The 144,179-nt window shown below is 38.9% G+C and overlaps 3 protein-coding genes across 11 annotated transcripts; 2 read left to right on the forward strand and 1 right to left on the reverse strand.

The window, feature by feature from the left end:
* The first annotated feature begins 4,401 nt into the window (after positions 1-4,401).
* Positions 4,402-68,814, forward strand: PPP2R5C (protein phosphatase 2 regulatory subunit B'gamma). 9 transcript variants are annotated; one of them, XM_030451762.1, is made up of 16 exons: positions 4,402-4,481; positions 6,683-6,748; positions 20,424-20,583; positions 46,505-46,704; positions 49,679-49,789; positions 50,365-50,457; positions 50,549-50,679; positions 52,073-52,132; positions 53,555-53,663; positions 55,709-55,762; positions 58,335-58,505; positions 58,839-58,966; positions 60,512-60,613; positions 61,812-61,884; positions 64,129-64,245; positions 66,143-68,814. In XM_030451762.1, the coding sequence occupies exons 4-16, from the start codon at positions 46,636-46,638 to the stop codon at positions 66,272-66,274; spliced, it is 1,350 nt and encodes a 449-aa protein (XP_030307622.1). In that variant the 5' UTR covers positions 4,402-4,481; positions 6,683-6,748; positions 20,424-20,583; positions 46,505-46,635; the 3' UTR covers positions 66,275-68,814. The 9 variants fall into 9 exon arrangements, with proteins under 9 accessions (XP_030307622.1, XP_030307617.1, XP_030307619.1 ...); XM_030451757.1 differs by lacking the exon at positions 4,402-4,481 and adding an exon at positions 4,891-5,038; XM_030451759.1 differs by lacking the exon at positions 4,402-4,481 and adding an exon at positions 5,169-5,250.
* Positions 68,815-73,524: 4,710 nt separating this feature from the next.
* Positions 73,525-116,164, forward strand: DYNC1H1 (dynein cytoplasmic 1 heavy chain 1). The gene is made up of 78 exons (XM_030451932.1): positions 73,525-73,856; positions 76,449-76,536; positions 77,119-77,292; positions 77,506-77,761; positions 78,625-78,811; positions 79,002-79,273; positions 79,383-79,610; positions 80,130-81,206; positions 81,486-81,665; positions 82,017-82,166; positions 82,422-82,568; positions 82,713-82,853; positions 82,995-83,171; positions 83,279-83,389; positions 83,472-83,591; positions 83,803-84,042; positions 84,583-84,738; positions 85,080-85,193; positions 85,804-85,914; positions 85,995-86,204; positions 86,572-86,718; positions 86,928-87,094; positions 87,781-87,954; positions 88,629-88,794; positions 88,875-89,063; positions 89,147-89,350; positions 90,050-90,332; positions 90,770-90,870; positions 91,187-91,346; positions 91,640-91,883; positions 92,049-92,232; positions 92,665-92,877; positions 93,053-93,291; positions 93,402-93,558; positions 93,788-94,015; positions 94,265-94,495; positions 94,613-94,753; positions 95,014-95,247; positions 95,765-95,971; positions 96,067-96,188; positions 96,561-96,726; positions 96,929-97,092; positions 97,383-97,512; positions 97,998-98,131; positions 98,390-98,504; positions 98,601-98,762; positions 98,839-99,053; positions 99,140-99,344; positions 99,465-99,638; positions 99,735-99,854; positions 99,981-100,101; positions 100,732-100,927; positions 101,557-101,674; positions 102,590-102,805; positions 103,367-103,579; positions 103,759-103,886; positions 104,447-104,600; positions 105,381-105,527; positions 105,609-105,759; positions 105,970-106,223; positions 106,391-106,525; positions 106,615-106,709; positions 106,797-106,971; positions 107,763-107,838; positions 108,925-109,085; positions 109,351-109,462; positions 109,547-109,607; positions 109,991-110,114; positions 110,453-110,566; positions 110,826-110,996; positions 111,201-111,418; positions 111,671-111,774; positions 112,157-112,368; positions 113,158-113,311; positions 114,133-114,275; positions 114,664-114,832; positions 115,198-115,325; positions 115,770-116,164. The coding sequence occupies exons 1-78, from the start codon at positions 73,586-73,588 to the stop codon at positions 115,896-115,898; spliced, it is 13,965 nt and encodes a 4,654-aa protein (XP_030307792.1). The 5' UTR covers positions 73,525-73,585; the 3' UTR covers positions 115,899-116,164.
* A 16,881-nt stretch (positions 116,165-133,045) lies between these two features.
* HSP90AA1 (heat shock protein 90 alpha family class A member 1) lies at positions 133,046-140,778 on the reverse strand. Its single transcript, XM_030452390.1, has 11 exons — positions 140,610-140,778; positions 138,872-139,030; positions 138,410-138,776; positions 137,771-137,904; positions 137,007-137,315; positions 136,226-136,391; positions 135,800-135,990; positions 135,523-135,670; positions 134,656-134,924; positions 133,994-134,327; positions 133,046-133,793 (listed from the first exon to the last, which is right to left on the reverse strand). Exons 2-11 carry the CDS (start codon positions 139,028-139,030, stop codon positions 133,684-133,686), a joined length of 2,187 nt encoding a protein of 728 aa, XP_030308250.1. The 5' UTR covers positions 140,610-140,778; the 3' UTR covers positions 133,046-133,683.
* Positions 140,779-144,179: the final 3,401 nt, after the last annotated feature.

Genomic DNA, 144,179 nt, shown 5'->3' on the forward strand with positions numbered 1-144,179 from the left:
GTTAATGAACAAGGTTCAATATCAGGACATCTACCAGCATGTGTTATTTCCAACTGGTCCAGAAGCTCTATTTAAGCTCTGGCCTGGGCACCCAAACCTGGCCTGCTTTGTCTGGTATATCTGTGTCCATCCCTTCCAGCATGTCTCCTTCCAGCATGACTCATTGACTGATCTTTCTAGGTGGACTTCAGGCACACCTTGCAGATAGTCTTGTTATCTGGCTACAATCTCCTGTATGAACTTTAAACCCATGTTATAAGTACTCTTCTTCCTGGGCTTGTCTCTTGTATGATCAGACTTGTGTTATAGGTAGTCTTGTTTCCATTCTGTTCTTTGGCCCTTTCTCCTGTTGTTCCTCGGTGGACTTCTTGGATGGATTCCTGTTGTAACCTTGCCTGGTCTCATACTGGTGACTGTCACCATCCTGGGCCCACTAGGATGGCAGCCTGGTCAAAGGGGCCCTGACTTTGCTGTAGCTACACTTTGCTCCCACCTCTTTCTCTCTCATGCAGCAGTCCTACTTCTGCTGCTCCCTGTCAGAAAAGTCATAGGCAAGCTCACTTCTGGTCTTGCCAAAAAGCCTCTGGGAACTTAGGGGAAAGGAGGTTAACATGAGCTTTCACGACTCACTTGAAGGAAAAAGTCCTGAATTAGAAACTAAAGTAAAATATCTCCTAGCAAACATGTTCTACAATGCTGTAATTGCCAAAGTAAGTGATAATGTTACTCACTACATTCAAAATGAAATGTTGCCATCTTAAGAGGCAACAGAGAGAATGAAAAGATTTAAGAACAAAACTCAGAGAAATCTGTATTTTGATGCAATACTTCTACATAGTAACTGAAAATTCTTAAAGATGACCTAGATATCATAATAAATCATGTGAACATTTTTTCCATTTTATTACCAGTCCAAATTTTACAAAAATATGGAGCAATATTACAGCTAGAAGGCATCTATTACCAACACTACTACACTAATATATGATTAATTATGTTTCTGAATGTGCACCTCTGGTTCTGTGTTAACCAATGCTGATAAGTGCCATTTGTAAGCTTGTGATCACAAGCAGAGCTGAAATATCATGCTGTTTACTTGAAATTCTAAAATTTGTCCTGTTACTCATTATCTCAAAAGAGTCTGACTTTTATACAGCATTGAATAAATTGTTTTTTAACCTTTACAATACAGCAGATCGTGACAGCAAGGCATTAAACACTAATGGAAATTTTTAAAAAATGATAAAAATTGAAGTCTTAAAATTCATATTTTAGAGCAGTCCAAGAAATATTTAATGCAGTTCAGAGCAGGCAGAATAAATCCATGCTAGTGGAGAACTTCTTTGTGAAGTTGAGTATACTGCCTTTGCAGCTTTTGGTGCTAGAATCAGATTCTGTTCCTCATGCTGATGAAGTAGTTATTCCCTTATTTCGTTCATCCAGATATAATCTGGCAGTTTCACAACTCCTGACAAGAAAGTTACCTTAACTAGTAGTTTGGCCTGCACAAGCATGGAAAAACTGCTTAAATTTCAACACATCTGTTGCAGCCTCTCTACTGCCAGTGATGCTTCAGTTTTCAGCTCTCTCCCTACATGTGATAGAGCCAGAAAACAAGAGATCTGCCTCAGTCAATAAATAAGTGATTTGAGAAACAGCCTGCCAACGTGTGACAGTTACGTATAGTGATGGCATTTCACTGGCTTCTCAAACCTTGTCCACAATTGCAATTGCACAGTTTCAGTTGAGCCAAATCAACAGCTTGCTAGCAAAAGTTCTTGTTGTCTCCTGGCTTCCCTGCTCACTTAGTTTTCTACCATTTTAGCAAGTTAAACTGTAACTTCATCTGATTAAACTAGAGAGTGTGCATAGAAAGCAATAAAGCCATACAACTGGGAATCAAAGATGTTATCCCGATCACAGTAACAGAGATCTCTCTGTTCAATAGACTCAGGTCAGAGCACGACTGCTCAACTACTGTAAAACTGGAATTAAACCAAAAAAACAAAAACCTAACAAAAAAACCAAACCAAACCAAACCAAACAATTTTTTAAAAAAGAGAGAGAGAAAAAAGACTACCCTGTACAGTTGAAGAGGACTACCTGTGAGTCATTGGCATGCTGGGCACTTGGCCCAGTTCCAAGCTATTAAATATTATCCAGGTGTTTTACACAAGACTTGAAATTATTGGCAATTTAACTTCTGTAAGTTTAGACAATTTAATCAATAGACTGAAAAAATGCAAATCGCCAGCTATGCTACATGCATCACTTCTTGATATTTTAATTAGAGAGACTAATCAGTCTGAATCTATTCTGGTTTTTGAAAACATAGTTTTCATGAAACACGTACAGAAGTTAATGCAAATATTAACATAGTCATATTGACACTCATATTACGTCACCTTCTGTAGCTGAATAATTAAGCCCACAGTGATGTACCACTGTAGTAAAAATAAGATTTCATCTCAGTGCCATATATCACTTGCCTTATCCTCATATTTTATGAAGACCCTAGAGCATACAGATGGAACTGTTTTTCTTGTAAACCACCTCCATCCACTGATTATTTTGTGAAAAACACAATTGCTTTCTGTTACTGGTGAATAAGACTTTTCCCCAGCAAGTAATGTGAGGAGTCAAGTTTTCTCAAGTTTGTGCATCTGTGGCCACAAAGATAACCTCCTAAATGTTAACTGAGTCAGTGTCATCCTTTGAACCTCCATTCAGTATGAGGTATTGATTCAAGGTTTCCCTACTAACAGCAAAATAAGGACAAACAGTTTTTGCTGCTGCTGTTCACAAGTATTTGGTTAACGATGACACTGACGGAGTTTTTCCATTATTTGGAAAACCTATGAGCACTAGCAAGCACAAAGGAGGCCAAGAGCCAATGAGAAACTCATTAAGCTGCTTAAACTGATCTAAATCTAGGCTGCTGAGGTCACATCCCGCCCCCGCCACATATTTCCACCCCTTCCCTTCAGCCAAAGCTCGTGTTTACAGAACCAGGTGGTGGTGTGCCAGTTGAAGGCAAAAAAACCCAAACCAAACCATAAAAAAAAAAAAACAAAAAAACAACCCATCAGGTTTTTTTGGGGGGAGGGGAAGCGTTTTAAACCTGATCAATTCTATTGACATGTTTATGGAACAGCACAGTACCAGCAGCAGTGCAGAGGATGGAGGTAGGAGCAAAACAGCTGGGAATTGAGAAGTTTAAGCTTCTATAAAACTGAAACCTAACAAAGAATTGGAAGCTCTTGAGTTTATCCTCAGCTGTACAAACCCTTTCATACACTGATCAAACTCCAAACTACCACTGGAGATGGATTTCTTCCCTTTACTCTATCCTTAGTATGTTCAAAATTAATGTTGTCCTGTTAGTCAGAAATCTCATTTATTAGTAGTAACTAATTCATGACTGGATCCTTAGCAGAAACACAATAGTGATAACTGCACCTCATTTCTAAATCCTCAAACCAGAAAAGATTAGGGAAAAGATAAGAGGCAGATATAATTTGTCTTCTACCATTTAAGAAGCAGGAAAGGAAGAGGACTGAAGTAGGAGGAAGCAGCTCTCCATAGTCAGTAGACTTGCTTGCAGTGCCTGGAAGTTGCTTTGTCCTTTCACCACAGCAAAATGTTCAAATAAAATAGGTGGAAGATTACATTAGATATCATCACATCAGACACAAGTGATTAAAAATCCTAGTTCCTAAAAATGAGAGTTCAAATGCTTGCTCATGCTGGATTTGACCCTCACACACTAGGTAAGGAACAAAACAGATTCAACTTTTATGCTGGTTTTTCCTAGGCTGCAATTTTTTTATCCTTTAGTGGCACAGCACAATTAGAATTTAATAGCATGTCCAACTTAAATGTTAAATGTTTTATGTCTTGGCATATTATTATGTTAATATTCCCTGTGCTTTTTTCCTCAAGTTAACAGTAACTTGGGCATTAATATCTGCCACGTGGATAAGACAGTTTGTATGTTTTACAGATAAGGTACATGCACTTTTCTTCTTTTGCTTACGAAGACTGTTCTGATTTTTGCATTCTGGCTTCAAAAGATTAGAAAGAAATGTGTTTGGGGAAAAAAAAATCTGTATAGCAGGTAGGATTCATGAAAACTTTGAGAGATCAGAAAGCAGTATTTTTAGGGGAAAAAAAAAATCTGTATTGTAGGTAGGATTCATGAAAACCAATAAACCTGTACCCAGGCTTTTAAAAACAAGCAAGGGATAAAGATACTATCAGTCTGCAGCAATACAAAGCTCACCTTTTCCTTATCCATGACCACAGTGGATATGGGTCACAGGGCCAGCATGTTTCAGATATGCTCTACATCATTTTATTTGTTTCTTCCTTAAACATTTAGCGCTCTCCAGCGAAAGGCTCCCGGACCCCGCACGGCGGTCCCACCTTGCTCTGCATCTACAGTGGCAGAGCCTGTACCCTCCACTCGAGAGTGGGCTCCGGTAGGCACCTCTGGGTGGGAGCGGGGCGGGGGAGCTGCAGGGGCCTCTCACTGCCCACAGGGCGCCAGCGGCTGAGGAAAATCCTGACGGAAACTCGGGGCGCTCACGACAACTCAACCCTCCCCGCAGCTTCCCCTCACTGAGAGGAGCGGGGGAGGAACATCTTGGACTGCGGGGCCCACCCCATGGCGTGGCTGGAGCCGCGGGGCCGGCTCCACACCCCGGGCGGAGCGGGAAGAGCCCCGAACCCGAACCCGCCAACGCTCGGGGAGGGTTGAGGGGCGGGCACCGCCGCCAGCCCCGCCTTCGGGGTGACGCTCCGGGAGCCGCGGATCACGTGTCGCCGGCAGCCAATGGGGCGGCAGCGGCCGCATCCCCGCGGGCGGGGGGCGGAGGAGGAAGGGGGTGGGGGGAGGGCTGAGGCCGCCGCTGTCGCCGAGGCCGGGGGGAGCGGCAGCGCGGGGCGGGCGCAGCGCGGGTCGGTGCCGCCGGGGGTTGCGCCTTTCCGGTCCGCGGCGCGTGGGACGGCCATGCCGAATAAAAACAAGAAGGAAAAAGTGAGTCGGGGGGGTGAGGGGGTCGTGAGGTTTGCTCGGGCCCTGGGGGGAGGCTGTGAGGCGCAGGCCCCACGGGGAGGAGGGGCCTGGAGTAGAGCGCGGCGGGGAGAGGGGGGCAGCAGCGGCGAGCGGAGCCCGGCTCTGAGGGGGCGGGCGAGGCGCTCACCGGCGCTGAGGAGAGCCCGGCGAGGGGTAGCCCCTTTCTATCCCCGGTCTGTGCCGGGCCCCCTTGCCTCCCCCCGGAGTCGGGTACTGGGGAGGGGGCAGCTCCCGGTAGGGCCTAGTCCTGGGGGTGCCGTAGCGAGTGAGGAGCGGAGGGGTCTCGGTATCGTCTTGCCGGCCCCCGGGGTACGCCTCGCCGAAGTCGGGGGCGGGAGCGGAGTTGGGGGCAGCTGGAGGGAGGGAGGGAGGGAGGCCGTGGGTTTGGCGTGCGGGGGAGTGCTGGAGGGAGGGGATGGGAAACGTGTCCTCAGCCATGCCTGGCGGGAGAGTGATCTGAGAGGGGGTGTCTCTTACTTCGAGGCCGGTTCGGGTGTGTTGTGGGGGGAGCAAGGAGTGTTTTTCATAGCTTAATGGCTTTGAGGGGGTCGAGTCTGTCCCCACAGCTCCTTTCCCCGTCCCGGGAAGTTTGTGCTGCGTAGCTCTGGCTGCAGGTGAAGTTGTGCTTTGGGGATCACCTCAAGCACTCAAGGAGCAACAACAGCCATACATAATCTTCTCACCTTTTCCTGATAGTGGGAGAAAGTGCAGTATTGGCCTCGCTTTGCCTCAGTTTTCCCCAGTGCTCTCGGGAGTGATTTGTCTGGCAGCCATGAAAGGGACTTGAAGAAGCTATGGTTGCAGAAAACTTCTAAATGCAGCTGAAAGTTAACTAGATTGCGCTTTATTTTGTTAGCCGTGTGAATGGAAATTAGAAGCAGTGAGGTAGACAGTCTGTCTCATCCGGCTACTGTCCGTCTAAACCTTTTCTGCTTGGTATGCTTCTGCTCGTCTCTTAGTTTTTAAACATTGTATTTAAATTAGGTACAAGGAGGCTTGATGTTGTGGTTTGGGAGGGTTTAACTTTTTCCTAGTAACCTTGCCATCTTTGATATTAAAAACATTCAAACTTCTATTTACTTTCTTCTGAGAATAGTAAAAAAATGTTACTGGTGAAGGCTTCAAGTTAAATATAGTGCTGTCAGGAGGAAATTTGAGTTATAGGCCTACTTTTAGTGTTAGTCTTTCTAGCCTCTAGAACAGACAAAACAAGTGTAAAATGTGTACTGCACTGATGGTAGTTTCAGAGATAAGCTAAATACAGATTTTCCTCAAGTTAAAACCCAAAGATGAAAGAGGTGATTTCTAAGATGCAGTTCAAATCACTTGCATTTTTTGTCCGTGCTAGCTTAGCTACATGGAAATTTATTTTTATGGGTGAATTTTGAAGCATATGAGAAGTGTTTAAAACAGCTTTGTAGAAATAGTTCAGTACAAAGATTGTCCAATCATACAGTATCTTTTCTGTATTTTTTTGTATATCTGTAAATAATATTATCTGTAAATAATAATGGTGGTGTCTAAAAAGCATTAATTTCTTTACTTGAAAATCTATCTATACCTCCTTTTCAAAGTAACTGGAGCTACAAACTTTTTTTTTTAAAGGAACCTGCAAAATCAGCCAAGAGTGGAAAAAGTGGCAAAGATGCACAAGATAACCAAGAACATGAGGTAAGTATTACTAAAAAGTGTAGGCTTTTCCCAGGCAGATTTGTCATAACTCTTGCAGACTGTTTTAAATTTCTCCAGATTGTTAGAAGTTTGACATGACAAGTCACTGTGAAGAAAATGGTTGTGGAACCGTTGCCCTGGTATTTGACAAAATGTATTTTTAAGACTAAAGAGAAAGTGCATTTTGAGCAAGTTAATTTTATTTAAAGTAAATAAATGCTTGCTTGGTACAGTCTTAAATATTCACCCATTTCTGTTCTGTTATGAAGCATACATTATTTTATTTCCTTGTATTTCATGAGGTTTTGGACTTGTCCTTTAGTTGCTCATTGCAGTTTCTGTAATTCCCAGAGCTTTATTTGCTCTAACTGTTGATGATATCAGTTAGATATCAGTAGCTTGTTATATTGTCAGGAGACCTTAGGCTTAATCAAAGGTTGCCAGTTCTTTTGTTGTGTGCTTTCTTTTTATAGGTACACAACAGAGTGTTCCATTTCTGACTGATTATTCTGTTGAGGAAGCAGGTTGTTTTTTTCTTCTCTGCTTTGCTCTGTGTTTTGCCTATCAGCAAGGTGCAGTGATTTGAAAGGGTCAATTAAGTGATTATTCACTCCTTTCCCCATATTAGTCCAGAAACTCAGAATTAATAGATTTACTTAATTTGGAAATCCACTGTTTAGGTAGATTTTGAAATTTCCTTTAAAAAGTTCATACCAGCCTCAATGTAAAATGCTACACTGAAAAGCTTACATGTTTCAGCCTCTAGACTACATGTCTTGATACTGAAAGATAATTTTTGATAACAAAGTACTTATCCAGGCTTGTGACTTCTTCCTCCCTGAAATAATGGTTGAGGGTGGGTGAATGGGAGCATTTGGGATGTGTCTTCTGATGTACTTCTCCCAAGTCTCATTTGTTTCTTCTGCAGAAAGATGCATGTCATAAATTCTTAATATCATTAAAACTTGGGTATTTTGTTGAATTCAGATGGAGTTTTGGTGGAGGCAGCTAGCTACCAGGGAAACCCTTAAGTGAAATGTATCACTGTAGATGTTCATAATGGTGTAAATGGATGTACTTTATTGTGATCCATTCTGTCTTTGCAGTGCATTGCTGTGATATTAAAAAGGGTATTACTTTGTGGAAATTTTAGTTCCAGGGCAATTCTAAGGCTCATCATTACTAGCATTTTTGCTATACACTTGTTGACTGCTTATTTTCTGAAACTTCTGAACGGCAAACTGCAGGGATTAAAACTAATTTTGTTGTTACTTCTTGGTACTTCAGGATAGAATATAAAGCACTCATAGTTAAGTAGTGGAGATCTGTAAATGTTAGCAGAAAAGATAGGTGCTGTTTCCTTTGTAATTTCTTTCTCTGCAGATGTAGGCTTGTTGGGTTTTGTTGTTTTTTTCTGCTTGTTTTTTTCAGTTGTGCTTAGAATGTGAGAGAGATGAACCTGAATGGGAGAATATGTTGTAGTGGCCATGTGTTTTTCAGTGATCTTCCTGGTGGAATTTCAAATTAAGAGTACAGTTTACTTATGTTACCTGTGATCCTATGTGAGCAGTGACAGAATGGGAGAGAAATTGGGAATATGACTGGCACATACACTATGACTGCCATTCCCAGTGGGCATTAGTCTGTACAATTTTGAACAGCTCAATGTTTGACTCATTAGCTTAATTAATAGGATAATTGCACAGAAATAGTAATGTAGACTTTGCGTCTTAATGTGGCTCCCTTTAATCATGGTGTATGTTAGCTGCTACTTACATGAGCTGAAAGGAGGCTAGCTCTTAACAGAGTGAAGATTAGTAAATACAGAAATATTCTGGAGCACAATATATTTAGGTTTGGTATTTTTCTTTAAAGAAGTTGTATTCATATTGCTTTGCACATGTGCTTTAGCATGGCTTTTAAAAATGCTCCCCCAGACTATGAGTAGATTTGGAAATATGTTGGTTAATTTATTTTTATTTTCTCAAGATACATTTAATGCAAATGCTTTTAATACAAATGAATTTAATGCAAATTATAGCACACAGTTTCTAGACTTTAAAATATATTGAAGGAACAGGGATAACACAAGCAGCAGCATCCCACAAACAATTTATAGACACTTTTCACAGAAATTTTAGGAATTGGAAGGGACCTCTGCAGACCATCTAGTCCAGCCCCCCTGCCAGAGAAGGCTTTATAGCACTTAACTAGATTAATGATTCCTTGGACTTTTGTAGATAAAGAAGTACAACAGATCTTAATATTTACAAATATGAACAAATGTTTTTCCTGTCTTGCAGTCAGGAAAAAATATTTCAGTTAAGTGAAGCCATACAGCAGGTTTGAAAAGGATTTGAAATTCTCACTGGTATGCCAGATCAGGATGGTCATGCTAAAAGTGGGCAAAAGTACTTAAGCTGATGCTTTTCTCAGTTTGAAAATTTTAGCAGTAGCACATAAGCATCTACAAAAGTACCAAAAGAGGAGCTGCAGCACACAGGTGACCTACAGAAGTAGATATCTTTTCATTTAAATCTCAAAGTATCCCATTCTAGATGTGTTTGAAAGAAGGGACCATCTTGCCTGTTTTCCTGTCTCTAGCATTCCCACCAAGCAGATGTTTAGGGCAAAGAATAAAAGATGATGATTCCTGCAATACCTGTGCCTTGGTTGCTTGGTGTGATGCCAAAAATACATGCTACATGATAAGAGAGATCTGTGTCACTTCATGTTTGCTGTGTGAACAGTAGCTAGTACTCAAGAAGAAGGATTCAGAAGCAGTGTAGATTTATGGTCTTCCATCCAGGTATAGTTTCTTTAAGCCAGTATGCCAGGCTTAGAAGGTTCGAAGAACTTTAAAAGGTTGCTTAGCTGAGGTGTTGTAAAATGGTTTTCTTTTTATTGATGATTCAATTGACTTTTTTATAGTGTTGCATGTGATTATTTTTTTCCAAGTCCTGCATAATCTCCCCTAGATGGGGGGACTTCCATTACTTTGATTGTCCTTCTTTGTTTCCATATTCTATTCTCATTTTTGTGAGTGAGCTGCCAGAATTGCACAGTGTGTTTAACTGATGGTGCTTTGTTGTTCTGCACCCTAATACAATTATTCCACTTGCACATATTGTTCATTTTTTGAACACTTAAGAGCTAATATGATTAAACTCCCATTTAACTTTAGTCTGTAACCTGTTAGTAACCATTAATGAATTACACTGAATAGTCACCAGAATAGTTGAATCTGTTCCTTTAAGCATAACATTTTACTTCAGTAATTAGTCCAGGATATTAGTGTCTTTTGGTTGAGAAAAAAGACTTAATCTGTTGTGTATTGTTTTTCTTTTGTTGGGGAGCAGTGTCTCTACTCTGATAAAATACTTGGGGGTGTATTTACCAGTGCCCAAAACCCATACTAAAAAACACAAACAAGGAACAAAACAAAAAAAAATTGGGTGTGGGGCTTGGCTATACTGGCACCTTGTAACTTATGGACATATTCCCGGTGACTTAACTGGCCTTAGAGGAAGTTACTTGCTTCAGGGATAAGCTTTGTTGTAGAGTCCATTTTTGTCACAGAGGTCTCCTTTTGAGTCAAGGCAGTAATAACTTAAGGTCAGTCTAATTTGTTTAGAATGAGGTGGTTTGTTAAGAGTTAATGATTGTTGAGAAATGTTATTTTTTCTGTCTCTAGCAAAAATCTTAACATTTCTAAAAATTTGTGTTTTTTTATAATACTTTTAACAGTAGTTTTCAAATAAAACCACAGGGGAGGGAAGTTAAAATTTTAACCATATAGAGTCCTATTCTGTCTGTCTTGCCTGATGGAAGGTGTTTTCTAAAACTTGCACTTGTAGCCAGTCATTGAAATGGTCTAGAAGGCCTTGCCCAGTTTGCTGTTGTGGTGATGGTAGAGGGTCAGAAGTAGATGGTAACTTTTCATCTGAGGCAGTAGTAGGTGACTGGGAGTGATAACATCTTCTATGCCTAGCTGGACTGGTTTAAGAAGACATGAAACTTCTAAATGTAAAATTTTATTAATTGGGAATCTAGGTGCTGAGTAGTTTGTAGAAAGGAAAGACTACTTTTGTGAAGTATTGACTTGGTGATTTTCAACAAGTGAGAAGTTGTAACTCCTTTTTGTTCTTGTGTCATGCAGAACAGCAAATTGAAGACTAATGTGGTTTGAGGAGTACACGTGTGTTTGTGTGCATTGTGTATCTCATTGGATGTATTTGTGTATCTCATTGTTTCCCTACGTTGCCCTCCTTTTTTTTTCTACTTAAAAGGTCTTTGGTTTGGGTGTTTTAGTTCAGACAATTCAAAATGTAATAAAATAGAAGCAGCATTGGACAATTTTCTTGGCTGGTGAGAAAGTGTGTGATTTATTGACAGTATATGTTGCTAATGTCAGACTATAATCACTGTTGAAACCAACTAAAAAAATAAACTTGGAAAGCCTTATTGAGTACTGATTGATGCATTTGTACTTCCTCTGTCTTGCAGTTTTTCAGTAGGTTTGTTAAATGCTGGTGATAATTCAGTAATTTTGTCAGGCTTTTTCTTTCAGAAGTTTTTCTTTCCTGCTTTGTGAAGTCTTTTTATTTAATATTTAATTTCTTAAGCTCTATACCATTTCTGAAAAATATTGCCTCTGGCAATGAGTTATAGAAGTCTTTCTTTACTGAGCCATCTTTAAAATACTTCAGCAACAGTAAGGATTTTCATCTCTCTGCCAGAAGTCAGGCCCAGCCTGACTTGTAGGCAGAATAGCCAGAGTTTTCACAAGGTAGTTCATAAGGAGGTAGAAAAAGATGTTGAAATCACTAGTCTTTCATATGGAAGAAGAGAGATTCATGGATTTAAGTCTGAAGTTTTTAACAACTAGTCCTCTCAGGTTTGAATTGCAGAATTGCTATAAATTTACTGTGCTAGACCTTCTGTTTTCTGATTTCTAGAGCTATTGGTTTGAGATTTTACTTCTAACATTAGCAAAACAGGACTTTAATCCAAAACTGCATATGAAATCAGGATGGATTTTCTCTTGAATAAATAAAGTCTGTGGGCTTTGGGCTTTAAACTGGTGTGCCAACTTGTTTAAAAAATTAATTTGAAAACTAATTTTTGTTCATGGCTTGCAGTTCTGATATTCTTTCCTAGAGAAGTTTTTTTAGGGTTTTTTTGTATAATTATAGAAAGTGTAGTGAATGAATATACCTTTAGTACTAATTAAATCAGGTCCCATTTGCTGACCAGAAAGTTGTACTGTGTGCTACCCTTAAAGCAGAAATGCAATTTTTTGTTTTGACTTCTGTAATTTCCTGTTCTCAGTTTTCATTGACATCTTGTCTTTTGCTTTTGGGAACTGGAATTTCATTCCATATCCAAAGCATATATACCATAATATTGAATAGTGAAAGAGGATACTTTAACACTGCTTGGTAGGTAACTTTAATATTATGCTTTTAAAATTAATTGATTGAAGAAATGCATCAAATACTGCTGTAAGTATTTCATTACCTAAAAGGGAGATGCTTCTGAAAACAGGATCCTCTACCCTTCTAGTTCTTACACAAGGCTGACAAGTGCTTTTGTAACTCATGTTGTGTGAGATCTTTGGTTTGTGGTTTGTTTTAGTACTTGCTGTCTTCTATTTCCTAATTGTTCTTGAAACTGAGTTACTTTCTGGGGGGACAGCACTGAAGGCAAAGCCTGTTCTCATCAAAAGGAGCAAAGTGGTCTTCAAAAAAGAGTATCTGCAGTTTGTGAATAGAAAACATCCTTTTCATCCTTTATTTAAGTAGTTTGTCTTAATTTTTTTCATAGGAGTTAAGGCCTAGCACTCCATAAACCCTGAGAGGACTCAGGTGTTCATTAATGCACATGTAGTACAGAACTGTTAATATAGTTATCCCATAGAGTGTAAAAATAGTAACAAAAATGTAGTAGTTGTTGAATCTTATGTTTATAGACTTTACAGACATAAAATTCTTTCAGTTTTTTCCCCTCAATTTCATTTGCAGACAGAATAAATTTGAAACCCTCCAAGTGAGATGGTAGGCTATGTTTTTTTGTGTTCCCCTGCCTCCCCCCATCCTTCCCAATAGGCTTGGAGGATAAATTGAAAGGTGAAAAAAATCTCCTGCCCCATCTCTTAAACTACTTTTTTAAAAGGTGACTCCCAAATATTGTAATTTGCTACACCTTTATAGTGACTGTGAATTGATACACTTCCTCATCACCACTTATTTATCAGTATGGAGTACAGAAAAGTATACTTCTCTTGGGATTTGTACAATTAAAGTATCTTGACAGCCAAAGGTGAAATGATTTGATGTTAACAATTCTTTAGAAGCAGACATGGTTGTTGTTATACTACTGAAATGCCTAGGAATTGTCTTGGACTGTAACTCTGGCATGTAATACAAATATCAAATTGAGGGGTAGGGGTGAAGCAAAAAATACTGCAATATGAGTATGTGAAATAAGAAACTATCATAAATGGATCAGGGAGCACAAGAATACAGACATTTTTGATACAGCCATACCATATACAGTAGATGTAGCTCATCAGTGGCTTTATGTAACTAAAATTTACAGCAGAGTATAGGAGTTGGGGCTTTAAACAAATTAGGTATTTGTGTGCATGTTTTACTTAAAATGTGTGTATCTGCATATATATTTGTGTGTGTGTGGGTATAAAGAGCTCAATGGTAGCTTTTATTTGGTTTCTTAAAAGTAAAAGGGTGATTCAGTCTCATCAGAGAGAAATTACAATGGAAAATCAACAAACTAAGAATCTCAATAAATTATGGCCTATCTTAAATTACTTTAATCTCAGTATAAATGTTTTTAAATAATACTTAGGACATTATCTGGTTTTAATAATATTTAATTAGCTAACTGCTGGTTGCAGGTAACAAATTTTACTTTTCTAGGGGCATTTGTTTTTTGAAGTTTCCTTATAGAGGATGCATAAAGAAGCAAATGTTTGCTTCCTGTGTTTGTGAACTACCAGGTGCTCACTCGTGGTGTTTCAGCCAACGCAAAGCAGCATGAACCCACTTAGTCTGAGCCTGGACACCCTGTCTTCTTTGCCAGTACTCTTATGACCTCAGGCTGCAGAGCTCATCACTGACTGAAAGGAATCAAATGTCTGTTCCTGGAGGAAACTAGTTAAAACTAAATTAAGCTTACAAGGAGCAAATGGAAACCAAGACTTTTGCTATTAATACTTAACTATGAATGTAAAATCACAGTGCAAGAATATCAAGGGTGCACTACACCAAGCTGAGACATCTTGGGCAATCATCAGTATTGAGTTTATGTGTTACAAGTCAAGTGTGTTGCACAAAACTGTGGTGATCCAATTCTTTAGAAGATACGATTAGAGCCTTCTGTGTAAGCAGCTAAGAGGAAATACAGGCAGTGCTTTATGTCAGGAAAAGTAAACTCCAACAAGAAAGGCAGAAGAGCTTCAGCAAGTTGTCAGTGAGTTTTCTGAAATAGTCTGTGACTGTAAAACTTACTTGGCACACCCGTCCCCCATGGAGAGGGCCAGGTGAACTTCACTGTTTGTAGGAAACTTCCCAGTCTCTGATGCAACTCAACAAACTTCATGTTATCTCTGACAAAACACTAATGGAACTTCATAGTTAGACATCAAGAATAGCCAGCAGTAGCATTGCTATACGTAAATGCAAAATCACAGTTGCTAAACAAGTACCACGATGTAAATTAGTGAGTGCTGATTACAGTGTGCTAAAATATATAAGCCTTGTCATCACTCTCCTGTTGAAAAGTTAATCTTTTTATCCTTATAATAATAAGGATCCTCAAAGCTCTAGGATGCAGATCTTCCTATCTTACCAAATAAAAACATCAGTTATGCTGAGACTACCATTGTACTATCCAGTATATCTCAACCACTGAGAGAATCTTTAATGATAATAAACTTGCTAGAAAGGCAGCTGCAAAGATCACTCTAGCAGGTAAATCCAGATTATCATTCTGGCAAATGATTTTGTTGAGGAAAACCAACACAAATCTAAATTGCAGTCTCTGTGAAACCAACCAAAGCCTTCCGCCCTATAAATTCCATCTCCAGAGGCTCCTCCATAAGCTGTCTGCCCAAACAATCTTGTGGCAGTGAAACTAGTGAATAATGGCATAGTAGCAAGAATCCTCAAGAAACTGAGGACCTCAGAACTGTTTGCCATCCAAAATGGTACCCAGCAAACATATTGTTTCCCTACTTAGCTGGATTGTTTGTGGATCCTTTGGATTGTTTATGCCCCTTTTGTGTCCAGATACTTAAGAATTCCTTTCTATTAAGCTTTACATAGTTTGCACCAAGTCTCTGTAGATTGAAAATACTGATGTTAAAGATTATAACTAGCTGATCCATAACATACTCCTTTCCAGTCACTGGGCACTACTTGCATGAATTAGAATTACTGCAGTCTCTCTGGATATCTCTGTCGAGCCTTATCTTTTATATCATAGTAACAAGTGTTTATTCTGATGTTGTTCTGTTGGGAAGCATGTTGCACTGGTGGTGTTAACTCAGCACTGAAATCATCTGACAAATGATGTATATTGTCTTGAACAGCATCATGGTCCCAGCTGTTTAATACTACCAGTGCACCTCCTGCAGGTATGTTGTGGATATATTTACCATTCATGGCTACTGGGCTGTGTGCCAGACACAGTTTGTCCCTGTTTCCACCCCCAAAACGGAGCTTTAAATGAAGATATGTGAAGGAGAGCTCTGCAGCAGAGTTCAAGACTCCAGGAGTGTTCAGAGATTTTCACACTACTTTGAAGTTACTGCAGAGGGCAGAAAACTGCACAGAGGGCTTGTAACTGCTTTCCACCCATTTTCCCTTCTTATCTTTGATTTCAGTTCTCGTGTCAAGAAATTAAGTTCAACTTCTGAGCCTACGTATGCTATTATGTATTGGGCCTCAACTTCTTAGCCAAATTCTTTTGATGACATACTGGACACTTAACACAGTTTTGAAAATGAAATTGTAAATGTCCCTCTCATGTTCAGGAAATTATTTTTTAGTTTCATTATAAGTGTATTTTGGATATAACCCAGAATGCTTTCATAGCTGCTTTTCAGGCTGCCTTCACAAGAAATGAGTGCTATAGATCAGACCTCTGTTTATCTTAATGAAAAATAAGTCTATGGAGACTACTTATACCAAAAGGAAAAGAAGGAAGGGATTCTGCATTAATATGTGCTCTCTCTATTCTCGGAGTCAGACTAATGATTCTCATAACAAATACCTCTAATGTATTTCTCTCTCTTTACCTGCCTTTCACAGAGAATCATAACTATGTGGTAACTGGTACAAAGTTCATCTACCCAGACTTAGTCCAGAGTCATTTTCAAGGTTCTGACTTGTATGTGACTCGCTGCTCCACCCTGGGATGGTGTACACATTGATATAAACTTAAATTCAGTGGTGATACTCATTAGAGGGGAGAAATTAATGGATTTCTGTTAGTCTGCTCTGTGTCATGAAGCACTACATAGGATACTGCCTAGTAGCATGGGTTTTTTCAGGCAGATAGAATTTATTTTGCCTTGTACTTTAGGTGATCTGATTTTTGTCACTAGTAAGCCATGCAGATTTTTAAATCTTGAATTCCAGATGAATCCAGGTCATATTGTTATTATCTTCAAATCCTTACCCTTCTCAGGCCAGTTTATCTTGGAAACTAGTATGGAAGCCTGCTGCATTGTTATAGAGAGGACCCCACTTGGAAGCTCCCTTGATTTTGTGGAGCAGGAGACTTTGTGTACTTCAGTATAATTCAGTTATTAGTGAATGTGCTTTCAAAGGTAAGGTATGACAGAGTTCTGGTTGCTCACATTTGGTCAAGGTAGCCTGAATGCCATATTTCTGGGGGACTTTCAGAGAAGAATAGGGTCTTCTGAAAGACATGTTGACATACATGGGATGCAGGGTGGAACCTCCTTCCAGATCCCAGTACACTCTCATGTCCTAGAGGGACAACCAAAAATAAAAGTCACAACATGGACTGTTTGATTATTTTAATTTAAAAAGAGAAGTGGCTGTAACTGTAGATCTGTGTGGTCTACTCATCTTATTTTCCCTAGTCACAAACTTAGTGTTATGTGCTGAAATATACTTGCCTGCATAGGAGTTAGGGGGGTGAGGGATACAACTCTGCTCAACACAGTGATATTAAGATAAGAATGTACCATATTTCGCTTAATGCAGGCAGATTCAGGAAAAGAAGGGATTCAAGGGCTGTGTATCTTGAACTGCCATGTCTGGCAAGAAACCTCCTTCTCTCCTCTCTGCCTTTTATTCTCCTAAATTATTTCTAGATTATTCAAGGAAACTGAAGAAATAAACTATCATTTTTCAATTACTAAAAGCAGCAGTTAGGACAATAAGGACCAATGTGATTTTGACTTTACGTTCTTAAAAGTCTGTAAAGCCCTTAGTTTTTAAAAAGGTATGTATCAGAAAATTCAAAGATTGTGTTTTAATTATGATCTGGAGAAACACATTCTCAATCTGACATTTTTTTCAAATTAATTTATACATATTTTTAGGGGTTTATGAGCACTTTTGGCATTGAATGTGTCTATGAGTATTTAGACATCTGAGTAGGAGGAAGCTGCTTGTCAGAACCAGGGGAAGAATATGTATTTCCCAGTCTAGCCACAGGAGAAGAATTCATAAAAAATTTAGTTTTATTGTTCTGGTGCCTAATACATTCTCTGATATAGCAGAATGTCCATTGCTTATTCTCAGGAATTGTGGTTTCTGAAGCAGTTTAGTTTGTTAGTGGAGTAAGCAGAGTTTGACTGGCTCTTTGATATGGACTTATCAGTGTTGTACCTTCATAATAAGCTAAGTATGTTAACTTTGAAACCTTTAGCAGATCAATACACAGAACTGTTAGTCTGAATTTGTTTCCTTTTCAGAGGGGTGGTTTAGGTTCCTTACCTGTGTGGCCTAAGCTAATTTACTTTCTCCAGGTGCTCTTCTATTCCAGGCCTGGTTTCATGGAAGCTCTGGAAACTCATGGAAGGGCTTACAGACCCGATGACCTGCAGAGGTCGTTGGGTACAGCTGGGCAGTGTAGTATTCAAATAATAATAATCGACTGAAAACCATTTTGGCAGCTTTCTGGTATGTGCTGTCTGAATGACTGAAGCATGACTGAAAGCAGGGATGATCATGGTTGATGGTAGAAAGGAGGGGGGAAATCTGTTGGATAAATTGGCCAGTGATTCAGAGCTAGAATTACACTGGAGTGATCACTGCTAGCTGGTAAGTTGCCATAGCAACAAAAAAATGCTTTCTTTAAACATTTCTAATTAGAAATGTTGCCCATCCTCTTAAATAACCACATTTGGCTAATTTTAGAGTTTAAATCTGCAATTTAGAATATTTGGTTCCCTGAGGTGTGTGTTACTTTGGGATACTGTAGTGTGTGCATGTGAGCACATGTGAGCACTTGCTAATTCAAAATTGAGAATTTGTTTGGGAATAGAGGAAGCAGGAAAGCTGCTTTTCCTGTTCCAAGTAATGAACAAAAAACAGGTGGGAGTGGAAGACAGCAAGATCAGAAAACAGAACTAGGCTTAAGCACAATATTGAAAATAAAGAATCCTGTACAGTAGTAGTGTTTATAATGCAACTTAATTAGGTTTTATTTTTTAATACTTGGTAAGTCATTACTGCTTAAATTCTTGTGCAGTTTTTCTTTCTGCTTGGTGTATTTATAATTTCATTTGAAATGTTTTTTTAAAACCTTGAATTAATGGATAGAATTTACCTCGTAGATCACCTGTATTTCAGAAAAAAAGATTGCTAAGCATTTAGTGTTTGGGATTAAGAAGTGAAATTGTTGGAAAAATGCAGTGCAGTTGCAAGTAAATGCTTTTAAATTGCTGATTTATGCCATTTTTACTGAAGCAAGTTTGAGAGTATTTTTGGTAACTTAAAACTTCTGCAGTTCAGTGTACTGTCTCCCCTTATGTGCTATAAGATTGAAACAGTATCTGCTGTTATAGTACTAATTTCACAAAATAGTCACATGAAATGTGTTCAAGGAAAAAGTGTTGCTTTCAGTTGTGTCTTTGCTACATAAAGTACTGTGTGTATAGTATAGCACAAATTGGTAAATTGTTACCGATATACGTGTATATATATATAACATATATACATACATATATATATAACATATAACATATATATATATACATATAACTTGTCTAAGTTGGGCTACTAGAACAAAATTTGTGTAAAATTACTATCTTAAATTCTAAAGGTAGAGAAATTGATATATGGTAACATGTACACTGAATGGGTACACTCCAAGACCGTTTGAGAAGTGCTGATGAGTAAGTTATCCTGGAAAACTTTTTTAGAACATGAAGAAAAGTGGTTTCTGCTGTTTTGGCCATATCACTATGAAAATACCATAGATGATATCTCATACAGGAATGAAACACTGCTTCCACGTCTACTATACTTTATAAAACTCTAAATCCATTCAGACTGGCAAAGCAGTAGTGTTACAAGTTGATCTCCATCCTTAATCCCATTCCCCTCTAATTTTTATTTCTTATCACATGGCTACTTCCTGAAAAGGAAAGTGTGTTTTCCCTGTAAGAGAGAAGTGCCAAGGTATATTTTCAAATGTGCGAGCTTTAGAATAAAACAGTTCACAAATTCAAAAGGTTTCTACAGCAAATTAAGGTCCTGTAAAATGAACTGCATTACTTGCAGTAAGATTTCGCGCTCAGCTGTTTTCTATATTCTTAGCATGGGTCACTCATATGTTTTATCATTCTTGCAAAGAACTTCACAAAAGTATTCATATGTAAAAAGTTAACTATTACCTACTTTAAACCTGCTTTTCCTACTTTAAAAAGAAAGGCATCATCACAGGTTCTGACAGGCATTTGTTAATGATGTACTTTATTCAGCTGGATAGAGAACACTATCTTGAGTAGTCTGGGAAATAACAGCAACATGAAAACCTGTAGGTGGACACAATTTTTCTGGGTTTGTTAGTTACTTCATTCAGAGGTACTGTGACAATCTGGTAGGGATTATTAGAGTAAAAGCAACTTTCTCTGAGTATGCCATAAAGTGCTACAAACATTTATGTAGTTTTAGAAGCTGCTGGACCTACTACAATCATAAGACTCTCATTTAACTTTATATTAAAGCCTGAATATCCTAAGCCAAGCTTAGGACTCTGGCGATGAGACACAGTAAAGGTTCAGCTGCTGTAAATAGACAAAGTCCCGTGATCCCTTTGAAGCTGAAGTTAGCCAAATACCTTTGGGGCCTGGAGTTGTCAGGGAAAAGGTGAGAGAGGCTGAGAAACTACACTACTTGAAAATTTCTTTTCCGTTATCTGGTAAATTCAAATAAATGAGCTAGTACATGTAGTACGGGATCTGTTCCCAGATGTATGGGGGCTGTGGTACAGAAATGAACACTGAAAGGAGGGAACAGAATAGACAGCTATACATCCAGAGGATGATGAATAGAGCAATTTGTTTGAAAGCTTATTTTGCTTAATTTATTTCTGTAGCAAAATCAGGTTTTTAGAAGATTTTATTTCTAAGTTCATCTGAATTTAACTACTTTCATTTCCTTTTAAACAGGTGTCAAACAAAAAATCAAACAGCACTCCTCCCCCAGCACAACTATCGAAAATCAAAGTACCAGCACCACAGACAGTACTGAAGAAAGAGAAGCGGCAGAGTTCTTCAAGGTTTAATGTTAGCAATAACAGGGAGCTTCAAAAACTGCCAGCTTTAAAAGGTATGTCTCTCTAAATTAGAATAACTCCTGTGGGATCTTGGGCATGAGACAGAGAAGCATCTCAACCATCATGCCTCTTGTTTCTGGACATATGTCAAGTAGAGACATGTGCAAACTTGCATGCTTACACACAGTTGTAGGATTGTTTTGGTTTTTTTCTTACATGAGGACTTCGAGTGAGTTGTATAGGAAATAACAAAGTTTCTTCATTCCAGAAATGTGTATTCACTCACCTTGCATATAAGCAGAATATTTGGGTTCACAATGCAAAATACCAGTCATCTATACACAGCATAGCATCCTCAATCTCTACTTCGTATTAAAATATCTCTTCACATTTAAGACCTGGTCTATCAGTATTTATTGGTCTGGTTTTCCTGAGCATGGGTCAAATGTAGTGGAGTCTTTTCAGTGAATATGAATTTTTCCTTTGTCAATTTGTAAGTTTTTTGGTCTTCTAGAATTATGTTTACTGCCATCTGTGATGAAAAGATAACTGACACTAAGTCTTCTCTTACTAGAGGACTTATCTTTAGTTTAGGTACTGTTTGTTGTGTAGATAGCTGTTTGCACAGTATTATGGTAGCTTTTAGTAGTATTAGGGTAGAATTTCCAGTTGTGGTCAGATGTACTTATCTGTTGCTTAGGAGCAACTGATTTGCTCTGAAGGCTTATTTAAAAAAAACAAAAAGTGTGATGCATATAGCTTGCCAGCGTTCAAAGTGAGCAGTGAAGGCCTAATGGATTTCTGATGTTATAGTATTGTTGTAAGCAATGTGGAAATATGGAGCAATAAGACTCTTTCCCTAGTTGTTGTTTATGTGACTTAAAGCATTAATGTTACTTGAAAATAAGAAACCTAGCTTCCCAGCCCATATGAATTATACTGCTTTTCATCCAGATCAAATTCCACAACCTTCTATTCCCAGAGATAATGTTTTTACGAAAATATGAAGTATTGTCCATCATGTTAACATAGTAGTCTGTATATAAGATGCTGCTGTTTTAAATTCATAAATAAGAATATTTATTTAGCACCAGAGAGAATGAATGTGTCCTATCTTTTTAAATTGACATTGTTGGCTCACGCACAAGGGTGTGACATAAGCAAATGACACTCTGTTAAAGTAATGATTTTTATAAAAGGTTACACATACAGCCTCAAATGTTTGCAACTTGATCTAGAATCTTCGTGTGTCCAATTTTAAGTAGTATGTTTCTGGTAGTGTCTGGGACTGATAGGTAGATAAGAACTGAATACTCAATTAGAAGCAGAGTAGACAGTGAGTTGGAAATGAGAAAAACAGGTGGAGACAGGAAAGAGGAACAATAATTCATTTTGCAGCAGGTGGAGTGAAGTTTTAGATATGTTTACACCTTGACTCTCCTACAGTTTAAACTAGTAGGACAATGAAAGACAGAAGAGCATCTGCTTGGACTTGGAGATGGGGAGGAGTAAGTTCTAAAACCAGTATAAGCTGTGTTTGGAGAGTATTACACTATTTTTGTGCTATGCATACATGCAAAGAAGTGGTAGAAGTGCATATGCATTATGTTTGCCTTTCAGTCTGCAATCACTGCCCCAACTCAAGTGAAAAGAAATAAAAGATCTTGATCTTATCTCAATGACTGATATGCTATATGTGTGTCCCCAGGCTGTCAAGGGTCAAACTTTATTACGAAACAGTGGTGCAATTGCTGATCTAGTGATGGGTGGTAATTACTACCTTTAATACTAAAACACTGTCCAGTCTCCTGGATTACAGCAGGTGTCTGTATGGTTAATGTGCTTGCTACTTGTGCTCACTCATTACTTAGTTCCCACCTACTAGAGTTGCTGAGAATGTAGCTGGCTGGCCACCCTGTTCTAATTTGTGCGTAGATATATGACTTCATGTGTGTTTAGTGAGTCAAGCAAAGCTAGGAAGCTTTCTCTTTGGACAGCAATGTGAGCTGTGTGTTGTTTAATGTCTGTGCCTGGGCAGTAGCTAAAGCAAACTGTCAGTCTTTAATTTGAAGGACTGAGATTATTAAGGTGAATCTGACTTTTACGAAGCACTGGGAAGAATGCAGCATTCCTTCAGATTAGCTGCATTTAACCAGCTTTTGCCTTTCAAACTGCAGTTATTCATAATAGGTGGCTGTATTTCTATGGCTACAGTACCTGCAGAAACTTCTTTGTAGCAGACCAAAAGATGCCTGTATTCTCCATAAATTTTGGGTTAACTACTGTGATGTACTTTACGTGTTATTTTAAACACAGCATATAGAATGGGGTTGTCTTTTCTTACTTGGAAAACTTGTAACTGGTAAGCTCTAAATGGTGTGTGATATTGCTTAAATAACCACCTTAATTCTGTGCCATGGGACTGGAGTAGTCAGCAGATCATTTGACATAGTGGGAAGGGGAAGGATGGGCTACCTAGGTGGATTTTAATACAAGTTTCTTGTTGTGGAAACCCTTTATCTTTTAAACCGACACAGCCTTAATTTTTGGTCTTCAGGCATGCTGCAAACTTTCTCTTGGGTGTTGCACAAAAGTGCTGATGATAGGTTTCCATAAATACCAGCCTATTTGCCCTGGTGACTGGTATTAGTGTGGTATGATTTATATTCAACAGAGCAGCTTATGATTAACATTGTACACCCTCAGTTTATTCAGGAAATGGAGGTCCAGGATAATTCGGATAATGCAAAAAGAAAAGGAAATATATTATGATTTAAGAGGCTCTAAGAATAGACATGAACATAGAGAAGTCTGTGATGCATTTGGTTTGTGGAGCACTGAGATCCGCGGATTAGAAAAGCTGCAAGCTGGTGAAGCTCCCTGCAGCACAGCTCAATGCACTCATTTGGGTGGAATAGGTAGCCTGTCTACTCACAGGTAACCCAGAAGTATCTCCGGGCTGGAGGACTGTGTCTTAAAGATCTTGCCTACTGCCACAAAAAAAAGAGGAAAATTCTGTGCCTGCAGACTTCAATTATGTTAATTTCTGCCTACCCAGGTCTTCTTATTAGCTGACACTTTTATTATAGGTATTTCAATTACACAAAATTGTTTTTTTTTTTTTTTTGGTTGTTTAATGGGTAAAAAAATTACTTGTTGGTCTTAAAAGTATGTTTTGTTTTATTATTATTTGAAAACTTGCAGATTAATTCTTCAGTTATGTTAAGTCAAAACGGCAAAGGGAGTTTCAACCTTGAGAATTTTACCAGTTTATTTTGCTTTCTTAAGAAACCAGTTTGTAACTCAGGATATATTGAAATGGTTTACAAATGTGTTCTGCATGAGATAAATGACACAAGTGTTCAATATGCATATTTAATACATATATTTTGCAAGCCTGGGTACAGTACTTTTATGCACCAGACCACTGACACAACACCCAAAGTACTGTTCTTTGCAACTGCAATTCACTGTTAGATTATGGATAATTTTTTCATGGTTAATTAGCAAATAATTCCACAATGTCTGTGATTCAATTACTGTGGGCTGTCATTTATTTTCAGTCATGTTGATGGGCCATCTTTAGTTCTTGGTTCTATATTACCTCTATGAAATTCTAACATTCCAAATATATGCTGTAAAAAGCTCTAGAACTTCAGTGTGTTGTGTATATGTGCTATTCATCTAGCTGTCTGTAGCTTCAAGAGGAAATTTTTTAGTATCTTGACATTTTAGGAATTGCATGCTAATTATTTGTGCCCTTAATGGCATTACATTTTCACTTCAGCTCTTAAAGAGTTAGTATCCAAAGATCATCATAGTGATCACATCTGTGAACTTTTAAACAGAAACAATGACCTGGGTTTAATGCTGAAGGAAAGGAAGACTATTTGACTGTTCTTTTTTCCTTTTTTTCTTTCCTTCTTTTTTTACAAGGTAACTGCATTCACTTTATTCACTTTCAGATCTAACTGCTTTTTTTTTCCCCCTAAATGTATACTAAGAAAACTTTACTAAACAAGCATTTGTACATTCTATAAGCTGTGTTTACTATATGAACCTGAATCTGTTTGGAGGTCAGACAACATTTTCTGAATTTTTCCATCTTTTTGTTTGCTTTGGTCTTAATTTTAAAAATAATTCTATTTTTCCTCTGATTTTACTGACAATATAGTTGTCTCTTACCAAATTAGAGAAGTATGTGAGTGTTGGCATCTGAAGATTAAAGTTGCTGCTGTGGTAGACTCTCTGAAATTGGCCAGGTTCAAAAAGGAACAAAAAAAAATGCAACAGCCAGCAGTGAAACATTTCTTAACTGGTTAACTGGAAACCTAAATATTAATGTGTTTCATTTCAGTTCAAGACTGTTAATACAGAAAAATTAAATCTAGGTATAATGATTTTAAAATGTACATATTGTTAGAAATCAGAATTTAGATTGGTAGGGATTGGTAGGAATTTATAGGTTTTATTAAAACTTCCATTAGAGGTTGACAGACTTTTTTCCCCAAGGTACAATCTGGCTGTTATTGTATTTATAAGATGATCCCTTTCCTATTTTGTACATTTAATTTGCATTCTACAAGAGATTTTTAGCAATATAAACAGGTCAGTGTATTTGCACATGTTACTTTGCAAGGGTGTGCGGATTTCAGTAACTGTAAATGTACAGAGTTCAGGGGTAACTTGAAGAATGTGGCAAAATTTTTAAGGATGTGTTTTGAATCCCTACGTAGATCATAGGTATAAGAGAACATTGGAATTAGAATCGTTAAATTATTATTTAACTCTGACTGAGATAAAAGGTTTTAGACACTGTTAAATTGTGGCAATTGTGTCACAAATCTAACTTGAATCTGCAAATAATATTGATTAAAAGAGAAGTTTTCTATTGGTCCATATTTGAAAATATAAAAAGCTCCTTAGTATTCCAAAGTGTTGCAAAATTTCCCCATGAACATGTGTTAGTCACGCATATGTAAATTTGGGCATGATTCAAAAGAGGTGCTTTTTTGGTAGCACTTCTGTGTATGTTTTTAAAGCTGGGTAGAGATCTGTTTATAGTCTTGTAGAGTACTTCTGTGATACCAGAATAAACCATGATTTTGCTTGTGGGTTTGAGGTTAGATTTTTGAGTTTTAGATTAAAAGTGGACATTGTTTTATGGAATCTGAAAGATGACGATTGGAATTCAGCTTTATTTTCAGTGTGGTTCCTAATTTATTTACAAATTAATTCTGGAGTTGGATTTTTTTTTTAATGTAGAAAATATAGTTACAGTATTCTTATAAAGGTGTATATCACAGTAGGAAGAAATGGAGACTTAGTAAGGAGAAGTACAGAATATGGAATGCTGTGCTGTTTTCTTAATGTAGAATAACTGCCTGTGATATGATTAAACAGATTCTGGTATTTCATTGTTGGAGACCTTGCTCTGTGTGTCAATCAGCCCTGGTTTTGACCTTTTGGTGGAAAAATTGTGTTTGTGTCTTACTACTTTCAATGTTGAAATCATGCTGTCAGTGATACTTATTTGGAGAAAAAAGATGATGTTGAGGAAAACAAAACAAAACTAAATCATTAACATGACAGGTCATGAGGGTGCCATTTTTCTGAGCTCGTGCAGAATGCATGGGGGTGGGTTTTTTTTTTGTTGGTTTTGTGGGGGGTTTTGTTTTCCTGGGGTTGTTTTTGGTTTTTTTTTTGTTGTTTTTTTTAAGCAGAGACTTCAGGGTTTGTGCCAAATTCTGAGTCTGTTTCGTGCAAGAGGAGAACATCAGGGTGGTGTCTTAACTTGTCTCTCTGTGATACAGGACTCTGATAGGGAGGCAGGTGTTATTAAAGCTTTCCTAATGTTTTCAAGTCGTAAATGGCAGTCTAGGAGAGCTCTGTACTCACGTCTGATGAATCAAGATTGCAGAAGAGGTGATTTCAGTTTAAGAGTCTGATACTTTAAAAAAAAAAATTTGGAACAAGTTTTGATAAAACTGTTGTAACCATGAGGAAGGCCGAAAAAAGTGAGAATTTCTCAAGAGGTCAGAAATGAAAGGTTGCTCCATGTTTCTCTCAACTGTAGAGAACAGGTAAGAAAAACTGATATCAAATTAAAAAACAAACAAAAGTTTTGTTCTTTGTGCTGTACAGAAATTGAACCACATATGTTGGTAATTTCCATGAACTTCTATCCTGGTAGGCTAAAACTCAAGCAATGTGTGTTACCTGTTCACTTAAATCTGACATCTATTTTTGTGTTACAAACCAGACTGGCTATATGCAGTACAGTTGAATTTATGGGAATCACAGTGATAATGAACTTTGAGGTTGTGAGAAGCATGTTTCTTACCAGTTGTTAAGACTGGAGATGTTAATGTTTAATGTCTCTCTCATCTCGGAAGCCTACTCCAGCCAGTTGTAAATCAGGTGGAGAACAAAGATGCAGTACTTTTGCCTTTCCAGTTTAATCACATTTCTTCTGTGCATGCATGGCATGTAAGAAATTTTGTTCAACTTCAAGGTGGTACCATCACTGTTCAGCTAAAAGTATTTCATACCAAGTAAGATGATAGGTTAAACAAGATAATATTGTTGTGAAAGATAATTTGCCCTAAAATGTAATGCTTTTAAAAGGCAAAACACGAAGGCAAAGCAAATTAATTCTCATGTAGCACATCAATGAATAAAATTTTGTGAAACAGATGATGGTCTTCTCCCTTGTACATGAGCTGCATTGAGCTACCTCAGTTTCTCCTGGCTTAGTTTATGCTCTCACAGTATTTTTGGTAACCCAGTATTGTAATGAATTTATTGAAACAAAAAGTCCATAAAGGAAACCACTGCAGAAGTTCAGGCTTTCCTACGTTAGTATGGTTAGGTGCTAGTGAGTGTATGTATTATATTATGTGAAAAAAATGTGGAGACTATGCCATGTTAATTTAGTAACTTTGGTTTTGAACTTTGATCTTTAAAACATTGTGATAGTGTTGTATAAACAGACTTTTCTGTGTTTAATTTTCTTCTAAATGTTTAGAAGAATTATTAAAATTTGTGCTAAGCATAAATATTAATAAAATGTTATCAAATTATTATATTTTAATATTTAGTTATTGTAAAATAATTGATATTAAAGTATTTAGCAATTTTAAAAATACTTGGCAATTTTCCAGTCTAAATTATTATTGTAACATCTTAAAGATTAAGAAACATGTCTGAATAACTTCCAAAAGAAGGTTTTGGAGAAAAATATTTCATTTGCATGTTTGATTTATTTTTTTTCCTTTAGATAGTTTTACATTAAATCATAGGCTTGGATTAATAAGCCATTTTTCATTTCAACTGCCCTATCAAACACCTACTCATTAGTCAGCAGCTGAAAGTGTTAGAAGAATGCTCTACATCTGTCACTGGCAATATTTCCTACCAAACTTGTTTCCAGTGAAGGTTGGATAGAATCCATAAAAATAGGATTTAAAATGTGGTAGTGCCTTATATTCTAGATTCTAACCTGTCCAGAGTTTGGATATAACTTAAAATGTCTTTTATTATTACCTTATTTACAAAAAGAATGTTTTATTCCATTGCACAGGTCTTTATTATAATCAGGTCTAATAATTTTGTTGAACTAAATTTCTCCCTTTGTAAAACCCGTACTGATCAAACATTGAATTCAATATTTAGATATGTAAGGTAACTAATTTTTTATTATTATTTATTGTACAGCTTTCTGTATTTGGCAGATACCTACTGATTTCTCTCCCTACCTCCACTTACAAAACCTTCTGAATGTACAGTATTGGCTCAAGGAGTCTGTGTGCACTACAGCAACCATGCAAATACTAGGATATACAAAGAGAGACAAATCAAATTCAAGGTAGATCTTTGTCAATTTCACTTTCAGTCAGTTTTTCCTGTATTAGAGTAAATAACAGTAAATATCAGTTTCTCAACACAGAAGGCAGAGCACTGTCTTCTGCCATGCTTTCAAGTCTTAGGAGTTCTTTAAAGAAGGCAATTAATAGTCCATGCAGGTTTCATTTGTTCAGGTAAGGATTTTTTCTTATCTGTGTACTTTTGATAAGCTAGGTATTGACATGGTGTTTACTGTCTCTGTTTCCTTGGAAAATTTCCTCTTGGCTGTCCTTTGGAATTAAGTCAGAACCTTGTAGGAGAATTCCAGTATACTTCCTATTGCTGTGGTTTCTCCTCCAGAATGTGTAGTATCCCGTGCCTTTCTCCCTTAAAATAAAGTTATTGTCCTCAAGTTGTGAAGGGTTGTGAAAAGACCCTTACTTTCTATAGCCTGACATAATTTGTGAGAATGGTAAGTTTTGCTCAGAGTATAATTGGAGAGGGGGGGCAAAGTAAATTACATTGGTCCTACCAGTAAAAGTGATTCATGTTTATCCCTGCCCCTTTTTTCAGTGACTGTTTAATCAGATCATGGAATGAGCATGGCTCAAACTCACCTTTTCTTTACTCATTTAATCTCTCTGTTTCCTTATCTGGTTCAACCACACAGCTGTGCAAGCCCTTGGACACGAATTTCCAATGGTGCACACTTAGGCCTCAGAAGAGGTGGGATTGCAGCCATAGCTCTTCTAGAATTAGCTCCGTTTAGGCTGTCATGCAACACTGTCTTAAGTTAATAAAGAACCAACCTGACAATAAAGTAAGTGGCTTTCTTCTGTATTAGTGGACTAAACCAGCTCAGCTGTGGATCTGTTGACCACTGAAACAGAAGTTCAAAACAGTGCAGAGGAGAGCACAGTGGGACTGAAGTAGTCTGCAAATAGGCTGCTTAGGTCATTGCAGAACAGCAACTTCAGTAGTTGTGGAATTAGGCCTTACAGTTCAGAGTAAATATTCCCTTCCTCCCACAATCCAAAAATGAAGACTCCCATGTAGTCTCAGGTAACCAGCTTTGTCCAAGGTGTCTTCATGTTCACAGAAGTGAATCCAATTTTGATTCTTGTGTTGTTGATGCTCACTATCAGAGCTGTAGCTAGTTCAGAATGGAAATAAAGGCAACCTTTGGGTTGATGAATTTGTTGTTGTGGACATGGAGTGTTGGTTGCTTTGTAAGTCACATCCCAAATGGAGTATTTGTTTTGGAAGAGATACTACATAATGCTCCCAGTGTAAAGAGAACTCACCAGCTAAAGTGCTGAATCCTAAATGTCACATATTTAATTATATCCTGAGACCTGTAGGATTTTCCTTTATTCCCACCATCAGAAAGTTAGAAGTGATGAGCAGAGTGCAGAGGAAACCTGTACTAGCTACAGTTGTGCTATCAATACATTTTTTTAATTAATTTACTTCTAAAAATGGGTAGCCAAAGTTAATATGTTTTTTTTTATTCTCTTGCAACAGAAGCATCTTCATAAATTTAAGTAACCTCTTGTTTCTCTCATTGATATTCATTAGCTCCATTCCATTTGCACTAATATTCTTTCCCTTCACATTAGTAAATCAGTTCCTAACTTAATTTTCTTTGCAACTTTTTTTTTTTTCAAATGAAGTAGCTCAAAATAATTCAGCCTAAGTCAATATTTTCCTTTGGCAAATAATAAGGCTGAAACAATGGGAGTATATGTATACCAACTGAATTTACCTCTCAAGTTGTACAACTGGTGAGAAGATACCAGACTTTGTTAACAACGAGAAGGTCTTAAATAAGTTTTTCAGCTCCACTGTGTCCTGTAAGAAACACTCACCAGAAATACACTGAATTGCAGCAGTTTCAACCAGTTTCATGGTAATTTAGTAAGTACTTACTTGCCTCAGATGTAACAGTCATGCAAAGAGGAGGAACTGTGAACAGGATATGTGTGTCTTGGAAGAGAAAACTTGTAATTTAGCGTTCTGCAAATAATAATGCTAGTGCTGCAGATGTCACATTTACTCACTTTAATTAAAAATAATGTATGGGGTTGACAATTACCTGAAATCTGCTAATGAGCCTCCAGCTATTCCAGCCATGCTTATGTATAAAATAGGAAATGACACTAACTAAAGTAACACTCCCTTTTTGCTCTGTTGTGTTTCACTACAGTAGTTGAATCGTGTGCTGGTGTACCAGCAGACTTCATATCCATTTTAGTCTTTGGAGGGAGTTTCAAAGAGACAGAAGCAGCAGTTGACAATTAAAACAAAGATAAAGAGTAGAGAGGAGAGAGAAGAAAAACTGCCTCTTACAGGTGTGGTTGCCAGGTAAATGGGAATTCAAAACTAATTTTTTCTGCCTCATACTGCAGCTTATCACTGTAGGACAGTCTAATAATTTAGATGGAGAAAACAAGTAGAATTTGCTTATAAAATTCTGCATGTGAAAATAGTGAAAACAATTATCTGAGGTGTTCTTCAGTTTCTTTAATCCAGCAGGATCTTGTAGATAACTTTGAGGACAGTCTTATTTTTTGTTTTAAATCTGGTTTTGTTAAAAGCATATCTCTTTGGTAGGTTTTATTTTGTTTTTATAAGGCTGGAACTCCACATATAAAGTATACCCAAGGGATATAGGGATGGAAACCTGCCATTTTTGAGAATACTCCTCTGCTGGTTTTGCTTAGACTGGAAAAATTTGAAAATTTTTTCAAATCTTTAGTTTTAGGGAAAAGGTTTAAAAAGGCATCAGAAGTTTGTGTAGCCCATTTGGATATTCTCAAAAGCAGTTATCAGCTACATTGGTATCATTCATTGCATTTGGCCATTTTTTAAATGATTAGAAAGTTTGCAGTCTCTTGTTTTGTTTCATTACACTTATTGCGAGCGGATTTCATTCAATATCCGACCTAAATCCTCCTTGATGTAGGAGGAATTTACTGCTGTAGTGTATGTACAAATTCCCTCCATCTCCATAATCACTTTTCAAAACACTTGGACATCCTCAGCCTTTAAAAAACAAACAAACAAAATATATATATACATAGCGAAAAATTATGTCACTGCATCAGCCGCGCCCGGCCGGTCCCCCAGCGCAAGCTCCGCTCCCCGGCCCGGCGCGGCGGGGCGAGCGCGGTGACAGGCGCGCAGCGTCCTTCGCTCATTCGCGGCCTCCTCGGTGTCATTTTAAGTTGCCTCCGTTAGCCAATGGGGCTGTTCCCGCCCGCTGACATCACCATCCAGCCAGTTCCCTCCAGCTGCAGAGCGCTTCAGTTTCTGTCTTGTCTTTTTTTTTTTTTTTTTTTTTCCCTTTTCTTTTCTCCTTTCCTTTCTGCTGCTATTAAAATAAAAAGAAAAAAAGAAACTCAGCCTAAAATGGAGGCTGGATTCTCGCCTTAAGGAGCAGGACGTTGCCCTTGCCTGCTGTGGAGCCTAGATGTTGACATGTAACAGAGCTGGCAGCAGGATGGTGGTTGACGCAGCCAATTCCAATGGGCCGTTCCAGCCCGTGGCCCTTTTGCATATTAGAGGTGAGTTATTGTGCGAGGGAATCGCGACCCGCTGAGGAGCTAATAAATGGCTATTGTGGTGCCCAGATCAGGGGAGCGGGAAGTCCTTTGTACCCGGGCTCTTTGGGTTTGTTACCCGCCGCAGTGAAGTCGGGGGTGATCGAACCCCGTGTTGGGGTAAAGGCGTTTTGGGAAGGTTTAAGAATTCGTCGAGGCATTGCATACATAGTTAAAAGCAGGTTTTACTGCTTTCTGCCGTAACTCTCCCATCCCCCTTTCAAGCTCTGCTGATGTCAAAGGATGTGAAGTCACTACCCCAGAAAGGTACTGAGTGGGGGGAGGGAAGAGCCAAGTTATCGCTGTACAGTTTCTATAGAATAAGGACAAACGTTTGCTATTTCAAAGCCTTTATTGTGTGACTTGTTCAGATGGAACTCCTCTAAAACCCTCTGCAGCTTGTAAAATAGCTGGGAGTGTTGTTGGTGAGGAAGGGGAGGGAAGAGATGTGACATTTATTATGAAAATACCCTTTATGTATTCAGAAAGCATTTCCCAGAAGAGATGTGGATCAGCTTTAGCAAGCAAGCTGTTACGTGCCTATTGCTTTGTACAATTTTGAATGTTAAATTTTTTCAGTTCTTTTTGCATTTATAGAATTAGTGCATTGCAACTCTACATTTTATAGAATTCATTTGGAAAATGCATGTTGGTATGACATTTTCACATCATCCTGAGTGTGTATCTGTGCTGTATTTTTGCAGCTAGTAAAATTTTGTGTTACTGTGGGGGGTGATGATGTATTTTTTTTAGCTGCCTGTTAGCCAACCAAAGCTTTGTTGGTTTTTTACATTTTGGTTTTTTTGTTGTTGTTGTTGTTTGGTTTTGGATGTTTTAGTTTTTTGTTTGTTTTGATTTGGGTTTTAATTTCTTCCTTAAGGTAATTTTGGTTTAGAACTTTTTATGAAAGCAGAACGTGCATTAGCTGGGATCAGCGCACCTTGAACAGTGGCATTTATATGCAAGAAGCACAGCTGATACTGTATTCAGTTACCTTCCTTCTCAGTTTTCACTGGGGTAGGCTAGATGTTAGTACTGAAAATAGTCCTTTTTTATTATTATTAATACTACATACACTGAAAATTTAATTGAAAGTTTTTAAAAAAAGCAGCAGCTCAGAAGAAGCCTGCTCCCTTAATCACTAGCACTTGTTTTCATGCATTAAGAAATCATGATTTCTCTTTACCTTTTGAAAGAGCTGTATCCTTCTCTGTCGGAAGTGGGGCTGGATGTATTCTAGAAGACTCTAATTTTGTTCTGAGGTGGGGGGGAAATGCAATAAAATTACCTTGAGCTAGATTAGGGACTGTGCTTGTTGTCAAGGAAATACAAATGCAACTGCCTGACATGTAGACAGGCCCTCACTTTTCACTCTGTGGAAATCGCCTTAATTCTCTGGGAGATGCTTTCTGGAAGGGAAGAAGCACCATCTTTTAAAGGTGCAACCCAGGGAAACAAACTGAGATTGGAATCAGAATGATGAAATGTTTTGATGATGAACCTTAATAATCCTTTGTCTTTGTATGATAACAAGCTTCTTGTCAGTGAATTCATTATCCCTGTTGTTGTTCCAGTCAAATATATAATTTTGGAAAAAACAAATTTTAAGAAACCGTTCTGAAATGTTCTTTCCTAAGAACTAGTTTTTTGGTGCACTGGTTAAACAGTAATAATGTAGTGTTAAAGGCTTTTTGTGGTTTGAAGTTTTGGTTTGCTTTGATTTAAATGGGTGATGACAGTGGACTTTCTTGAGAGCAATGAGGGAGTGACTGGGAGTTTGTTTTGCATTTTTTAGGTAGTAGGAAATTAGATGGGTTGCTGGTATTATAGCCCAGAGGAGCTTTACACTGAGAGGGGAAAAGCATCCCTTCCATACCTATATGTATACAAGAGCATCTTTGGGGATTGTTTTTGTGTATGTACCTCATCTCACTACTTGATCTGATGTTACTGGTACTGATAAAATGAAGCCTATGAGAACAATTTGTGTAAAATGAAGAGCAGTAAAAATGAACAGGTAACTCTGAAGCCTAATGACAAATGTTTACTCTTTGTTCCAATCCATGCTGCTTTTACCATTGTTTTCTTACATCATCTGTTGCAGTAAGGATTAAATTTCTCGAAGTACTTCTCCCTGCATCTGCAAGAGCTAGAGCATCAATATCAAAAGCAGGGGAGCCCAGGCCCCTCAGTTGTTTCTAGTGGATCAAGGTTGTTATGACAAAGATCGCCAACTTAATATAATCTTTAAATTAAAATTTTTAGATGTTCTTATTTTACCTTGAAATCGGTGCTGCCATGCTTGGCCTTAATCTTATTTTTTTAAACCAAACCAAAACTGGTTTGTTGTGGACTGTGCTGTCAGGACTTTGAAAATAAAAATGGCAGTCTTTCTTTTAAAGTTAATTCTAAAGTATTTTCTGTAACTGGATCATATGGAATATGTAACGGTTGCAGAATAAAAAGGAAATGTGGTTTGGAATCTTGCTTGCCCTCATCCTCCCCACTCTGAACTTAAATCAGTTTTATTGTGTGATCTACTTATAGCTTTGCCAAAACAACACAGTTGGAAAGACAGATACAGGTGTTTTTTTTAATGATATAATGAGTTGTGAATAGGAAGTAAGGGTGTCAGAATTGTGTTGACTGCTATTGCTGTCACTGGTATCTGCACTGTCACCAGTAAGGAGACACAGGTATTTGTAGGACAGGAGGTGTCAGAGCCCCGAATATGCCATCCTCCAGCAGTTCCTTTAGCTGTCAGTGCTCAAGGTCATCTTTGGTATGGTGCAGCTGTGTGGTTAGGAGCTGCAACGTTGTGGAAAGAGCTGTAGAAGTCTTGTAGTGGTTTGCCTTTCCCTAAGCTGTTTCTAACCTCAGGCTCTTGGCCTTGGTCATTAAATCAGCTAGCCAGCCACACACCTACTTGAGTGGGATCCTGATGTGTTGAGAATCTGGCTTGGTGTGCCTCTTCACTGTGGACTTGTTCAGCAACTGCTGGACTGTTGGCTGACCCTGACCACTGTCAGTACACCCGCTTTGCTTTTCTCATTCATGTACTGTGAGACTATGCCCTTTGTCACAACCATAGACTGTTGGCAATTGTTCAAGACCTATGTGTAGAAATCAAGTCAGCAGAAGATTACTTTGGACCTGTTGTAGGAAAATACCAAGCACCGAAAGAGCATAATCCACACTGAATGCAAGTGGCATGGAGCTGTTACTGCATTCTGTTTGCTCGTGCTGAAAGCACTGGCTCAAAGTGTTTAGTGTGCTGGGGTAGCGAGCCCATGGTCATTCCACCTGCAGCAAGGCTTTCCAGGAGATCCCATCCAGGTTATGCAACTGCTGCGTTGATCTTTTTGGAGCACAAAGCGCATGATGGCCAACTGAGCTGCTTGTCACTGGTTATCATGGTGAACTGAAAACTTACCTTGTACTGAAGCAAATAATGGTTTTAAAGAAAATTCCAGTTTTGGTTTAAGTGGCCATTATGGCCATGGAATAACTGCTGTGTTTTGTCCTCCTGCATAGAGGCTTGAGCTGGTAGCTGGCTGGTAGTGAAACAAATGGTGTAGCCAAAGTGACTGGTCAGGGATATCTGCTTGGAGACATACTTTAAGATCATTGTGGATAGACAGGTCAATAGTTGTGATGATGACATGCGGCCAGCACAGAGGAGAGGGTTACTATTAATTATAAATCCAAGATTTTACAGAAAGGAGAGAAGCAGGGTGCTAAATGGTGTTGTCAAGATGCATCTTCTTCCTTTTGGAGCCCTGCTGGCAGCAAAACCCCTAGGGTGATGGAAGTGCACTCAAGGCCCTGACAGGAGGATCCACATAAATGACATAAGCCCTGGGGGAAGGAATGGGGACTTTTTGGTTTTCATTTCAGCACTTTAAGCATAGAGAAAGCAGCTTTAAGAGCAGCATTGATTAGAAAACAGTAAACATTTGTCACTAGACTTCAGAGTTACCAGTTCATATCTACTCTTGGGAGTTGTCTTGCTGGAAACTGTAGCTGTAGTATAGCCTGCAGTTGCAAGTGGAAAATAATCATAATTCATTCTATAGGCAGATTATACATGTTTATTCATTGAAGAGGGCACACATTTTTCATCAGAAAAACAGTTCAAATGTTGGCTGTTAAGACCAGTCTCTTAGTACTGTTTTATCAGTAATGTAGAAGAAGTCCAAGTGCCAGTGTCTTTATGTACTCAGGACACAGAGACTTAAACAAAATATAGAAAACTCTGATCTGATCTGCAGTGGCAGAATTAGCAGGAAGTCGAAGCTACTTTAGTGGCTTAGTTGCTGATGGAGAGGGACTGGTAATGTTTGTTCATGCTTTTCAAAAATAATTTGCAAGGTGTTTTGCAGGATATACTGAAAGTTGTGTGGGAAGGAAGGTGAGAGCACCCTGCTGCTGTGTTAAGTCAAACTGATGCTTCCTGTAGGCCATAACCTGTTTCAGATATCTCGCAATCCATCCTTATACTCAACCTTCCAGAGCAGCAAGTTTTGTTGGTTTTTTTTTTTGTCATTCAACTGTTGTTGTTTAAGTTACTTCAGATTTTGTAAAAGATAACTTTTTTCAAAGAAGGTAAGTGATGTTGCTTTGTCCATACTTTCTATGTGCTCCTTGTATGTATTAATCATGAGTATGGGATCATGGGAGGGAGTTCAAATTCCACCTTCACATAGTGCTCTTCTACAGGGCTAAAAATGTTGGTGGTAATGCTTTTGTTATGTAAATATCAAAGTGGTTAGATAGAAATTTGCATGCTTGTCAAAGCCTGGTGAAAGATCATTGTTTTATTAGGTTAGGTACTAATAGAGCATCAAGCACCTGTCCCTGGTGTTATCCCTGAGCTCGTACCATCTTTGATCTGCAGCTGAAGGGTTACCTGATCACCACAAACTCCTGCTGGGTTCTTAAGGCAACCAACTGCTTTCTAGTTATTGCAAGGTGCATTTCCACTTCCTTTATATTTTCATGCTTAGCTATGGAAGATCAACTGCCTTTTGACAGTGTGTAAACACAGGAAAGAACTTCTAAGTGAGCTTCATATTGCATTTAAACCTGAAGCATGCAAATTATTTCTTAAAGGAGAAAAGCTTGGCACTTTCATTTTGGAACAAACCCAGCGTGTGTTTCTTTTCTTTTTGAAAAATAATTAAGCTGAAGACAATTTCATCTTCCTGTGCTTGCAAAAAAATTGTGAAGACCCCTGCTTTGCAGGAATTTTTTTCTGAGCTAAAAAAAACCCATCTCTTTTGTAATGAAATGGGAAGTAGAAGCCAAAGCCCACACTTTGGAAGTAATACAGATCAAATTCAGCATGCAGAACAGTAACCATTAATCTCAGGGTGTACAAAAGGAGGCTGAAAGAACTGAATTTGTTTGGCCTGAGGAAGGGAAGGCTAAGATGAGATCTTACTTTAAACTAATGGGAGGGTATAAAGCACAGAGCCACACTCTTCTCAGAGGTTCACAGTGACAAGTAACTGATAGAAGTTGCAACTCAAGAGACTTCAGTTATATACAAGGAGAAAAAAAATTTGCCATAACTCTGGTTAAACAGTGGAACAAGATTCAAAAAAAAGGGGCTGAGAACTCTTTGTGCTTTGAGATACTTAAAACTTGACTGGACAGTGCCATGAAAAGCCTGTTTATCCAACTCACCCTGCTTTGAGCCAGGGATTAGGCTAGCAGAAATGAGGCAGCCTGTTCTGGTGAAAATTATTGTAGGATTCTGTCATTCTCTTATCTGTGTTTACTCTCAATTTTTGATGTTACAGTGTTTTCAGATTATTTTTATCATATTCTTGCAAACTGTTAAAAGATAGGTGACTTGAACTACATACAATATTAAGAGTATTGACACATTAATAGGATGTTTTGTTCATTTCTTAATATTCTGTTAAGAGCTGAGCAGTAGTCAAAAAAAAAAACAACAGTTGTGCCAGGTATGAGGGTTTTTTTACAGAGCATCTGTAACTTTTAGAAGTATCTTTTGAATGAGCTAGAACTCATAAATGTACATGGTCAGCTTTTTCACCCCCATATCTTCACAATTATCAGCTTTTGGAAAAATCTAATAGATTGAGTTAATTTACTCTGTTTTGTGAGACTTTTCTGCAGCACTTCATAAGAAGCTTTAAACTGACAATGAATACTGCATTAACAAACTGTGCAGCCATTCTATTCATCTTCCCTGGTATTTATGAAAAGGTTCAACAGTGTATTTTCTACCACAGATCCTTACAACAAGTTTCTGTTAATCTCCTTGCATTATAAAAATGTTATGTTAAAAGTCTAAAAATCCAGGGATTTCTAGCAAATCCCTGTATGGGGGATTCAGGGCTCCATTTAGCAAATGTCTTATACTTTGCAGGAACTTGATAAATTTCAAGCACTATTTCCCTTACATGTGTGCAGTTTGGATTTTTTGTGTATTAACACTTTATGATAGTCTGAAACTGGCCTGTGCAGATTATGAAAGCATATCTAAAAAATGTCAGTCACCTTTCACATTACTTTTTTTTTCCCGTTTGTTATACTGCAGCATCCTTCTGTATTTTCTGTGTAACAACAATCTTCACCTTCGTACACATCTTGTCTTTTCCACATTAGGTATTTTTAAGGATGATGCATGTAACTGGGTCTGAGCATGTATGTTCATTTAAATATTAAATGAACAAGTGAGCCACCCAGACTCATTGATATTCAGCTTGACTCCTGGAGTGCATGGTCATCCATCTTGCCAAAAGTTTCTTACATACTCACAGCGAGTTCTCAGGCACTTCTGCTCTTGTACACTGCTTAACCAGTTGTACACTGGATCCTTAGGTTTGAAACCTATCACTGTTAATTTCTGAAAGTGTTGCATCAGAAAGGAGGAGCAAGACCATCTTAAAAACAAGCAGCAGCTATTTTCTTAATGAACCTAGACCTTTCACATCTATAGAACTGTGGAATATTTACTTGACAGTTTAATCAATTAGTATAAGATAATTATCTGAATTGCCAAAGGACTGATATTAGTACAAGATGTTGCATCTTGTACAGTTTTGCTAGACTTTTTTCCTAGGGACAGCAAGACATGCTACAGTACACAGCTAGGCATAGGCAGGTGTGGGGGTTTTTTTAGTGGTATATACTGAAGCAACTCACAGGGAGTGTCTTCAGTGCTTGACCAAGAGTAGTTTTAAAGGAATTTTAAAGTAGGTTGCTTATAGTTAACCCTCCTGCAGCTTTTAACATTGTGTCATACTTATTAATGCATCACTTACTGTGCATTGCTTTCCATCAGAGGATGTATTTTATCTCATTACTGCTTTTACTCTGCATGTTCTGGCGTTCCTCTTACTTCACTTTGTATTATTTTTATTTTTTGTATAGAACCTCTGCCCATGTAAAAGAGTGTAAGTTCTGCTGCTGGGAGCAATGAAGATGTTCAGTGTTCACACTGCACTTAAAATCTGTAAGGGTATTACTATAATATGTCTCTGGAGGGGACTTTTGTTGAGTTGAGAATTCCATGGAATTATAGAAGAGTAGTCAGCTGGAAATTTTCAGTTGTATTTAATGACTAATGGTGTAATTTGTGTGCCCTTTCAAGGCAGCAGAATTATATTGGCATAAAGGCGTATTTTCCTCTAATTTTATTCATAAATCAAAAATCTTCTGGTTTGTGACTGTTACTATGAAATATGTTTTATAATTAAAATTCAGCACTGTTTGTTTCTAAGGAAAATTGTTTCTGTTTCTCCTCAAAGCTTTTAATAATTAATTCCAGATTCTGTGGAGTTGGCTAATTGTCTCCATGTGCTGTCAAAACTGTTAGGTACTAAAACTACCCCTCAGGACAAGAAGGACATTGAGGTGCTGGAGTGTGTCCAAAGAGGGGCTACAAAGCTGAGAAAGGGTCTCAAGCACAAGTCTCATGAGGAGAGGCTGAGGGAGCTGTTGTTTAGTCTGCAGAAAAAGAGACTGAGAGGAAACCTCATTACTCTCTAGTGAAAGGAGATTGTAGTAAGGTGGATTTTGATCTCTTTTCCCAAGGAAGAAGTGGTAGGACATGGAAATGGCTTCAAGTTGCATCAGGAGAAGTTTAGATTGGATATTAGGAAGAATTTCTTTACTGAAAGGATTGGCATTGGAGCAGGCTGCTCAGGGCAGTGGGCTCAATCACCATCCCTGGAGATGTTTTAAAGGTGTATGTGTGGTGCTGAAGGGCATGGTTCAGTAGTGGACTTCACAGTGCCAGATTAATGGTTGGACTTGAGGATTTTAAAAGACATTTTCAATCTTAATGATTATGTGATGTTATGAAAACTTGAACATAATTGATGAAAACTTGAAATCCCATTAATAACAAGGAAAAAGTGTGTTTTATGTCCTTTGGATGTAATAAGTTTTTTCTTAAAAAATACTTTGCAGATAAACTGTTACTAGTCTTAACACTAGAAGTTTCCTTCTAGCCTATTCCCAGAATATTTTTCTATCTTTTGCTCTGGTTACATCTAATCATCTATATAAAGTATCTTAAAATAAAAAATGCATAGGTTTTTTTTTAGGACAGTCTGTTAGTCATTTGCATGCTATAAGAGCTGTGGTGTTCTTATCCCAGTAGGAAATCAAGATCCTACTTACATTTGAATGAGAATAAACACATCATATCTAAAGTAAAATTTTGAGTATATACTTTAACTTTTCTCACTCTTACTGGAAACTCAGCCATTAATGTACAGTAAGGGATAAAGAATCCTAAAGTTTATTTTTAAATTGAAGAAATTAAAATAGATTGCTGTCATTGCATGTTTGAATCTTCTGCTTAAAAAAATATTGTAAATAAAATAATATTTTTGGAAGTGTGCTGGAAGTGAGGTGTCTAAACATGTCGAGGAGTGGGTCAGTCTTGGGTTTATAGCCAGTTAAGCCAAGCAACTTGTTTATGCCCTGTAAATTTATAAATCTGTTGGAGGCTCCAATTTAAATGTATTGCATAATGAAATTCACCGTTCTGTTGAGAGGAGTGAGAATTTGGTGCAAGTTACCAGCTTAGAGTATCAGCTTAACTGACACCTAGCAGGGAAATGTTACTAATTAATAGGTGTAGTGTCTATTCTTACTACAATTCCATCGTAATAAGAAAGAATAGATTAAGCAGAGATTGCAGACATCTGTGTAAAGGAAATGTGCATGTCTTCAGACACATATGTGGAACATAATTGTGCTGGAATGATTTTCTTTAGTCAAATGGAAAATTCTTCAGCACTTCAATCCTTACAGAAAAAGCATATATATATATATATATCTCTTTAATTTTCTTCAAATACGATTATGTTAGAAGAATTATTTTTTTTTTAGTACATTTGAAATGGGCATAATTGGGTTTCTACTATCAAGTCAAAACTTTCCTTGCTGAAATGTTGTGGCTCTTTTTTCTAGCAGGGAACTCCTGATAATTGTTGTTAGCATTTTACATGTCCAGTATTGGCAGCTAAGCAAGTAACTGACCTAGCTCTAAAATAATTTTTTTCTTCTCTCCCACATTGTTTTTGCTATCATGCTTGACCATTTCTTTCACCTGTGTCACATCACAAGGTGCCTAAATTTCACAGGCATACAAGAAAAAAGGAGTGTTGCTTATGCCAAATAATGAGGAGAATCCAAGTAAACCCCAAACACACTTCCCACCCCTCCCCGGCTCCCAAAAACCCACAAACAAAAAACCACAGGCAGAGAATGGAACTGTCTGTTAAAGTTTAAGAAATTGATACAAAGAAAACCACAAAAAAATCCTGCTGTTTTTTCGTGAAACTTTTGTATATCTTTTAATGACTGCTGGAATTTTAAATTCTCTCTGGTGATTTGGGATGGTTTTAGTTGTCAGTCAAGACCTGAGTTTGCCTCTCAGCCAGGAGTTACCTGCGTTGTTAAATCCCTCCTATGAATAAATTTCTCAGTAGTCATTTATCATTCTGTGGTTGTGAGGAGACTTGCTATGTATTCCCCATCCTACTTCTAGTTTCTAAGAGAATGGAGAATATCAAAAGCTGATTTATTGTTGGTGTCAAGGAAAGGTTATGGAGGTGTTAATTTCAAAACAAATGTTAACTTGAGGCAAACTTGGAACATGCATCCAGTTGTGCCTGTAGCTTAAAACAGAATTCTTGCATGGGGGCTGTATGTTTGCTTTAGGTTACATTAGAGTGTGAAACACTTAAATTTGTAGAAAACCATGGAGGGCTTTTCTTCCTGGGTTCTAACCTGGTATATCACCTCTTACTAAGCCAACACATGACTCAGCATTTTTCTGTGAATTCTTGCTTTGTCTGTTAAGAATTATTTTAATAACATCATGAAATTCACCTGTTCTGTCATTCAGAAGCATCCAGCAGAAAGCAAACATTAACCCCAGGGTTTACTGTGTGAACCAAGAGTGAGGAGAGAAAGAAGCAGGCTGATACACTCTGAGGACATAACCGTGTTATTTGACATTTGGCAGTTGATTTTCCCTTGAGTTGTATTTAGCTTAAATGGGTGACAGGTAACATTGGTTGGCAAAACACTCAGACTTGTGAGCGGTATCTGACTACACTTATGGGTTGGTGTGTGGAGGTTGGGTGTGTTTCAGGAAACAGCACTTTTTCTTACAGCAGATGGTTAGGCTTGATTAGCAGATACTTGTTTCAACCAAGTCTGCACAGTTGGCAGCATTTATTCAGTAGTTCATGGGTTTCTTCAGTTTACTTAATATCTTCTGAATTACACCATGCACTTGAATTTTGTTCTGTAATTGTCTCAGGTGTGATCTCGCCACAGTAGTGCTTCATTTTTTCAGAGATACTGTTATATATTTAAAGTTCTCAAATGCAATTTAAGTTGTTGCTTTAATATGTTTGGCTTTATGCTGTGAGAATGAATTCAAGTGCACTCTGATGTCTAGGAAATAAAATTTTTCTCTCAGGTTTCTAGTGAGGGCTTTCTTTGTCTTTAAAAATTGGGTTTGCTGTTGTCTTAACTGTATGCTCTTCAAAGACTTAGTGTTGGATTTCTCCCTTTGCTTGTTAAGACAGTTTTTTTTTTCTGTTGTCTATTTGATTATCCTCCCTGTCATTTTTCTCTCTTGTTTTCAGGTGGAATTTTTTTATTTCATTAGGTCAAGCCCATTTCAGCTTGCTTCACTTGTCATTTCCTGTATAAGCATTCCTGTTTTCCTTCTTATGCTACATTGCCTTTAAAGTATTTAGTCAGTTAACACTTCTACTCTTCACTTTTTATTGTTAAATATTTTAATAAAGTCCAAAAATCCTTTTTTCTTTTAAATATTATTGCAGATATATTACGTATTTCTTCAAAGAAAGTTGACTTCTAATCAGACTCCTTGTAAAGCAGGAGCTTAGGTGCAGGGTGGTGTGTTGGTTCACTTTTGAATAATCATTAGATAATTAGGTGCCCAGATTATTCACTGTTGATCATTTCATGATGTTGATCACTGTTGATCATCATTAGATTTAGATTTAAGCTAGAAAAGATATTACTGGAAATAATTTCAGTGCCTTAGGCTGTTCAGTAAGTAAAAATTATGCAAAATATTATAAAATTACAGTAGGCTTTTTTTCCTGCTTCATTATCATCAGTCCTTAAAATATCCCATCTTAAAACAGTTAAATGTCATGACTTAGCTTCCTTATCCTCAAATCACACAATGCAGTCTTGGAGGTAGGAGGTAGCTGCCGCCAGCACTGGATTCCCCAATGACTGCAGCTTTAGGGATTAATGCTGTGAAACACCTGTTTTGAGCTTCTCTCCAGGACTGACAAACATGTACTCCTCATTCCTTTCAGGCTTTCTTAAACGGTGGGGTTTTGTTTGTTTGCTTGGGATTTTGTTTTGCTTGGGGTTTTTTGTTTGTTTGTTTTTTGCTATTTCTGTTTAATAACTCTGATAATGCCTCATTTGATTCCAAAGCCTTGAATATTTTTCTGTTAAAGGGAAGAACATACTGATTTAAAAGAGTCAATCTAATGAAAAGCTGCTTATTTGAATTACCATTTAGCCAACAGATTTATGTAGAAACAAAAATTTGTATGCTATATACCTTCATACTCGTAATTCCATTATCTTCCTCCTGCCCCTCCCTGCCCACTTGTGTCTCATGATTAAGTGTAGTTTCATACACAGACTGTCATAGGTGAAAGATCTGTTCTATTTTAACTGGCTAGATCCAGTCTGCAAATCAGCATAGAAGCAGTATCTATCATAGAATCTATCATAGAAGCAGTGCTATTGCTTTATGGAAAACATAAAGCCTAAGTGTTCATTAATAACCAGGACTTGTTGGCTGGAAGTAAAGCTGTTTAAAATAAAACTACTGGAGCACCTGAATGTCCAGAAATTTGAACTGCTTGAAAATAAAATACAATTCAGTTTGATTTTGAATTTTAAGTAGAAAATATGCCATATATGTATGATTTTAAGCATTTGCTTAGACCTTATTTTCTGTCAACATTGTAGGGGAGTAGTTCTCCTATTTTGGGAGTCTGGGCCAGTCTTTTTCAGGTGCATTACTGAACAGCAGCAGTTAAGAACAGTGCAGTTTCTCCAAATGCAGGGAAATGAAACTTCCCAATTTGCAATCCTCAATTAGGAATTGTTGTTATCTAAAGAACAGCCAAAAGGTATTTCTGGCAGCAGCTCAGTTCCTTGAAAGCAAAAGAGTGACCACAGCCAGTGATTAGAGGTGGTTCTCATTTCTCCCCCCCACCCCTCTCCTGAACTACTACTGAGTGTGTTATGGTGCTGCATAAAGACAGCTGGTTTGGACAAGGGCCGTGGTTTGGAAGTTTCTGTCTGCTCTAAGAGTGAGTGCTGGCTGGAAGTGGGAATTCCTGCTGTGCATTAAAACCTACCCTGTCTAGCTGGCCTTGAACAAAACAACTTTACTGTTATAGCTGATGAAAATAATGTGTTTTCTTCTAATCCTTTCAGAAGCTCTAGGTACCAGTACAATGTTTTTAATTATTGATCTGGAGTTGCTTAGGAGTTCTGGGCTTTGTTCTTATAGATCAGGCTGAATGTCTATCTAATCTTCAATGTGGTAAGTGTATTTAAAAAAAAAAAGTTGGTGAGAACTACCTGTAGGAACGTTTACAGGTATAGTATGTATTAACTAGAGAAGGACCTTAAACTTACAGCTCAGTTCTTTTGGAGTAAGCCTGCATTCTTTTATGAATATTTCAGATCACTTACATGTGCATCCCTTTATCTTCATTATTGAGGTGAAGAGCAGAAGTTGTCTATGGCTCTTCAATGTCACTTAAATGTTTACAGATCATGTTCTCTTGCATCTAATACAAGCACTCTGGTTTTCCATAAGTGTTCCTGTGGCTTGGATCACTGTGGTAATTTTTCTTGTTTTGAGCATTTCTTTTGCCAAAGAAATGCTCCTACAGCAGTATATTTTATGTATTTTTGAGTCCTAGTATTTTCTGTGCATACAGCAGTAACTTGCCTGCTTTGAGTTATCTGCAGCCAAACTCCCACTACCAGGCTTGTTATCGTATGACATATATTGCATGTTGTATGTAATTGTAGTACTTTCTTGAATTCCTCAAGCTTATTTTAAGTGGAGCTAGAAGTAATAGCTTTAATAAAACTTTATGGATGAGCTGAAAGACCTCTTCCCTGCACCACTCCGTTGGAAGTATTGGAAATATCCAGTATAACCTATTAGGATAGAATGCTGGTAACTGGGAGAGTGTGCTCTTGAAGCACACTTGAAGTTCATTATTGCCATAATTATTTCAATAAAATCAGTTAAAACTGATGTATTCATGTATCATGCTATACTGAACATGTGATCGGGCACTTAAAAACTGAACTTTAACGTGGGGTTTTTTTGTTTGTTTGGGTTTTTTTGCTTCTATTTTTGGTTTTCTTAAACCAGGAAAAAATTGTTTTTTATATGAAGATATATAAAATCAACAAGATATAGATAGATAGATAAATATCAATGAGATATTTACTGAGTTTGGTTTTTAATTTAATGTTAATTTTTTTTCATATCTTTGGCTCCTCTTGGTGGTTAAGGATGGTCTCTTAATTTTGCAGCGCTGGCCACAGTTAACCAGATTCTTGCAAGTGCTTAAATAGATTGGTAATGCACATGATATAAAAATGGACTTCTGAGGTGGCAGCTCTTAGGTTTAAAGAGTGGCTCTTGCTTAAATCTCATGTTGAATTCCGTGATGTTTTTTCAAGTATGTATTTTTCCCTTGCCTTTCCTGGCAAAGGCAAGTATGCATCATTGTTTCAATTTTATTAAATCATCTTATCATATACAGAGTATTTTACTGGGGTTCTTGTACTCTGAAACATTAAATTCCTGGAAGCTGTTTGAACATTCAGAAAGCTTGCTTGTAGTCCTAAGCATTGCTGTACCTGTGTTTTGGGAAGTAAGAATGGGGAGAAGAGAGGCCTCTACAATATAACAATTGTTTTCACTTTCCAGATGTCCCTCCTGCTGATCAAGAAAAGCTTTTTATCCAGAAGTTGCGACAATGTTGTGTACTTTTTGACTTCGTTTCTGATCCACTAAGTGACCTAAAGTGGAAGGAAGTAAAACGAGCAGCTTTAAGTGAAATGGTAGAATATATCACACACAACCGGAATGTGATAACAGAGCCTATTTACCCCGAAGTAGTACATATGGTAAGTGATTAACAGTGAGAAGTATTTTGATTTTTTTTGAAATTCACAGTTGCTTCTTCAAATGTATCAAGTTATCTTAAGAAACCATACTTAAATCTTCAAAATATCAACTATGTTTACACAGTGTAAAATGGTAATGTAACTGTTTTGAAATCCCATTGCTACTGTTGATTTGTTTGTAAGAGAAGCTCGATATAAATGAAGCAGAAGCAAATTATGGTGTAAGTTAGTCAAAATGAAATCTTTTCTTTCAAAAAAAGAACAGGGTTGCATTTTTTGTTCCCACAAGTCTTTTTTTTACTAGGTGTTTATAAAAATAAGGAAAGTTAAATACATCTAGCTGTTAAAAAAATGTAGGTTGTAATACTGAACATTTGAAAAAAATTAAGATCACCTCTGCAAATTTGAAACATTTGAATCTTCTGTAATTCTGTTCAGTACCAGTTATGAATTTTATTCTGTGTTCAGAGGTAAGAATGAGTCAGACCTTATTTAGTACACAAGATGGCAGGTGTTGGTTCTGCTGGGACAAGGAGATGTTAGGGCCTCTGCTGTTTCTCCCTGCTACCTGTCAGAATTCTATCTAGCTAGACCTGGCTTAGTTTTCTGTCATGCAAAGGTTCACTGCAGAGGAGGAGGCCAGGAAATAACCAGTCTTTTGGCTTTCATTGTGGTGACTCTGACTCCATTTGCATGGAGAAGTGGTTGTGGGTTGAGATCTGTAGCTGTTGTGTGCAGTATCCTGAGAACAGAAAGCATCTTTTAAAATAGCTGCTACTAAGTCTGCAAGAAACTCTTCACGGTCTGTGACACAATCATTTTTCCTGAGACTTTGTTGCTTGGGGTGAATTTTCAGTGGGAATAAGAAAACAGTAAACATAACTGAACTTCGTCAAATTTTTAGGTCTTCCTGCAAATGGGAGACTTTGAAGGCTCTTCAAAGATTCTGAGGATCTTATAGTATAAAAGATCTTGCTTACTCTGACAATTGCTTCTTGTCTAAGTGAACCATAAGCTTTTACAGAAGTTATTTTCCTGACAACTTCTGAATATATAAGGATTACATATAATTCTAGATGTCAAACATACAGAAAGCGTTGAGGGTGGTTAATGAGTTTTTCCTATGTCTTGATAGCTTATTTATATCTCTGGATTTATATCTCTTATTTATATCTCTGGATTTTGCCAACAGTGCTTTTTTTTTTTTAAATACTTGATTAGAGGGGAATTATGAAAGAGAATAACCTTGATGAGAATTCATTGAGGTAAAATGCAGTTCATGATGAGTTCGTGAGTATCTATGACAGACAATTGTGTTTCTGTAAGAAGTCTTAACTGCACATAATTTCCTCACTTTTTGTCTTATTATGTTGCATTATTTGCATTATTTTCCTCCCTCAAACAGTTATGGTCAGAATACATTCGGTTTAGGAACATATGTACTTTTAAATTTTTTTTCCTGGCAAATCAGTTTCTCTGCCTAGTCTCATACTTTGCCAGACTTGAGAAATGTATTCTCTGATTTTCCTCTACACACCTGCAAAAAACACCTGCAATCTCTTACTGCATTAGAGTATCAGTAACAGTATATAGGTCAATTCCTGTGCATATGCAGCCCCCGTAGTACACATTTAGAACAAAGTATATTTATGCCTTACATGTAAGCTCCATGCATCCATTTGCAGCTGTTTCGATAAATGAGTTTTGTGCAGGATATAGCTTTCCATCCGGCATAGCCACCATTCTCATTGTGAGCAAAAGTCTTTAAAACATCTTAATTTTATAAAGCACAAAATGGTCTGTGTATTTAGTGTTGTAAGCAGGAATAGCTTGAAGATAATTTCTTTATGGAACCCAATATACTCAAGCATTATGAAGAGTTAGGACAGTACATCACTGTGGGGTTTTTGGTAGTTTGCTCATCATTTCTGCAATGTGTTCAAGCTGATGAGAGATTGAGGCATTTGTCTCTAAGGATCATTTTGAAGTAGTGCAGGCAGTAGGGGACCCCATACTATTTGACTTGATTTTTTTTTTCTGTTCTTCTGTAAAAGGTTGAGACTGCTTGGTATTGGCTTGATAATTAGTAAGCAAAGAAATAGAACAAGAAAAGGTCTATTGGGTGCATTTATGTGCTTGTCTCTTGCCAATGTCTGCCCTACCTGATATTCAGAATTACTAGAGTACTTCAGGAATAAATCTGTTTATTAGATACTTTGAAACTCTCCATGTTAAAGAAGTGTGTGAAAAGTACTGCCTTGTTTCAGACAGTGCATTTAGGCACTTGGAAACACAAAAATAGTTTATCTGTGTATGTATCGACAACTTGAATGTAATTCATCTTTGTAGTCTGCCCCATTTCCATAAGGATGCTAAGTGGTTTTTCAGGGGGTTGAGAATTCAGATTAAGTGCAAGGTGAGAGCACTAAGAAGTGCATGTCTTCCCCCTCGGTGCCTCCCATGATACCAGGTAAAGGGATGTGGTTTAAGAGAAATACCACTAAAAAGTGAAGGGAAGAATTGCTTTGAAGTGTTTCCTTGCGTGTGTATACCCATGGAGTAAAACTGGTAACATATTACAAAGAAGACTTGTGGGTAATCATCATTCTGCAGTTCTTCTGACTTCCACTTTTGCAGATTGTTGCAAGGCCTTGTAATGTGTATATAGTAAAATGTTTGTGCAAACAGTCTATGTGCATTTTCTTGGGGTTTTAAAATGTGTGTGTAAAGAGATGAGTTCAGTATCCTCATAAAACGTGTCCTGGCTTTTGCTTTAGAGAGAAAAGTGTTCTCCAAGTTAGAAATCTTTAAAGAGTGAATGATCCTCATTAGTGTTTAAACTTTAAAAGTTTGTATTTTTGTAAGTATTAATTGAAATAGTTCATGTAAAGAATTGTCAGTCAACACCATCTTTGAAGTCTGTTTTTTAATCATTTGCTTGTTTCAAAATTCTTAAAGGAACATGTGATTTCAGTTTGCAGTTAATATGTTTCGAACATTACCACCATCTTCCAATCCAACGGGAGCTGAATTTGATCCAGAGGAAGATGAACCAACTTTAGAAGCTGCATGGCCTCATCTGCAGGTATTGAAGAAATTTTTACATTAAAGTCATCGTTCATTCACTCTAAACTGTTTAGTTTGTGTTTATCTCAAGTCAGTTACATTCCCTGAAATGTTTAGAATTCTTCTTTAATTTTAACTGATAATATTTGAAAAAAATTTCAGTATATCAGAGGATAAAGGCTCATTTCTTGCAGTACAGATGTTGCTGCTTTGATTTTAAATGAGCTTCCGTTTGTCATGTTGAATGCTTTGATCTGACTCTGGCACTGTTCTAGCTTTTAGAGGTACTGCAATAAACAGGAGAACAGAGAATTTTCAGAATGGGTACCTCTGGGCATGATTAATATTAGATGACTATGTGTCATTGGAGTAAAATCTAGTGATGGAGCTCAGCAGAATTTTAATGCCATTTATAAAACCTTATGTTCCTGTATTTCATTGGGAGAGCAAAAGCAAAGCTTTTACTGCGCAGTATATACATAAGCATTGTGCAGTTCTGAAAAACTAAGTAGCAATTTTTGTAATGTTCTGATTATAAAGTGTTTCCTTGTTTAAAATACTAATACTAATTCTTGTTGGGTTTTTTTTTTTCAGCTTGTTTATGAATTTTTCTTAAGGTTTTTAGAATCTCCGGATTTCCAACCTAATATAGCTAAGAAATACATTGATCAGAAGTTTGTATTACAGGTAAGGTAAAAAGATAATTTTTAACTTCTGCCTCTAAATTATTTTACAGTGCATTTGATTCAAGTAAAGTGCATCTCTTCCCTCTTTGCAGCTTTTAGAGCTCTTTGACAGTGAAGATCCTCGTGAAAGAGATTTTCTTAAAACAACTCTCCACAGAATATATGGGAAATTCTTAGGCCTACGAGCTTACATCCGGAAACAAATTAATAATATATTTTATAGGTATGTGAATATCCTTGGTTTATGATGCATGTAATCAGGTGTACAACTAAAACTGCTGCCAGCTCTTTAGTAGTTTATACCAAATACTGCTACATCTAAAAATAATTCATGCCAGTCTGGCAGTTTTAAATTGGGTTACTCTTGCACACTGCAGAGGTTGCTCAGCTGATATTTGAGTTTGCATGCCATTCAGTAAGTGGTTTAGTATCTTCATGTGTGAGGTTTTTCTTTCTTACTGGACAGCAGTATTTGTAGTACAGCCATGTCTTAATAAAACATAAGTCTTCATAGTGCAGAAGTTGGGCTCAAATCGAATGACTAAGGTATTTGGAATCTACTCAAAGAAATTTTTACTGCTTTTTCTTTTGTCAAAACAGAGATGTAGCATCTAGGACTTGTGAAATATTTTTAATTGCCATAGAATAATTATATTATCATCCCTGATATATAAAGATATATAAGCTCTGAAAGTTTTGTAGAATTTGTCAAAATATTTCCTTTTCTATTTTTCCTGCAAGTTGTTTTGTCACTGTAGTTACCTATAGTTACCTAAGAAATGTGTGGTGTATGTCTTTTAGTCACTGACCAGAATTGCTTTAATCCTGTCCTGATAGTACATTAATCTTTTTTTGTCCTAATGTAATTTTTTTTTAATTATTAAAACTTTTTATTCCTCTTAAGTCAGTCCAACACTTTTTGTATCATTGTCTTTAGTTCTGCTTGTAGTTGTTCTGAACAATATGGAAAGGGTCTTTAAGGAGACAAAACAGTCATATCAAATATTCTGGATTAAAAGCAGCGTTAATATGTTACTGACACATTTTCAAATAAAAGTATTTTATAGTGAGTGGGATTATTTTAAGTCTAAATTTTTATAGCTCTTTGCAAAATGTGAAGTTGTGTATGGAACTTCATAAATTTACACTTGGACAATTGGAAAGAGTAAAATGGTGATTGCATAGTAAATTACAGTGCTCTATCAAAAGAAAATTCAGGAAAATTTGACTTAGTCTGTTTATTACAGAGCCTTTTGTAGGCACAGAAATCTGGAATGGCAAAGAGCTTTTTAGATCCTTAAGCAGTAACTGTTTGAACACTTTGTGCTCACACGCAGCATAGAAGGTTGAGTCATGGCATTTGATTATGCCAGACGCTCTTGTGTTCAGTTTTGGATTATTAAAATGGCATAGAATATGGGTACTGGAAAAAACTCAAATGCATGCTGCTTTAAGCTTAAAGGTGGGAGAAAAGAGCAAGTGTGAAGGTTGAACCTTGATGTGCTATTGATTTCACAGAGTTTTTCTCTGTACTGCTGCTTGCCTTTTTTTTTTTTTTTTTTTTTTACTGAATTTGTTAGACTCTTCAGCAGTAACTAAGTAAAACTTTTTTTTAGGTTTATTTATGAAACAGAGCATCACAATGGCATAGCAGAATTACTAGAAATACTGGGAAGGTAAGTTGTAGGTTCTGTTTAAGTTAAATTCACTTGGTCATCAGAGCAGATTTTAAATCAAGACAGGAAAATCGCTTTGAGACAAGATTAAAATGCTTCATATCGTGTCAAAATTGTGTAAGAAATACAGCAAAAGACAAAGTTTTGAGAGATGACAATACTTGAAGTCTTAAAAAATAAGTTTATATTCTATCTTTGGATCCTTGTAATGGATATTAGTTGTAAAGCAACTATAAATAATGTAATGAGTTGAAATTTATTCAAAAATTAACATCGATAAATGCATAGTGAGTAAAGGAAGGAAGCACAGGTTATAAAGCTGAAACCTCCTGTTGTTAATCCCATTATTTGCAAACTTCAGTGATGCATCTGAAAGCCCTTGAAACTAGAATTTACAACTTAAAGCTGATAACTTTATCAAAACAAATGTGCTTATCAACTGATCTATCTAATCTGCATGCAAGTTTTTTTTTAGTAGGTTCGTATACTTTATAAGCTTAGTTAGGCTTACTTCATGGTGTTTCCATATCTTTACACCTAAAAATAACAGGTCAGTGAAAAAAAGTTGCCCAGGGTTATGTGTGGGCAGGCTTTGGATATCTCGAAGGATGGAGACCCCACAGGCTCCCTTAGCAACAGGTTCCCATGTTTGACCCTGCTCACAGTGAAAAGATTTTTTTGCTTATGTTATAATGTTGTATATTATCATTGGTTCAATGTACTGTAATGAAGTAATGCTCATCAAGGTTTATTGAAGTCTGTGTAAGTCTTAAATACTAGAATATGGAGCTGGATCTTCAAAACTGTTACTAAGTCACCAGACTTTTCATTGTTGGTTATGTTAGGTTAGCTTTAGGTGTTAAAAGTTTCAGACATCACATTGATGACGTAGAGCTTCTTCTAAGTACCAGTTTTTATGTGGGATTTGACTCGTCAGAAGTAAAGAAGAATTTAATTTCATGTTGGGGTCTTGCAGAAAGTAATTTAGTAGAAGTTACGTTTTTATTTGTTTGCTCTACTGGATTGATCTCATCTACATCCAGTCTCTGGTTCATCATTTAATTCCCTGAAGAACCTGGAAGAAATAAATATTCAGAACTTCGATAGTGAATAGTTCATAGTGAAACTTGGAATCTGAAGTGTAGATCTGGTCATATATTTTGCTTAGAAGAAGGAATATGGAACCTGTAAAAGATGGGTGAGGGTTGAGCAGAGATTGATGTTACTGTTCTAAATTTGTAGTCTCTACAGACCTGGATCTAAAACTAAACAGCCCTTGGTGTGTGCTTACTTAAGTTTTTAGGTTTAATCAGGAAAAATTTCAAAAAATTGCACTGAAAGCAAGAATTTTGGTATATGCTGTAGAGTACTGCAGATTTTGTACCGTTACTGATTTTTTTTCTGAATTTCTTTCCCTGGCAGCATAATTAATGGATTTGCCTTACCATTAAAAGAAGAGCACAAAATATTCCTATTGAAGGTTTTGTTACCATTGCACAAAGTGAAATCACTCAGTGTCTACCATCCACAGGTAAGTTTGGCTTGGCATTTTTCATAGTAGTTTTAAAGTAAGTTTTCCTAGAGAAGACAGGGACTCCAGTCATTCTGATATGGATTCTCTTATAAGCTTTAACATTTCCCTGCTAACTGGCCTTGAGGAAATTATTTTTTTAATATATATATATGTACATAAAATGACTTAGGTGGGAAAAAAATTTAAAACGTATGTGTGTAAATATATACCTTTTTTTAAAAAAAGCACTCTAGTGTTTTTAGATGACGTGTGTGAAGCTGTTGGTTCGTGTGAGAGGTCTTGATATTTATGCACAGTCTTGTCTGTGATGTTCAGACATAGAAGAAATTCAGAAAAATATGGTTTTATTGAATATTATCTATAAACTTTTTTTCTAAGCTATATAGAGAAATTCAGCTGAATTTCAGCTGGTTTTCCATTTACTTAATTATTTAATTTATTATTTAATTCAGTAGATCTTTTCAGAACTACTCTGAAGAAAAGGGGGCATTTAAGTTGTATCAGGATTTTGAGTCAGCTGTGTCTTTTCCATTATGACTAATTTCATTTAGAATTCCTGGAGGAGTGAGAAATCATACAGTGTTAGAGAAAACACAGTATTATTTTGAAATGCTGAAACTTTCTTCATGAGAGGTTGCTACACAGTTTTGGTTTTTTTAATTAAATTCAACATTTTCTGTGTAAGTGCAAGAACCCCAGTCTTTAAGTAACATTTCTTCAAATGAAATTGCAAACAACTTGTATTTTTAAGAGTGCCATTTGTATCATTTCAATTCTCTAGCAATGAGAGATCCTTAAAAGCATTTGCTTTTGATCATGCCTACTGGGGCTCAGTTTCTGTTGCAGTAGGTTAGAGTGGCTCCCATTTCAAAGGAATTCTTTCTTTCTAATTCTGTGATCATAACCTGTTGGGATTGCCAGTCAGACCTTTCTTACAATCTCAACTAGTGAAGACATCTGTGATCACCTTTTTTTCTGCCCAGAGAGAGGAATGGTACTTCTATCTTATTCCCCTTAATTAACAAACTAATTCTCTAAAACCTTCAGATGCTTTGCATTCCTCAGTACTATCAGAAGAAGATAGTGAGATAGGGATACCTCTTTTACATGGCCTACTGAATGAAATGGGAACACACTTCAAGTGAACTTAGTGTGTGAAACACCAGAGTAAAACCACCAAAAATTCACATGGAAAGAGTGGCACATCTTTAGAAGCATTTACTGCCAGGTTATGTATATTCAGTTCAAATTTGCTTTAGAACAGTGGAGAACACTTTATGCAGTGATCTTTGTACATTCCTCAAATTACCTAGAGATATTCTTGGTAGCAGTCATCAAAAACAGGAAAGGAATTGGGTTCATCAGCTGAACTTCCATAAATAGACATCAGAAAAATGGATCAGCAGTTCATAAGGTGCCCAGTGATCCTGACATTTGCTTTGGGTCTCTTGGCTTATTGAGTGAAATAGATGTAACAGTTGTCCGTTAGACCTTCTCAGACTTGAAGTTGATGAATACTGTAATTCAGCCTCAGCTTTCATAATTTTTACATTGATTGATATGCATAGTAATCATTAGTTCTCATATGTAGAAAAAAGAACCTAAGATCTAAAACTGCTCAATGCATTTTTAACTGATTTAGGTTATGAAGCAGAAAATACTAAATGGGCATGGGACACCAAAATGTTAGCAGGTAGAAACCAATTTAGAGGATGAGATTGTGATTTATTTTTTTTTTTTTTAATCCAGTGTTTGAAAAGATGAAGTGTACTGACATGTGAAGTACTAGGTCTAAAAAGAAAAGCATCAAACTATACGTTTATGTTGTAACTCAGAAAAAGGTTAAGACAGATTTGGAAATGTTGGGGAAAAAATGGTAAAGTGTATTTATCCTTTTGTTGTTTAAATTGTCGACTAATTTTTATAAAATGACAGAAAATTGTGTTTTATTATTTGAATTTAGTAGTGTTTTTCAGTTATGCTGGTGATTTCAAATTCAGTTTCACAGTGAGCATTAACAAAATCTTTTTCTTTTACTGCAGCTGGCATACTGTGTAGTTCAATTTTTAGAAAAGGACAGCACCCTTACAGAACCAGTAAGTTTATCTTGGAATTTATGTATATTTCAAAATATTTATCCCTTTCATCTGTAGACTGAGGAGGTTTTAGAAACAAGGTATTTATATCTAATTGGTTATATTGGGAGAGTCAAATATTTAACAGTTTTGATCAGTTTAATTAGGGGGTTTTGTCAGTTTTTTGGAATGTCCAAAATGAATGAAAACAAGATCAAGAGAATGTCTCTTACAAACAGACCAGGGTTGATTCTGCTTATTTTGTTCTGGCTGACTGGATATGGCATGGTAGATCCAGAAGCAGTTTGGTTAGAAATTAACTTGCCCAAACTGTGCTCCGTTGAGAGATGGATGTTAGGATGGAATATAGATTTCTGGCACATGGAGCTACCCACTGAGACAAGGCAGATCTGTTCATGTCTTCCAAGTTTGGACCATAGACAAAACCAGATTGTTTGTCTGGCTGCACATAATTACATAGATGAATTCTTTCAATTGTCCTCAATAGTATATATTGTTTTGCCTCATTTCTCCAAATACCAAGTAGTTAAGTTAATCTTTTTAATCACAACGTAGCAATCAGTAAAACAAAACAAAAATGCATGTAATTAGATTATAACCATTTCAGTTGTAAAATGGGAACTGGGGTTCTGGAAACTAAGTCAGCAGCTGAGCAAGAACTCTCTTCTACTTGGAGCTTTTAATTGTTAGGATATGAAATCTCAGACATTCTGTCATTCATGCTATATGAGACCTTAAAATACTGGCTTTCTTTCAGACATCAACTAGGATGTTACATATTTCCTAGGACTAATTTGAACTAATACACATCCACTGTTTCCCTTTTTGATCCCAACTTAGTACGTGATTGCATCATTCTTAAAAACTTAGCACAAGTCACCAATATATTAGGTTCCCCTTCAAAAATTCTGGTCATTACAAAACAGAATGCTCCATTTTTCCTTACGATGAGTCTCTCACATCTTCATTTTAAAATCAGCATGAATTTCCCAAGGCTTCATTGAGGACATAGTGTCTGCTTTCGTAATTTAATAGTACATGCATGAAAGATGCACTGATTTCCCACTGAGTTTTCTTCTCAATTGTGGTATTATATTTAAAAAATATAAGCAATATTTAAAAAGCTGGACTCGTATAAAAATGTTTTCCACTTCAGAAAACTAAAAAATTACTGCTTATTTTCCTAAATGAGAGGGGGGGAAAAAAAAGTTGTTTCAAAGAAAGTCTAATGGATTGTTGCAACTTTTTAAACTAAATAAAAGGCAAATATAAACTTTTAAAATAAAGAGTGTTTCCAAGAAGTCTTCTGTTTTGAGGTTGTTTTGGTTTGGTTTTTCTCCAGTTCTACATCTAGGACTAGACAGACACTGTCATATTTTTGTTCTGTATGTGGCTTTTAATCTTTAACCACAAAACAAAAACATATTTAAACTTTAACATTCAAGGTTGTATTAAATTATTACAAAAAAATATCCAAATGTAAGATTTAATGCAGTACTAGTAATTTTTAAGTATTTATTGTGGTTTAAATATCCTTTGAATTGTCTGGTACCAAATTGTCACAGATGGAAAAGATTTCATGGTAAACAAAAAAACCTGAAGAATTTTGCGGTCTCACACTTTGGTTTGAAAACCAACATCTTTGGGAAAAATACATATTATTATGTTATTTCATAACAAACATTTCTATATACTTGAATTTTCCTTAAATCGGAAATTGGTAACAGCACCGGAGTTGTTATTCCTGCAATATAATGTGTGTGGTTTTGAAGATTCTTGAATTCTTCTGTAATTGAGAACTTCACTAGTGCTAGACTAGTGTGACTTTTCAAACTTAAATTTTTCTACTTATATATGCAATAGATGAAAGAATTTGTTTTTCAAAGACTTCAAAGCCTTTCCCAAAGATGAGAAGAGCTGTGAACCAGCTCCTTCTGTGTTAAATTTTTATGGCTTCTTTAGTTTTATCCCTTCACTTTCTCCCACCTACGTTTTTAGTGTTTACAGTTTCCTTGGCAAAAACTGCTTCAGCAAGCTGTGTAAATATATTTAATGATCATAAAGCAAGTTAAAAATGTGATGGTAGTGATACAGTCAACACAATGTTTAATAGCAGTGTGCCTAGAGTAGTTGTCACGCATCGGTTTGCGTGTTTATAGTAAATATTTTCTTAAAATATAATTATAAAACTTATAGAATTTAATATCTTGAGCTTTGGAGTACACTTCCAAGAAATAAGAGATTGAAAGCTACTGTCATGTAATTGACAGATAATTTTCCCCATAGGTAGTAGATTTGCACTTTGATTTGGTTGTGTTAAGTTACTTTCAGTTTACTTTCTCTATCTCATTATTTTTTAACATCTTAAGTGTATAGCAGTTTTGTGAAGAATTTGGTTTAGACTTATTAACAGTTACGTTTGTGACATTAAACTATATCTGATCACTGCTGACACATAGAACAAGAAATCTAAGTTTTATGTTCTGTTTAAAATACTACACTTAATGGAATATAACTTATTGCAATGTAAAGTCAAATTCTTATTGAGATTATGTTCACCTTATCTCTACAGGTGGTAATGGCACTGCTGAAGTACTGGCCAAAGACTCACAGTCCAAAAGAAGTCATGTTTTTAAATGAACTAGAAGAAATTTTAGATGTTATTGAACCATCTGAATTTGTAAAAGTTATGGAGCCTCTTTTTAGACAGCTAGCCAAATGTGTGTCTAGTCCACACTTTCAGGTCTGTACTTCCTGAATGTACAATAATATGAATTTTTTTTTAAGTAGACTTGTCAATGGTACTGTCTATTATTTATTCACAGTATTATTTGTTGAAAAAAAAATTTCTTTGCTTGTATTACAGAGTTCATAGTTTATTGTTTGAAACCTGTCCTTAAGAAGGAAAAAGTTACTTTTCCACCCCTCTTTCCATCAGCTCCATGACTTCCATTTGCACTAGAAAAACACTAATCTAAATTGGAACTTAACTTACCTTTCTCTTATTTGCCAAATGTTTTAATATTTGGTCTTTAAAAAACTATCTGAAGAAGTGTTGCTTTTTTTCATGTCTTAGGTTGCGGAGCGAGCATTATACTACTGGAATAATGAATATATTATGAGTTTGATTAGTGATAATGCAGCCAAGATTTTACCCATCATGTTTCCATCCTTGTACCGGAATTCAAAGACGCATTGGAACAAGTAAGAAACACTTGGAAAAAAAAATTCAACCACTTCACTTATGTCTAGTTTTAGGCTTAAAAGTGGTTCCGATCTTTGAGTTGCATTGTGTTGAGCTGTTTATTCTCTGACATTTAAGTTGCTGGATAAGGAGGAGACAACTGATGACAAAGTTTTTAGGAAATACTATGAATTGGGAAGGCAAGTTTTTCCTTTTCTCGTTAAACAACAAACAGCGTTTTGAGTGCACCTAATCCACCGTGTATTTTTATGCTGTGAAGCAAATTTGTCGTTTATCAATAGTTATATACTTCTAAGGACAAACTTTGATTTCTGATTTCAAATCTCTTTGCTGATTTGCATTTCCTGTGCATTCTAGTAGAATATGTTGTTAATCAGGTCACTTTTTCCTTTTCACCTTTTTTTTTTCTTTCTTTTTTTTGTTTGTTTTCTCTCTCTCTGTTGACTGTTTTAACTTTCTCCCCACAATAACATGGCACTTAAGCATGAAAACAGTCCTGGGCAGCTTCTTTCTGCAGCTGTTCCATTACAAAGTGCCTCTTTGTTTGAGGTATTGTGCAACTGCTGGGATGGTGAAAGCATCACAGTTTGGCCTGGCCATGAGTTGAGGACTGCTGATGGGTTTGGCCAAGAATGAATAATCAATCTGCCACTAAATACAGGAAAAGAAAGAAAAGATCAAGTGATGTTACAATGATTAGTTACTGTCACTATATGCAAACAGTAACAAATAATGTACTAATGAGTAAAATCGAATTCAGTGAAGCAATTACACATATTAAGTATGGATTACTGTCAATTTTTTTCCTGGCTTTTGAGTCCATGCATTCATTTTATTCTGAGCACAAATCATGCTATCCAGTACAGCTGCACTCTTGTAAGTCACATGTATGATACAAAGTAATGTTCTAAGTGATCTTTTGGATATAATGATCAGCATTAGATTACAGACTGGAACTGTAAATTACGCTGCAAAAGTGCTTCATAAAACAGATTATTTTACTTCAGTTTTCGTGGTGTTTTCCACTTCACTTTTCTAACACTTTTCTGAAGAGTCCTGGAATAACTCTGTTGAAGTGAGTACTGTTCACTGTTGCTGTGTGGCCATTTTCAAAATGAATGGTATCTTTTCTAGGCTGCTTTTAATCACTAACCTTTTTTTCCCTGCAATTTATAAATTGCAAGTAAGTGACCTGTACCAAGATCTTTAATGTCATTTTTCATTTTCTATAAGAACAGTAATAGCTTGATTAGTGTCAGCTGCTAAATTTCAAAAGTAGTCCTATATTGATACACATAATATTAAAAATTATTATTAAAAATCAAGTTAAAACATCAAAAGTGTGAGAAAGTTGCATTAAAAGTTGTGATTCTAGTACTTGTGTTAACACTTTTGAGGGTAAAGTGAAACTTCCACTAACTAGTTTTGCTTCCACTTATGATGTATTTTTCCAGTTATGTAGGCTATTTGCTATTGTTGACCAGAAAAAATAGCTTTCAAATTTTAAAGTACTCTTGAGTTTCAACCAGAAGTTTTACTTATAGGACTATACATGGCTTGATATACAATGCCCTGAAACTCTTCATGGAGATGAACCAAAAACTGTTTGATGACTGCACACAGCAATTTAAAGCGGAAAAACTGAAGTAAGTTTTCATTTCAGTGTGTCTATCCTAGAATAATTTGTTCAGAGAACTTTAGCTCTGAAAAAATACTTTTAGTGTGAAGTTGTCCATTTGATTGCAGTTCAGAAGTTTCAAAATCAACTTGGTGAAATTTCTTGTTACTATGAACTGCAAAACTGTCTTAAAAATGGGATGCTTCATGTAGTCTTTTGATCTATTACTGCTTGGGGGTCACAATCTTCTAAAAGTAAGTTTTTTGAGAGGGACACTGCTAATTGTGGAGCCCAGTGTAGATCTGTTCAACATTTTAGTTTACATAGTGTGTTTATTTTAACATTCTTTATTTACCCAGTGTTATTTTCTTTCATTTTGTCACTTGATTCTTACAAAATACTTTTCCAGTACTTTTCCATATTGCATTGTCTGTTGAGCATGCATGCATGATTTTCTAAAAATTACCTGAGATAATGTCATTCTCATTTAATGCAGGACATCTGTTCAGGAGACATCTTAGGAGTTCAGTAGATTATTGCTTAGGCCAGTGAACAGAGCAGGGAACTGGAAGCAAGAATTTTTTCTGGTTCATGCCCAAAAATGCATCCAACTTCACCTCACCACACATGAACCTAAAAGGGGGTGGCTCAAGTGTTCTTCCACCCCAGTCTGAACTTACTTAATGGAGGGTTGGGGCCAAATTGTGTCTTAGAATATAACTATTGTGTCTTAATATAATATTCAATCTTTTTTAAGATTGAATTCTCTGCTCCACACATCAAAGCCTGAGAGCACTGCTAAGCTAGAAGTCCTCTTAAACTCTACCACTGTTCAAAGACATATTCTTTCTAGTGCCTACAAGGACTTGTTTAAGAAAGACAGGAAAAATCTAGTAGATTTTGCCATGTTTTTATTATATTAGACATAAGAAAACAAATGTTTTCCTACTTTAATTTGGAAAAAAAAAGGTATCCCATGTCATCCATCTTGTTTTGTGACTCCTGTGAATGTCTGTGGTTTTGTTGGGTATTTTTCTCTGTGGGTGTTCAAAATGTCTCTGGGCCTTTTACTGTAACCCATTAACTGAAGCCATTGAACTGACAGTAAGAATCTGCCCTTTTTTAAGTTGTATATTCGTGTCTTAAGTGTCAGTATAGTATATAAGTTGTAATGTAAGATTGGCCAAATTTCTTTTGCTATTTTTGCTTTTAAACTCTTTTTTCAGAGAGAAGTTGAAATTGAAGGAACGGGAAGAAGCATGGGTTAAAATAGAAAATCTAGCCAAATCAAATCCCCAGGTATTTAGAAAAGATTAACATGTTCATGTTTAAATGCTTTAGTTTTGTTAAATATCAGTGGAGTAAACAGGTCTTGACGGATCATGGAAAAAGGCAATTTCACTAATTGTAATATGAAAGATATACAATAAAAGTACTTTTAAAATTTGTAACCTTTCTCTTGTGCAAGTAATTTTTTTTTTTTAAGTTTTCTGAAAAGTATGATATGAGGTACTTTTTCCTTTTCTTAAAGCAGGAGATATACTGTATTGCAGTTTGAAAATTTATTGTCCAAAATTACGGAAAATACAGAAATGCCGTAATTGTTTTTTTCTTGAAAAGCTGTTTTGTAAACAATATATTACAAAAGAGTATATTATTTCTGCAAACTGAGTTACAACTGGTCAGTTTCCCTCTGTGTCAAATGGATTAAAGTGATACTGTATGTTCTTGTCTGCTGCATTTATTCTCATACCTTCATTGGGCTGATCTTTTGGTAAACCTGCACCTCAGGAAAATACCCTGCCAGGCTGTACTTCACATAACTGAAATTTTGATAAAGAAACAAAAGCTCCTTTAGACTATATTTTGAAACTGTGGAAAAGAGGGATGATTTGGATTTTTTTTTTTTCCCAAATTTGTTTTGCTTGGATGATACTGCCAGTTTTCCTTTTTCCTGCAGCTGGTACCAGTAAGCAAGAAATATCCAAACATTTCAATTACCTTGCAGCCAGAATTTTACTGTGCTGCAGCAAGAAGCTTACTGTAGCTTTCCAACATCATCTAGCTGAGTCTAAGATGGTGGAAGATGGACTAATGGTACTCTATAAATGGAAGTGGGTCAGTGTGATCTCAGTGCTGTTTTTAAAACAAAGAATGGGGTTATCTTTTATTCCAAGGAGAAGGAGTGTAATAAATGTTTTTTTTCTTCTTGTGGCATTTCTCAGGGAACAATTACTGAACTTCTCAAATAAAATTTATTAAAATAAATCAATATATCAGTTAGCAATAAATAAGTTAAATCAAAAGAAGTGCCATTACTATGAAAGCAGCAATTAACTTTCAGTGATAACATATTTCTTTAATCAGATAAGTCATAAAAAAGCCTTGCTTGAAGCGTGCTTGTTAAACACGGTCATCCGCTATCACCAAATGAACTATTGCACATCTGGCTAAATGAGGAGATTGACTTGTAGTAGTAAAATTTAGAGCTCTACAGTGTGAATTTCCTTCTCAAGTAATTTTTTATACCTGTGTGCATTTTCTTAAACTGGTTAATACAACCTGTATACAATATGTTCTGCATAATATGTTTGAGGAGACCTAATAACTGGGAGCAATTCAAAATACAAATTACTAATTTGAACACTGAGTGCTCTACTGAGTTGATGTAAGCATGTAGAATGGATTTTCAAGGTCTTTGTTTTCTAGAGTTTCTACTAACTTTTAAATTTATCCAATTTCTAATAGTTCTTGTGTTCAGAGCTATTCTCTGCCTAACACAAGAATGTGCTTTTACGATTTTTAGATCATTATATTCGTTAAATCCTTGCTGTCAGATTTCTGTGTTCTCATCCACATTAAGTTATTGGTACCCTCAAATATTATTTATGAGGATAAATGGGTGAAAAAGCGTGTATGTGTGTTAAGTGTGTTTTGATTCCAAGAGCACATACACCTCATACAAATTAAATACAATTTAAAATACTGAGATGGCTGTACAGTAAGATTCAAGTGTTACATAAGTGGTTTTACAAAATTTTTTTTTCCTAGAAGACTCATGGATATTTTAATTTCTCAAGACAGACAAGCTTAACATTTTGTTTGGAAATTGCTTCAAATGTATTTTAACTCTGTTTGGCTTTTTAACAATGTATTTTCACTTCCATCACAAAATTGTACCTGAGAGTAAAATCATTGTCTTTGGGTTGCTACACTGTTCACAGATCACTAGAAAACTCAAGGTTTCAAAAATGATTGCCAAAGTAGACATTCAGTACTAGCAAATTCTGAATATTTTAAAATTGAATCTCAGATAATCAGAGCCTGTTTTTGTATTCTGACTGTATTTTTCAACAGGACATTTCTGCCAAATGAAAGTATTTTCATTTCCATTTTAAAATTTACTACCTGGTACCTGGAAACATAAGATATTGAAACTAATCTCAAAAGAACTAATCATATCATTCAAATGCTCAGATATGTTCTTAGTGTTTTAGATATTACTACTTGGAATGATTATTTTAACACTTTGCATTTTATTAGTACCCAACATACAGTGACACGAGTTTGCTGAACAGTCCTGTTGCAATGGAAACAGATGGGCCTTTAATTGAAGATTTGCAGATGCTGAAAAAGACAGTGAAAGAAGAGGCTTGTCAGGTAAATCTGTATGAAGATAAAGTACACTAAGTTACAATGTTGGGTTTAAGTAACTGTTAATCATAAAGTTGGCTTATACTGTCACATCTGTAACCATTTGTCCTGGAGTAACAAACTTCATCAGAGCTGATGCTTTTAAGTAGCCAGGAATACAGTGTTATATTTCTGTTATCTGTGTGGCCTCCTGACATTTCTTCTACAGAAACTTTAGTTTTCACTTAGAAATAGCTTTTTGTGTCATGATGAGAACAGTAATTATTCTTTAAGGATAGTTAACAATATGGCTGAAATCTAACACATCATGTTCTGTCCTCCTGTCTGTGTTACAGTTTTGCTTTATTATTGAGGAAAGCTTTTATAACACATAGTCAGATTCTGGTTTGGTTTTCAGAGTCTTTGTAGTGGCTAAAGCTACTATGTTTTGAAAAATGTGTAAAGTGTGCATTTGTCTTGCCCACTCATGGGTGGTCTTCACCAGTCCATCATTTGCATTGTTCCATTACCTTCTACAGGGCAAGGGCTCTCAAGGTCATTCCAGCTGTTTTGGCTGTTAATTTGAACTAATGCACCAAACAAGAAATTTAAGAAAAAGAAGCATATGGTCATCCTAACCTCCTGCATTAATTTCTTAAATTTTCAGTATTGTTATTTTGCAAGATTATATTTTACTTATTATTTTTACTATGGCATTTTGGATGAAGGTCAAAATCAAAGGAAGCACTGGAATGCCTCTAGGATGTGCTCACTGATTCCTGTTTTTTAAACACTTATCTCTGGAGTGGAGCCCTGTGGATTACATGTAAAACTTAGTTGCTGAGTTCCGTGCCTGTCCAGGGCAATGGATGAGGTTAGCATTCCCCTGAACAGGAATGTTGGTTGAAGCTATTCAGTGAGGAGTTGAAGTTTCTAAACCTGTGTTTTGCTTCAGACCTTGGATAGGCTAATCAGGCCCAGGTGATGGGGAGAGGGCACTCCTTTCACTAGCTGCAGAGCCTAGAACCAGTTCTAGTGGAGAAAGGTACATATAAGGAATTTGAGGAAAAGAAACATCTGAGGATTGTTTAATACTAGCATTGATCTAACAGGCAAATTTGGGTATGTAAGGCAGACATGGGAACTATGTAATGTAGTGAAATGAGGCAACCAGGTGCCACTAATTACCAAGTAGTGGGCATGAGCTTGTGTTAAGCCCACCTGTGCCTGATTAGGGCGGGCCCTAACTGTGCATGAGCAGGATTAGGGGGCCAATAAAAGGTGAGCTTCCAAACACAGGCTCAGCTCATTCCTGAGCAAGCCAGCAGAGAGGTCGGTCGCTTCCAGAGCAGTAGCACCAGGCCAACCGATCCTGAGGCAACAGACTCAGGGTGCTTTTCGTGCGCCTCTGCTGGAACACCTGTTAGACCTTGGAGCACCCTGCCCTAAGAGAAGTTTGTCTTGCCACAATGTAAAGACATGATTTAGCTTAAAAATATTTTGTTAAAACTCTGTGTGGTTTTGAGAGAGCATTAGTAAAGCAGGATAGCAGAATTCTATATTTTCAGATATGTAAATAATGCATGAGCGAGTTACTAGAAACTTATTTTGCATGTAGGTACCTATAAAATGAAAAATAAGTGAGGAGATTATATTTTTTTAATGTTACCAAATTAAAATCATGGTTGTAGGAATGCTTGTAGCTTAGAATTGACCTGCTTCTAAGTTTTCCTCTTAGCAAAAAACTGGTTTCCAGACTTGTAACTATGTAGCTGGTGGTGTGAAGAATAGAAATTATAAACTTCTCTGCATGTGTTTTTTATTTCTTTTCCCATAAGTGAAAATACTAATGTGTGAGAGGTATTTTAAGGTAATTGCTTAGTAATTAAACTAATTTCTAAACTAATTATTCTCTTTATTTCAGGCACAGAAAGATCAGAAAAAAGATCGTCCTCTTGTGCGACGCAAGTCAGAACTGCCTCAGGATATCTATACCATGAAAGCCTTGGAATCACATTGCAGAGCTGATGAATTAATATCACATGATGGGCATTAAACTATTACAGTGAAATCTTATTTTGGAGGAAAAGATTTTTTTTTTCTGGACTCAGTTCTACAGTAGAACTTACTTTTTGTGCCATACCAATCAGTTACACACGGAGTCAAAGCTTTCTTCAACCCAGTTCTGTAGGCAATAACTTAGAGTATGCAGCTCAAGATTAGTAGTTCAAACAATGGTAAATTACCCAATTCCATATGCAGAATATTGGGTTGACTATAATCAAGTGGACACAATTTCCTGGAGGTGTTATCAGACTACCAGCTGGCTGATAACATGCAGTTTTTATAGTAGTATTTGAGAAAAGCATTCTATAAACTCTTTCCGTCTAAGCGAATGACCAGAAGTTGATACTAATGACAAATGTGTGTTTTCAAAAGTAAAATTATTTCAAATTAAAGTATTAAACTTTTTCTAGGATTTCTCAACTTTACAGTTGTTTCCACATTGTTGCTATCTTGTAATATACCAGCAGTTTTGAAAATACACAGTTATTCTTTCATATTTTAAGACATGGCTTACAAACTGGTAAATTTCTTTACAGTCCTCAATCATCATTCCTTTCTAAGAATTCTGTAAATTTATTTCTCCTATACTTAGGATAAAGATATATATCTATATATTCCATGTCCTAATACTTTATGTGTATTTAAAGCCATATTTTCCAGTCTTTAGTGTATAATATGACACTGGTATTCCAAATATGAACTGACAGAAGAATTTTTCCTAAAATGAAAATTTGCTTATTATGACTGGGAATAGACTGAATATAAAATTTCATTTTAGGTTTTTTCAAGTCATTAAAGTACTCTTTCACTCACTGTTTCCTCCCTTATCTGAGCTTGTAATACTCAGCATTTTTCTTGGGCTCTAGGAGTTCAATATTCTGTGGCAGATATTGTGTGATTTCAGTTGCATCAGTTCTTATCAGAATTATGAACATAACCTTTCACGTCATCACAAGCTTATTAAAATAGGAAAAAACAGATCCTTGATTCCATTCTGCTTTTTGAAACTAGTCTAAGAGTTGAGGAGATAGTGACCATAATTTTACCGTGAAAATATTTTTTGTTGTTGTAAAGAGCACATGTGCTGCAAATACACCTCACAAGTGAACTGAAAATGCATCTGAGTTGCTGATGATCTTCAAATGCTGCTATATATTCCACAAGATTACTTGCATGTAATGAGCTTTTTGTTGTAGATGGAAAAGCACGGGAGGAAAATATCTTTAAAAATATAGTGCTTTGTCTTCAATATTTGATTTCTCTCAGGGTGGCCAGTATTTTGACTTTCTTATCCTGCTTACAAGCTGTTTGAAATGTGTTCTGCTATTCAAATGGGTGATTAGTTTCTTTTGTCTCTGGCAGTAACATGATATAACTTAATGTTTAATGTCTTGATACATAAAGAGATAAAAATGTGGCTTCTTTAAAAATAGTTTTGTTTTATTTTTTAAGGAAGTATAACATCTCCTGCATCCATTGAAAAAAAAAAATTGCTCAAAGCAGACATTCATAGTAACCTTGTGCAGATGTAGTGCCTGCTGTTCGTTGGTTGTATTGAACATTCAGTTTCCAATATTTGTTACCTTGTCTATTGGAAGAAAATTGTGGGTGGTAAATAACAGCCTACAACAACTAAATTTAAAGACCAACCCAACTTTTAAGTGGAATGTCCACTGTGTCTGAAAACATTTCCTGTAAAACTTGAAAAAAAAAATGCTTTACCATTAGGAAAAACTATATTAAAACAGTTTAAAGATGCCTTCTCCTTTTGTGGGAAAAAGGGTGCTTTTTTAATCATGTAAAGCAACATCTATGTATTTTGATATACCATTGTTTGAACTTCCATCTTTAGCTGGTAGATTATCAGTTACCTTTGATTTTTGGGTGTTCAGTATGTTTGTGCAAAAGGTTGCTGAAAGGAATTATGTTACCCAAGGAAAAAAAAAAACAACTGTATATCAATGTTTGATTGATTGTGTGATGCTCAACGTATAAGAACATCTTTCACTGTCTAGATTTTATTTCTGTTCTTTATTGAAGATAAACACTCACCAAAAAAAGAAAAGTATTTACAGTATTTCTAAAGGCTTTAAGGTACACCATAAATTCATACTCAAAGTTTTGGGCCACTGAGTACTTGCTCTGGCAATATTCCAAAATCTATCAGCACTAATGGTTTAACATGTTTATTACCAATATTTATATACTTATAATCCTGTACTAAACCATTTTAAAACTAATAGATGCAAAACAAACAAAAAAAAATTAAAGCAGAATTTTGGTGACTGTTGTTCTTCATAAAGTTCTGTGTCTGACACCTTCCCCCATTTTCTGAAATTACACCTTTACATCAGGAATGTCAAAAGTAATATTACAAGTGTCTTTTTAGTGTGGCTTTAGTATGGCTTCATTTTAATATTGTACATACATTGTACCTTGTTTTATGGTAATAAGTAATAAAAATGTAGACTTCATATTTTGTACAGAATTGTCCTATGTACAGAATAAAAACTTCCTAGAAACAGCAAAAAATAGGTAAGTGGCAAAATTATTTTTCATTAGACAGTATCTGTAACTAAGCATTAGTGGAATGTTAAATTCAAATGTACCTACATATTTTTTAACATTTTGTAATTCAGTTTTTTGTTCTGGCATTGTTTCTGAACTTCATACACCTACCATTTAATATGCTTTTACCTAATTTTAAAACTTAAAAAAAAAAAAGGTGTATTATATGGACAAATAAAGAACATGAATTTTACTTGCTCATCATGAAACTAAATTTAGCACAGGGCTTTTGTGGGTTTGTTCGGATTACAATCTTGTTGCAGAACCAGATGTACAAATTAAAATAATTCCATAAATTTCACAGAAGAATTAAACTATATATGGAAAGGCCATGAATAAATAAATAACTTGTTTGATAGGAAAAGTGGGCTTAACCTGTAGAAAAAACATTGGTACTGAAAGTAATTCAATAGCTCTCCAATCAACAAAGGTGAAAGAGACACCTTTCATACCATAGTTTTTTCTCCTATAACACTTTTATATTGGAAGGCTCCAAGTAGCCATAAAATCAGGGATTATAGTGTGGTAGATGATACGTGGTCAGGTGGCAAGAATGTAGGAAAGAACAGTTTGCATTATGATTGTCTTCCTTTTGGAATCCATAGAAGTCTACAAAAGCACTAAGGAAATTACATAAAGCTCACTAATTGAGGGGTTGTTAGTGAGTGGGCTGGGGAGAGAATGTAAGCCTGGGATCAATATCTGACTACTCAATTTATAGATAAAAGATTTGATTGACAAATCAGGCCTTTGTGTTCTGAAAGATTTTTCTGTGTGAGCTCAGGACATCATATACTTTCCCAAGCTTAATCATTATTCAAAAACTAGATACTGAAATGAGTGAAGATTCAGTCATTCATTTTACAAAATTGGGGTCAAACAACTTTTGTTTTTATAGATACCTTATTGAAAAAAATCTGTAAGATCATCTAAAGGTCTGGAGTGAGTTCAGGGAAGGGTAATAAAGCTGGTGAAGGGCCTGGAGAGCAAGTCCTATGAGGAGAGGCTGAGGGAACTGGGATTGTTTAGTTTGGCAAAGAGGAGGCTGAGAGGAGACCTTATTGCTCTCTACAACTACCTGAAAGGAGGTTGTAGGGAGGTAGTTGCTGGCCTGTTCTTTCAAGTCAGTAACGATGGGACTAGAGGAAATGGTGTGAAGTTGCACCGGGGGAGGTTTAGACTAGATATTAGGAAGAAATTCTTTACTGGAAAAGCAGTAAGGCACTCGAACAGGCTCCCCAGGGAGATGGTAGAGTCACCATCCCTGGAGATATTTAAAAACTGCGTAGATGTGGCACTTCAGGACATGTTCTAGTGGGCCTGGTGATAAATCTATATATTTTTTATTTCTGTTGGGAGGAGTGGATGTTGATGGTTGGACATGGTGATATTAGAGGTCTTTTCCAACTATGACAAATCTGGATTCTGAGTTACAAGCATGTTCAGGAAGTGAACTTTCTCTGTAAAGGAACTCAGGGGCTTTGACCAGCAACCTTTTTTGACATTATGTTCTTGGTGCTTTGCTTTTTAGAAGTGGAAAGGAAGGTGCTAGTGTAGCACAAGTGTACTTGTGTTTGGAGGTTTGTTGGTTCACTTTATTGAAGCTTTTTTAGCCCCTTACCAATGCACTTGGAGCTCTGTTACCCTGAGTTTTGTTCTGGATCCTGTTGAGGATCACTCACCTAGAAGTGGAGCATTTCTGCTCCTCCGTTCTTGTCCTTCTGTGCATAATGATTGTGGAGACTGCATAGAGCTAATTACAAAATAACATTCTAATTACCGTATCACTGTTTCCTTGGATTATACTTCTTTATGTGATGAGCTGGAGCTTTGAGCTGTCTCTACCTTATAAAAGAGAACTTTGATGTAGTTAAAATTTTGTATTGAAAATTACCCAAGGGGGAATTTACTGTGGAGCTGAAGAAGATAATGCATTGTCTCTTAGTTAGTAATTGAATAGCAGCACGACTGCAGCTGGCTTTCTCCAAACCCCATCATTTGGGGACTGTATTCACTCTTGTGTGAGCTGGAGGACTGCACCCTGTAATGTTGAGAAGAGAGGGATTCCACTATTATACTACAAAAAGGAGAGGGCATACACATAATCTGCCTTAAGCTATTTTAGGTTTGGTTTTGTTTTTATCCAGAAGGTAGTAAGGGGGTTCACACTAGCATGGAGCCTTGCTGTAGTGATTTTCCTAGTAGTCTGGCTGGCTGTAGAATTAAAACTGCAAGAGGATTACAGATGGGAAAGCCAAGTGATTTGCACTGACCATTGCTTACTGGTGGTTTGGTTTTTTTGTTTTGTTTTTTTTTTCTTTGCTCTATGTCTCAATGCCAAATTACTAAATACAGGGAAATTTTTTTTCCCTGAAGATGTTTCTTACATAACTTAGCAAAAGGTATCTTCCCATCTGTGTTGTATGGCATTTGCCAGGAGCAAATCATGTCTGTCTTGACAAGTCCTAGTTCTCAATCTGATTCTCAGAAATATTTATTTTTAATAAAATTGTAGGTGAAATGTGTCATATTGGTAATCTTTTGCATTTTGGATGGCTCATTTCAGTGGCTTCTCACAGACCTGTGAGAAGGGCCAGGTCCTTTGCATATCCAAGAAAAGGACATTCAGAATTAACTAGAAGTAGATACTGGCAATGGTAGCTACAATTTTTCACCCATGTTGAGAAAGCTAAAACCTTTTCATATAAGGTAGCTGAATATGGAAACGTGCAAAAAGCTGGTTTATCCTGTCTTTGCTCTGATTTCCTGTAACTTAATTTACATCATCTTCTGCCCCCTTTGGCACAGTAGATAAGGCTGAAGTGATTAAAGGAATACAAAGTGTCTTACACTGGCATTTAGTTGCAAATAGCCAGGCATTTAAATATCATAGAGTGATAGACTTGTTCTTTATACCATGAAGTCTTGTTGCACATGGAGTATTTCTGTTTTTAAAACTTACAAGATGAGAATTGTTGGGGTTTTTTTGGACCCTGCTTTCTTTGCAGTTCAGCAGCAATGTATATAATTACTTGAATTCTTACTTGTCACTGACCTGCTTTCTTCTCTTACTTTGTTACTTCCATATTTTTTTCCTGGCAGCAGTTTTAAAATAATAAGACTGCATCTTGCTTTGTAAGCTACACAGATTTTGTGACATGTTAGAAGAATGAGCATGCTTGAGCTAACCTCCTAAGAGATGCCAAGTTACTCAACATGTATCTGGGTTGCTTAAGAGTACTACCAACACCCCTTTAATTGAACATCTGAAGGCCACAATCTTCATTTAATCCCTGTTTTTGGATGCTTGGCCTGTACTGTATGTAAGAAGTAGCTAATTCTCCCTCCATTGGCAAGCAGGCAGGCAGGTCCAGATACAGGGCAGCCTTGGTGGAATTAAGCACAGCACAGATGGCTTTTCAGATAACTTTCATATGAAGTGTAATCCTAAAATAATTCTAGTGTTTGTGGTTGAAAATTATCTGCTGAACTGATCATTTTGCTTCCAGACAAAGTCTGAGATTTCTGCTACCTACGAAATCAGCGGGTTTTGAAGGTTAAACTGGACTCATAAACTCTTAGTAACTTATTTGAGTGTAGGCATGCTTCTTTCCTGGTAGAAATGGAGGAGCTGGGGTGTGTAGCTGGACTTTTTTGATTCCTAGTATCTAAGCTGGACATACACACTTCAATGCTGATTTACACATGTGTAGTGGCCTATAGGTCTAGAAATTCCTTTTTCAGGCAGGATATGGTACCTCAGCTTCCTTAGTTCTTGTGCAGTACATGTGAACAGCTCCTGGGCCTGAGGGTCCCTCTGCATTTGCCTGTATATGAGCAGGCATGAAACACATGAGCACTGAAGGCAGTTTTGTAGAGTTTGCTTGGTTTTAATTTTTTGGGGCGGTGACATTCCTTTACCCACCACCCTGTGAATGGAAACTGTAGTGCCACCTCCCCTCTCCCAGGCACGTTAAAAAGCAGCCAAGACCCGGGGCATGGTGGGGGGATGGGTTTGGGGAAGGAGAAACAAGATTGTCCATCTCAGCAGCAGGGCGGTAAACTCATCCACTTCCTTAGACAAGTCAAACTCCACTGAAGAGAAGCTGTGTCTAATTTGCCCCGGAAGGTTACAAGCCGGCCTGCTGTTTTCACAGGAAAGTGTCATTCGTACTACCCGTTTTTAGGGCTTCTGGGTTTACTTTTCACAAGAAATAAGCTTTTTTTTTTCTTTTCCGGACAAATGTGTCCTGGGGCTGGTTTATCTTCCAGATGACGGCGGTGATAGCAGAATCCACCTCACGGGGTGCTGCCACAGGGATGAGGGCGGGGGGGGAGAATGCGGGGGTCCTGGGATTTCCCCTTTCCCTGCCTGCTCCGCTCTCGCTTTCTGCTTCCAAAAGAAAAGTCTCGAATGAAACACTCGTCCCGTACCGGGGGAGTAGGGAGAAAGGGGTCGCTGCCCAGGCGGGGCTGCAGAGGGGGCGCATTGCCAGGGAGGCACTACCCTCCCCTGCGGGTGGTGCGGAGCCGCTCAAGCCTCGCCGTGCCGCAAGAAGCTGCCGGCACCGGGAGCCGCCCCCTCGGCCCAGGGGCGGGGGCAGGCGGGACTGCCTTCCCCAGCCTGCCCCGCGGCGCTCAGGCGGGGCTTCCAGCGCGGCGGGCGGGCCAGTGCCGGGGCGGCGGCTGAGCGGGCGGGGCGCGCCGAGCCTCCTGGTGTCACTGCCTCGGCATGTCTGACTCCGGCGGCGGTGGGGGCGGCGGCCCCGGCGGCGAGGAAGGCGGCATGGAGGTGTCGGGCTCGGCGGTGCAGAACGTGGCCGACGTGTCGGTGCTGCAGAAGCACCTGCGCAAGTTGGTGCCGCTGCTGCTGGAGGATGGCGGCGAAGCCCCGGCGGTGCTGGAGGCGGCGCTGGAGGAGAAGGGCGCCGTGGAGCATATGCGCAAATTCCTTTCCGACCCTCAGGTCCACACGGTCCTGGTGGAGCGCTCTACCCTCAAAGGTGAGGCGAGAGCTGGCCCTACGCCGCGCTCTCAAAATGGCGGCGGCGCCCGCCGCTGCCTGCCTGGAGCCGCCGCCCTGCTGCGGGGTGGGAGGGGCGCACCCCGCTGCGGGACCTGCGCCGCACGCACGGCCCCGCTCGGGTGGGCGCCTGCTACCGCACTGCGGGTGCGGCCCGTTCCGCGAGTGGAGGGCCGGGGAGAGGTGTGGGGATCAGTGTTAGGCGAGGGCGGTGGCCGCGGCTTCGGGGGCCTGCAGCGGCGGCCGGGTGCTTCGCCGGCTGCCTGCGCTTGGCCCGGCCTCCCCCGTTATTTGTTCTCCGGGTGCGGGCCCGAAGCTGACGCTGCTCGGCGGAATCTGGGCAGATGCACGGCGGGGCCGTGTGGGCTGGGACTGCAGCCTGTGCTGCTTGGGAAGGCAGGGAAAGTGCTTCGTCAGTGGGATGTAGGCACTTCCCACTGCGGCCTCCCTTCTGCTGGGGAAATGACTTCTTTCTTGGCAAGACAGGTACCGGGTCTAAAGCAGAACACAAATAAAAACCAAACCCCTAGAGAAAAGAAAAACAAAACAAAATAAATCTGAATCAGCCTGTGCAAAATCAGTTTATTAGCGAGACTCCAGGGTTCATTAATCATGATGCAAACCTTTCAGTGTCTTTGGTTAGCAAAGCCTGGTGGCCCTGCTGCTTGTAAACATCCTCAAATGTTCAATTACTGCTACAGCCAACACTGACGTGAGAAACATCTTTATTATATACATGCTGCTGTTGCTGATTCTTTTCAAAATCACTTTTTATTGTCAATAGATCTTTGCTAAGTAGGTGCTTACTGTCATAGAATCCAGTTTTATGAACAATAAAAAATACAGCTTCGTTGATAACACAGTCTTTTGCTTCTAAACAAGGCCTGCAGTCTGTCTATGGCTACATGCCTGATAGTCTGAGCTTGCAAGGATTTAATATTAAAGCTTTGGATCTCTACTCCCCATGTCTTGTTGGTTCAGTCCCTGGGGGTATATATCAAATCTTAATACAGTTATTGTTCATGTTGCATTATTTAACACGACAGTGGTAGCAGTGTAAGATACTGCTGTGTATCCTACAGTTGCTGCATAGTGAGGGAAACCTGAAGAAGGTACTTCCACTTGCTGTATATTCACTGTGAACTTAAGATGCTGCTTTAAATACCCTGTCTTTTAATAATGCACCTATTTCTGCTAATTATCCTCCTTCCCCTTCCAAAGTTTTGGTTTTCTTTTTCAGTGGAGATAACAGTAGAATCTTCTAGAGGGGAAGCAAAGAACAGCAGTCTTTATGAATTAATGAGAAGTGTCTAACAATATTTAAAGAAAAAACATTGTATGCTAATAGGCTATGCAGCCAATTTCTATATTTCTCTTAAGTCTGGGTCATGAGGTTGGTTACCCTTAGTTCGGGTTGGAAGTAGTGAAAGACTGGTGATCAGCTAGCCTCAGGCTTGTTGCATAGGCCTTATATATATATATGATTAAAAGTAAATTGAGACACATTTAATGTGTTTTAGAAGCTAAATACTAATTTAATATGGGCAGAGGCATTTCCATTGATGCCTTCTGGTTTAATAGCGGCTATTCGGGGAGAGTGGATTTTCTGATTGACAGCCAGTCTTCAGAGGTAACAGATTTGGAATCTCCAGCAGGATATGTAGATCTTGTTTTCTCTGATACTGTTAAAAACAGCATTATTACTGAAACTTGTGCATGGGTTAGATAGTATCAAGTAAATTATTGATTACAAATAGAGTAGAACAGAAGCCGTATTTCTGAGTAATGAAAACTACTGCTGAGTGGTATTGCTTCCTGCACAGTCTGTCAGTAACACTCATACGGGTTCCTGTGGTATTTAGGACAGCATTGTTCTGTGACCAGGCTTCTGGTGCTCAGGACCACAAATATGGCACCCTGAGACTGTATCTCCTGTGAGGGGCCAAATGAAATGAGAGCAGGATGTGAGTCCACTGTATGTCTTCAGCAAGAGTGTGTCCCCCAATGGGGAGTAACCTTCTGCACCAAAATCACTGCATTGCAGCACAGCTGCCCAAATCTCCAGCAATTACATCATCGGTGATACATTGGCTGTGATAATGCGCGAGTATTTCCCATGGCTTGGGCTTTTGTTTTGTCGGAAGCTTTTTTGTTCAGAGGCTTAATTTGTAAATCACTTTCAAATAAAAAGTCCAAAAGTACTACACAGCCTATAAACAAAAGCAGCTGCTCAGTGTTCTCACATAAATGTGGTTATCCTAGGAGCATATCTCCACAAATAAAAGCACGTTCTGTATTTTAGATTTTTCTCTGCTTCACAAGCAGAATATGGGTTATAATTTTCGTGTTAAAAGGTTTTACTGTTTTTTTAATAGCAACCTAAAAAAGTAAATACCAGTTGTGTTAAAAAACTCTCTGAATTTAGGACGTATTGCAAAGCTAAATTTATTTTAAGCTATTTTGCATAGCATAGTAGAAATGAAAGGCTGGAAAACTGTCATTATAGCAGAAGATGGTTAATAGCAGCAGATGCCTTAGAAATAAAACATTTCTTACATTACATTTTTTGCAGAGGATGTGGGAGATGAAGGAGAAGAGGAAAAAGAGTTCATTTCCTACAGCATCAGCACTGACATTCATTATGGAATAAAATCAAACAGGTGAGTTAGTAAAATAGATCTTGACATTTCTACCCTATGAATGCAAAACCTAGGGAGGCATATCCACATAGGTAACCTGCAGGTTTTCCCCAAAGTTACTTGTGCTTCATGCAGTATTATTCAGGTGAGGCAGTAGCTTTTCAGGGTGGAGGCTCTGATAAAACAACGGTGTCTGATAAAACAAGGGTGAGGCTGAAAGGCATGGACTTACAGCTTCTAGTTCTTATGTTAAAGAAACAAAGTCTTATTAATTTGACATACATGCAAATGCAACAATAATCTTCAGTTATGTCTGACTCTGACATATTAATCACTTGATGCCTGTTTGACTCTGAAGCTGAGTAAGACGTGTGCCTCTTCAGTGTGCCCCTACTGCAGAGTCCTTATTGACAGCTAATTTTGTCTGGTTAATGAAGTATAAAGATGCATTTATTGGAAGACTTTTGTTCAGACCTCTTAGAAGAAATATTATAAAGCATGATGATGCAGGTTAGTATTTAAACTTGCAATCAGATTAAAGGTATTCCAACTGTCACTTAATCTTTGTATGTTTAGTTGATGAGTCTCTTCTTTGTTCTGCAGCCTGGCGTTCATTAAGCGTACACCAGTGATTGATGCCGACAAACCAGTGTCTTCCCAACTGAGAGTGCTCACTCTCAGTGAAGATTCTCCATATGAAACGTTACACTCTTTCATTAGCAATGCTGTTGCTCCCTTTTTCAAGTCCTATATCAGAGAATCTGGGAAAGCAGACAGGTAATTCAGTTAAATGCTGTACTTCTTTGCTAATGAAGTAGGTGTTTAATGAAAAAAATAATAGTAACTGTTCAAGTCATGTGAAATGTTTTAGTGTTTTAAGTACACAGTTGCATAGGATGCTGTCTCTGGGGAAGGTATATTGTATATGTAAACCATTGTATATGGTTTTTGGTTTGCCTTCATTTACAAAACATCTGTCCTTTTTTTCAGAGATGGAGATAAGATGGCTCCTTCAGTTGAGAAAAAGATTGCAGAACTTGAAATGGGCCTCTTGCATTTGCAGCAGAATATTGAAATTCCAGAGATTAGTCTGCCAATTCATGCAACCATTACTAATGTTGCCAAGCAGTGTTATGAACGTGGGGAGAAACCAAAGGTTACAGATTTTGGTGAGAAGGCTGAAGATCCATTATTCCTCAATCAGTTACAATCTGGAGTCAACCGCTGGATCAGAGAGATACAAAAGGTAGAAAAAGACCCAAATACTAGACTTGTTTGATAAGGACTAATGTACAATACTGTCTATCTTCATCACAGTTTAAATGGTAAAATACTGTGCCATGTACAGTATTCTGAAGATCTGAGACCAGTTTTCTGAGTCATCAGAGGTGCTCTTCTTAATAAGACTAAGTCTAATTTTAGACTAGACTAAGCCTGTCTAAGTTCAGAGTCTATTCTAAATTGTTCTGTAAATAGCTAAGAGCATGACTGTTTTATCTTGATTTGTCACAGACTCAAGTGACTGGCAGTAGCCTTGTGAATTTTGTAGCTATTCTTCAGATCTTTGCAGGAGATTGAGTGAAGCAGATCTTGTTAGTTTCTTTTGTTATTTCCTCAGGTCCATCAGAACAGTTGCTCCAGTCTTACCTTGTAATCTCTTGCACTCATGACTGTTACTTATCAAAAGAACTCTGCTGTTCTTCTGCTGTCACTCAGAAGTAGAATCTCAAATACTACTCTGGCTTGTTTTCTTCTGTGGGCATGGTGAACACATACTGCTCATGGAAGAGTGGTGCCTTTTCTTACTCCAGAGCAAACAAATACAGAAAGCAAACAGGTGATCTTTTTCACCTATGCTGAAGATACTACATGAAGGTCCTAAAACTGACCTTCAAGGCTTCTGGAATTAAACCTTGACTCCTGTTGTGCTGCAGTTCCTACACTTCTCACGGAATAAGTGCCAAAACTCTCTGCTACTAGATTATTAAAACCTGGTAGATACTATGTGTTTCAATAATATTTAGTAATAGAGCAAGTTTTTGCAGTTGAAGCCTGTAACTTAATGCTTTTCTGCTTCTCTCTCCCTCCCTTTTTTTTACTACTTTTAAGGTGACCAAACTAGATCGAGATCCAGCATCAGGCACTGCATTACAGGAAATAAGCTTCTGGTTAAATTTGGAACGGGCTCTGTATCGCATTCAGGAAAAACGTGAAAGTCCAGAAGTTCTTCTGACTCTGGATATCCTAAAACATGGCAAACGTTTTCATGCAACTGTCAGCTTCGATACAGACACAGGTAAAATGTCTGCTTTATAGAATTTTTCACGAATGTCCTAACAGAATTTAATCTGTTATGAAACTTGAACACTGTGGTACAGAGAACAATGCTGTTTAGAGTAACCTTGGTCCAATTAAAGCTACTGTCTTATAATTAATTGATTATTGAAATGAAAACAAACATTCAAAATCTTTTCTATTACATTAAGGTCTAAAACAGGCTCTGGAAACTGTGAATGACTATAATCCACTGATGAAAGACTTTCCACTGAATGACTTGCTGTCTGCTACTGAGCTGGACAAAATAAGGCAGGCCCTTGTTGCGATATTTACTCATCTGAGAAAAATCAGGAACACAAAATACCCTATCCAAAGGGCATTGCGTTTAGTTGAGGCTATTTCAAGAGATCTGAGCTCTCAGCTACTTAAAGTGTTGGGAACCAGAAAACTAATGCATGTTGCCTATGAAGAATTTGAAAAGGTATGTTCATGATTTTGTTGTGCTGGCAGCTGTATTTTTGCATTGAATAGTGACTTCATGGAAGCATTTCTTTTGGGAGCTAAAGTTCCTGTCCTAAAACTCTCTTCAGGTAATGGTTGCATGCTTTGAAGTTTTCCAAACCTGGGATGATGAATATGAGAAGCTACAAGTTCTGCTGAGAGATATTGTGAAAAGAAAAAGGGAAGAGAACCTGAAGATGGTGTGGCGTATCAATCCTGCTCACAGGAAACTCCAAGGTCGTCTTGATCAGATGAGGAAATTCAGGCGTCAGCATGAGCAGCTGAGGGCAGTTATTGTGAGAGTCTTGCGACCACAGGTAATATTTTTGGTTGTTAAGTAAACATAAAATTTGTGTGGCTTCTTGAGGAGTGTTTACTGTTGCTTTAAAAAGTTGCCACCACAAAACTAATATAATTCTAATATAATATAATATAAGGTTGTTTCGCTGTCTGATTCCAGAACAGTCTAGTTTTGAACCCTTGCTAATAGGCTTAGCTGTAGTTATGGTGTACTTCATGTAATACATGACCATGCTCATGTTAACAGACATAGCAAGTCCAGACGTAACATGGAGGAGACTAATAAGTGTGTGAATACTTAAGACTGGCTAAACCACAGTGGAAAATGTGATTATGCTGCACATTAGTGAGAGTTGGTAAAGTGTGTTGCCCCATTCATAACAATCTTTTAGTCATGTTTTAGAATTTATTTGTATTGTTAAGGATTTGGTACTAATCTGAAGGGATTTTATAATGCTTGCTAGAATAGATTGTGCTTTGCTATTTTTAGGTAGATTTTGAAGCATACAACTCACTTAACTATGATTTTAATGCAGGTAACTGCTGTTGCCCAGCAAAATCAAGGAGAGGTACCTGAACCACAGGATATGAAAGTAGCAGAAGTCCTTTTTGATGCTGCTGATGCTAATGCAATTGAAGAAGTCAATCTTGCTTATGAGAATGTCAAGGAAGTAGATGGGTTAGATGTTTCCAAAGAAGGTACAGAAGCCTGGGAGGCAGCAATGAAACGGTATGATGAAAGAATTGATAGAGTTGAAACAAGAATAACTGCCCGTTTGAGAGACCAGCTTGGTACAGCAAAGAATGCCAATGAGATGTTCAGAATCTTCTCTCGGTTTAATGCCTTGTTTGTCAGACCTCACATTCGTGGTGCCATTCGTGAATATCAAACACAGCTGATCCAGCGTGTAAAAGATGATATTGAGTCTCTCCATGACAAATTTAAAGTACAATACCCACAGAGTCAGGCTTGTAAAATGAGTCATGTTCGTGACTTGCCTCCTGTATCTGGGTCTATCATTTGGGCAAAACAGATTGACAGACAGCTCACTGCTTATATGAAGCGTGTTGAAGATGTCCTTGGCAAAGGCTGGGAGAACCACGTAGAAGGTCAGAAGCTAAAGCAGGATGGAGATAGCTTTCGCATGAAGCTGAACACTCAGGAGATCTTTGATGACTGGGCAAGAAAAGTTCAGCAGCGCAATCTCGGCGTGTCTGGTCGTATTTTCACCATTGAGAGCACTCGTGTTAGAGGTCGAACTGGAAACGTACTGAAACTGAAAGTCAACTTCCTCCCAGAAATAATTACACTTTCAAAAGAAGTCCGAAACCTGAAGTGGCTTGGTTTCCGTGTTCCACTAGCAATTGTCAACAAAGCTCACCAAGCAAACCAGCTTTACCCATTTGCTATTTCTCTCATTGAAAGCGTGCGCACATATGAACGAACATGTGAGAAAGTAGAAGAGCGTAATACTATCTCACTTCTGGTTGCTGGCTTGAAGAAAGAGGTTCAGGCTTTGATTGCAGAAGGAATTGCCCTCGTGTGGGAATCATACAAACTTGATCCGTATGTACAGCGCTTAGCTGAGACTGTCTTCAGTTTCCAGGAAAAGGTTTGTTTTATCTTTCAAATTCTGCTCATTTTTTACATTTTGAAGTGTAATTGCATTGGAAATGGGCAGCTGATGACCTGTTCTGGAGTACTTTGGTTAAATAGATGATTGAGTTGGCACAAATGGGCCAGCTGAATGGATCTTTCAGTACTACTAAAATTGATAGACTTGCTGCATCCAGGTAGTGGATCCAGAAGTGACTAACCATTACTGCATAGTTACTATTGCCTCTTTCTAACCTGGCAAATTGAACATCTTGTTTTTCCTAATCCATTTTAGGTGGATGATCTTCTCATTATTGAAGAGAAAATAGACCTGGAAGTGAGATCATTGGAAACATGCATGTATGATCACAAGACTTTCTCCGAAATCTTGAACAGGGTTCAGAAAGCTGTGGATGACTTAAATCTTCATTCATATTCAAATTTGCCAATCTGGGTCAATAAGTTGGATATGGAGGTATGTTTGAGATCAAGGACTAGTATGTATTTAGAGGAAACATTTTGATCAGGTACAGATTTTTGCTGCTCTGCCAGGACTAAAGACTCATTGCCTTCATATTCAATTGTGCTTGTTAAGTTTCAGCTTAGTAGACACCAGGCCACCTTCAAAGCAGTTAAAATTGTTGAAGTCCCTGAGGACAGGAGAAGCTTTGTTTTGACATATAGTGAAAATTTACCCCCCAAAATTTAAGGAGCACATTGTTCTTTCAGGCACTATAGCATGCCTGGTGTCAGAATATATTGAGAGTGGGGATCTTCATGCAGTGAATTTGAAGGTTTTTCCTACAGTATGGCTTATTTTCTTTAGATTGAAAGGATCCTGGGTGTTCGGTTGCAAGCTGGACTCAGGGCCTGGACCCAGGTTCTTCTGGGACAAGCAGATGACAAAGCTGAAGTTGACATGGATACAGATGCTCCACAAATGAGCCATAAGCCAGGTGGAGAACCCAAGATCAAAGTAAGTTTTATTGCGGATTTTTTGTTTCTTTTCCTCATTGTCAATTCTTAATGCAAGAATTATATCTGAGACTTACACAGTAGATAAGTATTTCTTCTGCATCTGGTTGTGGAGGGGTATTTGCCCATCACATTTACATGCAGTTGAATTTTCAAAAGTGTGTGCTACTTCTTGAAGACCAAAATTCTCATCTATGTGTATGTGTATTCTCATCTATATGCCAGTAAAACTTGAGTGTATTTGATGTTTCTGCAGAACATTGTACATGAACTAAGAATAACCAACCAGGTTATATACCTGAATCCACCAATTGAAGAGTGTAGATACAAACTTTATCAAGAAATGTTTTCTTGGAAGATGGTAATCCTGTCACTACCAAGAATTCAAAGTCAGAGATACCAGGTAATTATAATGAAACAGTATCTAAGTCTGAGGAATTATTTTCACTGCAATTAATTGTGAGCAATATCTTAATCTGTTGCTCTACGACTGAATCTGACTGCCTTAGGAATTCATGTATATCACATGTATAATTTTGGTTCTTAGGTTGGAGTGCATTATGAGCTGTCTGAGGAAGAGAAATTTTACCGTAATGCGCTGACAAGGATGCCTGATGGCCCTGCAGCTTTGGAGGAGTCCTATTCTGCTGTCATGGGAATTGTGACTGAAGTGGAGCAGTATGTCAAGGTAGGAGACTGACACTAAATAATGCTACAGCTAAAATGAACATAGACTCTTTTTGCAGTTTCTCTGGGCGGTGGGGGGTCAGCTATCTTTTGGAATATACTGGAGAAGTTCTGAATGTTGTTTGTGAAATACCTCAATTAGGTTTGGCTGCAGTACCAGTGTCTGTGGGATATGCAGGCTGAAAACATCTACAACCGTCTCGGAGAAGATCTGAATAAGTGGCAAGCCCTTTTAGTTCAGATAAGAAAGGCAAGAGGAACATTTGACAATGCAGAAACGAGAAAGGAGTTTGGACCTGTTGTCATAGACTATGGCAAGGTAGGAAATTGTAATTATTTTTTGTGATAAAAGCATTAAATTTCAGAATGGGTGTATAAAAGAATAGCAAGGCTGACAGACTATTATATAACTTTATTCAATTGTAGGTACAATCAAAGGTGAATTTGAAGTATGATTCCTGGCACAAGGAAGTGCTCAGCAAATTCGGCCAAATGCTTGGTCAGAATATGACAGAGTTTCATACACAAATTTCTAAGGTAAGACAAGTTCATAGTCCAGTTTTTCACTTTCAGATGAACTGTTCTGGATTTCTAAAATGCTGATTTGTACCCCATACAGTCCCGTCAAGAGCTGGAGCAGCATTCAGTGGATACTGCCAGCACATCAGATGCAGTGACATTCATCACATACGTGCAGTCCCTGAAACGTAAAATCAAGCAGTTTGAAAAGCAAGTTGAAGTAAGTTGTCTCGCGAATGATTATCCTGGAAATGTCAAGCTTAACTCCTAAAATACAGTTTCATCATACTCAAGTTCTCTTGAGAACAGTCTTGTACTTCATATTCTGAGGAATCCTGTGAAGTCTCTAGTGAGCACTTGTTAAAATGTGAACATTTAGCTCTGCAACTTAGGTTAGTTTTGTCTTTTTAACCAGTCACTGTCTCTTGTAGCTTTATCGCAATGGTCAGCGCTTGCTTGAGAAACAAAGGTTCCAGTTCCCGTCCTCTTGGCTGTACATTGACAACATAGAAGGAGAGTGGGGTGCCTTTAATGACATCATGCGTAGAAAGGACTCTGCCATTCAGCAACAAGTAGCAAATTTGCAGATGAAGATAGTTCAAGAGGATCGGGCAGTAGAGAGCCGAACAACTGACTTGCTAACAGACTGGGAGAAAACAAAGCCTGTAACAGTAAGTAGGGATGATTAATACTCATTCAGCAAATGTAGTAGATTCTCTGTGTTTACCATGAAGTAGGCAATTTATTTTGTGGTTTTTGGTTTTGTTTTTTTACAGTTTTTCATTCTAGATGATGGTAAAAGTCTTTTTGAGGATTCTATAATAACTTGCCAATATGTTGATTTTTGGAGGTGTGGGTGACGGAGGGAAATCTAACCTTAAAATGGGGGCCTCTGTTAGGTGCATAAAACAAGACAACTTCAATTGCTAACAAAGCTCTGGTTGAAACAGAGAATATATCAGAATGGTGTATAGGAGGAATCAGAAGCAAGTTGCTTTTTTGCTCTTTTACTTTCCCAAAAGTGATATTTCATGAAGAACTGCGTATAAGAGTAGCATGAGACTTCCTGGATTATTATGTAGCCTCACTATCAGCAAACTGGAAATGGAAGAACAGTGGCAGGCCCACATTTAATTTTTAGCCCTTGCTTTGAACTTAACTTCAACTTGATGGTGGGGTTTTTGCATTGATGTATCCCATACAAACTTCAGGGAAACCTGCGTCCAGAAGAGGCTCTTCAAGCCCTTACCATTTACGAAGGAAAATTTGGTAGACTGAAGGATGATCGTGAAAAGTGTGCAAAGGCCAAGGAAGCTCTGGAACTAACAGATACAGGACTACTCAGTGGCAGTGAAGAACGTGTCCAGGTACAACCAGCCCACAACTTCTTGTCAATTTAATCTCTCTGTCCCTTAAAAGAATGACTAGTAGCCTGCAGTGTACTAATGTCAACCCACAGTCTCCATACTCATTCAGTTCCAGCCATAAGAGATTGTTGTCTCTTCCTTGACTGTCTTACTCTCATGAAGCTATTATGTGACCTGAGATGCAAAGATGTCATCTGGGTCAAGTACTATTGTAATTTTCTTGAATTGTCAGGCAATCTGAAGGTTTTTGACACTTTAAAAGTATTGTTCATCTCCCCTATGGTAATAACTTTGAAGATACTAGGGATGACTTCTGATGTTTGCTACATTTTTTACTATAGGTAGCCCTTGAAGAGTTGCAGGATCTCAAAGGCGTCTGGTCTGAACTCTCTAAGGTCTGGGAACAGATTGATCAAATGAAAGAACAGCCCTGGGTTTCAGTACAGCCTCGCAAGGTACTTCACTTATGTATATATAAACAATGTAATGACTGCACATATATGCAAATTAAGAACTTGAATTTTTGAGGTAGTCGTGCTCAGTTGTCATGTTTCAGATTTTTTTCAGTGTTAAGGTACTTTTTTCAGTATCTTGTGGGTGTGTTTCTTCTCATGTTATGCTAAAAAAAATCATGGGGTTTGTTACAACTCTAATTTTGCAGGGGACTTAAGCAATTCCCATAGTTTCAAAATTGAGTTTGGACTGACTGCATCTATAGAGAAGAAGCTGTGCTGTTTTTAAATAGCCTGTTTGACCACAACAGGGAAACTTGATTATATGGTTAGATGAACAGCATCAGTTTTAGTTCAGTGCACAGGAGGTAGAGAGCAACAGCCAAAAACTGCCTGTGGCAATACTATTTGATAAATAATAGGCAGTAAAATTACATTCCTAGCTATAAAGTAACAATTTCTCATGTAAACACATATAACAGAAAGAGTTATACTGTAGGTAGCATCTCATTGGAGAGGAGTTTCTGTAAAAATGTAGAGACAACTGTAAATTCTGTAACCATGTGTACAGCTCTTGGAAAGAATAATATTATTGCTTTTATGTTATTGACAGCTTCGGCAAAACTTAGATGGTCTGCTGAACCAGCTGAAAAACTTCCCTGCCCGCCTGCGACAGTATGCGTCCTATGAGTATGTTCAGAGGCTTCTGAAGGGCTACATGAAAGTAAGTTATACTCCTTTCTAAAATGCATATATTATACAGTTCAAGTTCAAGGGTGTAACTTGTTTTCTTGTCTTCCCTAGATTAACATGTTAGTTATTGAACTGAAATCTGAGGCACTTAAAGATCGTCACTGGAAGCAGCTGATGAAAAGGCTTCATGTTAACTGGGTTGTCTCAGAATTGACCTTGGGGCAGATCTGGGATGTTGATTTACAAAGAAATGAAGCAATTGTCAAAGATGTACTGCTTGTGGCTCAAGGAGAGATGGCTTTGGAAGAGTTCTTGAAACAGGCTAGTATCAGCTCTTGTATGTATGCATATAACAGCAAATCAAAGCTTTCCTGTCAGGTAGTTTATACTTGTGTGGTAAACTTGTCAGTCTAAGCTGTTGATGCAAGTGCTGAGACTCCGTGGAACAGAGTTTTGGGAACTAGCTTAAAGCTCTGTAAGCTTCCTCTGCTAAAACTTGCATTATTTGGGTGAAGCAGGCATTACCCATCTGCATCATATTGTCAGTATTTTTAACAAATGCTTGATTGTGATCCCAGGATCCTTGAATAAAAACTGTAAAATCTGATTACTGGAATACATTTCTACTTAGTAATTTTGTTGGAGCAGAAGTTATTGATGTCATATGTCAACATGTTTTTTTCTTCAGATAAGAGAAGTGTGGAACACTTATGAACTGGACTTGGTCAATTACCAGAACAAATGCCGTTTGATTCGTGGGTGGGATGACCTTTTCAATAAAGTAAAAGAGCACATTAACAGTGTGTCTGCTATGAAGCTATCCCCATACTACAAGGTAAAATGAAGAAAAAATAGAAAGAATTTAAATCAGCCTTCCTCTCTTGTTTAGTTTATGTATATGTTAATAAAGGCTATATTAACTATTTAAGTTGACAGAAAATTAATTGCATATGCATACTTTTTAACTCTCAACTGTTTCCAGTAATAATTGTTAAACTCCTGATCCAGTTGAAATGAATATTAATGAAAGGTTTAAAACCTCAGGTGTTTGAGGAAGATGCCCTTAGCTGGGAAGATAAGCTGAACCGTATCATGGCACTCTTTGATGTCTGGATAGATGTCCAGAGGCGATGGGTCTATCTGGAAGGTATCTTCACTGGTAGTGCAGACATCAAGCACTTGCTGCCTGTGGAGACCCAGCGGTTCCAGAGGTGATTTTTCAATTGCTTTGTTCTTTTCTTCCCTCCTTTGGGGCAGCATGTGGACAGGCCTGCAGTTCTGTGACTTAAGTGTAGCACTCTCGGAGCTGGAATAATAACTGTATTCTTACCTGATCTAACTGGATTACAGGTAGATGTAACTTCAAGGAAACAAATATGTTAAGAGAAAACAATAACAGAAAAAGGTTTAATATAAACAGGCTGATGGATAATTTTAAGATGACTGGGATTCAGATGGTTTTCCTTTCTAGCTACAGTTGGCTTGTTCAGTATTTTTGTGGCATTGTGACCATAACAACAAGCAGGCTGATTTCTGTTATTTCAGCCTTAATTTCATCCTTCAAACTTCATTTACTTCTTCTACTTTAAGTTGCTCTGGTCACCTTTACTCGTTCCACATACTTCAGTCAGATCAAAGAATTGTATTTATGCATATTCAGGAGTTAAAGAAAGTAGACCTTCAGTAGCAGAATTGGTAAACCGAACATTGCAGAGTTTTTGTTGTTGTGGACTTGAGATAGGTAGATGAAGAACTATTTGGAGGATTTAGCTTTGCATTCTCTAGGGCAGCAACAACAATAATGCAGTGGTCATTTAGAGACAAATAACTTTGGTGTTTTGCAGGCCTCCTGTTGTCACTCAGTTTGCACTAATGTACTGTGTTATTTTACTTACAGCATCAGCACTGAATTTTTGGCACTCATGAAAAAGGTGTCTAAATCTCCACTTGTGATGGATGTTCTTAACATTCAGGGTGTGCAGAGGTCATTAGAGAGACTGGCAGACTTGCTTGGGAAGATACAGAAGGCACTGGGAGAATACTTGGAAAGGGAGAGGTCCTCTTTCCCTCGGTAAGAAGTTGACTCAAAATAATTTCATGTTTCTGTGGTATACTGTTTTGTAAAGCCTCTGCCATTTTTTTGTGTTGCATGTATGTAATATGTTACAGCTATTTAGGTCTGTGTTGTCTTAATGCTGAATTTGGATATAGCTACTTCTTGGGAAATGGGACTAAAACTTTTCTTCCTCATCTCCTCCTGGTTGTAGGATTCAGATCTTGCTCAAGGAACCATTGCAGCTGATTTCTGTAAACTTTCAGGTTCTGTTTTGAGCTGCTTAATTCTTTGATTTGGCAGTGTTTAAAATGTCACAGTCCAGGATTTAAGTCGTTGGTTCTGACTTAGCTGTCTGTCATTTAGCATTGGAGAGTAAAGGTGCAGGAGATACTGAGTGGGAGTTTTCCCTTAATTCAATGCCAGGCTATACTGTGGGGTTTCAGGGATGCATAGGTAAAGAAAATGTTCCACAGGACCATGTATTCACTTTTGTATGGTACAGACCTCATGAACTGTAACTTAATCTTAGAACTCAAGTGTAACTTCTAGCAAATGTATTGTTTATGCACTCTTGTAGTGTTGGGGAAATTAATGTCATTACTTCTATATAGTGGCAATCTATGAAGCATAAAGAAATTAAAAGTCGTAGTTGGAGTTCTGATACAGATCTGATATTATGTAATTATTAGGTTTTATTTTGTTGGTGATGAAGACTTGCTTGAAATCATTGGAAACAGCAAGAATGTTGCTAAGCTGCAGAAACACTTCAAGAAGATGTTTGCTGGAGTTTCTAGCATTATTCTCAATGAAGACAATTCTGTGGTTCTTGGGATATCCTCACGTGAAGGAGAGGAGGTAGAGCTGCAGTCTTTTTTTCTTTAAATAAAATTCTGAAAATAAGTGAATATCATCTGACTTAAACCTGATTCTTGTAGGTGCTGTTCAAAACACCTGTCTCTATCACAGAACATCCCAAGATCAATGAGTGGCTCACTCTTGTTGAGAAAGAAATGAGAGTGACCCTTGCAAAATTGCTTGCAGAGTCTGTTACTGAAGTAGAAATCTTCGGAAAAGCAACTTCCATTGATCCAGCAGTCTACATCTCTTGGATTGACAAATACCAGGTATCAGTATGGAACACTTAAGCATACTGCAGCTTGGTTACTTCAGTGAGGAAAACTATCTGATGAGGATTTTTGTTACATAGGCCCAGCTTGTTGTCCTGTCAGCCCAGATTGCATGGTCTGAGAATGTCGAGTCAGCCCTGAATGGTATGGGTGGAGCTGGAGACAACAGAGACAACAATCCCCTCCACTCTGTGCTCGCTAATGTTGAGGTCACACTCAATGTCCTGGCAGACTCTGTGCTGATGGAGCAGCCACCTCTTCGTAGAAGGAAACTGGAGCACTTGGTAAGTAAAAACCTCTTTTTCTCCTCTGGGTTCATAGGTGAGGATTTTTAAAAGTGTTATGAAAAGACTGTTTAGTCTAAGATTTATTTTTCCTCTAGGAAAAAGTTTAATGCAATTTACTAACTACACCAAAGCTTGATCCTGTAGGATGTGGTAGTGTTTCACTCATGTCATCTTAATGCATGGTAGCGTATCATGAACTAGCTCACTGAATTGATCTTCAAGCCAGCTCTTCCACATATAGAAGTTCCTGATTACTTCATTCAAAAGCAAAAGCATTTCATTAAACTTCTTATTTTAATGATTGCATGATTTTGTTTGTAGATAAGGATGGGGGGGGAGGGAAGTTAAAATCATTTGGGTTATTTCTGTAGATTACTAGGGGGAAATACCTGGTCTTTTTTAGGAAAAGTTGTCTGCATAGTTTTGTGCAAATGAAATATGTAGTTCAATAGTGTAATGGATTAACAGACTAACTGGACCAGAGTGTTTCACTGAAAGATAGGGGAGTCTTAACAAGGGCAGTCAATGTTGTTCATTTTGTCTTTGTAGCCACAGATTTTGAGTGTGAGGATGTTTGTAGGTTGTGATTTCCAAGCAATACCAATTTACTGTCCTAATCTGAGAAGCTGTAGGATTCTTGGCTTTATTAGCAATGGCATATATTGCTTCAATCTAAAAAGCTACTTCATTCTCCAGATCACTGAGTTGGTGCACCAGAGGGATGTTACAAGATCACTGATCAAAAGCAAAATTGACAACTCCAAGTCCTTCGAGTGGCTCAGCCAAATGCGGTTCTACTTTGACCCAAAGCAGACAGATGTGCTGCAACAGCTCTCCATTCAGATGGCAAATGCCAAATTCAACTACGGTTTTGAGTACCTTGGTGTTCAGGATAAGCTGGTACAGACTCCTCTTACTGACCGCTGTTACCTGACAATGACACAAGCCCTTGAGGCAAGGCTAGGAGGATCACCATTTGGTAAGTTCATACCAAAGGATAATAAAACCTTGAGACAAGTAGTTAAACTCTTATTCTCTGATACATAGCTGTCCTGGTTTGGGCCAGGATAAAGGTGATTTTTTGTCTTGTACTTTTGCTTTCAGCTAAGTCTCTTGTAAGTAGTTTCACTTGCTGAAATTTTCAGCAGGTTTCTCAGACACTGTCTGCTTCGAGGACTGATAACACTTGAGGTTTATAATTACTGCTAGAGAGAGACTGGTATGCAGAGCCAAGACAGAAAATCAACTTTATCTTGGCCCGAACCAGGACAATAGCTTTAATGTAAACATGCCAAACACTTATAACTAAGATAATGAAGAACAAAACACTCTTTTATGCGAACTTGTTGTAACAGTTTTAGGTTTCACTAAAATCCCTTTAAACACAGAAACATGTCTTTCTCACTTCACAAATAGGTCCTGCTGGTACTGGTAAAACAGAATCTGTCAAGGCTCTTGGACATCAGCTTGGACGCTTTGTGTTGGTTTTCAACTGTGATGAAACATTTGACTTCCAGGTAAGTCATTTGATTAAAAAATGTAGTCTGCTAAGAAGCATTAGGAATCTCTTCAGAACTCTAGAACAACAGTGATGTTTGCCTTCAAGATGATTTGTCTGTGTTAACTGAGGAGGTATCTGTGGGTCATCCAGTGAACATCTGAGTATCAGAACCCTTTTACAGCTCTTCTAGTGCTACAAAGATGCAAATATATGCAAATATATTTCCTTTCTGCCATGAGTTTATTGCATCAAGGGATGTTTTCAGCTGCTTTTGGCTCTGTGTAATCAAGAATGATGAGGCAACTTCAGTGAATTTTCCCCTCTGTGTGCAGGCGATGGGACGCATCTTTGTGGGGCTTTGCCAAGTGGGTGCATGGGGCTGCTTTGATGAGTTCAACAGACTGGAGGAGCGTATGCTCTCTGCTGTTTCACAGCAAGTTCAGTGCATCCAGGAAGCCTTGCGAGAGCATTCCAACCCCAATTACGACAAGAGTACGTGATCGTTCATTCTTAATAGTGTTGTACAAGCATCTCTAAAAGCATTAATCTGGTTTGTTGATCAGTTACATTACAATCCAAGGATGAAGCTGCTTTCTGTCAGAGCTTAAAACTTAAGTAACTTTAAGCTGGCAGAAATTTGTATTTGAGTATTTGAGTTGCAGTCCCTCAACTCAGGGGGCCTGCTGTCCATTACTGTAGGAAACTAAAATAGAATAAAGTATGATCTGTGTTATCAAGGTGATGGATCACTGATTGACGTATAACTCAATGAACTCTCTTTTCAGCTGCAACGCCTATTACTTGTGAGCTACTGAACAAACAAGTCAAAGTGAGCCCTGACATGGCTATCTTCATCACCATGAATCCTGGCTATGCAGGCAGATCAAATCTGCCTGACAATTTGAAGAAGCTGTTCCGTAGCTTGGCAATGACAAAACCAGACCGTCAGCTGATTGCCCAGGTCATGTTGTACTCCCAAGGTTTCCGTACAGCTGAAGTGCTTGCGAATAAGATAGTACCATTCTTCAAGTGAGTAACAAGTTTGGGTCCAGTCAGTAAAAATAGAAGTTACTGTTCAAAGCTGTAGTGTGTTCTGACATTCACTAAGCACATTGTTAAATAGCGATGTTGACTGAGTGTTGTGTTGGTCTCTACTGAGATTTAAATTGTGTTTTGTCTCCTTTGCTTCCTTAGGCTTTGTGATGAACAGCTTTCCTCCCAAAGTCACTATGATTTTGGCTTGAGAGCACTGAAAAGTGTGCTGGTTAGTGCAGGTAATGTGAAGAGGGAAAGGATTCAGAAGATAAAGCGGGAGAAAGAAGAGCGGGGTGAAGTTGTTGATGAGGGAGAAATTGCAGAGAACTTACCAGAGCAAGAGGTAATGTGTGTGTGAAGTCTTTGCTTCTGTGATAAAGTACAGGATGCACACTAAATCACTACTGGTATCTGCTATGTAGTGTTTAGCCATGAAAGCAAAGTCATATTAGTTATTAAACTTGGTAATTTGATAGCTTGGAAGCACCAAGTTAAACATGTCTTAGTAGTCCCTGAATCTCAGTGGAAGACTTGGATTTAGATCATGCATTCATGATGCTTATTGCTGCTCAGTTCCTTAGTGGCTAATACCAAAAGCACGGTGAAGGGGCATAAGAAACTGGTTATATAAAGTAAAAATAATAGGAACTAATTGTGTTCCTAATTGTGTTTCAAAGTTGAAACCCCATCAAGTATTTAGTGACATATTCCTTGTCAAACACATCTGGTAAAGCAAATTTAAAAAATCTTAACAAACACATGATTCTCTCTGCAGATTCTGATCCAAAGTGTATGTGAAACTATGGTGCCAAAACTGGTTGCAGAAGATATTCCATTGCTGTTCAGTCTTCTTTCTGACGTATTCCCTGGAGTACAGTACCATCGTGGGGAGATGACAGCCTTGCGAGAGGAGCTTAAGAAAGTGTGTCAGGAAATGTACCTTACCTATGGTGATGGAGAGGAAGTTGGTGGCATGTGGGTTGAAAAGGTAAAATACAAAACTGAAAATGGGAAATTGAATGTAATGTACATCTAAGACTAAACCTCACTAAAACTAATACTTTTTTATTATGAAAGGCAAAAGGTTTTTTCCTTTTTCTTAATGGAGCTTAGCTTGACTACTGAGTTGAGACCTAACTGGTACATCATTTCTTCTGTCGCAGGTTCTTCAGCTGTATCAGATTACACAGATAAATCATGGACTGATGATGGTCGGTCCCTCTGGAAGTGGAAAGAGCATGGCCTGGAGAGTGCTTCTGAAAGCCCTTGAACGGCTGGAGGGTGTGGAAGGTGTTGCTCACATTATAGATCCAAAAGCAATCAGCAAAGATCACCTCTATGGTACTTTGGATCCAAACACCAGAGAATGGACAGATGGCTTGTTCACACATGTCCTAAGAAAGTGAGTCTTCAATGGCACAAATGAAAAATGGCCAGTACATTTGTGCCATAGATATTCTGGCCGTACTGAGTCTTTGTTCTCTATTGCAATAAATATTTCCTTTAATGTAGAATAATAGACAATGTGAGAGGTGAACTACAAAAACGCCAGTGGATTATCTTTGATGGTGATGTAGACCCTGAATGGGTTGAGAACTTGAACTCTGTTTTGGATGACAACAAGCTACTGACTCTGCCAAATGGAGAACGTCTCAGCCTTCCACCTAATGTAATGTTAATTTTTTTTACATTATGTTTACATGCTGTCCTATGAACTTGCTGCTTTTACATAAATCTTTACTAGTGCTGTTCCTCTTCATCACAAGCATAGTACTGATCTCAGGTAGCAAGTTTCTTGATTTTGCATTTGGTTGGTAGTTTATTTTTAGTTCAAACTAAAATTTTACATTTTCGTTTTAAATTACATTTAAAATTTGCTTTAAATTTCTCTTCTCTAGGTGCGTATCATGTTTGAGGTGCAGGATCTCAAATATGCAACTTTGGCTACTGTGTCAAGGTGTGGCATGGTCTGGTTCAGTGAGGATGTTCTCAGTACAGACATGATATTCAATAACTTCCTAGCCAGACTAAGAAGCATTCCTCTGGATGAAGGTGAAGAGGAAGCTCAGAGAAGGCGAAAGGGCAAAGAAGATGAAGGAGAAGAAGCAGCATCCCCAATGCTGCAGGTATAACTTAGATTACATTATGGGATAATGTAATAGAAATGCTTGTATCACAAATAGTATGATTTACTTTGAATTTAAAACAGCCTATCATAGACAAGCTGGATTCCTCTTTTCATCTTTTTGTGCTTGTTTTTTTTTTTAAGTACATTAAAAGATGAAGTATTTCGAACTTTAAATTAATTTCTTTTCAGCTGCCTGGTAATTAAATGAGAAGCAAGTGATTTGAGCAGTGTTTGTCTCCCCCAACAGATCCAGAGAGATGCTGCAACAATAATGCAGCCATATTTCACATCCAATGGCTTGGTAACTAAAGCACTTGAACATGCTTTCAAGTTGGAGCATATTATGGATCTCACCCGCCTGCGCTGTCTGGGCTCCCTGTTCTCCATGTTGCACCAGGCGTGCCGCAACGTAGCCCAGTACAATGCCAATCACCCAGACTTCCCAATGCAGATCGATCAGCTGGAGCGTTACATCCAGGTAGACACAATGTGCTGCTGAGTGACTGCCTCAGTATAGCAGCTAGGTTTGGTTTATTGTTCATTAAGTTGTTCTGTTATTCTACAACCAATAAGCTGCTTTTGCTGCTCCTTACAGAGGTACCTGGTCTATGCAATACTGTGGTCTCTTTCTGGAGACAGTCGTTTGAAAATGAGAGCAGAGCTGGGAGAGTACATCAGGAGAATCACCACTGTGCCACTGCCAACTGCACCCAACATACCTATAATTGACTATGAGGTACAACTTTCTTACGCTAGAAGGCTTGCTCTTGTAATGCTCCTAGATGCTTGCTTTAGACTTTGCAGATGAAACTGAGAAATCAAACACTGAACTGACTTAAATTTAAGTTTCATGGTTTGGTGAACAAGCTGCCTGTTAAACAATCATATCAAATTTTATGCCTCAAACTATCCGGTGGTTTAAAAAAAATTGTCTTTTAATAGAAGTTGAACTACATTCCTGTTCTAAGTTGTCTGATCATGTTTTTGTGGTCCTAGGTGTCCATTACAGGTGAATGGGTGCCATGGCAATCCAAGGTTCCTCAAATTGAAGTTGAGACACACAAAGTTGCAGCTCCTGATGTTGTAGTACCAACCCTTGATACTGTTCGTCATGAAGCATTGCTGTATACTTGGCTGGCAGAACACAAACCTCTAGTACTGTGTGGACCACCAGGTTCTGGAAAGACCATGACCCTCTTCAGCGCTCTCAGAGCTCTGCCTGACATGGAGGTGTGTGTGTATGTGTGCACATGCATGCACATGTGTGAGTTGCAGAGCAGTACCAAGTCTCTAATCTCATTTAAAGATGAAATCAGAAATTATTTGCTGATCAGAATGCAGTGATACTTCCACCCCAGTCAGTCATATGTAGTCATAGCAAAAAAAAAAAATTATGTTGAGCGGAGTGTAAATTTTAAGTCTCAAGATTCTTAACCTAAAAGCTACTTTCTTCCATTTGTGGCTTCAGTAGTACAGAGCATTTCTCCATATTGTATTTCAAAACCTGTGGTAATGCTTAAGAACAACTCTTGTTCTTCAATGTATTAAGGTGGAAAATAGTTATATGAAGCTGTGATTTTTAAGTACAAGATTGAGTAGGAGCTGTTGCTGCATGGTAAATGGAGAACCTGCTCTGGGAAGCAAGCACTGTACAGCCAGAATACACAGAGTCACCCAAAGCATCATATAAACTATATATGCATTTAGTGTATTTTTAACTGTTTCTTTTCAATGTTCCCCTTTTAAGGTGGTCGGGCTCAACTTTTCCAGTGCTACTACTCCAGAACTGCTCTTGAAAACTTTTGATCACTACTGTGAGTACAGACGTACACCTAATGGAGTGGTGCTGGCTCCTGTGCAGTTAGGAAAGTGGCTGGTGCTGTTCTGTGATGAAATCAACTTGCCAGATATGGATAAATATGGCACTCAGAGAGTCATATCCTTCATTAGACAGGTTTGGGTTTCTTTGTAATCAGCTATATCATAACAGTTATTTTCAGGGAAATACGGTGTTCCACTGATTTTTATTTTACTTTTATCTTTTTCCAGATGGTGGAACATGGAGGATTCTATCGTACATCAGACCAGACATGGGTGAAACTGGAGAGAATTCAGTTTGTTGGTGCATGTAATCCACCTACTGATCCTGGAAGAAAACCTCTCTCACATAGGTAATCTGTCTAGCAAAACTGTATAGTAACTGCCAAATAGGGGTAAAAATTAAAGCGTTGATCTATGTATTTTTAATACATTTGTTTAACATCACCTCTGCAGAAATTGTTTTACTTGCTTTTATACTAACTGCTAATTCATTCTTATCCTGACAGCCAGCCAGTCAGCTCACGGTTACACTTCTTGAATAACCTGTCTGAAATGCTGTCAGTACTTCAGAATGCTTTTTGCCAGTCACAAAGGAGCAATCAAATTATCAGCAGTTACTGCTAATTTTGAACCAACCAGTTACTCAGTTCCAGGAAAAGATAATGAAAATGACACAGACTATAATTTGAACTTCTGTACTACATAATACCCTCCTCTTTCAGATTTTTACGACATGTTCCTGTGGTTTATGTGGACTATCCTGGACCAGCCTCACTTACTCAGATATATGGAACATTCAATCGTGCAATGCTGAGGCTGATCCCATCACTCCGCACATATGCAGAACCTCTCACTGCTGCTATGGTGGAATTCTACACAATGTCTCAGGTAAATACAACCCTGGACTCTGATTAGAAGCCTTCCCTTTATGCTGAATCATTTAACATGCATTGTTTGCCTTTCACATGGATAATACATGTACAAGAGCTCAACTGATTACTTGAGATCTGCCAAAATGCTTACAGTGCTAAGACTTGTAAAAAATACAGTGCAACTTTGGGATGAAATAACTAATTAAGTTTCTTTTTAGGAGAGATTCACTCAAGACACACAGCCGCACTACATATATTCACCTCGTGAAATGACCCGATGGGTCAGAGGTATATTTGAAGCATTGAGGCCACTAGAAACTTTACCAGTGGAAGGCCTTATAAGGATATGGGCCCATGAAGCCTTACGTCTCTTCCAAGACAGGTAAAATAAACATGAGATGAGGAGAAAAAAAAGAAAAAAAAAAGGGGTGCAAATAAATTTCACCCATTCATTGACGCCTTTCAACTTCCAGAAGATCAAACTGAAGTGTGGTTCATGTTAAATAGCTGAAATACAAATGAAAATATTTCACCTTGCTCATTAAGTTAATGTTATTGGGAGTCATATCTATGCAAAGGACAAACGTACTTCAGTGGTAGCACTGCCATGCAATGTGACTGTATCCTCCCTTTACAGACAATTTGTAGTCACTGACTTTTTTCTTTATCCAGACTTGTAGAAGATGAGGAGAGGCGGTGGACTGATGAGAACATTGATATGGTTGCTCTGAAGCACTTCCCCAATATCGACAAAGAAAAAGCTATGAGCAGGCCTATCTTATACAGCAACTGGCTATCAAAGGTAAAATTCTAAAAATTAAAAAAATTTTTGGTGTACTGTTTCTTGCAATCTGAACCAAGACAGCTGGGCAGTCTGTAGAAGTCCCATAAGGTCAAGGGGAAAGTCCATCTAGCCTGCTACCCACCTGTGACCAATAGCAAATGCCTGGCAAAGACTGTTTAAACTAAACTGGGGGAGTGAGGGCAGTTTAAGTCTTGTCATGCTTCTCCCTAGCCTCTTCAGTGACTGGCAGTACAGTCTCAGACCATGATAGATAGGTTCAGTAGTGTGATGGTATTTAAACCCCATGCTGCTGTTGGTGGCACTTGAAGCTGTGGACTTGTTCCTGTACAAGTTAAATGAGTTCAACATTCTTAAGCTTTTGTATGGGATTGCTACAGTAAGTAGTCTACTCATTATAAGTGCTTTCATCCACTTATAAATTGATCCCTAAGCAACATTTCTTTAATCTTAATTCTATACTGTATTGACTGCTCCTTTTTTAGGATTATATTCCAGTGGATCAGGAGGAATTAAGAGACTATGTCAAAGCTCGTCTTAAAGTCTTTTATGAAGAGGAGCTGGATGTGCCACTGGTTCTGTTCAATGAAGTCTTGGATCATGTGTTAAGAATTGACCGGTGAGTGGAGACTCAGTGGCTGCTCATGTAAATAGTGTTTAGAGACTTGTTCTGAAACAGAATAGCCTGAGTACAGACTAAGCAAGAATGGAACATGATCCCAGTGTTTTCCATAGAGTGTCTACTTCTAACCTCCAAATAGCAGGATGCTACCTGGAAAGATGTGTCAGTTTGGTACCAGTTTGAAATTTTAACGCTCAAAACTTCAATAAGTTGGTAACACTTGATTAAAACATACTTGCTTATCTGCTTCTACAGAATCTTCCGTCAGCCACAGGGCCATTTGCTGCTTATTGGAGTCAGTGGAGCAGGGAAAACAACTCTCTCAAGATTTGTTGCCTGGATGAATGGTTTGAGCGTCTACCAAATTAAGGTTGATATGCTAGTTTTACTTCCTAACTATTGTTGGCTTTAAAATCCCCTTAAAAGCTAAACCAAAGTGTTAATAACCAACATTAAATTTTACTAGGTTCACAGAAAATACACAGGTGAAGATTTTGATGAAGATCTTAGGACAGTACTGAGACGTTCTGGCTGCAAAAATGAAAAAATAGCTTTTATAATGGATGAGTCAAATGTATTGGATTCTGGATTTCTGGAGAGAATGAACACTCTCCTAGCCAATGGAGAGGTAAGAGGATTTTAAATAGATACTTTAAGCATCTGTTTACAACTGTGATCTACAACAAAGCTGTCTTTTGAATTAGGTTCCTGGTCTCTTTGAAGGAGATGAATATGCCACCCTCATGACACAGTGTAAAGAAGGAGCACAGAAAGAAGGTTTAATGTTAGACTCACATGAAGAGCTCTATAAGTGGTTCACTAGCCAAGTTATTCGCAATCTCCATGTTGTGTTCACCATGAATCCATCTTCTGAGGGCTTGAAGGACAGGGCAGCTACCTCTCCTGCTCTCTTCAACAGGTAATTACTGTATATTCCAACAAGCATTACAAATACTGATAGAACAGTAGTTTTTGAGAGGTCTTCACAAATGCTTTGTATTTCAGGTGTGTCTTGAACTGGTTTGGAGACTGGTCAACTGAGGCACTGTACCAAGTTGGCAAAGAGTTCACAAGTAAAATGGATCTTGAGAAACCAAATTATATTGTGCCTGATTACATGCCAGTTGTGTATGATAAGCTGCCACAGCCACCATCACACAGGGAAGCTATTGTTAACAGTTGTGTATTTGTTCATCAGACTCTCCATCAGGTATGTTTTTATTACCTTGCTCAACCTCTAGGCCACAATATCATGCACCACTTTCCTAAAAAGTGTGGTCTGAATAGGTTTAAAATTAATGTATAATATACATTTCCTTCTTTCCTAAAGGCTAATGCTCGTCTGGCAAAACGAGGAGGCAGAACCATGGCAATAACACCACGCCACTATTTAGACTTCATCAACCACTATGCAAATTTGTTCAATGAGAAACGAAGTGAGTTGGAGGAACAGCAAATGCATTTGAATGTTGGCCTGAGAAAAATCAAGGAAACAGTTGATCAGGTACGTATCTCTCAAACTTTGCCCTTTATAAGAGTGGAGTGATTAAATTGTTCCCCGTGTTTAATCTGAATTTTCCCATCTTAAAATCTTTCTCAGGTGGAAGAATTGCGACGTGACCTAAGAATAAAGAGTCAGGAACTGGAAGTAAAGAATGCAGCAGCCAATGACAAGTTGAAAAAGATGGTGAAAGATCAGCAGGAAGCTGAAAAGAAAAAGGTAAAAATCTTTGTTAAATCTCTTTGTATAGTAAATGTTTTTATTTTACAAAACAGAGCCTGCAGAGCAAGTACTAGAAGTTCAGCTTCTAAAAAGCAATCATTTGTGTGTGAAACTTCCTCTTAGGTCATGAGCCAGGAGATTCAAGAACAGCTGCACAAGCAGCAGGAAGTCATTGCAGACAAGCAGATGAGTGTGAAAGAAGATCTTGACAAGGTGGAGCCTGCTGTGATTGAAGCCCAGAATGGTATGTTAGCACCTGAAGAGATCACACTGTGGGACAGGATCTAAAAACTGAAGTTGATGGGAATGCATTTTGGCATTTGGTGTATTTGGTCTGAGTTGGTGCTGCCTACTAAAAGCTTAAGCTCTTAATGTGGAACTCAGCAGTATTGAAGAAATTCCTAATCCTTAAACTCTGATTTTATGCAGTTTGTAAGTACTGATCTGATACTTAATGCTCCCTGTTATGGTTTTATTTCTGGCAGACTAGTCTAGTTATTTATTCAGTCAGTATATTCATAAATAAATCTCGTAACCAGAAAGACCACTGATGCCTTATTACTGTACAGACAGCATACAGTCAAACTGTTTGCTCATTAAATTGTATAGAGTAGTCATTGCTTCTAGTAACACTTGGAAGCGAATCATTTTTATGCAGCAGAGTAAGTTGTCTCTGACTAGTTGGCAAGTCGACATTGACAAAAGTTTATCTTGTAATACAGTATCTGAATGTTACCCACTAGTGTCTGCTAATAGTCTCAATATACTTTTGAGACTCCTGAAGCATTTTACTAATCCAAGGTAATTTAGTGGATTTTGCTAACTGTTAATTTTCTCCCCAATCAAAATTCATCATCTCCCTGGCACTGGTTAGCTGTGAAGTCGATAAAGAAACAGCATCTGGTCGAGGTCCGTTCTATGGCCAATCCACCTGCAGCAGTGAAGCTAGCACTGGAGTCCATCTGCCTGCTGCTGGGTGAAAGTACAACTGACTGGAAACAAATACGTTCCATTATCATGAGAGAGAACTTCATTCCAACCATTGTTAACTTCTCTGCTGAGGAAATCAGGTAAAATGCAAGTGTGAATTATTTATGTGAACAAACTATGCACAAAGATGAGGAAGATCCTAAGTGGACTCATCTCTGTGTAATTCCTTTAGTAGCATTTGACTTCTTTTGAGACTACTTCTGCATGTAATGAATGTGTAGGTGATACAGGAAGCAGACTACTGAAGCATGGATGTATCATGCAAGCTGGGACAAAACAGCTGCTGTTGAGTAACTTCAAGGCATAGTTGTAAAGCAGTGTGTGGCTGTCCAAAGTCACATTGCTACTTTAAAGTAGACCAGGCTGCTGAGGGCTTTATGCAGGCTGACCCCCTAGCTGTCTCTGAATCTAAGCAGAAGGTCAGACTAAAGACATACTGAATTCACCTCAAACCTCAGTATTTTTCTGAGCGGAGTTTAAGCAATTTGTGAGTGACATATTCTAAAATATTGTTAAATGCCTTTTATCACTCACAAGCTGTAATTTCTGAAACATCTTGAAGATATTAAAACCTCTCAGATACCTGTCAGCTAAACTGCTAGGAAATGTTCATGTCAACTGTGAAATCAGGCCAGATAAAGAACTACAGAACATCTGTGTGCTGACATATGCATGACTCATGCTATCTCTGAAAATCTTTCCTTTGTAGTGATGCCATCCGGGAGAAGATGAAGAAAAACTACCTGTCAAATCCCAGTTACAACTATGAAATTGTAAACAGAGCATCACTGGCCTGTGGGCCTATGGTGAAATGGGCAATTGCACAGGTAAAGTCAGTACTGTGGAAAAGCAAATGCAAGGTGAAAGAGTGAACCTGACAGCATATGACAGTGCCTAAAGGCATTGAATTTGATTCGGTTCAGCTAAATATTGCAAGCTGTTCTGCTTCAAAGAAGTTAATAGAAGTTCAGGTGAATGCTTTTATGGCCTGTACTACTGTTGCAGAGAATTAATGGCCATTTGTGATCCAGCTTTTGCACCAGGGAACTAGGTAAACAACAGCTGATCTTTTTAAGGAAACCTGTGTGGTCTTAGTTGTGCTTCAGAGTGGGGCATACTCACGGGCAGCTCTATTAAGGTCTTTTAGGCAGATTTTTAAATCCTTGACTAGTTAGTTCCCTTAAGGAACAGGCTTTGGGAAGATGACCCCACACTGAGATATCCAGGGTTGTTTTCCCTTGCTTGTTGGTGTTCTGGTTGATTTGTTAAAACTGTGACTGCTATGAATGATATGGTGTTTAGAGATTGTTCAGCTCAAATGTTGCTAATAGGCCTTACCCTAATTGTTCTGTGGCTTGGCTGTACTGCATTGTTTACTAGAAAGCAGATCAGTTTAGTACTGGTGTGGATACCCAGTCAAGTATTTATGCAAAACAGTACTGTGCACTACTTACTGTGGTCTTAGGCTTTTGGATCATTTCCTTTAAATCTATAGAGTAGTAAAAGATTCTTGCAAAAAGCAATTACTTTATTGTCTGGTCTTCATTTAAACTGAAGTCCTACGGATTGATGAAGAATTCTAAGTTTCTGTTACATAACTAAAAATTTTTATACAGATCACAAGTACCTAAGTTCGAAAAGGTGCAATTGATACTATATACAGGAATGCTGTAGTTCTTATTAATATGCATAATTTTAGAAATGTTTACTGACTTTTTTTTTTTTACTGTTTACTATTTCAGCTGAATTATGCTGACATGTTGAAAAGAGTGGAACCTCTTCGCAATGAACTGCAGAAGCTGGAGGATGATGCCAAAGACAATCAACAGAAAGCAAATGAAGTAGAGCAAATGATTCGTGATCTTGAGGCCAGTATTGCCCGTTACAAAGAAGAATATGCAGTACTGATTTCGGAGGCTCAAGCTATTAAGGCAGACTTGGCTGCTGTAGAAGCAAAAGTAAGACTCTTCTATATATCTGTAATTTTCTGATCTTTAATCTTTAACAGTCAGAAATTGAACTATTCTTCAAACTTGTGAACAGACTTTCTTACTTTCCCTGTGCTGTTCATCTGAGCTGTTTGTTTCATCCCTAGATCTCACAAACTTCTTGAGCTACTGAAACCTGGCAGGAGTTAGAAATACCAGTTCTTGTTGCCATTTGATTAATGAGACAGTTCACATAAGGGTTAAAATAAGTGGGAAGCCCTTTGAAACAGAAAGGGATGAAGTGTAATTGTAATGACTTTACTGGTGGCAGGGGGGAAGGAAGCGTTTTTCAAGGTACTTGGTGTAATTACTAATATGACACTACAATGCCAGTGCTTAAAATTCTTCCAAGTAACAGTTGAGTACTAACATAATAAATTTAAGTAGAAACAGGTTTAATTTCATTCTGAGCTTTTAAGTTCAACTTGGGCTTTCAGTCAATGTAACTGTTCCCAGAGGCATGTAGTTCTATATATAGTAGTTCTATAAAAATTTATCATCTGAAGACACTACTTCACCACTTATTTCTAGGTAAACCGTAGCACAGCTCTTTTGAAGAGTCTTTCTGCAGAACGTGAAAGATGGGAGAAGACAAGTGAAACTTTCAAGAACCAGATGTCCACTATTGCAGGAGACTGCTTACTTTCAGGAGCTTTTATTGCCTATGCTGGCTACTTTGATCAGCAGATGCGTCAGAATCTGTTCACTACATGGTCTCACCACTTGCAGCAAGCAAATATCCAGGTACTGATACAATCATGGTAAGTTAACCATAAATCAGTTCAGTACAGCAGTTAAAAGAAGTCTTAGGAGTGTTAAGTGAGTGGAAAAGAAGACTTTGCAGAGCTGAATTTAATCAAAACACCTTCACCAGGTAGCAGGAGAATCTCTAGTTACATATTAACTGTAGTTACTTCTTGCAGTTCCGTACAGACATTGCAAGGACAGAGTACCTCTCCAACGCCGATGAGCGGCTCCGCTGGCAAGCAAGTTCTCTTCCTGCAGATGACCTGTGCACTGAGAATGCCATCATGCTCAAACGCTTTAACAGGTATTTCATATTAAGATGCAGCTTACTGAAGTGACAGTCTTGCAGTAGGCAGGGTTTTGCACATATCAAAAAATCACAGTAACTCTTCCAAAGCACTTTCATTGTTGTGAGAGATTCCAGTGTCTGTGAAAGCTTCTCAGCCACGTGTAAACATGAAACCTTTCATTCGTCTTTTCATGGCTTTTTTTTTATGCTTAGCTGTTAAGATAAGTTGGCTTGAACAAAGCTATTTTGTTGTCCAAATACAGATTTAGGTTTCAAAACTGAACTGAGTCATTGAACTTGTCCAACTTGTTCCTTCACTACACAAGCTTTTAGATTATTTTTATTTTTAAATTTAGATTTATTATATTATTTATTATATTTAGATTTATTATTTATTTATTTTTAAAATTTTGTTTTTTGGATTTATTTTTATTTTATTTATTTTTATTATTTTTATTTAAATTATTTTTATTTTAGATTATTGATAATAATAATGCAACCTAAAGTAATAAAACTTCTTAGAGGCTGTCTGCAGTAAAAATGAAAATAATGGAAGTGTTTTATTACTAACTTAGGTATCCACTGATCATTGATCCTTCTGGGCAAGCTACAGAGTTTATCATGAATGAATATAAAGACCGTAAGATAACTCGTACCAGTTTCTTGGATGATGCTTTCAGGAAGAACTTGGAAAGTGCCTTAAGATTTGGTAACCCACTCCTGGTACAGGTTAGTTGCATGATCATGTAGAGACTATTTAAAATTACTGAATTCTGCGTACTAGAAAAGTAAGAAGCAAACAACTTTCTTTTCAAACTGTAATTTAACAAGTAAGCTAGTACTGAGTGACATGTGAGGTGTTAGTCCTGAGAAAATGTGATCAGTGAGATATGCCGTCAAAATAAGGTATTTCATTTGTTCACCATTTTAAGATAACATGCTTTTCTTTTCAAATTATCTTTCTTTACATCCCTATAAAGTTACTTAAAACTTGGCTGTTTGTTGTTCCTGTATGCTATCTCTAATAGTGGGTAATGGCACCTAATACGTCTAGTTACCTAGAATTTGTTCTGAGCAGTAAGTACTTGTTTTTGTAATACAAAGAAATAGTCAACTGTAGGAACAGTTCTTTTGCTTGAGATGGATGTATTTCTCATTTCTTTGTATAGAAATAGGAAAACAAAGGATTAACTCACTCATGAGATCAGTAACTGTTTCTTGTGCTGTTTAGATTATTATGCATTGGAACTAACACAGTACTTGTACTCCCCTACTGAGATTTTGTATGGTAATAGCCTAACCTCTGTGCTTGTGTAACTGAACTATAAATCTAAACTGGAAATGCCGTCTGAATGTGATCTGTATCTGGAAATACCTTCTGAATGTGATCTGTATTCAAAACCAACTGCAAATTAATTGCTACCAGAGCTTTAAGCCCCAGTTGGATCAGGATTTTTAGCTTGAGACACTTGCAAGAAACAGAATCTCTTAACACATCTCTGGTTCTAGGATGTGGAGAGCTATGATCCAGTTCTGAATCCTGTTCTGAATCGTGAAGTCCGGAGAACTGGAGGCAGAGTTCTGATCACTCTGGGAGACCAAGATATTGATCTGTCACCATCCTTCGTTATCTTCCTGTCCACCAGAGATCCAACAGTAAGTAAAACAAAAGGCTGTCCTGTTAGTAGAAATGGTATGTCAGAGATCTGAGAAAGTTTTTCTTGTTTCCTGTGATAGGTTGAATTCCCACCAGACCTCTGCTCTCGTGTTACATTTGTGAACTTTACAGTAACTCGCAGCAGCTTACAGAGCCAGTGTCTGAATGAAGTGCTGAAAGCTGAAAGACCAGACGTTGATGAAAAACGTTCTGACCTCCTCAAGCTCCAGGGTATGCTTAAAAAAAACCAGAGTAACCTCTTTCCCTTCTAAAAAAATACAGGGGTTTTAGTGTAGCTGTAGAGGTACAGTGAATTATCTTTAGAGCTGATCTTCTTGCTTTTTCTGGGTGTCCAGTGGCAATACGTACACAATTCATGTAGGTTTTTTTAAAACTTAACTGATCTATACAATATGTAACCTCACTTTTCTTCTAATGAAGGTGAATTTCAGCTGCGCTTGCGTCAGTTAGAAAAATCCCTGCTGCAGGCACTTAATGAAGTGAAGGGACGAATCCTGGATGATGACACCATCATTACTACTCTTGAGAACCTGAAGAGGGAAGCAGCAGAGGTCACCAGAAAAGTAGAAGAGACTGATATTGTCATGCAGGAAGTGGAGACTGTTTCTCAACAGTACTTGCCTCTTTCTACAGCGTGCAGCAGTATTTACTTTACTATGGAGTCACTGAAACAGGTAGGATGAGTTCTTCCTACCAGAAGCCTCATAAATTTACTGTTCAAAGCAAAATAGGCACCGCCTAATTTCAGCCCTGGATGCTGTATTGCAGTTTGGTAGGCATAAGCCACTGATGATATAGCAGTAGGATTTTAGTGAGAAGAAACAAATTCTTTGTCTTTCAGATACATTTCCTGTACCAATACTCTCTCCAGTTTTTCTTGGACATCTATCACAATGTCTTGTATGAGAACCCGAATCTGAAGGGAATTACAGACCATACTCATCGTCTCTCAATCATCACAAAGGATCTCTTTCAGGTTCAATTTTTTTTTAATAAGTAATTCTTATCATTTTGAAGGGGCGGAGTTCAAGTTTTCTTATTCTAACTTCACCATTTTGTTGGTAGGTGGCTTTCAATAGAGTGGCCCGTGGCATGCTCCATCAAGATCATATAACATTTGCTATGTTGCTGGCTCGGATTAAACTGAAGGGCACTATTGGGTAAACACTTGTTTTCTCACTTCAGCTGAAAAAGGGAAGGGTGTCTTGAGGGCACTTAGATAAAGTCTTCTTTTCCCTTAACATTAGGGAGCCTACATATGATGCAGAATTCCAGCATTTCCTGAGAGGAAAGGAGATTGTACTAAACACTTCATCTCTCCCAAAAATGAATGGTTTGACTGTAGAGCAGACAGAAGCAATGATGAGGCTGAGCTGCCTTCCTGCATTTAAGGACCTTGTTTCCAAAGTGCAGGCTGATGAGGTAGGTGTTGGCTGAGGTTACGTTCTGCACTAAACTACCTGGTAAAACTTTTTAGGTGTCTACTTTAAGAGCTTCATACTTACCAATAAGCTCTTTTAGTACAAAAACGAAAGCCTTAGGTATCAATGATTGTCGTTGTAGAAATTAATGTTCTTTGTTTGTGACCAAGCTATGAAACTTGAGTTGTAAATACCAGCATTGTTCACTCAGCCTTGGAAACACTAACTTTGAAGTCAGCCTTGGTTCCTGTGGTAGCAGAATATGTGATACTATGTGCCTTACTGTATCACTGTTGTGTGATAATTAGGCAGTGGAGGGGAGCAGCCCTGTGACCTACTTTAGGTGGTCCTGCCCAGATGGGGGAGAGGGCTTGGACTCAATGATCTCTCCAGATCCATCTTGGTCATTACTATTTGGAATAAATTTGGATAGTGCTCAGCTGCTGAACATTTTGCTCCTTCTCACTTCTCAAGAACCTAAGTGTTCTCAAGTACACATCTGTGTCCTAACTGTGAAATTATGCTCCAAAATACATTCATATCTTAAATAGTACCTGTTTGGTGCTGTGCCTGGGTTTTATATTAAAAATTCTATTTGATACATCTAATTTTCCTCAAACTCTTCAACCTGGGGTAAAATAATGTCTAGCTTGGGACTTGGTAGAGATCTGTAGAATCAGGGATGCTGGAGGCAATACAGAATTAGGGGGTATCGGTGAAATTACTAGATACATCTCAGGAAAGCATAGTAGACAAAGCATAATTTTAGTTCTACATTTTCTTTCAATATAGCAATTCTGTATCTGGCTGGATAGCAGTTCACCAGAGCAGACTGTACCATACCTTTGGACTGAAGAAAAACCTTCAAGTAAGTTGGATTGCACTGTTGTCCACAGTAAACCTACAGTAATGACTTTAATCGAAGTAGAATTTCTGTGATTTTAAAGTAGTTCTAAACTATGGCTTTAGTTTGTACCTAAATGCCTGGTCCAAATCATAAAGTTGGGATTGTGGAAGAACTGTAAGTCTTAACAGGTTTGGTTTATTTGGGTTTTTTATCTAATTTTTTTTTTGTTTTTAAGCAATAGTCACTACACTTGTTTCCTGCACCTTAACCTGTAATCTGATTTTCCAGTGAGGATGAAACATACTTTGTGGTCTCACTGAGTTGCATAACACTCTGGATTAACTTTAACCATTGCAAATCTGGAGGCAGCTCAGTCCTCTAAAAACCTCCAAGACACAGATTTTCTGAGAACAGGGCTGAGGTACTGGAATGTTTCCTCCTGCACTTGTATCTAAGCAATGTTTGCTGCATTTAGTTGTCAGTGTTAATTTGTTAAGAGTTAGAACTTAAGGATAACTCTTAGCCTTCACCTCCAGCCCTGTCTGAAAGGTAACATTAGAAGTGTTTAGCAATCTGTGATCATTCTGGGTCCATTCCTGAGGGTGGCTTTCTAAATTAAGTATCCTAATCTTGAGTTCACTAGCTACCATAGGGCTTCTTGACCACTGTCTGAAGCAGCTCTAGGTTATCTGTCCTATCCATGCTACACAAGCTTAGAACAGCAGATTATTGAAAGGATGATAAGATCTGAAGAGATATACGGTCCCTGGAAGTTAAAATCACTTCTTGGCAATACACTGTAGATTTTGTAGAGCAGTAACTTTCAGCAGACTCCAAAAGCATCTCATCAAATCAGGCTTTCAGAAAGTTCACAGCATGAGCAATTGAGTGGGTCATGTTGCAGAATACAGACTAACCGAACATGGTACATTTCTTTTGGCTGTCATACAAGCATTCCATTAATATGTTGCAACAGCTTTTTTTTAAAGGGTAATTAGCACCTGATTTTCAGAGTGAGATGGGAAAAATTGAATGGAGAATTGAAAAGAGGAGGGTGTTGAGGTCAATTTTCTTACTTGTCCATTTAATCCTGTCTCCCCTTTTCAGCTCCTATTGGACAGGCCATTCATCGCTTGCTTCTGATCCAGGCCTTCCGTCCAGATCGTTTGTTGGCAATGGCACATACTTTTGTTTCAACAAATCTTGGGGAGTCTTTCATGTCCATTATGGAGCAGCCTTTAGATCTAACACACATCGTAGATACAGAGGTAACCTGCTTGCTTTTGAAAGGCTAAAATCCTGAGGTAATGCTCAGTGCCACCTTGCATGAGTTCCATGACAAATAGAGCTATCCACCAGAATATTTCTTCCACTTTATCCTTCTCCCCAAACTGGGAAGAATGGATCACTTCCCTATTTGTTACTGTAAAACTAAGAGTAGCATGGTATTTTTAGCTGGAAGAAAAAGTGAGCTCACTCTGTTCTTGTATTCAAGTGGCCAATTTGTATCCTTTTAAACTTCTTGGGCAATAGGTGAAGCCTAATACCCCTGTGCTGATGTGTTCAGTGCCTGGTTACGATGCCAGTGGTCATGTTGAAGACCTTGCAGCTGAGCAGAATACACAAATCACTTCTATTGCTATTGGTAAGAACATAAAATATTTCATTATCATCTAAGCATAAATGAAATTGTTAGCAGCGAGAGCTTTAACAAACTTCTGTCTTTTAGGTTCTGCTGAAGGGTTTAACCAAGCAGATAAAGCAATAAACACAGCAGTGAAATCTGGAAGGTAATTTCTGTCTCCTTTTTAGCTGGAGTATTGCTTAGTAGAAAGGCAAATGGGCAGGAGAGGGCAGGAAATAATCTATTGGCTAAATAGGTAAGACTCCTTAAAAAAATTTGGACTATCTTCTGAACTGAGATTTTTAATAACTTAAGTGCAACTGTTCACAACTTGTATTTGATTTAAATATTTTCAAGAGAAGGGGGGTAAATCTGCAAAACAAACAAATTGGCCCATTTACAGTAGTCAGTAACTGATATTGTGTCTAAGACAGGTTTTAAAGGAGGAGGAAGATCTGTAGCATTAATATCATATTCTGTTACTCGTTGTGGTGATTTAACCAGGATCTATAAAACTACACTAAAAAGCACTTTTTCAAAACTACACAGATGGGTAATGCTGAAGAACGTTCACCTGGCTCCTGGCTGGCTCATGCAACTAGAAAAGAAGCTCCATTCCCTACAGCCTCATGCTTGCTTCAGACTCTTCCTTACCATGGAGATTAATCCAAAGGTAACAATTTGAAATTTGATGCTGTGGTAGCATAACTGACTTGCAGAGCCAAGAGTGTTACTCAGATCAGGTTTTCTCATTACTGTCTTTTTGCATTGATGAAAGAGAATACAAGCTTGTCAGGGTAGTTAATAGGCTTGGTTTCTGATAACCTAATTGGAGTTGAAAATTTCATAACATTCTTTTTGTTGCTTCACCTGTTTCCCAAAAAAAAGGCAGGGCTTCACTGTGTGTGCTCATAGTGAGGTTTCCAATCTAACACGAGCTGTGGATTAGATTTGGGATTTAGTTTAATGAAGGCTAAAGGAGCTGAATTTGAGTTTATTGATCTTTTCTAGGTGCCAGTGAATTTGTTACGTGCTGGCCGAATCTTTGTGTTTGAGCCTCCTCCTGGTGTAAAGGCAAACATGCTGAGGACATTCAGCAGCATTCCAGTTTCTAGAATGTGCAAGGTAAGGCCATGACTTATGTCAGTAAAAGGAAATGTCAGAATGTGTTTGTTAAAACCCTACCTTACAAAAAGATGACAAAAATTAAGCTCCTAAGATGTATGTAGACTGTTTTGTTCTCAAAGAAGTAAAGTAGTAGTTGCTCCTTCTGTTGGTAAAATGTATTCAGTTTTGGTAGTAATCCAGCCTTTTAGCAAACTTTGATTATCAGTTCACTTGCATAATAGTAAGTGCTTGGGTTTTTTTTCTCTCCACATCCTAGTCTCCAAATGAACGGGCTCGTTTGTATTTCCTCCTTGCCTGGTTCCATGCCATTATCCAAGAGCGTCTGCGCTATGCTCCATTGGGTTGGTCCAAGAAATATGAATTTGGAGAATCTGATCTGAGATCTGCCTGTGACACAGTAGATACCTGGCTGGATGATACAGCAAAGGCAAGTAGTTTTGTGTACTTGGGTGTAGGTAATACTGAGATTACTTAAGATCTTCAGTGAGGCAGTCTGTTTTGGAAACAATAAGGTAGATGGGTGGGCTCAAATAACCTGATGGCAATTAAACTTAGTTCTTGAATGTGGTCCCTCTAGCAGGAAAGGTAAAAAGAATTGTTTCCTGCTAATTACTCTGCATTTTATTTATAGGGCCGCCAAAATATCTCACCTGATAAAATCCCCTGGTCTGCACTGAAGACACTGATGGCACAGTCCATCTATGGAGGTCGCATCGATAATGAATTTGATCAGCGTTTGTTAAACACTTTCCTGGAACGCCTGTTCACTACTTTAAGTTTTGATAGTGAATTCAAGCTGGCTTGCAAAGTGGATGGACACAAAGATATTCAGATGCCAGATGGAATCAGGTATCATTTTTTCCTTATCCCAGCCTCTGTGCACAACTTATCTTTTTTTAATTTAAAAAAAAACCTACCCACAAACCAACACAACACAACCCAGCCCCCCCAAAAAAAGAACAAAAACCAAAACAAAACACACACACCCCCAGTCTCTATATCTGTGCTGGAATTTAGCTATATAAACATTTGTATCAGGCAAAGATATTGTTATTTTAGTAGGGAAAGTCTTATAATGAATATTAAAAATCCAACTTGCAGGCGTGAAGAATTTGTCCAGTGGGTTGAGATGCTGCCAGATACACAAACACCATCATGGCTGGGCCTGCCAAATAATGCAGAGAAAGTTCTTCTGACCACACAAGGTAAAATCTTGACTTTAACAATGTCTTGCATAGATTACCAGCCCCTGATTTATTTAAAAAGGCAGAGGAGAAATAGAAATCCTGCTGAAGAGTTTGGTGGCTTTCCCCTTCTCCCTGAATATATTTATTAACTTCTGCAAAGTAAAACACTGGAGCAGTCTAAAAACTGACCAAAAGCATGTGAATTAAACATTCAGCCTTAAAAGATGTTGAGCTCCCATCTTGATTCTGGAAAGTTTTATTGTCAGCTCTGGAGCCACCTACAGATAGGCATTTCTGGATCTTTGGTCTTGACTAGAGAAAAAGTCCTGGTTCTTGAATGTAACAATATTTTTGCCTTCGGCTGTTGCTTCCCTGACTAACAAAGCATCTTCTGTTTTAGGCATCGATATGATCAGTAAAATGCTGAAAATGCAGATGCTAGAGGATGAGGATGATCTGGCTTATGCAGAAACTGAGAAGAAGACAAGGACTGATTCTACATCAGATGGTCGCCCGGCCTGGATGAGAACACTGCACACCACAGCTTCTAACTGGCTGCACCTTATCCCACAGACTCTAAACCATCTGAAGCGAACTGTGGAAAACATTAAGGTAAGAACTAAGTTTTTTCTAACATGGGCATAGGAAGTGCACAGATTCTGGTACATTGGAACAAGTGCACTCTGATGTGTCAGTACCCATCAGACTGTTAGGAGGACAATGGAACCTTTATCAGTGCTGATTCTGACTGCCATAGCTACGTAATTCCCCACTGGGTTTCTTGAAATGCTCTTGAAAGTTGGTTTATGTATTCTGGGGATTATTTTAAGAAACACAATTCCTGTTGTACTTGTAGCACACAGCTGCTACTTGTGATACTGGGTTTATAGCCAGTGCACGTTAAATACTGCTGAAATTTAGTGATGGTAAGTGAGAAGTGATAGGGCAGCAGCTTCTGCTAACTGGGAACAGAAATTGCAAAGGCTGGAGGAAACCTCTGAGATCTGGGCTCCAAGCTCCAGCTCAGGAATAAGCTGCCTAGTTGGATGTGCCCATGATTGCCTAACTGCTTCTACAGACTTAACCTGGGGTGGTAGATGAGCACCTTTTGTTGCTGTTCAGAAGAAATCTAGAGTTGATTGGAAGGAGCTGCAGCAGGTGGTCTGTATTAATTGTTCAACTAAAACTTCTACTTTTATGCTACTCCAAGGGAGTGGAGATTATTGGTTGTAAAACAGCCTCTGGAGCCACTTTCTTAACCATAGACTGCATCTTCATATTTGATGCTTGTAGTTAACAGTAGTACTGGTCAGTCCTTCCAGGATTTTAGGGTTGCTTTCTGTAGCAGTTTTCCAGGAAGAACTATGATCTGCAACTTACTTTCAATATTTTGACAATCAGGATCCTTTGTTCCGATTCTTTGAGAGAGAGGTGAAAATGGGAGCTAAGCTGCTTCAGGACGTTCGTCAGGACCTTGCAGATGTGGTTCAAGTGTGTGAAGGGAAAAAGAAACAAACCAACTATTTGCGGACACTTATAAATGAGCTGGTGAAAGGTATGGCAATTCAAATCAGCATCTTCCAGTGTTCTCCTTGCCTCTTTAACTCTGTAATACAGTTAGAGGTTATTACACTCAGCATCTGAAAAAAACATTGCAGGAAAATTGGGATTAACTTTACCTGTTGACACAAGAGCTGAGCATAAAATTCTGATTGGTTTGGGATTTCAGGTTGAGGTAGCTAGTTTGCAGTTTATATCAGCAGCTTAATTTCTAAGCTGAAATTTTAGTAAATTCCTTCAGTGTCTGAATTTTGACAGAACAAAGTTACTTATATCACAGAGTAATATTGCTCCTCTGAAATTCCCTAGAAAATATTCAGGTTCCCTGAAGTTCTCTTTCAAGATAGTACATAAATGTGGCATTTTCACAGACCCCCTGTTTCTTGTAATACACAAAGATCTGCTGTCCACTTTGAATAAAAGCATTTCCTGAAACAGAGATACTTGACCTATTAAGTTTTTTCTAAAAACTCAAATCCTCACAAAAATATATATAAGAATATATATATATCTATATAAAGTATATATATAAAAAGTATATATATATATATATACATAAAAGTAAATAGCTGCATGTAACTGAAGTTGCTGTTGAAAGGTTTCTGAAACTGGATGGCATTTTAAATAAATAGTAGACCTGGAGGCCAATTGCTTTGTGATCTTTGAAGATGGTTTATGTTACTGAGGAGCTTTATAGGATAGAAGCTGATGTCCTGGTCCAAGTCTTAGATGATTAGTGGGAGAAAAAGTGTCAAATTCATGTGTAGTTCCAACTTGTATGCAAACAAAACTTAATTCTAATCACATTTTTCATAGGTATTTTGCCTCGTAGCTGGTCTCATTACACAGTGCCAGCTGGTATGACTGTCATTCAGTGGGTGTCCGACTTCAGTGAGCGCATTAAACAGCTGCAGAATATTTCCCAGGCAGCTGCTTCTGGTGGAGCAAAAGAACTAAAGGTATCATGTGCTGACTTCTTCTAGATGTTATTTGGGGGAGTTGTGTAAGTGCTTCATGGAGTCTTCATGTGAAGACTTCTAAATAGCTCCTCAGGCAAACAGCCTCAGTCAATGTTCTCTGAAATGTGCTTGTAAATACTATTGAGTGTCTCCTGATCTTAAAATGGTGAAGCTTAGCCAGCTAACTGCTCACACAGTGTAGAGGGAAACTCAGTATTTCAGAATGACAGAACACATCACCTTAGAGCAAAAAACAGTTCAGGAGCTACACAGTGTTCCATTGGCGGCAGGAAAATTTTAATGTAAATAGGTTGTTAAAGTATTTATTATAATAATGAATACTGCGGCTGATATCTTTTTTTTTTTCTTAATTTTCCCCCTCAAATAGAACATCCATGTGTGCCTTGGTGGCCTGTTTGTACCAGAGGCATATATTACTGCTACAAGACAGTATGTTGCCCAAGCAAACAGTTGGTCCCTTGAAGAACTCTGTCTTGAGGTCAATGTTACAACTACACAGAACGCAGTACTGGATGCATGCAGTTTTGGAGTCACAGGTAAACTTAATAGAAAGAAGGGCTCCTTGTTCTAAAATATTTGGGGGAGCTGCTGGTATTAAATGGGCTGTATCAAATGAAAAAGATTGTATCATTGCAAAAGCTAATTCACGCTTTCTGAAGTTGTTTAGAATTAGTTTTATATTAGTTAGAAGAGAAGTACTTATAATGCTAATAAATCTCAAGACTCAGGTAAGTATATATTTAAGTGGCAGTAGGGAGTGTACCTGCTGCAGCATCTCTGTTCTGCAGTATTGAAATACTTTTCATTCAATGGGCTTAGCCCTTAAGTGATACCTAGGTAGGCAGTCTCTTTCTGCATGTATGAATGTTCTTGGAACTCTAAAGTGTATTTCAATTTACAGGCCTGAAACTTCAGGGAGCTACATGCAGTAACAACAAGCTGTCACTTTCAAATGCCATTTCAACTGTACTGCCCATTACACAGCTTCGCTGGATCAAGCAGACAAATGCTGATAAAAAAGCAAATGTTGTAAGTATTGATGAAAATAATTTTAAAAAGAACTCCCATAATTTGATATACTAGCTTTTCTTTCTTTTTTTCCTGAAGCTTTATGGATACCTTTGTTGGGCACTACAAATAAAATTGGTATTTTCTAATATTCTTACTGTTAGTTGGTACCTAAATTCTGGGCTAGCAGCAAACAGACCTGGTGCTGACTGGGTCTTCCTTTGTAGTAGGATAAGGAGGAGGAGAGGTATCTAAAAACATTTATGTTGGTCTGGCCAAAACTTGAATTCATTCTTATAAGTAAGGCAGTGCTCTACATGGATTTATTAGGGCTGCTGCTTCTGCCTTCAGATGTTGAGTGTTATCTGAGAATACAGTTCCTTTCTCATAAGTACCACATAATTATAGAAGCTTCGTATGCTCTTCAGCTGCCTTACATAACTCTTTTTTTGTGTTTTTTCTCAGGTTACTTTACCAGTTTATCTGAACTTCACTCGTGCTGATCTGATTTTCACAGTTGACTTTGAAATAGCTACCAAGGAAGACCCCCGCAGCTTCTATGAACGTGGTGTTGCTGTTCTCTGCACTGAGTGAAAAGCTTTGTTTTCATCTATAATGCTGTAGTAACTGTCAGTCTTCTGTGTAGTACTCACCTGTACTTCTGTAACCCAGTTAGGTTAGGTTGTCAGATGGGTTTGTGTTAAGTTGACTAGAAAAGAAGAGACAGTGCATTGAAGAGCTGGTCGGTGGGATTTCTTTGAAGGAAAATTGGATGAGATTTTTAGATGGTTATTTGGTAGATGTGGTCTTTGATGGCTCATGTTATATAAAATAAAATCTGTAGCAAGACTTTCAATGCTATCTGTTATTGTGGTGATGTGTTTTTGCTTTTTTTGTTTGTTTGTTTGTCTGGAAAAAATGTACCCATACCGATATTTTTGGAGAATAACAAGTAATAAGTTGGTATTCAAGCCTGTTGTTGACCTTCATGCAGCTCACTGCAGCTGGTTCAGCTGACCTTCAGTTATAAGAACCTGGGAATGTAATTAAGTCTTCAGTGCTGTAAGACACAAAGCCTGACATTATCTGCTGTGACATCTGCATGAAGTATCTTCAGTGAACCAGCTCCTGCTTGAAGTAACCTGTGTTTACACAGCTGCTGAGATGCATTCAGAATCTAAGAGTATCCTGAGCAAGACTTTCTTGTCCTACTGACCACAGAGCCTCCTCTTAAGCTGCTCTTGTGAAAAAAGCCTTGTTTTGTAACTCATTAAGCCCAGGAGGATGGTATTAAATGCTTAAACAAGGAGTTAAATATTATTGCAGACTCACGTTACCAAATAGGGAAGCTGAGTTCTTGCCAATTGCTTGGGTTGCTGTAGTGATTTGGTATTTGCTTGCTTTCTCTACTCCTGAATTAATTGGGTAAACATTTCAGCCCTTCTGACCATCCTGTCAGAACAACTCCACTAACAAGCATTCAGAGTTGCATTTGAGGAGTAGAGGTGCATAGTTTTTCAGGCTCAAAACAGAAATCTCAAGCTCCTTCCTTCCAGTGATTCCTCTTGTGAATGCAGTGACTTGCTCTTAAAGTTTTTTTCTGTGAGAAATGGTTCCACAGCACAGGCCTCTGCTGGGAAGAAAAATACCTCAGCCTGCCTCTCATATTTGTCTCAGCCAATTAGTTACCAAAACAGAATTCTTGCTGTCTACCCTCTCCATCTGTTTTCTATAGTTAATCTCTGTAGGTTTAGCTGTCCTTGATGCCTTCATTGCTTCATAAAGATTGAATCCCAGGCCAGTGCCCGATGTAATCTTTGTGTGCTGCTTGCAGTTCTCATATCCACTTCGGAGAAACAGAGCTGGGAATGGCATGCATCATCCAAGATCACTTTTGGCTATAACTATGCCTTTATTCTGTTTCAGCTTTTATGAATTACTTTCCTTTGCACCACCAGAATATTGGTATCTGAAATTCATACCTCCAGGATCATGTCATACACACTGTACAGCAAGGAAGGAGGACTGCTAGCTTCTCCTGCTAGCAGTATATTCTGGATCCCAGTTGCAGCTTAAATATGTACAACTTCTGTCTGTTAACAGCTCAGCTGAACTGCACCATTCTCTCAGCAACTCCTCTTTGCCACAGCACTGCACTCCAGATTGCAGATAAAGAGGAAAGAAAAATTCCTTTAATAAAATAAACATGCAGCTGTTAGTGAAAGAGTGGAAGGATGCAAGGATACAAGTTAAATAGAATTTTGAGTAGCTTTCCATTTAAGTATGAAAGAAGCTGCAAATTAAAAATCTCTGCCAATCCTATAGAATGAATGCTTTCACAAGTAGTTGATACCAACATACTTAATGTCATCATAAAATTTATTACAATGGTTTTTAGAGATAGTAAGAAGTTACCTTTCCACATAAATGGACTATGCAGGCTCTAAAGATGATAAATTACCATACAGGAGAGGGAGATCAGTTTTTGCTGACCAACTGACCTCTCATCTTTGTGTTCATGATCATTCTCACCTAGGGAGGAGAGCATTTTCTGCTCACATGTTCAATTTCTCATTCCAGCTTCTAGACTGGCATGTACACTGAGACTATAATACCTAAAACATTGATCAAGACAGGTAGGAACAGATGCATTTACAGCACACAGGAAGTCAATTTCTTCCTGCTTGAAAGGGAAAAGCAAAACAACAACAAACACGGAGATTGCCTCTGGTTGCAGTCAGCTCGACTTCATGCAGTTCAGTTTTTTGTATTCAAACCTGTAAGATAATTCACTTTGCAGCTCCCTCCCTTCTCTTACATAGGAGATCAGGTGTATTAAGAGCCAAACACTGACACAAGGCAGGTGTGAGCTAAGCTATTGGAAACTAACTGCAACTATTCTCCCTTCCCTCCTCAACAAATCCTTGTAATACTTTTCTGAAATTACACTGAATGCAACCAGGTGCCTCCAGTCACCAGACACAGGAGTTAGGCTGTGCTTCAAGAGGCAGTGGGTACCAAAGCTTAGCTGTGATTCTGTGGCCATGCCCTAACTTGTTTTCACTTAGAAGCTTCATTAGTTGATTCCATCTTTCCAGGTGGATCTCAAAGCTGACAGTAGACAAGCTGTCAGCTGCCTTGGTAACAGGCTTGAGCTACTTTGCTTTAAGCTTTTCAGTTTGGTTACTGCCTGCAAAAGAAGTCTCTACCAGGTTCATTCTTCAGAACAATTTGCCCAACAGTTTATTCAAACATCAGGTTAAGTTGCACGGAATTTCTTTCGCAGTTTTTCACTAGAACTCTCTGGAACAGGAATCCCTTGTTTCCTTTTAATTAGGGGCTGTTCAGCCATTGTTCCATCACAATCAGGTGCAAGTGTAGCAAGCCAGGTGTCACCTGAGCTTCCAAGGACCTCTGCAGAGGCTGGAGGGCTAATACTCATCAGTAAGGAATGGTCAGGTGTCAGCCCTGTGGAACAAAATCCTTCTGTGGCTCTAGGCAGTTCAGACAACTGCAACAGGCTTCTCCCTAAATCCTCCTCTTGGCTGGGAAGTTCCAGTGGTGCTTTATAGTCATTTACTGTCTGAACTTCACTGACTTTTGTTTCGGGGTAGTGCCAGTCTGGAGGAGACTCTTCATCTTCTGAAGTATCAGAATACTCCAAACCCATTGCTTTTGGGGCACTGTTCACCCACGGTGCAATTTTTATACTGGCTAAAGAGTTCAAGCTGCAGTCAGAGGAAATGGATGCATCTTCTGAATCACCATCATAAGGATCTAAAAACTAAAATAAAGGTCTCTAAATATAATGGATGCTTATCTGTCTGTTAAAACTAAAACATGCTACATAGGGTGGGCTTTAAAACCTCTTTCAACATTAGTCACAGACTTACTATGGAAGTCTTTTGTTTTTTTTTAGGCACACATTCCCATTTATATTTTAATGCATGGATGCTACCGTGAGAACAAATGTAGCCAAACCTACTTGCAATCCCCTGGAGTTCCTTGCTTTCTTGAGTCCTCCAGCAAACAGGCTAGGCACAGCCTTTTAAAGAGAAATTAGTTAGCGTAGGTTTATAGAGCACTTTGCTATGGATTATTGATCAAAGTAAAACCAGAGTAGAGAAAAATCCCAGAGAAGAGAAATACAGATTGTCCCCATGCTAAAAGAGTAAAACGTATAGCCGAGTCCAACTTTTAAAAGCCTGGTAAATTTAGCCTGAAATAGAGGGACTGAGAGAGCTCTGGTTATAACTCTTACTGCACTTCAACCACTGCTGTAAGGTCAGCCATGGGTAACTGTGTACCTGACTAGCAGAAAAGTAAATCAAATCAGCATTTAATGAAAAGCTGACAAGATAGAGAGTTCAGAGAGCTTTCCTCCCACTGAAGGTCCTTATGGTTCTTTTACATAGAGATAACCACAAATTCAGATGGATTACAAATTTGCTGTCTTTTGGAGAGTTCTGTAGCTGGCACACTCAAACCAAGTCCTTCCAATCAGTCTCAATATCTCCACTGTAACACTGAGGTCTCAGGCTTCTTTTCCCCATGGGGTTAAACATGGACCTGTCCAGAGCTGGACAAAGAACTTTCTTCATGAATTTATGCTCAAGCTGAAATGGTGCTTGTAGTCTGAGCCTATTAACACACACAAAACCAAAAGTTAGGGAGGCAGCCTTTTAAAAGCAAACCCCAGGTAAAAAGCAGTCACAGAAGGGAAAGTGCTCCTTCAGAAGGATCCATCACAGATGCTCAGAGAAGAAGCTGCCAGTCACTGCTGCCACTGCTCTCAGCCTGGTGCAAAGCAGGGCTGGGCCAGGCTGGACTCCTCACAACTGGAACCTGAAGGCTTTAGTGGAGGAGAACTGAAGTCTAAGCCCATTTGTGATTTTATGTTCTTTTGCTAGCTCAAGGACGAAGAGACATTCCCCCAAAGGCAGCGTATAGTGCTGGGCAATGAAGAAAAGCAGTTTCTGCTTCTCCAAAAGCACAGAAAACTCCCAGTCCTGGCCTGGCACCTGCCTCAGCATCCTCAGCAAAAGCAGTCACCTCTTTGTCCAGGCTGGCACCTTTGCAAGCCCCTCTTCTACCCAGCCCAGACATCAGAGTCCAGACAGACAGACATACAAACCTACAGCCCTGTTTCTCTTAGAAAAACATGGACACCTCCAGCTTTCCCCTGTGCTTTCTGGAAGGAAAAGTGGTGGCAGGGTCCTGACAAACAGCTGCTCTAAACCACAGAGCACAGCAATTCACATGGACTAACAGTGGGCATCAATTCTAAATGGTTTTACCAAGAAATTATTTTCTTCTCCATTCCAGAACCAGGTCTTTTTGCATCAACACCAGACACACTATTTTGACAGAACAAAGTTTGGAAGTTACCAATACTCATAAGTAACTGCCACATCCACAGAGGTGATCTCTTAATCTCATCCCGAAGGGACATCAGAAATCAGAAGTTTTTTTTACTTAGACTTGTAGAAATCCCACTGGAACCAGAGCTGCTGAATGTTAACCACTAGAAACAACCCAGTTCAGTTTTAAGCACTTCTAAGTGCTCATATTACACTTGTCTACCTAAAACATCCTCCCAGAATCACTTTTGCTAAAATTAGAAACAGTTGTCAGGAAGAGCCTGATGGGTAGAACAATGACAGATTTGGGGCTGTTGGGTTTCTTTCCCCTCTTCTCCTTTCCTCACAAAACCACCAGCACCAGCAACCATGCCTTAGACCCTCCCTACTGAGACTGCAGCAGGGGCTGGAGACCCTTCAGGGACTCTCACCACTATCAAAATGCTTCAGAGATTTGGTTCTTACCTCTGCACTAGATTCAGACTCGGACTCTGTACTTGACTCTACTGTGCACTTCTGCTGCAGAAGAAGAAGAGAAAGAAATGCTACTCAAAGCAGAATTTACTACAGCTTCAGGTCAAAGCTGAAGTTCTAGTACACACTGTAGATGCTGTGTTTCTCTAAAGCTTTCCCATCTGAAGCCAGCTTGTCCTTCCAAATATCCTACATCTGTGATGCTGGTTGAGTTGTACAAGGGAGACATAAGGGGAAAATAGAAGTCTTCCCCCTCTTCATTAAAAAAAAAAAAAAAAAAATTAAGATGGGAAGCTATCCAGAACACGCCTTGCATTTACTAGGTACAGTTACTCCAGGTCTGTAAGTTACTTTTTAAGACATTGTTTGATTTCCACTGAGGTTTTTATTTCTTTTCGTTTGGTGGGCTGAAGTGTTAATGTAGATAAAGTACTAAAGCTACACCCTCATTTTTTTCTGAAGCTCTTTCTACAGAGACCTTATACACAAAGACACACACACCCCTTGTTCCCCAGGTGGTAGCACAGAGCTAATACTTTCATCCCTCACTTTTGGTTTCTTTGCAGGTGACACCATTTGAAGTAAATCATTCACAGGTGTTCTTCATGCACTCATTCCCAGCACCATCAGGCTGACTACCAAGCAGCTCACACTTTCTACATTGTATTTTAGCACAGACATAAAGCAGCAATTAGAAAAAAGTTACCATGTATTTACGTGCCAGTCTTTCTAGGTGGTTTGAGCTTTTAACAGACTCCTTCATTTTCTGAGCAGCTATTAAAACAGGCAGAGGGTAGGAAAACACATTAGAGAAAATCTTATCATAGATAAATTGTCCAGACACAGTAACTCCCTTGTGTTAGAAAGGTTGGTCATTCCTTCACAAAGTCTGTGTTAAGTTCTCAGTCAAAGGCTATTTAAAAAGAAATAAAAGCCACTGTCTTCTACCAAAACAGTGTCCTGATTGATTGGTCCTTCATGCAGCACAAGAAAAATATATAATTTTTTTAAAAAGAAAGCTTATACTCTGTAAAGCAGAATTTTTTTCCTCTTTTTTTTTTTTAAAGTACTGCAAGTTTGGTAAACCATCAAAGGATTTGTAGTCAAGACATCAAACCAGACAAGAGAGGGACAAATGCAAAGCTCTGCTGAGATTCAACCCTCTATCCCAATCCTCCCATAGCAACATTCACCTGTACCCTTCCTACCCCCTACCCCCCTTCCAAAAAAAAAAAAAAAAGAGAAAGAAAGAAAGGGCTCAGTTACAGAGTGTTCCCTCCTTCCCATACCCTCCATGGGCTGCCCAGCCCCATGCCTCTTCCTCCATCGCTGCCTCCTCTCAGCTGAGGCCATCGTGCTCCCAGCACCTCCACCCCCCTCCAGCTTTATAGGCTGGAGCCCTGCTGCCCCTCCTTCTTCCCAGCCCCCACACATGCCCCTCAGCCCCCACACATGCCCCTCAGCCTGGAGGCTTTGCTCTTTTGAAAAATGTGAGAGTGAAGCAAGGAAAAAGGGAGTAAAGTGTCCCTTTGGAAGCACTTTGTGCCACTGCTGGGGTCTCCAGACTCCTCTTCTTGATGGTTCACAAGAGCCAACTGTGTGGGGGTCTACAGCACATTTCACATGCAAAATAGTACAGCAGTTTGAGTCCTCTGGTCCATTACCTTTCTCTAAGTGTATAGATACATAAAGCACCTCTATACACAGACATGCGCAGGCATGGGTTTGCAAGGCCTGATGGCCACAGATGCAACACTCTCCTTCTGCTCCCCCAGTTTGTTGCAGCCTTCAGGCTGATAGCAGATAGGCAACAGTCAAAGGGAAAACACCTCCCCCCTCCAGAGACAGACAGGATGTTCAAAGACACTTCCTCCTGCCCTCTGCTGAATGGTCAGTGGTGCCCGGACACACAATGCCTCCTGAACATCTCTCTGATCACTTGCAATCTGCCATGTGTGATTTGAGGAACTTCAGGTAACACCTTGACTTGCCACCACTTGCTAAGAAAAGGAACAACTGGTTTGCTATTTTTAAATACAAGGAATACTTTTTTATAAAAAAAAAAATAGATTTTTTTAGATTTAGCAAAGAACTATGACCTAGGCCCATATTTCACAAAGTAGAGGTGATTTGATCCTTTAAAGGCCACATCTACATTACCCTCCTTTTCCTCTCTTTTATAGGAAAATGAGAAAGTAGTTCCTTTTACTTATTGAAATAAAATTCTTCTTCTCATTATTTACTTCCTAGCTGGCTCTCTTACATCTTCCTGCACAACACAAGAGGTTTTTAGATTAATTTTAAAATGAGTACAAAAGCCTTCCAAAAACAAGCACCACTATGGAGCTGGCAATGGGCTGTGGCTCTGAAAAGGCAGAGAAGCAAATTCCTGACTAGGTGTCAGTGAGAGCAGCTCACACACTCCCCAAGTCTTCCACCCCACTTCTGCCTCCATCTGAGTTACAACCTGTCACATAGATCTCCTTTTCCACCTCCTCACCTTCTCTACCCAGGCCAGGACCACCTGATGGTTATTCCCCATCTTTAGAGTCTCCCACTGCTCTCACAGCAAAACAGAGCAACCAAAATTCATCTACCATCCCCCCAGGACCTCCCACCAGGTAAGAGCCCTGTGTTAGTGCCTGCAGTGCCAGCTGAGTTAAACGAGTGCATACAATCATCATCCTTAATCCATACACCTGGCTTTCAGTCATTTCTCCCACAAAAGTCTGCTCAAAATTAACCACTCATGCTTTGCAAGCAGCACATGAGCAACATCTGGGCCTCTGGAGAACTGTTGGTCTGTGAGGGACTGACTGCAGGTGACAAGGTGACTGTAAGGTTGTGACCAGGCTAGGGCTTGCACAATGAACCTGCTGCCAGCACCCATCTGGGCAAGGGTCAAGCAGCAGAGGTACAAACCAACAACAGATTTCCAAGATAAATTTTGGGTTTCCACCTTGCAAAGCACAGAGGCAGTTCCATTGCCAGGGCAGCTTTCAGCCATTCCCTGACTGGCTGGTGCTGTAGGAACAAGGATGGTGCCCAGAGGCTTCCAGAGGCACAGAAATGCTTTCTCGAGCCATTTGTTGTCATAATTTATTGTACAGCTGCTTGGTGTCTTGGCTCCCCTTGTCATTCCTAGAAAAAAACCCTTGCCCCGGCACAGACCTTGTGCCAGCCTCAGGTGCCTCTGATTTCCCCTGCTCCAGGCTTTGTGGCCAAACAAGAGCAGAGGTGTCACAGTGGTTTGGAAAGGTCTCAATCCTTGCTCAGGGGTGCTGCTGTCCCACTGGGTGCCCACAGGAGGCCAGAGCTGTGGCAGCCCTCCCCACAGAGCAGTTAAGCCTCCATGTTATAATTTCCCATCTAATAAATCACACAAGCACCTCTGCCATTCTTTAAAAATGTAATTCCTCCTTCATCCCCCCTCAGTTTGAAATAGAGACAAAACATACTAAATTGTCTGCCCTGAAACGTGCTGGAGGAAAAACTGTAGAAAGCTCATTAAAAAAAATTCGTTTTTGAGGAAAAATCCTTAAAGCTCTGGGTCTGGGGCCAGCAGAGTGCAGCTCTTGCAGAGCAGACACTAAAGCTGGGGCAGAGATTGCCTGGGGCTGCATCTCCATCAGGGAAGGGCCACATGGGCCACGAGGGCCATGCCTGTCCTGCTGTAAGTTACCTTTGGTGGGCAATGCCTCTCTCTATGTTTTAATCCTCAAGTACTTTTGGAATTGCTGTATGGCAATGAAGGCCAACACCAGTATTACTTGTGCTATTTAGACATTAGGAACCTAGTTTTTCACTCATAAAACATTTTTTTTATTGCAAGATGGGATAGTATTGCAGTGAGGAGGTATTTTGCTTCATTTACAATAGGGAAGAATCAAAGCAAGATGCTAACTCCAAATGAAGTTCATCAGATGAAACAAGGGCAGATCAGAGAAGTAAGATCTGCAGCCATTTGGTTCCACCCACCATCAAATTCTAACCAAAAACATTTCATTCAGTTTCAGCCTGAGAGTGCTGTGAGGAACTGGAGAAAAGGTACTGCAGACACTGCAAGATCTCATTCCACGCTGTGTGTTTCTACCTATGAGCAGTGTAGGAAATCTTCCAGAATTCACTTCCTATTAAAATCAAGCTGTGAGCAAAGGTATTAAAAATATACTTTACAGGTATGTTTTGCAGAACAGAAATTGGCTTTGTCCTTTACTTGAACAGATGGTTCAGTATAAGACTGGAAGTATGGATAAACTGCAACTGCTGCTGCAGTTTCCTCATGCCCACAGTGTACTCCAAAAAGTGCTACAGCACCTAATATTGTTAATGTATGGCTGTTACTTCTTCACAAGAATAAAAAGAGAGAATGAAGGCGACCTCTAAATTCCTGCACTCACAGCTGTTTCCACATAACAACATCCTGTTCTTATATCCTCATTAGGTCATCTCCCTGAAATGCACAACAGAAAGGTGTGGGAGACAAAGAAATGTCCTTGGGGTCTCCAGTTTGTGAGTACAGAAGTGCTGTATTCTGAGGCAGCTGTTCTGGATACTCCTGAGGAACTATGTCCAAAATAAGGACTATTACATGGTACAGAAACCATAAGGAGTCATTCAAATTATGAGTGTTCTCTTGCCCATGAGGCAGCATTATCTGGAGACCTGATTAAGAGGTTAGAAAAAACAGCTTCAGCTCTTGACTTATCTTCATGTCTTGGTGTATCTCTGACCTTAGAAAAATCACTGCAGCCCTTCTTAAACAGTTTCTCCACTTGCAAAACATAGGTGTACTGCTGTTTTCTTTAATCTGATATTTTCTTTAACACTTCAGTCATCTGGGATGTCACAGATGGCTGGGGAAGATGGAAGGTACTGAATTTTCTGAAAACAGCAATAAAGTTAACATGTCACAGTAGCAGCACATTAATAAGCCAGGAAACCATGCTGGCATTTGGAGAGGGAATTTAATTTTTAAAGTGTGCCTGGGCTGTTGCTGTTTTACTTCCAAGTTTGTTCACAAACACTGGAGAGGAAATATTTTGCCTTACTTGAAATATAGCTCTTTAGTTACCCACAGATTTCTTTGACAGGCTGATGCTGTACTGAAGATGAAGTATTTTATAGTAATGTCCCAGGGGCATCCACATCCTCTTCTTTCCTTTGGGGCTGTGAGGCATTTTGGCTGCCTCTGTTCCCTCAGCCATTTCCTTAGGAACAAGACTGGGGTCTTGTAATCAGGATACTGAGGAGCCAAGAAAGGCTGTAAGACTGTGACTGTGCTGGCTCCCTTGCCTAAAAGCCCAGCTATATGTGACTATTTTAAAATAACTTCTGTACATTCCTCCTCTGAGCTCAGTTTCATCAGTAAATGCATCACCTGAAGAAAGAAGGATGTGGAGTGAACCTGAAGGCTGACACACACCACCCCCCAGCCCCATGAGACATACTCTTGGCTGCTGGGCTGATTTTTCAGTGTGTTTTGCAGTCTGCAACACCACTGAGAGAACAAAGCTCCAGCATCCTCATACCCACATCCACTCCAAAGGCACTGCTGCTTCTGATGTGTGATCTGATCTAATCCTATCAGGTGGAAGACAAAGGTTACTCTGGAGACTCCTCTCATGTGTTCTGCCCCACTTGAATTTTAATTCATTGTTTCCCTGAATTTTGGAGACCAATGTCATGACAGCCACCTGCTTTGGGTTGTGTGGAGTTCTACTTGCCTGGATATGTGCACAGCTTCTTGTAGTGAAATGAGGCAACCAGCTGCCACTAATTGCCAGGGAATGAGCATGAGCTTACCTTTTATTGGCCCCCTGGTCCTGCTCATGCGCAGTGGGGGCCCACCCTAATTAGGCACAGGTGGGCTTGACACAAGCTCATGCTCACTCCCTGGCAATTAGTGGCACCTGGTTGCCTCATTTCACTACAGCTTCTGGGGATAAATATTCCTTATTTTAGTTGCTACTTCCAGAGGATTTCATGCCAACAATATCCAGGGATGTGTTAACATCACTTGAGGAATACAATACATCACCTTGTTCCCAGTTTCAGCTTTGTCAGCTAAACGTGAAGGTCATGCTGCTGTTCAGACAGGCAGAGGGAACTGCATAAAAGCTGAACAGGGGCTTTGGAAACAAGGACTATGCTGAGTTCTTGCAACAAGCTGCTTCTCTGGATGGTCAGCAATTTTTAGCAAACCTTTCAAAGTCCGTTTACCTCAGGAGCATACACAATCCTCTCACCAGTGACAATGGAGGGAGGTTGATACATATGCTCAGCAGAGATCAAAACAGTCCAGGTGAAATGTTCGTGCTCAGCCTGGACTCAGGCTGGAACTTCCCTATTACCACAGCTCAAATTTGAAAGCTTTTCAGTTTAAAATTGCAAAGTTATCTCACTTTTGCTGGGGCCTGTGGTATCCTACAGGTATAACAGGACTTCAGAATGACAGTGGTGTTCAGGGGACAAGACAGTACAGATGCAGCATTTCTGTCTGGAGGTATCAATATTTCATGGATCCTAAAATTCCAACTTTTCTTCCAGGCAAAAGAGGCATAAGGATACAGATCTGTTATCTCATTTTTCACAAAAAGAAAGCCTACAAATAATTGTTGGCCAAATCATGCATGGGAATCCCAGGAGCTTATAGATTTGGTCTTGCTTTATTTATTGCTCACTGGCAACAGGCTTGAGGAAAAGCTCAGACTAGTGGAGAACTGAGAAGGAAAAAAAAACCCCTCAGTTCTCATGATTCCACACAAGGAACATTGCAGCCTGCATTGCCTGCTGCTCTGGATCTGATTTCAGACTGAAATGCTGTACCTGGTCACTAGTGCTGCAGTACATGCTGACAGTGTTAAGTCTAGCTCAGCATCTGCAAGGAATGTCTTTGCTGAGCTAGCATGACCCTCCCTAAGGGATTTGCCTTGTGAAACAGCCTTCACATTAGGCTTGGCTTCTTAAGTCTTTTCATTATGTCCTGGCCCTGGAATTGCTGAAATTCTGCTTGGCTTTCCTGGCACAGGTATCCTGTGCTGTCCTCTCAAGTACTGACAGGGCTCCCTCCACAGCAGGTGGGAACCAGGACTGACCCTGCTACACCTGGTACCTTTTCACTTCCCCCAGCATTGCTTCAGGAATGGAGCCTGGCAGCTTTAGCTGGAGTTTTGTAACAGGGAGTAACAGGAGTGATTTGGCCACCTCTTACTATCAACAGTTCATAGCTGGGAGCTCTTGGGAATGAAGATGCTGTAGACATACATATTTGCACAACTTGCAGTTGTAGTGACTCTGTCCTTAATAATCTAAACTTTTCAAGGCCCTTAGTTGTAGTTGCCTAAGTGTGCAGATTCAGCACAAATCTACTGTGGAATTTCATGAAGTAAGCAGGACCCAGCCCTGTCCATAACAATGATGATTTTGAAGCTTTAATTCTACTGCACAACTTCAGCCACTTCACAAAGGAATATTAGGATAACTTCAGCAGTTTCACAGTACATGAATAATAAAACCAAGTGTTGTGGATATTTCTATCATTATTTTTATATCCATATGTTCCTTAGGGCACATGAAGGTTTCTTTCCTTTATTTTTCACCAGTGCATTCTAGAACTGGAAATGTTTTCACTCTGCTCACAGATGCCACTGTCCCTTCCTGACAGCAGAGATGCTGTAGAGTGCTCCAGAAATCCCACAGATCTTGAAGGCTTGATGTCCATGGGTGAAGGGCATTCATGCATCCAAGGCCATTCAGATTCTGCAGTAGTTTTAGATTTCTGAGGCAATTCCTGTGATTCCACTGATTTTGATGGAAAAGCAGCTGTCTCCTTGGCAATTATTTCCACTGGTGTTTGAATATAATTTTCTGATTCCATGTAAGTATCACCGTGCAACTCTGTAACTGTCAGGACTGAGTTTTGAGATGTAAAACCAAGCTGTGGATCTTGTAGATGAAAAACACCTCCCATATCTACTGCCTCTGGTATGCTGTGCTTCAATGGAGGTTTAATTCCTTTCTGATGTTTATTGTTAGTGAAAGCCACATGGTTGTCTGCAGGAAGTGATCCATCTTCTGAGCAACCACAATAAACATCTAAAAACTGAACGAAAGTTATTCCAAATGAGCAAGGTGAGTTCTCTGCTGCCAGGTCCATTTTCCACCAAAGGAATCACTGAGATATCTGGGTGGGGGGTGTCCTGCAGACTTCAGCACACAAAACTGCCTGGCACAGGGGCCAGCAAAAGGGCATTTTAGCAAGTAGAGCAAAGCTCCCCATGGCACTTTGCAGGAGATGACAACCACTATAATTTCATAAATCACATCTTTTTATGTAACTTCTACCAGCTTTAAAAATACTGCTTCAGGGAAAAAAACCCAATGAACAGTACTTGAAAAGGCCTCTAACCAGGAAAAAATAAGTTATTTTTTTGTTTTAAAAGCTATTATGGACTATGTATTTTCTAATATAGAAGGACAACTCAGCAGTATCATTTTACAACCTGTCATAAAATAGGTAAGAAAAAAATTACATAGTGAAATATATTTTCACTATAGTATATTCTGGAATATATTTTCAGAGACTTGTGCAATTTAAAACACTAATAATGAAATGCTTGGCTAATGGTTCAGTGCAGAACCCTGAGCAGTGGCAAAGTCAAACATCTCCTGCCCCACACCCTCCTCTTCCTCATAACCCCACTGAAACAAGCACCTTGGTACAAAAGAAGGCTCGGCTCTGTCTCTTCTTCACTCCTCTGCTGCCAAGGATTCTGAAAGCTCCTCTGATACAATTGCGTCTGCTCCTCTTGGGACCAGCCATATGTCGAGGGAGCTCTATTCACCACTCCTTTTTTTGCCTTAGTTTTTAAAAATACCATGCTTTATACACTTTGCTAGCACAAAACTGTATCTTTGCCTGAAAGCACTTTTCATTGTCCAGTATTACCTACTCATATTTTACCTAAGTAAGATTTGCTTCATTATAGATAAAAAGCGTTTAAACCAGGTCACTACACAGTGAAGTGTCAGAAACATACAAAGTGACCAGAAATTCAGGTCACTTTTTCTTTAGGGTGCCCTCGCTATTAAGCAAATCCCAATGGAGAGAAGTTTAACCTAAGCACAGGCAGAAAACCATCTGAAATTATCTGCAAAAGCTTCTGTCATTGAATTAACACTTCTGAATACAATATGAATAAATGCACATTTCATAGAAGGCTGTAAATGCATGCAAAAAACCTGAAAAAACTCTTTAAGATGTATCATTGGCTATGAATGTTGTAATAACTGTGTATGTGCCCCTTACAGAGACATTTTTATTTAAAAAATTAATCCATCTCCCCTTTGTACAGCACAGCACAGAACTTGTACTTGTGTAATTTTTCTGCTCCTTTCCTTGCTACATTTGGGAATCCATCAAGTTCAATTGATCATTGCAGTTTCTAGCACAATGAATGCCATATTTAATTCTCTGCTGCTTTTCAAAACTTAAGACTGTACAGCACACCAACAGTGGGAGCCTTTCAGTTGAGCAGCATCAGCACTTTTATCTCCTAAGGTTCAAAACCTCAAAATACGTAGAAAAGTTTCCTTCCAGAGAAGGCAGGAGAATCAAGTACTGCTGAGACCAGTATCTCAGTGCCTTAACTGCAGCGTGACTCCACAGACTTATCAACAGGAAAATGTCCTGATGAACTTTAATGAAGCCTCTCATTTTCAGCAGCACAAGCTGGTAAGCCAGGAAGCAAGAAGAAAGCCCAACACAAAGCTGTACCAGGTTTATTGCAATTCCTCAGTTCAGACTAGTTGGCTCTGTTCTGCAGCTCAAAGAGGAGAAAAATATCTTAATATCAATACTCAAACCTTGTTACGCATTTCTGCTTTGCAGAATTGACCTGGTAAGCCCCAAGCAGTACTGTAGCACCAGCCTCATCCCAGGGTGGTGAAACAGCCCCAAAAAGAAGTGAAGCTGATACTAGGACACACAGCTTCTCCTAACTTCTCTCCGGCGCCCTGCAATACTTTCATCTACTGTTACAAAAGCAGGGAATGTGAAAGAAAAAGACTGTGAATTGATACAAGTAGCTCTGCAAGCAAGCTGTAACAGTGTCCTTACTGCCTGAAATGTATTTCAGCTAAAAGCTGCCTATCAAGGGGAAATGCTGCACTCTGTGCCAAATCAAACCCACTGGTTTTGTGCCCTTTGGACAGAGCCTTTAATCTGACCAGAGTGTAGCACTGGGAGTGACTCAAAACACCAACACATTCTCATGAAGAAATCTGGGAGAAGCTGGAGTGGTACCTGAGTTCCCCTCCAACAGCTAAGTTGGTTTTCAACAGATGAGTTAAAGACTTGAAGACTGCTTCACTAACCAGCTGAAGCAGTCTGTCATCACCACCTTTTGTCAGTTTTAATCTCAAACAAATTAAGGTGTTTTCATGATTTGTACAATTATACAATGTCTTGTAAACAGATACTTAGATCTCTTAAAACTAATCAGCTTGGAATTTCTGGCACAATATTACCCAACTCAATTTCTTTGCCAGTGAGGTTTTGGAGAAACTACTTCTGTCTGGTTGAAAACTGTCCTTCTCATAGTTCCCCACGTATAAGCATCACCAAGATGGAAGCGTTTTACCTTCTGATCATTGCTTCTTCATCCATGCACCACTCTGCAGGTCACTTACAAAGCACACACATTTTTTAACTCTGCAGCTCCTCTTGCAAGTTGGAAGATTGCATTTCTTTTGATGTCATACTTGTTACTATAGCAACAGTGCTCACCCCTGTATAATATACCCTGTTCTAATCATGCTATGAATGACATGAACAGCACCACTGCCTGAGGCCACACTGCAGTCTTTAGATCTCACCCAGACCACAAACGCAGGAAGAATGCCTTTTGCCTAAATCCCTAGGGAATTATTTCCTTGTCCTGTCAATGCCCACCTTCCCAGACCTTTTCACTAACAAACCCCAAGCTCCTCAGCTATCTTAAATTCTCAGGCTTTCTTTGGGACACTTCTTGTATCAACACAGTGCTAGGAGTAGATGATAAATATCCCATGACTTGAACTTTGAGATACTTCCTAGGTAGTTGCCAAGGTAATTCCTCTGTACACCAGGAGCTGCAACAGCCTTTGACAAACTCTGGGACAAGTGACAGAGCCAACTGCCTGGAACTGAGGGAGCACTTTGTCAACTTAGGAGTCTGAACCATGGATTAAAGTGATGTGTTTCTTGTGCAGCTGCTGTCTCTCCTTATCCAAATACAGCATCACATTTGTACCTGTGGGCTCTGAGCTTCAGCACAGCAGCTGGGCTGTGCGAGTTTAACAGCAGCTGACCAGCCCTGGAGTCCTCGGCAACCCAGAACTTCTGAATTTCACTTTTTCATTAGGTTCCCGACAAGAGACTGCTGCAATCAGAACCCTTTTCATCATTATTTAACAAAACCTAAAAAGCACTTTTGGCATAAGGGAATTGTTTTACATTGGGAAAATGGTCAAATACAGATTATGAAACAGGTAACTACTACACATCAGAAAAAAGGGCAAGATGATGCTCAGGAACTTGCCCCTCCACCTCCTCCCAAAGTGGAATTTATTTGAATCAAGATTGTTAATGCCAATTATAATGTTGTTGTTAAGTCAATGAAGAATTCTGATCTGCAGGGAAGTGCTTGGCAGGCAGGGGCAGCTTGCTGGAGTTTGCTTTTAACAACTTGCAGTTTCTTTAAAGCCAGTATGGTGATGTGGTACTCACTACATAACTGCACATGCACAACTCCTCAGTTACCAGGCTTGCTGCTTTGGGAGCACAGCTTTGATAACAGAACATTCAGCAGCTCCTACTGAGAGATCCAAAGCATGGAATTGTAACAGACAAGTCAGTGACACCACTCATTCTTAACACTTTTATTCTTACAGTTCTAGGTTTGAACTGTACATGCAGAGTTGCATAAGTCACAATAGAGATTTACAGTGGATTCTATTCTATGGTAGAGTGCAATCCAGAATCCTTAAACAGTATAAAAAACAACTTTTAACATCAAGACCTTGTTAGGAGCAAAAGGGTTAAAGCTTCCCCAGGTGTTTCAGCTCTTCTAGATACCTAGTTACTAGGTACTGCATGTTTGATATATTTAGAACGGAAGAGCTGTAGAACTCTAAACAAACTTGGAACCTCCTGATGTTATACCATCTTATTTACTTCTTTCCACATTTCTGGCAATTAAGAATAAGTCAAAAGCCCTGCCACCTGCAACCAGCTAATACAGACAGAAATAACTACTCCTTACTTGCCTGTTTAGGGTTGTACAGTGTTAAAGAAAATATTCCCTCAATGGCATTTGTATCTCACATCAGCTGAAAAAGCAATGTAACAAAAATAAAGGTATAACATCTTTGAAAATAAATATAAAGAGGGAATGCAGACAAAGTGTCAAAGATTTTTTTTTTGGCAGGTAACATTCATAATATACAAAATATAACTTATTCATATTAGCCAAGGAAACATTCATGAGTTCCTGTAAACTGTTTTAATCCACCTCTTCCATGCGTGATGTGTCATCATCTCCTTCAAGAGGTGGCATCTCCTCAGTAACTGCTGGACTAGCTTCTTCTGCAGCAGTATCATCTTCATCAATGCCTGTTTAAGAAACACAACAACCATTAACACCAGATGACAACTCCAAGCTTGATTCTCCTGTTAACACTTGAAGCTGATCTGAGTTTTCCCCTTTCCCAGCAGTACAAAGAAACACCAAGGTCAGTCATCTCCAGACACTCAGCAGCCTGCATGGACATGTCAACACACTGAGTTTAATACAGAGAGAACTTCATACTTACCCAAGCCAAGTTTGATCATTCTATAGATGCGGTTGGCATGTGTTTGAGGATCTTCTAAACTGAAGCCAGAGGACAGGAGTGCTGTCTCATACAGCAAGATGACAAGATCCTTCACAGACTTGTCATTCTTATCAGCCTCTGCTTTCTGCCTCAGTGTTTCGATGATGGAATGATCAGGATTAATCTCCAGGTGTTTCTTTGCTGCCATGTATCCCATTGTGGAGTTGTCTCTCAGTGCCTGTGCTTTCATGATCCTCTCCATATTGGCAGTCCAGCCATAGGTACTTGTTACAATACAGCATGGGGAAGTAACCAGACGATTGGAGACAACCACCTAAAGAATTAATGAAAAGCAAAGTTTAACTTTCTAACATTTATGTTTTATTTACCACCCTTACCAATTTAACCAAGGTTTAACTTTGAAAAGCTGCTTCCATGTTGTGGAAAATTTTAAGACTCATGAAATAGGGCTTAAGAATTTGTAATACCAACTAGACAGAGAGAAGCACCTCTCTTCACACTGAAAGAAACTGACACCTGGTATCTATAAAAGCTTTATCTTGCACAGACCATCCCTAACGTAAGTGATCTGAGCCTCCTCTGCATCCAGTTGATTTTGGATCATTAAACTCATTATACTAAAAGACAGTACTCCCAATTACCTTTTCTACTTTCTTCTCAAGGATATCTTTCATGATTTTGCACAGATTTTCAAACTTGGCTTTCTTCTCCTCCTGTTTCTTCTTCTCTTCCTCATCTTCTGGAAGCTCCAAACCCTCTTTTGTTACAGAAACCAAGGTCTTGCCTTCAAATTCCTTCAGCTGCTGCACACAGTACTCATCAATAGGCTCAATCATGTAGATCACTTCCAGGCCATGTTTGCGAAGACGCTCCACAAAAGCAGAGTTAGCCACCTGATCTTTTGTTTCACCTACAAGAAACAAGGATCACAGTTGTGGTTCGAGCCTCAAAACCATAGCACAGCACCATTTTAATGTATTTTATGAAGAGACAATGCATTAGCTAGTGATGCAGAATATCCTTAAAGGGGCACAGAGCAAGTGAGACAACCTACTGCTGGCCTAAAGCAAAGCAAGTCTTCCAAACTTACACTGCAACTCCTAATGCTTCACTGGTTTTAAACTAAGTTTACATTTCCTCTAATGCCATGTAAGACATGTTTCCCCTTTTTGTTAAAGAAGGGATCTCAGCACCGTTAAGCATTTACACCTTTTAAATAAAGCCTTTGTATACCTGATACACAACTGGTGGCTAACCTAGCTACACAAGGGGCACTGTTTGTTAGGTACAATAATCTCTACCTTATTCTGCTCTCCTCATGGACATAGCTTTTCATTAGGGAATAGTAACTTGTAACTACAAGTATGACATGCACATCTCCACAACAGTTCCATTAAGACATCCAAGTTCACCAAGATGACTTCCATGGTTATTTTCAACTTTGTAACCCCTAACAAAAGATATTCCTATATACCTGGATTTACAATCTGTCTGTGTTACCAACTCACCAGTGATATAGTAGACATGCTTCTGGTTGTCCTTCATCCGAGTGCAGTAGTCCTTCAGAGAAACCATTTCATCACCAGATGCAGATGTGTAGTACCTCAGCAGTTCTGAGAGCTTCTTACGGTTCTGGGAGTCTTCATGGATGCCAAGCTACAAAAGCAAAAGAAAAATACTTAGTGATTCCTTTACAAGTACTCAACAGTTGTTTTTTCAGTGTTTCAGGCATAGGAGTAAGCTCTAGCTTCTGCTGTTGACATTAGGCACGCAAAGATGACAAACCTTGATGTTCTTGGAAAACTGCTCATAGAACTTCTTGTAGTTTTCCTTGTCTTCAGCCAACTCAGTGAAAAGTTCCAGGCACTTCTTCACCAAGTTCTTCCGGATCACTTTCAGGATCTTGCTTTGCTGCAGCATTTCACGAGAAATGTTCAGGGGTAAATCCTCAGAGTCTACCACACCTCTCATGAAATCTGGAAGAGATTTATCAAGAATTAAGTTTTACAGGCCTTAGACAAGATTACCAGTCCATCACCTAAGCAGCTTTGCCTTTTCAGAGTTATGAATGGGTTTCTACAAATTCTAAAGCACATAAAACTGGCCAGTTTTATCACATGCCAAGGCAAGTAATAAGCTTGTTTGCCTCCTCTCAGATTTCTAAAGAGGAATTACAAAATTTGATAGCAGTTTCATGGAAAATGTACTTACTCAGGTACTCAGGGATCAGTTCCTCACAGTTGTCCATAATGAAAACTCTGCGCACATACAGCTTGATGTTGTTCTTCTTCCTCCTGTTTTCAAACAGATCGAAGGGAGCACGCCGTGGGACAAACAGGAGAGCCCTGAATTCCAGCTGCCCTTCCACAGAGAAATGCTGGAGAAAACAAGGCAGTAACAGTAGTCAGTTTGCAGGTCTCTCACTAATTAACTAACATCCCTCTACATGCGAAGGCAAACCAGAACCACTTAATATCAGAAGCAGCACAGAAAACAATGTAATGGCCAGGAACAAGCACTTATAACTTGAGTTCTGTCATCACCAGGCAAGCAATCCTATTTCCAAGACATATTCCAGCTCCCTGCATTTTCTAATGAGCTCTATAAAGCACATACGCCTCTAGAGCACTCCCCGCTACAGAAACTCAAACCACTGCATCTCACCTGCTTTAGCTACAAGACAGTCCCAAAACAAAGGTACAAATCTGAACAACTTATGTTTATCTAATTTTTTTTGAGACTCCAATTGAAGAACTGCTCTACTGTGAGGGTACCTGCAGTTCCTCACAGTAACTGTAACTTTAATACAGTCAAACAACTGCAGCCCAAAATGTCACCCTTACTCTACATGTCTGTAGCAGCTATCAGTCCAAACACTGAACAACTTGGCAGAACTACAATCTGATGCGATGTATCAGAGCTCAGTAGCATAGTTAGCAAGCTTCCAGCTCTACCTACTGCAAAGTGTAACTGTGCCTGAGGAAGGACTTACTTTGACAGCCAGGTGGTCTTCCCAGTCATTTGTCAGACTCTTGTAGAATTCACCATATTCCTCATTGGTTATGTCATCTGGATTCCTGGTCCAAATGGGCTTGGTCTTGTTGAGCTCTTCCTCATCAATGTACTTCTCCTTAATCTTCTTCTTCTTCTTCTTGTCTCCATCCTTCTTTTCTTCTTCTTCATCAGAACCAACATCCTCAATCTCTGGCTTATCTTCTGTCTTTTCATCCTTATCTTCTTTTTCTTCTTCCTTTTCCTCAGCCTCATCATCACTCACCTCCTTATCACGTTCCTTCTCCACCTGAAGAAACAAATTCCGAAGTTGAACAAACGGCTTTAACACATCCCTTGCAGTCTCATGAAGTTATAAAATACATTGAAATGTTTTTAGGTTTTCCTCCCAGGCTCAAAGACTTGAATTCTTTGCTGAGGTATGAGCAGCATTTTGTTTCCATGTGCTCATGTGCTAGTTCAAGTCTTCTGGTTTTATTACACTTTCTATTAACACCACATCAAGAGACAGTTTGTCTATTGTTCGTAGACTGTGATACTGTTAGCTTGGTAAGGCAAGTGTTTAGTTCTGTAAAACAACATTCTGATCAACGAACTGCATTTCAGAAAAGCTGTAGCTATGTAACATTGGTAACCACTTTTATTAAAAAAAAAAAAGGCATGAATTACTTTTTAGGTACTACTAATTCACTAGTTTCACGGTGGCAATAGTGTATTATTTAGTTTTTCAAGCATAATACATACAAAGAGTGTAATAGGGTAGCCAATGAACTGAGAATGCTTCTTCACAATTTCCTTGATTCGTCTTTCTTCCAGGTATTCAGTTTGATCTTCTTTAAGATGCAGAATGACTTTTGTTCCACGGCCCAAGGGTTCACCTAGAATGGAATTTACACATTTTACTACTGCAGGAACAGACTAGACTTTAACAAGTTCTAAAATACGGCTTCCTTAAAAACATCACTCAATGGTTTCTTCACACTGAGAGAACTTCAACTTCTGCATACAGAAACATCTTTAAAGAAACTCTTAAGTTTGCTGTTACCTGCATTTATTTTAAATAAATGCTTAATTTTTCACTGATAGTCTGTTCACTGATCAGGTTTCAACTTCCTCCATACAGAGTTTGTCAGACTCTACAGTTATTTCCATGGGTAAGCTTTGAAATCTGTCCCTATTATGCACTGTTTGTCTTAGGCTTTACCTTACACCACGTATGAAAAGCTGCAGTGACTGGCATGGCCACAACCATGGCTGTGGTCAACCTAACACAACTACCTCTACCCATTCTCTGTTGTTTTGTCTTTTCCTATGTGCAAAGCAGGTTATTTGAAAGCTTTATACACTTCATAAACCACACAAGCAACAACACCTACTACTCACCATTATCAAGCCTGACAGTGAAAGATCCTCCAGCTGATGACTCCCAAGCATACTGCTCATCATCATTGTGCTTAGTGATCACTGTCACTTTTTCTGCAACCAGGTAGGCAGAGTAGAAACCAACACCGAACTGGCCAATCATGGATATATCAGCCCCTGCCTGCAGTGCTTCCATGAAAGCCTTGGTACCAGACTTGGCAATAGTACCAAGGTTGTTAACCAGATCTGCTTTGGTCATCCCTATGCCGGTGTCCACAATGGTCAGAGTGCGATCATGCTTGTTTGGAAGCAGGTTAATTTTCAGATCTTTTCCAGAATCCAGCTTGCTTGGGTCCGTCAAGCTCTCATATCTTATTTTGTCCAGGGCCTGTAAGAGAGCGAGCAGGCAAGTTTAAGCATTCCGTAACTATTAATCAAAATTTCGGTAGACCTACAGAGACAAACTGAAGTTATGCTACTTACATCAGATGAATTAGAGATCAGCTCCCTCAGAAAGATTTCCTTATTGGAGTAGAAAGTGTTGATGATCAGAGACATCAACTGAGCAATCTCAGCCTGGAAGGCAAAGGTCTCCACCTCCTCCTCCATTGGTTGGTCCTGAGTTTGCACAGCTTCCGGCATCTGTAGAGACAGAGAAAACTGAAATCCCACCCGAAGCGCTGTGGCACAGTCACCGTTCCACAGACAGTGACAACGGCGCTGTAACAGACTTTATGAACTACATATATAAATAGGGTACCAGAAGAGCACACAAAGAGTAATGAAACCCAGATCTTATTTCCTACCCGTAGCAACTAGGGAATTTTGAGAAATACGTTAACAAGATACGAGACTAACTACAGACTTGCGTCACGTTCGCTTTAGTTCACACCCCTTAGGATAATGGAACTCTTCCTCTCCCATCGGTCTACAAACTGCTGTACGAGTCCTCGATCACAGACCAACTACACATTGCAGAGAACAAAAACGCAACCGAGAACTTGGCCCGGGACTGTAAAGTTCGGTTGCATTCCTCTAGTCGATTCTCACACTAAAATCCCTTTGCAACACTCACACGCCCGGCATTAGAACAAATGCTAACTTCAGACGCAGCCACTAACCACAACTCCGACTTCCACACCCACACGGTCCAATCGAACTCGCTATTGTGTCCTACACAGAGATCCCAACTTCATCTGCTGCCTAAGGTAACCTTCCGGGCGGTTTAACCTCTAAAATAACGGATTTAACTCCAGAAATTAAACCACCTCAACCACGACCCTACTTCAACCGCTTCAATATGGTTTAAAACCGACCGCAGTGCTGCTGCCGTTACCGACACCGCCGATTCCGCTGCGGGATCAGCCCCTGCCGTGCCCCTCCGCACCCGCGCCTCTGATCCACCCCTCGCGGCGCCACGCGAAGGATCGCGCGGGTGGCTGCAGCCTCTGCGCAGCGCCCCCTGCAGGCCGCGGGCGGAACGCTGAAAAGTTCTAGAAACTGCCAGAGCCTTCCCCCCACCCCCGCCCGCCCTCCCTCCCCCCGCAGCTCCCTCCCACCCCCCAGCCCCGGGAGAAGGGCGCATTGCCGTACAGCTCCCTTCCTTCTTCCGCTCGCCTTGGCCTCCTTCCCCCCCTCACCACCGCCTGCCGCCCCCTCCATCTTGCGCTCATGGCCGAGCGCCCATTCATTAAGAGGAAACCTCCCTCAGCGTCCTTCCTTCCCGCTCCCATACTGACCCCTCCGCACTTTAGCTGAGCCGAGCCCCTCCGGGCAGAACGCACTCTTATAACTACACCTCACGTTAACAAACAGCTCTCCCCACTCTTTCCCACGCCCGCCTGCCTCTCTCCTTCCCCCGCCTGTATTACCGCATCTCTCCCCGAGAAGGTGCCCCTGCTTCCACTGTCCACCATCTTTCTTTGCAGTTATACGGAAATAAACTATACACGTAATCTTTAGAATCTGAGCTACCCCTTTTTACCTCTGCATCTAGTACATCCTCCGAAACTTCACCTTGAATAACGAGTTAAAAAAAACCAAACCTAGAATGCACGTCCTCAACCACGCGGCTTCCTGATTTCCCCCCGCCTCACCCTCCATAGCCCCCTCCCCGTACCCCCAAAACTCCCCGGAGGCGTCCCCCACCCCCCCGGTCTGTAAAGGAAAACACTGTCTCCAAAGGTCCATCCTTTGGGCTTAACCAGCCCCCACCACTCACCTTTGCAGAGGAAAGGGCTGCCTGACTCCTCACTGAAACTGTAGACACGGTAATGCCGCAGCGCTCTGCCTCCACTACTGCGCGCTCCCCGCCGCTCGCTGGGTTTATATACTCCCGGCGCCGCCTCCTTCCAGAACCATCGGGAACCTTCACTGACAGCCATGGGGAGGGGGCGCCAGGGGGAGGGGGCGGGGGGGAGAGGCGGGGACTCCCGCCCGCGCGGGTAAGGGGCGGGGCCAAGCCTGTCCCAGCCAATAGTATCCGCCCGTGGGCGGTGCCCTTCAGAGCCCGCTCCTGGCCGGAACAGAGGGGGATGGGGGGCGGGGGAGGGGCTTTCTGCGCATGCGCCAGTGGCGGCTGAAGGAGCGCGCTGAAGGAGGCGCCGCGTGTGTCCAACTGCCGGCGGGGCTGGGGAGCATGCGCAGTGCCCGCCCGGGGGTGGCGGGTGGGAACGCGGGGCTGCGGGGAGGGGTCCCGGGGTGTTGCGCAAGGGGCCGGTGCCGGCATTCACCGCCCTGCGCCTCCCGGAACGTCCTAGAAGCGGGCGGGGCTGGGGCGACTCAAACCTCCCCTCTGCTCCTCCTCCTCCCTCCGCGTCTCTCTCCCCTGCATCCTCCCCTCCCGCGGCGCTTCCCGCTGTGCAGCTGAGAACGGCCTAGAAAGTACTGGGCTACCCGCGCCCTCCGGCCCCCCCGCCCCGGGGGACGGGTCCAGAGTCGGGGTGCGGGGTCGGGAGTCGGCTCATGTCTCCGCTTCGTATCCGCAGTGGTCGGGTCGTCTTCTCCCGGCTCCAGGCGGGTCAGTGGCGCCGGGCGGCTCCCCGCCAGCCGGTTGTGCAGGTGGCTGCGGCTCCGCTTCCCCCTCGGGCCGGGCTGGGGAGGCTGCGGGAGGGCCGGGCACCTGGCACCGAGCGCCTGCCCTGCTCGCCGGGCTCGACCCGTCTGGTTTGCCCGGCGTAGCTGGATGAATCACGGCTTAGGGGTGCTGTGGGAAAGTGTTTCGCCTAATCAGGGAAAACAGAATCGCTTTTTTACAGGGCAAGTAGGCTGCGAATGGAAGAAACCCATGTAGTTTTGTCTGCAAGTCTGTTCAGGATAAAAAGGAGTTAAGGGATCAAATCCAAGAAGCTCAGAAGACCTACATAGCTATGCAGTTACTAAGGGATTTAAGTGCTAATAGTAGACATGAGACGGATGCCCATGCTGGTCAGTTTGTTAGCAGCCTGAAAGCAGCTGGGATTCTCAGTCTGGATGTGGCCTTTGCCATCTGATCTGTGGGATATCTCAGTTGATGCTCAGAGGGGAGATCTGCAGGCATATAGATACGGTTATACATCTTGCATAAAGGCTTTGATAAGTACGTGTCTCATTATACCCAGTAGCTCTGTTATTACTGCGTTTAGCAGAACTATTTTTACATTCTGAACGACCTGATGGGAGCAAGGAGCTAAATGAAGGTTTTCTGTGTCTCGGGAGAATGATCTACATCTCGTGTTCCAGAGCAAGCTTCTAAAACTTTCTCCTTGGAGATGATCCACTTTCTGGGATATAAATACCAAGCCAAGCTGTATGTTTCTGCTGCACACTGATGTAAGCATGAATCTAGACAACTTCCCTACCCCAAAGAATAGCTATTTCTTAAAGGAATGAAAAGGTGGTTGTTTCTCTATCAAAAATTCATCCTAAGTGCAACTTCTTGGCATTTTCTGTTGGCTCTTAGATGTACCGTAGAAGCTACCTAGTTGAAACACCTGACACTATTCTCAGTCATGGACTTTTTGCATGCCTAACCTGCCTTTCTCCCCCACCTAAGCATTCTAAATTATACTCTGCAGCGTGTCCTGTGAACTAGGTATTACAGTACTTAAGTCCATAAATGCAATTAGCCAAAGTTTCTAATGCTGAATTTAATATTCTTAACACCCATTCTCCTGCACTAGACTAGTGAATCTAATTCAATCAGGGTCTACAGGTTTGATTTGGTTACTTCTGAGTTTTGTTTTTTCGGGGAGTTTTCTGTAGTTTTCTATATCTGAGAAGAAGACATTAACTGTGTGTAAGACATCAAGGAGTTAAAATTACATCTCGTTTTCATTGCAGCTCCTGCAGTATCTGGATCAGTATCTGTGTTAGTGCAATGACTTCTAGGACTCTGCCCTTCTAAATGGTGGTGTTGCTGCTCTGACAGAAGCAGCTGACCAAAATACAGGGTCCTGCAGGTTATTTCAATTAGAAAGAAAAATCAGTTGTGGTGTCAACTATAGCAAAATAAGGTACATAGATGAGCTGCTGCTGCTCAGTACACAGGAGAAATCATGAAAGGGTGAGGTTATTTGCTCACAGTTCTAAGTCACTGAAAAAGCTGGATTTCAGCCAAAGCTCAGCCTAGAAAGTTCTGTGCTTATTCTGGGTCACCTTTATGGTGTTCACATTGGCTGGCTGTTTTCTGTACTTTAAAGTCTGATTTTGTAGTGCTGCCCAATGTGTTTCTTTTCCTTCCAAACACACAACTTTTTAGAAAATAAAATGCACCAGAATCCCTTTTTTCAGTATGATGTGCCCTTTTCTTGTACAGTAACTATGATTTGAGTGTTGCTTTAGCTGCTTTGGTTGTCTGCTTTCATAAAGCTCCTTAGTGGCTTTTTACCACTAGCCTAATAGAGTGTGGCAGGTATTCTCAAGCATAACAATGTAGATTTAATGTTTTTCTTAGATTAAAAACAGCTCTGGTATAGTATAAATTCTGTAGGACATACGTTTTAGGATGAAACTCTTCCATTCATACTCCATTAACCAAAATTTTTCTAACTTTTACTGGCATAAAAAAACCCTCTATATTTGAGAGAACTGCTAAACTATTAAAATTTGTGGAAATATGTCCAAGCATTTTTTTCCTATTTTTTTCCTTAAGAAAATGTTTTCTAATCTCTTGATTAATGTGGATTCAGACTTAGAGATACAAACCATTTTAAGCATGTAAAGACCTACGGAAGGTTTTGCATATATCTGCAGGATCATGCACCTTCATACTGTCTAGTGTAGCAGTCATATCATTATTTCTTTTATGATCATGTTACTCAGTTTTCAAAGGGCAGTCTTCAAAACCAGACTGGCTTCTTTTGTTGAAGTTGTTTGGCAAGTGCAAGGAGAAAGTAATCTTGTAGCAAACCATCTAAGTTTTCCCAGCTTTGCTTAACCACGTTACTGTATGTGTGTGTGTGTAAAACAAATATTTTCTTCATTCCTTGTCCATTATGTGTATTCTTAAGCAGTGAGGGCTCATGCAGGTAAGCACTTTGTTCCTATGGCTACTCTGTTTTAACTGATCCAGGTTTTTTATTGTTTCAGTTTTAGGCCATAATGTCTAGTTCCTGGCTTGGTTCCTACCAGAGTTAGTTCAGGGAAAAAGCCTGAGGAAAATAGTTACAGTTTTTCAACCGAGAGTTTACTACCATATTTTAAAAAAAATTATATTAATGGGGGAAATGCTGAAGACTGATTTAATTTTCAAGTCCTATGTTCCCACACACTTTTCCCCTCCTATGTATCCTAGGTGACCCTGACCCCTCTC

Source organism: Calypte anna, chromosome 5A (assembly GCF_003957555.1).
Source record: "Calypte anna isolate BGI_N300 chromosome 5A, bCalAnn1_v1.p, whole genome shotgun sequence".
Lineage (NCBI taxonomy): Eukaryota > Metazoa > Chordata > Aves > Apodiformes > Trochilidae > Calypte > Calypte anna.

Coding starts and splice junctions, on each gene's coding strand:
- PPP2R5C (XM_030451757.1), top strand. CDS start 5,012: ATGCCGAATAAAAACAAGAAGGAAAAA. Junction 6,749..20,423: donor AAGATAACCAAGAACATGAG/GTAAGTATTACT, acceptor CCTTTTAAACAG/GTGTCAAACAAAAAATCAAA. Junction 20,584..46,504: donor AAAACTGCCAGCTTTAAAAG/GTATGTCTCTCT, acceptor TTCACTTTCCAG/ATGTCCCTCCTGCTGATCAA.
- DYNC1H1 (XM_030451932.1), top strand. CDS start 73,586: ATGTCTGACTCCGGCGGCGGTGGGGGCGGCGGCCCCGGCGGCGAGGAA. Junction 90,871..91,186: donor ATGAAACATTTGACTTCCAG/GTAAGTCATTTG, acceptor CTCTGTGTGCAG/GCGATGGGACGCATCTTTGT. Junction 111,775..112,156: donor AGTTCTTCTGACCACACAAG/GTAAAATCTTGA, acceptor CTTCTGTTTTAG/GCATCGATATGATCAGTAAA.
- HSP90AA1 (XM_030452390.1), bottom strand. CDS start 139,030: ATGCCGGAAGCTGTGCAAACTCAGGACCAACCAATGGAGGAGGAGGTG. Junction 138,777..138,871: donor TGATCTCTAATTCATCTGAT/GTAAGTAGCATA, acceptor GCTCTCTTACAG/GCCCTGGACAAAATAAGATA. Junction 135,671..135,799: donor AGTTTTCCAAGAACATCAAG/GTTTGTCATCTT, acceptor TTGCTTTTGTAG/CTTGGCATCCATGAAGACTC.